Source organism: Dipodomys spectabilis, unplaced genomic scaffold (genome assembly GCF_019054845.1).
Source record: "Dipodomys spectabilis isolate Male_0828 unplaced genomic scaffold, ASM1905484v1 ptg000163l, whole genome shotgun sequence".
Taxonomy (NCBI): Eukaryota; Metazoa; Chordata; class Mammalia; order Rodentia; family Heteromyidae; genus Dipodomys; species Dipodomys spectabilis.
In genome coordinates this window covers 20,451,553-20,589,789 of record NW_024870840.1, presented here as the reverse complement: position 1 = coordinate 20,589,789, position 138,237 = coordinate 20,451,553, and the positions used below count along the sequence as shown (strand labels likewise).

Here is a 138,237-nt window from a genome sequence, read left to right as displayed (position 1 = left end):
TAAAAGATATCTCATGGACTTTTCTGCTCAGGCTAGCCACAAACCAGAGTCCTCCAGAACTCAGTCTCCCATATAGCTAGAATCACAGGCATGAGCCACCAGCACCTGGCCCACTCTGCATGTGGTACTGGTTGCTCCAGCTGACAGATACCTGGTAGATGAACTCATCGATGATGTCCCACAGCCACTGGTTAGGCAGTTCAAGAGGAGCAGGCCCATCAGCATCTGTGCAGATCAGAGAAGTCAGTCTCAAAGCAATGACTTAGCTCATTTAGCAAGGCTACAGAATGCTCTGGAATTTCTCTAAAGCACTAGGAATCATAAGACCTCCCGTCTTTCCACCCACAAATTAAAATCTGCTAAAAAGAGTAGAAGGCCCACATCATAGCTTTACCTCTGTCTCTACTCTTGGCCACATATCAGACTTACTAAGAATGTAGTTGAAGAGATTGCAGTAGTTGTAATAGGACTCAAATCTCTGTTCTAAGGAGGGTCCTCCCTGTAGAGAGAACAGAGACATCAGGTCACAGATACTAAATGTGCTTGACCCACAGTCTACCACGATGACTGAGAACTGACATCCGCTTGCTCGTGCTATGAGAGAACTAAGGGGTAAGGGAAGACAGCAAGGAAACACTACAACAGAGGGGCACTGAACACTGAATCACATGACCAGCTTTTATGACCACAGATCTTAACTCAAGCTTAACTCATGTCTGGACAAGGGGCACACAAATCAGGTGAAGCAGGGGGGACAGGGTCTCAGGAAGAACACCAACGGAAAATGGCTTCAAATCACAGTCCTCCAGGTGTCAGCCTCCTGAGTGGCTAAGATAGCAATTGTGAGCCACAGGTACCCAGCATCTTCACATTCGTAACCAAGTAACAGGATAGCAAAGGATCAAGAGATACCGATAGAAGTGCGCCAAGTACCTAGCACCATGCCTGACCTGCAGTGATGCTGTTACATACATTTGAGAGAGGAAGAGGCTCACAAAGAAGTGAAAAAGAAAAATCAACCTAAGCAAACGCAACTGAAGGTGTCTGGAGGCAAGAGTAGAATGGCTGCTTGTAACATGATGCATGGTGGTCCATGCCCTGTCAAGGAAAACTGTGGGAATGGATTACACAGAAGAGACTACAGACTTCAGATACCAGCTTTCTGGGAAATCATTCCTTGTGCGTGTTCCTGCCAGTACTGAGGCTTCAACTCAGGGAATCATAACCTTGCTTGGCTTTTTTTTGCCCATCGTGGGGCCTGAACTCAGCCTGGGCGCTGTCCCTCAGCTCTTCAGCTCAAGGCTAGCACTCTACCACTTGAGCCACAGCGCCACTTCCGGCTTTTTCTGCTCCTGTGGTGCTGAGGAATCAAACTCAGGCCCTCATGCATGCAAGGCAAACACTCTACCACTGAGCCACCTTCCCAGCCCCTTGTTTGGCTTTTTTGTTCAAGGTTGATGCTCTGTACCACTTGAGCCAAACCTCCACTTCTGGTTTTTTGCTGGTTAAATGAAGATGAGTCTCTTGGACTTTTCTACCTGGACTAGCTTCAAACCAGGATCCTTAGCACTCACCCTCTGAGTAGCTAGGATTAAAGGCAAGAGCTAGTCTGCTAACGCCTGTAATCCTAGCTACACAGAGGCCAGCCCAGGGCAGGAAAGTCCTTGAGACTCTTATCTCCAATAAACCACTAGAAAACCGGAAGTGGCGCTCTAGCTCAAGAGATAGAGCACTTGGCTTGAGCTGAAGAGTTGAGGGGTAGTACCGAAGTCCAGAGTTCAAGACCCACGACTAACCAAAAAGAAAAAAAAGAAAAAAAAAAAGGCATGAGCTACCAACACCCAGCTGCAAACAATTTTGGACCTAGAACCAATGTAAGCTACTGACATGCTCTAGAAATGAAAATGACACAGAATACAAGTGTTAACAACTATAGAAAATACTCACGCTAACTTTGGCATATATGTGCCTGTAGTATAACTCTTTGTACAAAATCAGGAATACAGCATCTGAAAGAGATGGTGGAGGGATAAAGGTTATTTTAGAGACTAAACAACATCCTTCATGTTTGTTTGTTTGTTTTTTGGGGGGTCCACTGTGGGGCTTCAACTCTCTCTGGGCCTGGGCCCTGTCCCTCAGCTCTTCAGCTCAAGGCCAGCACTCTACCACTTGAGCCACAGCACTACTTCTGGCTTTTTCTGCTTATGTGGTGCTGGGGAATTGAACCTAGGGCCTCATGCATGCAAGGCAAGCACTCTACCACTGAGCTACCTTCTCAATCCCCATCTTTTATGTTTATGCTACAAGGTAATATAAAAGAGAAAATTAATCTCTCATTTGTATTGTCAACCTCACCTGAATCTTTGGGGCAGGGGACTTGTGTTCACTCAGTTTTTTCCACTCACAACTGGTACTCTACCACTTGAGCCACTTTCAACTTTTTGGTGGTTAATTGGAAATAAGAATCCCTTAGCTGCTGGGCTAAGATTACTGGCTCAGCCAGTAATCCTAGCTACTCAGGAGGCTAAGATCTGAGGGGATCATGATTCAAAGACAGCCTGGGCAGAAAAGTCTGTGAAATTCTTATCTCCAATTAACCACCAGAAAACCAGAAGTAGCACTATGTCTCAAAGTGGTACAATGCCAGTCTTGAGCAAAAAAGCTCAGGGCCAGCACCCAGGCCCTGAGCTCAAGCCCCACAACCAACCAAACAAACAAAAAAAGTCCCATAGATTTTTATTCTCAGGCAGCCTTCAAACCTCAGTCTTCATCAGATCTCAGGCTTCTGAGTAAGCTACTCAAACTTCCTATAAAACAACAGCAATCAAGATAGTGCAGTGTCAGCCTGAGGACAGACGCAGACCAGAGGATGGAATCCAGAAATAGACTCTTCTATCACATCAACTGACTTCAACAAAGAACCTAGACTATTGGAAGAGAAGGGTCTTCTCATAGCTTGTTTAAGGGGATCAATGGCCCAGCACTTCTTTAATTTGTGCTGGGTCCTGGGTGTTATCTCACCACTACAGAGAAAACAAAACAAAAAACCAAACAACAAGAAATATGTCTGAGGGCTGGGAAGATGGCTCAGTGGTAGAGCGCTTGCCTTGCATGCCTGAGGCCCTGGGTTTGATTCCTCAGCACCACATCATAAGCAAAAAGAAAAAAGCCGGAAGTGGCGCTATGGCTCAAGTGGTAGAGAGCTAGCCTTGAGCTGAAGAGCTGAGGGACTGTGCCCAAGCCCAGAGTTCAGGCCCCATGACCAGATCAAAAAAAAAAGAAAAAGAAAAAAGAAGTATGTCTGGGATAGATGGATTTTCCCATGATAAATGATGAAGTTGGGGACTAGGGATGTGGCAGAGCATTTGCTCAGCATGTGCAAGGCCTAGATTCAATCCCCAGCACCACCATCCTTGCCCCCTAAAAACTAACAAAAAAACGCAGCCAGGCACTTATGGCTCATGCCTACAATCCTACCTACCTGAGGCTGAGATCTACTGGTGGCTAATGCCTGTAATCCTACCTACGTGAGGCTGAGATCTAATGTCCAAAGTTCAAAGCCAATCTGGTAGAAAAGTTGAGAGACTTATCTCCAACTAATCAGCAAAAAGGCTATACTTGAAAGTGTGGCTCAAGTGGCAGAGCACCAGTCATAACCAAGCAGGCTAATCCAGAGCAAGGCACCGGGTTCAAGCCCTGTAAAGGGCAAAAACTAAACCAAACTCCAGTCAGATCTGCCCACCTTATCCACATACAAAAAGGACATGGTCTAAGAAAGTGAAGAAGGGGAGGAGCTCCTGTGCCCATTCCAAGTGGCCATGATGACCTTTATTAGAGGGAAACAGGTTGAGCAATGAGCTCAATTCCACCTTTCATCACTTCTGAGAGACCTGTGACTGTCCCAAGTGATGCAGCCTTTACTCAACAAGTAACGTTACTAGCAACTTGCTATGCACTGAGCTCCATGAACAAAATGTTGAGCAAAACAAACGCAAATGCTCCTGAGCTTTCTGTCACAGCACCCACTAGCACACAGGAAAACAAGGTTCACACCCACCGTTGCCAACCTGGGGGGCAATGGCTTCAGCTTCAGGCCATGGTGTGTTCTTGAAGAATCTTTCAGTCAGCTTGGTCCAGCTGAAAATGAAGCAGAAAAATTCTACAATTCCACAGCACAAGAGACCTGTCTTACCCAACTCTCACACTTGATTCTCTGACCAGGCTCAGGGGAGGCAAGTTATCACAGAAACACAGCCAGAGTCCTGTGATACCACAACTTTCCTCCAGAGAAACTATTTTATATGGCCAGGATGGACGCCTGAATTCAGGGTCTTCGAACTTGTTCAGTCTGTTCCTCACAGCTAGCACTCTACCACTTGGGTCATGCTTCCAGACCAGCATTTTTCTGGTTAATTGGAGATAGTCCAATTAACTAACTTTTCTGCCTGGACTGGCTTAGATCTCTGCCTCCTGAGTAGGTAGGATTACAGGCATGATTTGTGATTAGCTAAGACTTCCTCTATGTATGTGTGCTAGTGCTAAAGCTTAAACTCACAGCCTTACTCTTTGGCTTTGCTTTTCTGACCAAAGGCTAGCGTTATATCACTTAAGCCATACCTCCATTCTGGTTTGTTAATTTGCTTATTAAATAACTATTATTGGATGGGAATGTAGCTTAGTGACAGAGAGCTTGCAAAGAATGCATGAAGCCCTGGGTTCGATTCTTCACTACCACATACACAGAAAAAGCCAGAAGTGGTACTGTAGCTCAAGTGGTAGAGTGCTAGCCTTGAGCAAAAGAAGCTCAGAGACAGTGCCCAGGCTCGCACTTTTGCTCTTTCTTTCTTTCAAACCCTCATGCATGCAAGGCAAGCACTCAACCACCTTCCCAGCCCCCAGCTACTATCTTTCTTAATAAGGACCGAGGATTCCAATCTGGAACTTCAAAATGATTCAAAGTCAGATGTCACAACAAGTCAGTCAAAATGCAGGGATAGGACTAGGGACTAGGGGTGTAACTCAGTGCTAGAATGTGTAATTAGCATGTGCAAGGTCCTGGGTTCAATACTCAGCACCAAATAAAGCAAAAAATGAGGCTGGAAGCCAGGTGCCAGTGGCTCATGCCTATAATCCTAGCTACTCAGGAGGCTGAGATCTGAGGTTCACAGTTCCTGCCAGCCCGGGCAGGAAAGTCCGTGAGACTCTGATCTCCAATAAACCACCAAAAAATTGGAAATGGCACTGTGGCTCAAGTGGTAGAGCGCTTGCCTGAGCTGAAGAGCTGAGGGACAGTGCCCAAGCCCAGAGGTCAAGCCCCATAACCGATAATCACATAAGCAGGGCGTCAATGGCTCACACCTTTGAGACTCTTTATTTCCAATTAACCACCAGAAAACTGGAAATGGCACTGTGGCTTAAAGCTGTAGAGCACTGGCCTTGAACAAAAAAGGTCAGGGAGGAGCTGAGAAGGTGGCTCAGTGGTAGAGCGCTTGCCTTGCATGCCTGAGGCCCTGGGTTCGATTCCTCAGCACCACATAAGCAAAGAAAAAGCTGGAAGTGGTGCTGTTGCTCAAGTGGTAGAGCGCTAACCTTGAGCTGAAGAGCTCAGGGACAGCGCCCAGGTCCAGAGTTCAGGCCCCCCGACAGGACCCTACCCCCCCCCCAAAAAAAAGTCAGGGACAGTGCTTAGGCCCTGAGTCCAGTCCCATGGATCAACAGAAAACAAACACACAAATAAGAAAACCCACCATATAAATCACCTTCAGACTATGTACAATTGAAACACAAATGCACTTCATGTTTAGATTTGGACCTCAGGCCCCCAAAAAACTATGAGTATATAAATATCCTCATCTAAAACTTGAAAAACTGCTTGATCTATACTGATAACATACACCAATTACTATTATTTCAGTAATTGGGATATTATTCTAGGACTGTGTAGTTTCTGAAGATACCAAGTCCACCTAAGTACCATGGCCCTAGCCCCACGGAATCACAAAGATCCCAACTAAGCGCTCATTGCACTTTCCCTCTGCGGCTACTGCATATCACAACCAGGCCCACCCAGAAAGAGGCAGTTTCAGCCAGCAGTCACACCTGTTCTCGTAGATGTCCTGGATCTCATACACCTTCTGGTCAATGACATCACTGGAGACACGACTGGCCTGCAGCTCATACACCTTCTGGTCAATCAAATCCGAGACGGTTTTATGGAAATACTGGATGAAGTTTTTGATCACTTCAGGAATCACCTGATAGGTCTGCTGTTCATACTGACGTTCATAAGCGAGGTCCTGCTTGGGATCACCTAAGGTGGATACAATAATACTTTACAGGGGCTGAGAAGGTGGCTCAGTGGTAGAGTGCTTGCCTTGCATGCATGATGCCCTGGTTCGATTCCTCAGCGCCACATAAGCAGAAAAAAAAAAGCCGGAAGTGGTGCTATGGCTCAAGTGGTAGAGTGCTAGCCTTGAGCTGAAGAGCTGAGGGACAGCGCCCAGGCCCAGAGTTCAGGCCCCACAACTGGACCCAAAAAAAAAGTACTTTACAGAGTGCTTCCAAGTCCATGCATATGATGGAACACAGGACTCCAAACTCAACTAGTACCCTACCTGGCACCAGTGTCTATACCTGTAATCCTAGCCAGTTAGAATGCTAAGATGGTGAAGACCACAGTTCAAAGTCAATGAACTGCTGAGGATCCTGGCAGGCACCTGTTACATTAGCTATGTGAGAGGTTGACATCAGAAGAATTGCAATTAAAGGCCAACCTGGATAGAAAAGTCTCAAGACTCTACTTTCTTTTGTGTGTAGCTTGAACTCTGGGCTGGGCACTGTCCCTGGGCTTTTGTGCTCAAGGCTATCACTCTACTACTTAAGTCACAGCTCTATTTCTGGCTTTTTCTTTTTTTGTCGGTCATGGGGCTTGAACTCTGGGCCTGGGTGCTGTCCCTCAGCTCTTCAGCTCAAGGCGAGCGCTCTACCACTTGAGCTACAGCGCCACTTCCAGTTTTCTGGTGGTTTATTGGAGATAGGAGTCTCATAGTCTCTCCTGCCCGGGCTGGCTTTGAACCGCGATCCTCAGATCTCAGCCTCCTGAGTAGCTAGGATTACAGGCGTGAGCCACCAGCGCCCGGCTTATTTCTGGCTTTTTTGGTAGTTAACTGGAGATAAGAGTCTCAAAGACTTTACTGCCTAAACTGAGCATCCTCAGATCTCAGCTTCTTCTTTTTTTTTTTTTTTTATTGTGAAAATACTGTACAGAGGGGTTACAATTACATGGGCAAGATAATGAGTACATTTCTTATCAAGCATTGTAGCCTCCTCCTTTGTTTCCCCTTCCCATCCCTTCCCATCCACCCCCCTCAGCTTCTTAAGTAGGTAGATTACAGGTGTGAGCCACCAGCACTTAGCTAAGACTCCATCTTAATGGAAGAAACCAGGCATGGTGATACATGTTTGTCATCCTAGCAATGGTAGGAAGTGAAAAATAGTCATGGTCCAGGCAAATAACCAGTGCAAAACAAGAGCTAGTAAGCAAGAAGCCTTGAGTTTAACCCCAATATTGCCCTTTCCCCACAATGTCCAAATTCACATTCATAAAAACCATAATCCCTTTCATTTATTTTTCAGTACTAGAACTTGAACTTTGGGATTCATGCTTATTAGGCAGGTACTCTACCATTTTAGCAACATCTCCAGCCCTAAATTCCCTTTCCTTTTTTTGTTCATACAAAGGGGTTTCAACGCAATATTTGTCAGTTTATGAGTATAACACATCTCAGTGTCATCCATTCCAGCACATTCTCTTTTAAACAATTTTAAACTTTCCCCAAGTCACTTGCAATCCCTTTGCTCTTGTTTCTTCAGAACTAATTATCATTAGTTACAGCTATTTCTTACTTGCTACCTGTTTGGTCCTGTAGAAACTAAAAAGTCTTTGAAATAAAGAACTTCATCTAACTTGTACACAGATATATTTGTATTCAGAACCTAGAAGCTTGTTGTTTTTTTCGTACTGGTACTGGAACTTGATCTCAGGACCTGGGCACTGTCCTTAGTTTTTTCATTCAAGACTAGTTAGTGTTCTCTAACTCCTTTTCCAGCCTTTTGGTGGTTAATTGGAGTCTCATAGATTTTTCCTGAACAGGCTGGCTTCAACTGCAAGCCTCAGATCGCAACCTCCTGAGTAGCTAGGATTATAGGTGTGAGGCACTGGGATCTAGCATCTGAGAAGAGTTACATGCTGAAGGGGTGGAAACTGTGGGGAAATGGAAACAGCTTATAATATTAAATACAGAGCTGCCATATTCTAACTAGATGGCTGTGGCAAGTCTGTCAGCTCAGTTTTGTGACATTTAGGAAACAACATCAGTATATATACTTTTTGGAAATTGAATAAGGATTAAATGAAATGACGCATTTCATATAAAGTATCCAGAATAATGTATAATATTAAGTCAAGCCAAGACTATAACATTTCTGGAAACTTCAAAAGCCTCCCAGAGATTTTATTTGGGCTTGGCTTGAATCCCTTAAAAATGTCACATAAAGATTTTCTTCCTCGTGGGTTGGAGATATAGCTCAGTCAGTAGAATGCCAGCTAATGAGGAAAAGAGCAAAAGTGTCTGGTATCAAGTTCAAGTCCCAGTTTCAGACAAAAAAAAAAAAGAGATTTCTGGGCTGGAAATGTGGCTTAGTGGTTAGAGTGCTTGTCTAACATACATGATGCCCTGGGTTTGATTCCTCAGTACCACATAAACAAAAAAGCCCGAAGTGGCAGTGAGGCTCAAATGGTAGCGTATAGCCTTGAACAAAAGAAACTCGGGGACAGTGCCCAGGCCCTGATTTCAAGCCTCAGGACTGGCCAAAAAAATATATATATATATTTTCTTCAGGGCTAGGTTGGAGCTCAGAAACAGGGTATGTCCTCAGCATGCAAAAGGCAAAGGGTTCAATTCCTAGCATCAAAACAAAATACAAAAATCTTTATCAGCTAGGAGTTTGAACAAGGAAGTCTAAGAGTGCAGCTTAGTGGTAGAATACTTGCCTAACATGTACAAAGAACTGGGTTCAATCCTCAGTACAGGAAGGAAGAAAGAGAAAGAGAGAGACAGAGAGAGACAGAGAAGGGAGAGAAAGAAATTTAGCAGTGGGGCTGGGAAGGTGGCTCAGTGGTAGAGTGCTTGCCTTACATGCATGAAGCCCTGGATTCGATTCCTCAACACCACATAAGCAGAAAAAGCCAGAAGTGGCTTTTCTGTGGCTCAAGTGGTAGAGCACTAGCCTTGAGATCAAGAGCTGAGGGACAGCACCCAGGCCAAGTTCAGGACCCACAACAGACAAAAAAAAAAAAAAATCTAGCAGTAACTCTTCTCTTTTCAGACTGAGGTGAACCACAGAAAGAGGACTGTTCACACCTATAATTCTAGCTACGTAGGAGGCTGAGATCTGAGGCTCTCAGTTCAAAGCCAGTCCAGGCAGGAAAGTCCATGAGATTCTTATTTCCAATTAACCACCAAAAAGCTGGAAGTGGAGCTGTGGCTCAAATGGTAAAGCACCATACTTCAGCAAAAAAAGAAAAAAAGCTACATGATGGTGCTCAAGCCCTACAAGCCCCAGTACCAGTACAATATAAGTGAAAAGCCTGCTTTATGCTTTATTAGGCTCTATACAACTCTTCCCACTCACAGATAATAACTAACTCCAAACCTGGACCAAGAAAAAATATGTGTTTAGTGCTGGAGGTGTGGCTGAAGTGGTAAAGTCCACTACCCAACAAGTTTGACGCCCTGAGTTAAAACTCGCGTACCTATAGGTCTGGGAAGGTGGCTCAGTGGTAGAGCGCTTGCCTTGCATGCCTGAGGCCCTGGGTTCGATTCCTCAGCACCACATAAGCAAAAAGAAAAAAGCCAGAAGTGGTGCTGTGGCTCAAGTGGTAGAGAGCTAGCCTTGAGCTGAAGAGCTGAGGGACAGTGCCCAGGCCCAGAGTTCAGGCCCCACGACCGGACCCCCCCCCCCCAAAAAAAAAACAAAACTCGCGTACCTATAAAAACAAGGGAGAGTAGTAAAAGAAAACATGATTTAATTTTTTTTTTTTGGGGGGGGGGGGGCTGGGAAGGTGGCTCAGTGGTAGAGCCTTGCATGCCTGAGGCCCTGCGTTCGATTCCTCAGCACTACATAAGCAAAAAAGAAAATAATTTTTTTTTTTGCTGGTCCTGGAGCTTGAACTCAGGGCCTGAGCTCTGTTCCTAAGCCTCTCTGTGCTCAAGGCTAGGGCTCTACCACTTTTAGCCACAGCACCACTTCTGGCTTTTTCTGTTTATGTGGTACTGAGGAATCGAACCCACTGTACCAACAGCCCCAAAACATGATTCTTAAAAAAGCAATTAGGAGGCTGGGGATGTGCCCAAATAGTAGACTGCCTGCCTACCAGCTCTGAGACCCCGAGTTCAAACTTCAATACCACCAACATAAAAGAAGCAGAGTTTCTGACAGCTGGCTGTCAGAGGTGGCTGTGAGACATTCAAAGAGACGCCAATCCCTACAGGTCTGAGCCCGGCAGCCAGGCCCGTGGTCTCACCTGTGTGCATATCATAGTCGCCTGGGTAAGCGTACGGATCATAGGCAGCCTGTAAGGAAAGGGACATGGTCAGGGGGACAGTCACCGCTTCAAAAACCCCACATGCTCGTCCTAGAGCGTAACTACAGAGCCGGGGGCGAAAGACAACAAACTCAAATTATACACAGGTCTCCACCTTGGAGGAATTCACGTCTGCGACCGAAGACTTCGGCGCTGCCACAGGATGGATACAACGGAGCATCCTCAGAGACTTGGGGCCAGACCGGGCACCGATCCAAAGCGTTCGGGTAGAAACGCGAAGCCCCATTACCGCCTCCGTCCTTCTCGGCCTGGGCCAGGGGAGGCCGAGCCGGAGGGGACGCGCCAAGTGCGCGCTGGGGCCGGCGGCTGCACGAGGGCCGCAGGCGGGCAGGCCCGAGGGGGGCTCCGCCCGCGAGAGCCTGCGGACACCGCCTCGCTCCGGGGCCCCGCACCCACAGAACCCGCCCCGGCCGCGAAGCCCACCGCGCGCCTACCGCCACATTACCTCAGACTCGTAGTCATCAGCGGGGTAAGACATGGCTACGGCGCTCGAGAACACCGGGGAAGAGGGCGAGAGGAACACTCGGCGCCTCCCTCCCTCCCAAGACCGGAAATCCGGTTTCGCTCGGGCATGCTGGGAAACCGGAAGTCTCCCGGTGCCTCCGGCAGGCAGAATGAAATAGCCATGATAAGAAGGCCCTCTTAACCTTTTCTTTCTCTTCAAACTACACTTAACCCTTTCTTTCTCTTCAAACTAGGAACTTTTCGAAGGATGCCGGCCTAGGATGTTGTGAATCTTGGAGCAGAGGCCTGAGTAGTGCAGCCACACTGAGCGAAGACCCAGGAGGAATGCCACACCAAAGATGGCTGACACCCCCCCCCCCCCCACCCCCCCCCCCCCCCCCCCCCCCCGGTCAAGGGAGGTTCGAGCCTAAAGGGCCTGGCTTGGATTCGCCTGCGGGGTAGAAGTGGCTAGAAAAGGTTAAACTCAGCTGGGGGGGAGGTGGCTCACTCCTGTAATCCTACTCAGGAGTCTGAGATCTGAGCATCGTGGTTAGGATCAGGAAAGTCCCTGAGACTCCTACCTCCAATTAACCAGCAAAAAGGTGGAAATGGATCTGGGGTTCAAGTGGTGGCGTGCCAGCCGTGAACTGGCAGCCAGTGAAATCTGGTATAGGGTTCATAGGGCTCTTTTGGATTGGTTCCTCTGTTTAAAGTCATCTGCTTAAACACACTATCTAGAGGAAATCGTGAATCTTCGTTCCAGCCTCTACTCCCCTGATTTGCTGTGTGACAAAGAGCATGTCTCACCCCCTCCCAGTGCCCCTTGCTTTCCCATTGGGGCACAGCTCCCTGCCCCGAGGTTTGGGGACTCACAGTTAACCTGTGATGCATGGCAAGGGTCATGTATTCACTCTGATGCCATCTATACTAAGCATCCTATTTCCAATTGCAGTCTCGCTCACCCAGCACTTTCTGCTGAGCGCTCACTTTCAATTCCGTCCTTGCAGTATGACCAGAGGTGAAAACCATCCTGGAACTGTGTCGCTGGATGTCCTGGGATCATAAAGTTAGTGGGGGTGGGGGGGGGGGGAGGGGGAGTGTAGGAATTCAAAGAGGAACACAGGAGACCAAAGCAGGAGATTTACTAATGAAAAGTGAAAGAAGAGTAAAAGGTACCCTATGGTAGGCCAGGCTCTGTGCTAGCAGTCCTAAGTTTTATTGGAGTCTGAAGAAATAGTCCTGGTATACTGAGTTAATGTGTCCTTAACTTTCAGAGACAGGCTCCTGTTTTGTTTTCAGTTTTTTGTTCATTTGTTTGCAGTGTGCTAACTGGGGCTTGAACTCGGGGGCCTGGACACTGTCCCTGAAGTTTTTCATTCAAGGTTTTTCATTCAATTAGCACTCTACTACTTGAGCCACAACTCCACTTCCAGGTTGTTGTTTTTTTTTCTTTCTTTTTAAGTGGTTAGTTGGACATAAGTGTAAGGTCCACTCCTGGATGGCTAGCAGACTCCACCCTCCCCGCAGCAAAGTCTCCACCCAGTACCTGCGTTACCTAGGCAACTAGGACACCTGGAAGAGGTCACATCTGCATCTGCTGAGGCCACATCTGAATTTGATGTGGCCACACCTTTCTTCCCCCATACCCTAGAAAAGGCCTAGCCCAGGCCCAGATGCTCTCTCTCTCTGCACTTTTCTAGCTCTTTCTCAGCTCTTTCCTTCTCTTCTCTTTCCCAGCTCTCTCCTCTTTCCCAGCTCTCCCTTCTCTTTCCCAGCTCTCATTCCCAGGCCTTTCCTAGCCGCATGGAGGGCCAACATGGCCTGGTGCCAGCCAGAACGATGAATAAACCTACCCCTTACCTGAATACCACGTGCATGCTGCTGTTCTTACTCGGCTACCTCTTTTTAAAAACCTAACAATAAGGGGCTCATGGACTTTTGGGCTGGCTTTGGACCTTGGTCCTCAGATCTCAGTCTCTTTAGTGGTTAGGCTTACATGCATGAACCACTGGCACCTGGCTCCTGTCAAGAACTCTTGTCTTAGTTCCCTCTCCCTCCCCCCTCCTGTTGTATGTTAGCTGTTCTACCATTCCTACTTCAATCATAGAAGCTGAATTGCACTGGAGTCCAGATTTATTCCATTGCTTTGCAGCACAACAAATAGGTTTAGAAATGCAATTCTGATCGGCAGACAGAACCCCATTACAGACAGAAAGGGTGTTTGGTTTCCCAAGCCCCCTTTGTTCTTGGAAAGGCAAGACTTCAAAGGGGAAGAAATTGAGCCGACCAAAGCACCTAGTACAACACCTTTAGCAGCCTAATGTTGCCCCATCTCTCTTGATCTTTTTCCTGGGATTGTAGGCAGGAAGTTTCCGACTAGGAAAGATCATTAGTTATATTCCACAGTGGCCTGACTTCTTCAGCTGGATTTATTTCAAGCCATGCTTCCCTTGATATGGTTTTATCTGTAGCTCACCTGTTGTCCTGTTTGTTCCACTCCCCTGAGTGTAACCTCCTAAACCCCTACCCCTGTTACTGCAGTTGTACTTTATGAATCAGGACTAGAAGCAGTGTTAGGGAACATCTGATGCAGAAATCTCAACGCCAGATCTAAACTAAAGTTCTCTAGTTGTTAGCCCAATGAGCTCCTTTCCCATAGCTTAGTAAGCTCCTTCCCCTCTCCACAGCTTAGCATGCTCCCTTCCTAGGGACCACTAGCCCATTTAGTAAAGGCAGTATATAATCAGCCTCCAAACCCCTTTACCTTGGTATGGTACTCTTCTGTGGTATATATATATATATGGCAGCAAGAGTTCCTTAGAGTGACCTTCCGGTCTGGGCAGCTGCAGGGCCCCTTATCTACTATTTGGGCAGCAGCCATAAATCCATGATGAAGCCCTTGGCCCTCACATCCACACTGGGGTCTCCACCCCCTCACCCCTTCTAGCCCCTCCTAAACCTATTAGGTTTTATGGGTCACCTCAGACAATAGCCAGTGCTGTTTCTCACTTCTCCCTTGTGAGAAGGGGTCTTGCCAGCCCCTTTCCCAGGAATAAACCTTTCTTTGTTCTCTGTACCTGCATGTCTGTGTGGTTTTCTGGCAAAGTCCAGATAATCTAACTCTAGATATTAAAAAGATCAGTGAAGCCAGGTGCTTGTGGCTCACGCTTGTAATCCTGGCTACTCAGGAGGCTGAAATCTGAAGATCATGGTTCAAAGCCAGCCAGGGAAGGAAAGTTCATGAGACTCTTATCTCCAATTTACTACCAGAAAACTAGAAGTGGTGCTGTGGTTCAAGTGGTAGAACATTAGCCTTGAGCTGAAGAGCTCAGGGTCAGGGCCCAGACCCAGAGTTCAAGTCCCATGACCGACCAAAAAAAAAAGGATCAGTGAAAGCACAGGATATAGGTGGCACTTAAGGAGAGGCCAGGCTGGGAAGTTGCCTTAGTGGTAGAGTGCTTGCCTTGCATGCATGAGGCTCTGGGTTTGTTTCCTGAGCACCACATGAGCAGAAAAAAAGCTAGAAGTGGTGCTGTGGCTCAAGTGGTAGGGCACTAGCCTTGAACTGAAGAGCTGAGGGACAGCGCCCAGGCCCAAAGTTCAGCCCCCACGATTGGGGGGGGGGAGGGGGAAGAAGAGGGAGAGGCCAGGAAGTAGAGCTGTTAAGAGTATAAAAGTACAAAAAAGAGCAAAAAAGCTAAGAGTCAGTGCTCAGGCCTTCAGTTCAAGGCCCAGTACCTTCTCTCTTTGCTAAACAGACACACACAATAGGAGTGGAGTTGTGGCTCATGCTAGAGCATTAGCCAAAAGTAAAAAGACCAAGGGTATAAGGTTCTGAGTTCAAGCCCCAATGCTGGGGGGAAAAAAGTTCAAGTCTAGTCTGGGTTACAGAGTGACTCTACCAAAAAACAAAACAAAACGGGCTTGATCTCTTGTATTTCTTTTTTTTTTTTTTTTTTTGGGGTCCAGTTGTGGGGCCTGAACTCTGGGCCTGGGCGCTGTCCCTCAGCTCTTCAGCTCAAGCCTAGCACTCTACCACTTGAGCCACAGCGCCACTTCCGGCTTTTTTCTTTTTGCTTATGTGGTGCTGAGGAATCGAACCCAGGGCCTCATGCATGCAAGGCAAGCGCTCTACCACTGAGCCACCTTCCCAGCCCTCTTGCATTTCAGTTAAAAAAAAAAAGTGAAATAAAAATAATTAAAATCCTTGAGTCACTGAGGAATTTGCTGAGTGTAAAACTGAAGCTGAAGGTTATGAAGGGAAAGACAAAAATGCAAATAATCCACTTTTTTTTTGCATTTGTGAAAGAGGTGTGGTTTTTAAAGAAAATTGTGAAGGGGGCTGGGAAGGTGGCTCAGTGGTAGAGCGCTTGCCTTACATGCCTAAGGCCCTGGGTTGATTCCTCAGCACCACATAAGCAAAAAGAAAAAAGCCAGAAGTGGCGCTGTGGCTCAAGTGGTAGAGCGCTAGCCTTGAGCTGAAGAGCTGAGGGACAGTGCCCAGGCCCAGAGTTCAGGCCTCACCACCGGACCCAAAAAAAAAAAAAAGAAAATTGCCAAGTTAGAGCATGCCATTCTGTGCTTAAGTAACAAGGCTGCTCCCAAATTTTTTTGGTCCCAGTACTGAGGCCTCACCTGCTCTAGTTATCAATAATTACAGTAGATACCATCTTTTGAGCAGTCACTGACATAGAAATAATTACGTCTAATTATATTACTTTGTAAATCAATTGTCCCTGTTGGGTTTCCCAGAACCCTGACGAATGCAATTGATAGTATCTGGAAGCTACCACAGCGCAGTTTGTGGTTGTAAGGTCTATTAAATAGGTAGGTTTCATTAAGTAGCCGAAGAAGAGAACACCATGCAGTATTCAGGCAGGAAAAGAAGTTTATTTACCCAACTGCTGCTCCAGCCATGCACGGTGGAGAAGCATGGCTGAAAAGGGAAGGGGCGGGGGGTGAAGGGGGACAACCAACTTCTGGGCGGGGACTTGTCTAGGCCAGGGACAGGAAGAGGTGTGGCCAGGTGGGAGTAAGGTGTGGCCACACTGGATCTGGATGTGACCTCAGGGTCTAGGACCTCCTAAGGTCAGATGGGAGGCATGTGACCAGAGGTGGCCCAGGATGTGACCTAGCAGGAGGGGAAGGTGACTGCTTCCAGGTCTGACAGTTACCTAGGTAACAGATACTGGGCGGAAACTTAGCCAAGAGGGCGGGAGGTGTTCCTGTTCAGACCTTACAGCGGTAGGATTTCCAGATCTTAACATATTTCCTTTTTATGTTATTCGCTTTGTGAGGAGCCCGTCTTTCCATGTGTTCATTGATTCAAAACAAGTCAATACCCGGGCTACACTTTCCTTCGTGATTGGCTGTCGGTGGTCTTCACGTGATTGGGTACAGCACCTGCCTGTCATATTTCCCATGATTCAATGGGGGTTAATGGAGGGAGGGGAAGTATCTAGCTTTTTTTTATTGGTTCCGGTAGTGGCACAAAGTGAGGGCCTTAGGCATTTGAAGTTTGTAATTGGTTCTTCCATCCGCCAGTCACGCTGCTGGAAGCGCTGTCCAATCCTCTCGCTCGTACTATTCCCTCCCTTCCCAATTGGCAGGGAAATGCAGGCTAGAGGAGTCGTCACTGGTCCAGACGACCCACCTCCGCGGCGCGAGCCCGCCTCCCGCTCGGTTGCCGTGGTTGCAAGCGGGTCCCGCCCGCCCGCGCCTTCCCTTGACAGCAGGACAAGGCGGAGGCAAGTGGGTCTGTCGGTCGGTTGAGAACGAGGCTCGGACTGAGAGGCCCGCGCGGAGCCGTTGCCATGGCAGCCGCCGCCGGGGGCGCGGGCGACGAGCCGCGCTCGGGCCGCTCGAGCTCGGATGGCGAGTGCGCGGTGGCGCCGGAGCCGCTGGCAGAAGCCGAGGGCCTCTTCTCTTTCGCGGACTTGGGGTCCGCCCTGGTCGGTGGCGCAGGCCTTCCGGGCCGGGCGTCCGGGGGCTCCGAGTCCCCGCTGCGCTTCCTCCATGTCCTGTGGCAGCAGGACGCGGAGCCGCGCGATGAGCTGCGCTGCAAGATCCCGGCCGGCCGGCTCCGGCGCGCCGCCAGGCCGCACCGCCGGCTTGGGCCCACGGGCAAGGAGGTGCACGGTGAGGCCCGGGGCGAGGAGGTGCAGGGTGGGGGTCCGGGGCGAGGAGGTGCACCGAGAGGGCCCCGGGGAGCAGCGCGCCGGCTCCTGAACTCCCCACCCCAAGGTCTCTCGACTACTGCTCAGTGCCCAGGGACCGTCGGGTCTCCTTTCACTGTTATAAATAATAATTACTACTATCAGAGCTGCCCAGGATCCGGGGTTTATTTTTAAAACGTCTTCCTGCTTCAGTGGCAGACTCCTCTCAGTTGGTAGATCCTGAACAGAAACTTTCCATGACTGGGTGTTTATGACTGCCTGAGCTGGCTGGTCTCCAACTGCGGTCCTCCAAATCTCAGTCTCCCAGAGCTTTAGGATTATATGTATGAACCACTAATCCCAGGCTGAGAATCCTGTTCATAGGGCAATGGGGAAGCCAGAACCTATAGCCAAGATTTACCAGCTGGTATGAAAGCTGGATTGGACTGCCCTTCCATGCCCGGACCCTGGCAAACTATGCACTCTTTCAGCTTCATTTTCTGTTTATAGCATGGGTACAGCTACCTGCCTTTACAGACTGTGGCTAGACTTAAATAAGGTACTAAATACATAGCTATTATCTTGCCTTTGTTATATGTTATACACTGTTTTCTGATACATGGCTTTACCTCTAATTTGTGAGATACATTGTGGTCATCGAAGTTGAATACTTAATTTGCTGAGTGTAAAATTGAATACTCAGCTTCCTGAGTAGCTAGGATTACAGGTGTGAGCCACCAGCACCCGGCTTATCTTTTAGCTTTTTCACTCAAGGATGCTACTTTGTCATTTGAGCCATACCTCCACTTTCAGCTTTTCTTTGGTTAACTGGAGATAAGATTTTCAAGAGTTTATCTGACTGGGCTGCCTTTGAACCCTGATCCTCAGATCTCAGTCTCCTGAGTAACTAGGATTACAGATCTGAGCCACTGACACTCAGCTAAAAAGTGGCCTTTGCTGGGGTTTCTCCTTCTTCTGGGTAGCATTTTGTATCCTGGCACCGTTGCTTCCCTTTAAATACTGTGGTTACTGCAGGTAACCACAGGAAAATAGGAAACATCACCTTCTGTTTCTTCATGGTAATTGTGTGTGTGTGTGTTTGGAGGGGGACAGTATCTGGGGTTTGAAACTTGAGGCCTGAGTACTGTCCCCCCCCCCTTTTTTTTTAATCCTCAAGGCTGGTATTCTACCACTTGAGCCACAGCTCTACTTCTGGCCTTTTGGTGCTTAATTGGAGATAAGTCTCATGGACTTTTTTCCTGGACTACTTCAACCCCTGATTCTCAGATCTCAGCTTTCTGAGTAGCTAGGATTACAGGTGTAAGCCACAAGCGCCCTGCTCTGGGTTTTCTTTTTTAACTTACCTCTTACTCTCTTCACAGCCCTAAAGAGACTGAGGGATTCAGCCAATGCCAATGATGTGGAAACAGGTGAGTGTGCACAATGATTCTGGCTCCACGGATTCCTGGAGCTGGTATGGAGGGGGGTGGGGGGGTAGAGTGTAATAGGCAAGAGCCAGGTAACCCATACCTAGAAAGACAGGCCTCCTCTCACCCTTCTTTTTCTTTCTTTTTCTTTTTTTTTTTTTTTTGTCAGTCCTGGGGCTTGAACTCAGAGCCTGGGCACTGTCTCTGAGCTTCTTTTGCTCAAGGCTAGCACTCTACCACTTGAGCCACAGTGCCACTTTTGGCTTTTTCTGTTAATGTGGAACTGAGGAAGAATCAATCCCAGGACTTCATGCATGCTAGGCAAGCACTCTAACACTAAGCCATACTCCCAGCTTCTTTTTTTTTTTTTAATGTCAGTTCTGGGGCTTGAACACATGGCTTGTGTTTTCTTAGTTTTATTGATCAAGGCTGGTACTATACCACTTTAGCCACACCTCTAAGTCTGGCCTTTTGCTGGTTAATTGGAGATGAAATTTTGTATTTGGAGCCAGGCATTGGTGACTCACACCTATAATTTTAGTTGCTCAGCAGGCTGTGATCTGAGGATCAGGGTTCAAAGACAGCCCAGGAAGAGAAACCCTTAAGGCTATTATCTCCAGTTAACCAGCAAAAGGCTGGAATAGACATGTGGCTCAAATGGTAGAGTACTAGATTTGAGAAAAACTCAAATGACAGCACCCAGAGCCCTGAGTTCAAGCCCCAAGAATGACACCCACACACAAAGAAGTTTGGATTTATCTGTTCAGGCTGGCTTTGAACTTTAATCCTCAGATCTCAGCTTCCCGAGTAGCTAGGATTGCAGGCGTGAGACATCAATGCCCAGCTAGTATAAAGCTCACCCTTGGGCTGGGATATAGCTCAGTGGCAAAGTGCTTGCCTAGCAAGTGCAATGTCCTGGGTTTGATTCCCAATACCAAAAACAAAAAACATGGTTAAAAAGAAGAAGAAGAAGCCGGGTGCCAATGGCTCACACCTGTAATCCAAGCTACTCAGGAGGCTGAGATCTGAGGATTATGGTTCAAGGCCAGCCTTGGCAGGAAAGTCTGAGACTCTGATCTCCAATAAACCACCAGAAAACCGGAAGTGGCACTGTGGCTCAAGTGGTAGGGCGCTAGCCTTGAGCTGAAGGATAGCGCCCAGGCCCAGAAGTCAAGCCCCATGACCGACAAAAAAAAAGTTCACTCGATTGGCACAGGGCCACTGTATTTACCAATGTCTTTGCAGTCACCTTGCAGAAAGCAGGCCAGACTTACATACAGATTCACATTCTCCCCTGTCATCCTGGGCCCTCCTGTGTCAGAGCACTTACTGTCCTTTGGGATTCCTGATGCTAGAGACCCTGTCTATAGTGTGCTTGTTTGGAACTTCTTCTGGCTAATGAGAGTAAACACTGCTTTAACTGCCAAGTGACATCTGCCACCTCCAGCTGCTTTGTACACTGTGAGGTCAGGTCAAGTGGCATTCATGGCTGCAGTTGGCAGAGCCCCTGGGAGGTGTGAATGCAGCTCGCAGAAGGTCCTGTCTGGTTTTCTGCTACTGTTTTCTGGCACTCCTGAGCTAAGGAGGCAGTAACTACATCAAAGGTAAATAGCAAAGTCAATCTAGGACAAAAAAATTAATTTTGTCTATGGACTTAATGTGTCCTATGAGTCAGAGAAAAGTGGTGTTAGCTTTCTATGGCCACTTTTACCCCTACTTAGTGGCTTAAGCAACACAAATTTGTTATAATTCCCTGGGCCAGAAGTCTTGTACAGGTCTCACTGACCAGGCTAAAATCTAGGTGGCAGAGATGCTGCATTGCTTTCTTTTTTTGTTTCCCCCGTCTTGGTTAGTCATGGAGCTTAAACTCAAAACCTGATCACTGTTCCTAAGCTTTTTTTTTTTTTTGGCTGGTCACGGGGCCTGAACTCTGGGCCTGGGCACTGTCCCTTAGCTCTTCAGCTCAAGGCTAGGGCTCTACTACTTGAGCCACCACGCCACTTCTGGCTTTTTCTGCTTATGGTGTGCTGAGGAATCGAACCTAGACCCTCATGCATGCAAGGCAAGCCCTCTAGAACTGAACCACCTTCCCAGCCCCTCTAAGCTTTTTATGCTCAAGACTAACACTCTATCACTTGAACCACAGCTCTACTTCCTTTTTTTTTTTTTTTGGTGCTTAATTGGAGATAAGAGTCTCACAGACTTCCTTGCCTAGGCTGGCTTTGAACCACAATCCTCAGATCAGCCTCCTTAGTAGATAAGATTACTAGCACCCTGCCACACCACGTTTCTTGGCTCTTAGTCCCGGCATCTTCAAAGCTAGTCACAGTGGGCTCTTCTCTTCTCTCTCTGATACTCTCTGGTCCTTGGAGCAGAGAAAGGCTCTCTGATTACAAGGCCTGGTGCGATTACATTGGGCCTGGATAATCCTGGATAATCTCTGCTTCCCAAAGTCCTTAGCCTGGATCAGATCTGCAAAGTCCTTTTTGCCACGTAAGGAACTGTCCTCACTATTTCAACAACTATTTCCGTTCCTGTGCTGAGGACTGTTTTTCTGAGTACCAGATTTGAACTCAGGGCCTCATGCTTAGCAAATCTTTCTCTCTCTCTCTCTTTTTTTTTTTTTGTCAGTTATGGGGCTTGAACTTGGCCTGCACACTGTCTCTCAGCTCTTCAGCTCAAGGCTAGCACTCTACCACTTGAGCACCACTTCGGTTTTTCTGGTGGTTAATTGGAGATAAGAGTCTCATAGACTTTCCTGCCCAGGATCCTCAGATCTCAACTTCCTGAGTAGCTAGGATTACAGGGATGAGCCACTGGCACCCAGCCTAGCAAACCTTTCTTCCTGGGCTGGCTTTGAACTTGGATCCTCCAGTTCAAGCAGGCCTTCTGGAGAGCTAGTATATAGGTGTGACCCATCTGGGCCCAGCTTGAGGACTTTATGAGTTTATAAACTGCTATGCATACCTGTAATGTAACACATTCTCTTATTTTGGGAACCAGAATGTTCTCCTTCCCTCAGTGTCCTTCACTCTTGGTGGTGAAAGCAGTACTGACTCAGCTGGAAGAGTGCTGCCTGGGCTTTGGGCAGAATGGTTCAAGCCCTCGAGAAGCTTCTTGCCGGGAGACAGATACTAAAACATTGAGTAGCACTTTCCCCCATTTTAGCTGATATGTGCATTAGAGCATAATGCCTCATACTTACAGGGCTCCTGTGTTCTACCGAGAACTTCCACTCCCATGATTCTCATCTCAGCAGCTCTGGAGATTGGCAGCACAGAGATTATATACATTTGCCATGACCTGGGGCCCAAGTTCAGGCCTCTGCTCACCCCAGGCCAGCTCCTTCCACTGTCAGGTGCTATTGGCAGTATGTTCCTTACTTTTTTCTGTGTGCCCATAGTAGGGCTTGAACTCAGGGCCCTGGGTGCTGTTCCTTTTTCTGCTCAAGGCTGGCTCTACCATTTGAGCCACACCTCCACTTCTGACTTTTTGGTGGTTAATTGGAGAAGGAATTTCACAGACTTCCTGCCCAGCTGGCTTCAAATCCTGATCCTCAGATCTCAACCTCCTAAGTAGCCAATGTCTACTTAGCCAGTGGCTCACACCTGAAATCCTAGCTACTTAGGAGGCTGAGATCTGAAGATCATGGTTCAAGGCCAGCCTGGGCAGGAAAGGCCATGAGACTCTTGTCTCCAATAAACCACTCAGAAAAACTGAAGTGGTGCTGTGGCTCAAGTGGTAGAGCGCTGGCCTTAGCTAAAGAGCTGAGGGACAGCACCCTGGCTCAGAGTTCAAGCCCCACGACTGACCAAAAAAAAAAAAACCAACCAAAAACACCTAAGTAGCTAGGATTATAGGCATGAGTTACCACTGCCCAGCTTGCCCCCTTGCTTGTTTACTTAGTTTAGCCTAGGACTTAGTCTGTGTGCCCCTTGGTCTTGTGCTCAGTTGTGTTCCGAAGAAAACACATTCCTTGCCATGCTGACCCCTTGGGGAGAAGCTTTGCCATGCCTTAGGAATGCCTTGTCTAGGGGGACCCCTGCCTGCTCCGGGACTGCAGCATAGCTAACACTTCTGCTTTGTTGCCCTTCCCCCCATCTTGGTGGTGTCAGTGCAGCAGCTGCTGGACGATGGCACGGATCCCTGTGCAGCTGATGACAAGGGCCGCACTGCCCTCCACTTCGCCTCCTGCAATGGCAATGACCAGATTGGTAAGTACTGGGCATGCGCAGGGCAGGTGAAGCAGTGTCTCTCCAGAGGCCACCAGGAGGATCCTAAGGTCCCTGAGCTTCTTTGTTTAAGATTGGCCCTCTACTACTTGAGCCACAGCTCCACTTCTGGCTTTTGGGTGGTAAGTCTCATGGTCTTTCCTGCCTAGGGTGGCTTCAAACCGTGATCCTCAGACCTCAGCCACCTGAAGAGCTAGGATTACAGGTGTGAGCCGCCGGCATCTGACCAGGACTGAGGTTTGAAAGCTGAGAAAAGGGCGTCTCCTGCTTCTCTCTGTTAATACCATAGTGAGAGCCAGGCCACTAGACAGCGAGCTCCCCTCCTTGACAAACCTCAGGTTGGGCTGTGGCACTGCCAGGCTTGAGCAAAAAACTTAGGGGGCAGCACTCAGCCCCTGAGTTCAACCCCTAATACCAGCACAAAGAAAACAACAAACTAAGGAGCTGGAGGTATGGCTCAAATGGTAGAGCACCAGCCTAGCAAGCGCGAAGCCCTGAGTTCAAACCCTAGTACCACCAAAAAAAAAAAAAATCCCAACTCAGTTCTATAGCACGTGCACAGGTTCTGGCATCCAGGATCCTGCACAGGAACCCATTGTGTATGAATGAGGAAAAGCGGATGAATACAAAAATGAGTGAGAGAAATTACACATTGAGCAAACCTCTGTAGCTAGACTATGGGTGCGGGTCCAGTTAAAACAGTTCCTCAGGGCTGAGAATGTGTCGTAGTGGTAGAGTGCTTGCCTAGCATGCATGTAGCCCTAGGTTTAATTCCTTTAATTCCTCAGTACCACCTAAGCAGCAAAAGCCAGAAGTGGTGCTGTGGCTCAAATAGTAAGAGTGCTAGCCTTGAGCAAAAGAAGCTCAGGGACCGATCCCAGGCCTTGCGTTCAAGCCCCAGGACTGGCAAACAAAACAAAACAAACAAAACAAAACCCAGTTCCTCTTGGGTTCTCTTTCCAGTACAGCTGCTTCTGGACCATGGGGCTGACCCCAACCAGAGGGACGGTCTGGGCAACACACCACTGCACCTGGGTGAGTCCCCAAAAGCTGACGAGATACCTCTAGAACAGACTAGCCCCCAAGTGGGGAATCTGTCCCTCAGGATCCCAGTAGCGTCTCCAAGCATCCAGTGAGCCCGAGCCCCGAGGCCGCACTTGGCACTAGCCTGGGTCCCATGCCTGTCCAGTCACCCAGCCATCGGCCGCCCCTAGACATGGCATTTTCACTAGAAAGCATGTCGTGAGACCCCTACCTGGCTTTTGACCTGCTGCCAACTCACTATGGCTTGTAGGGCCCATCTCCAGGCCTCGATTTCCCCAGATGTGCAAGGAGAGAATTAGATGTGATTGCTCAGTAATGCCCAGATGCAGCCCTGGTGACACCTTTTTAGGAGGCATAGTTTGGTGTGGGCATATTCAGAAACCCAGCCCACAGCCCTCCTCCTGGATTCTCTTTCTCTTTTTTTTCTTTTCTCTTTGCTGATCCTGGAGCTTGAAATCAGAGCCTGGGTGCTATTCCTGAGAATTTGCTGAAGGCTAGTGCATTACCACTTGAACCATAGCTACTTTTGTTTGTGTTTTTGTTTTTGCTATTTTAATGAAGATAAGAGTCTCACAGACTTTCCTGCCCAGGCTGGCTTCAAACTGAGATCCTCATATCTCAGCCTCCTCATTAGGATTATAGTGCTTCCGTGTGTGTGTGTGTGTGTGTGTGTGTGTGTGTGTGTGTGTGTGTGTGTGTGTGTGTGTTCGTGTGTTCGTGTGTTCGTTCCAGAGCTGGGGGCTGTGTGTGTGTGTGTGTTCCAGAGCTGGGGCTGTGTGTGTGTGTGTGTGTGTGTGTGTGTGTGTGTGTGTGTTCCAGAGCTGGGGCTTGAATTCAGGACTTCACATTCTTCCTTAGCTTTTTGTTCAAGGCTAGCATTCTCCCACTTGAACCATAGCTCCACTTCTGCCTTTTTGTTGGCTAATTGGATATAAGAGTCTCACAACCAGGTGCTCATGCCTGTAATCCTAGCTACTCAGGAGGCTGAGATCTGAGGATCGAGGTTCGAAGCCAGCCCAGGAGAGGAAAGGCTGTGAGACTCTTACCTTCAATTAACCATCAGAAAACCGGAAGTGGTGCTGTAGCTCAAACAGTAGAGCTTGTGTATTGAGCTGACGAGTTCAGGACAGCGCCCAAACCCAGAGTTCAAACACCATGACGGACCAAAAAAAAAAAAAAAGTCTTCCCTGCTCAGGCTGGCTTTGCACTGGGATTCTCAGATCTCATGGTCCCAAGTAAACTAGGATTACAGGCATGAGCTACAGATGCCCAGCGGTTCCTGGATTCTTAAATCTCTGTTCTTTGTTCTCAGCGGCCTGCACCAACCACGTCCCTGTCATCACCACGCTGCTCCGAGGAGGTATGTAGTCTCTTCTTCTTGCTCCTTTCACTTACCCTTACCACCAGCATGCTTCCCTCTGCCTGTTCCCACAGGGGCCCGTGTAGATGCCCTGGATAGAGCTGGCCGCACACCCCTGCACCTGGCCAAGTCGAAGCTGAACATCCTGCAGGAGGGCCATTCTCAGTGTCTGGAGGCTGTGCGGCTGGAGGTGAAGCAGGTGAGCACACGCTCCTGTGCTCCTCTCCCTAGGACACCTGCCCCTGGTCCCAGGGCTCCAAGTCATCTCCTACCGACCCCAGAGGACTCCTGCACTGGACCCGCCCACAGCACCCCACCAGACCCCTCTGCGCCCCCTTTCTGGGTCAAGTCAGAACGCGCCCGCTCATCTCAGCCTCTCTTGCAGATCATCCATATGCTGCGGGAGTACCTGGAGCGCCTGGGGCAGCATGAGCAGCGGGACAGGCTGGATGACCTCTGCACCAGGCTCCAGATGACCAGCACCAAAGAGCAGGTAACCTGCAGCCACAGGTCCAGCCCTGGGGCCACACCCGCACAGCACGAACCAGCTGTGTCAGGGGTTGCCGCCCACCGAGGCCCGAGCCTCCACCACTTCCTTTGAGCCTACAGAGGTGGATTTGTGCTCACGGCCTGCTATCTGGCTGGAGCACCGGGTCACCTGGTGCCAACTGTCCCACTGGGAGACAATATCTGCTTTGTGGGGGGGACAGGCTAGTGGGAACCTGGCACCCTGGAACAGAGGCTGCATTTCTTCTTGCAGGTTGATGAGGTGACTGACCTCCTGGCCAGCTTTACCTCCCTGAGTTTACAGATGCAAAACATGGAGAAGAGGTAGCAAGAGCCTCCCCCACCTGCCACTGCCACTGCCACTGCCCTGTCCCCTCTGCTCTCTTCTACAAAGAAAAAGCCCAGGGGACTTTGGAACTCCACTTCTCCTCCTCATCCTCAAGACGCTGGGGACAGCCGAGTCATGCTCTTCGCCACCTGAGCCGCTCCCAGTCAGTCTCCATCATCTCCGCAGACGCAGATCACCTTTGCTGCACGAGGCACCCTGCAGCCGTACTTCAGCTCTGGCTGACGTGCGCCACCGTCCTCAGGGCTCCCGCACCCTCAGCAGGCCCCGAAGCCTTCTTCCTGCTCCTTCCCAGCTAAGGGCCTGTTGCTGCCGGCTGGCTTTCAGCATGTACTCTCAGGCCACCACAAGCTTCTTGGCTGGCCCTGGCCCTTTCTCCAGCACTGAGGTTTTAGTTCGTTGCCTGACTTCTGAGGAGACATTGCATCAGTTTCTCTGGTCAGAAGCAGGGAGGGTTGGTGAGGCCTAGGCCTTAAATAAGGTTAGGGAGCATCCCGCTGACTCCAGAAGGAAACGTTCCCCAACCCTTCCCCTGACAGTCACTGGAACAGCAGGAGGGGTTTGGTTGCTGCTAGTTGTCACAAGCTGATTGTGGCCCCTAGATGCCTAGGTCCTCGTCCAGGATCCTGTGGGCTGGACCCCACATGGCCGGAGAGGCTTTGTGGCTACAACTAAGTCTTCACACACACATGGTCTGGAATTATCAAGGTGGGCTGGATGAGATCGTAGAGGTCAGTATTAAGGGAAACAAGCAGATGTGCTAATAAGAGCAACAAGTTGGGAGGGGTCAGGCACCCATGGCTCAAGCCTATAATGCTGGCTACTAAGGAGGCTGGGATCTGGGAATCACAGTTCAGAAATGTCTCCGAGACTCTTATTACCAGTTAACCAGCAAAAAGCAGGAAGTGAAGGTATGGCTCCAGTGGTAGAACACCACCCTTGAGTGAAAAAGCCAAGTGAGAGCTTGAGGCTCAGAGTTCACATCCCACTACCAGCACAAAAATTCAAGGGTAATGGCTGGTGCCCCAGTGCTATCACAACTCGCTAGTAAGCCTGAGGCCCTTGGTTCAAATCCCCAAGTACAAGTCCAGAGAAGAGGTCACAAGCCAAGGAATGTAGGCTGCCTTCAGAAGCTAGAGGAGGCAAGGAAATGGATTTTCTCCATTGGACTTCCAGAAAGAACTGGCTTTACTGACAACTTCAGACTTTAGCTCAGTGAGACTGATTTTAGATTATAGCCTCCAGAAACCCATGAGAATGTCTGTGTTGTTTGTTGCCATAGCAACAGGAAACCAATAAAGTAGATGCTCAAATTCACCACTGTGAAAGCCTTTGGTCCTATGAGCAGCCCTGGCCCCACCAGCAGGAGCAGAGGGCTCTCTGTTGCACACCCTGCTTGGTGTGCCATAAGGGGAAAACCTTAGGGTGGGCACTGGGAGGCGCTGGGCACAGATTTGACAGTGCTTGTTCCATGTGCCATCTGGCTCTGTCCCGCTTTCTCACCAAATTGGAAGCCTTGGCTACTTTCAGAGGAGGAGAATTTGTTCCCAGACCACAGCTAGGCATGCTTCAGATCTGCCTGACCTCTCAGAATCCAGCCGCTCAGCCTGAGGGGGAAGGGTGAGAGATACTAGCCCCCAGGGCCCTGAGGAGCTAAGGCCTTGGGGTTGGCAGGGAGAGGAAGGCCAAGCGCTGTGGCAGCCCTGAGACTCAGGTGGCAGGCTTGGGAGTTTTGGAGGGAGGGCAGGTTGGGCAGGAAGGTGCCTTACAGGTCATTCATCAAGCGCAGCCAGCCAGCCAATCTGCCTTGCCCCATTTCTAGCCAGGATGTTTGCTGTAACCCCAAATCTGTCTGAAGAGCCAGCCAGATAAAGTCAATCCAGACAGGAGAGTGAGTCAGAAAACACAAGAGGACCCTGTGCGCTGGACTGGGCGGTGGGGGCAGGCCAGAACTCGGCGAAGCTGTCCTTGGGGATCCAGTCTGTTGCCAGCTGCTGACAGGATAGCAGAGGGTGGAGTGAGCAGGCGCGGGAAGAAGACTGGCAGGGTTGTTGAGTTTACCTTGTGCGGGGAATCCTTTCGCTTTCTAATGATCCATCTGGTCCATTCCATTTGTGTGAGCAATCTCTACTGAACCCTTGCTCTGGCTAGCACTGTTCTAGGCGGGCCTTGCTGCTGCTGCAGGCCCACCAGGGTGGCCTACCCAGGTATCTAGGGCTGGAACATGGACATACCTCCCAAATTCATGATGTTTCTACCAGGCCTGGAAACAGAGGCGCCCCCCCCCCAAGAGAGAGAGTGTGATGCTTGCTGAACCCACAACAGGTGTTGTAGAACAAGCCCTTTGAGTTAGTGCTTACAATAAAACCTTAGCATTGCCTCCTCTGCAGGAAACAAAGAAAGTAACTTGCTTGAGGTTGAACAGCCAAGTGCCTGGCCCACATCCCACATCCTCACCAGGTTCCAGAAGCCCAGTGTTCCCAGGGCTCCTGTGACAAATTAGGTAGGACCCAAGTGTAACTTGGTTAGCATGCTCAGTGTCAGGGTAGGGTCTGATCTGGGAGAGGGAGAGGATGACTGGTGTGAGTGATGGGCTGGCTCTGCTTGCTGTCCTTGCTGGCTGACTTCTGGAGGTCATGAGGAGAGCTGCATGAACCAGGCCTGAGGAGTCCTGGGGGTAAGATTTTAGCTCACCCAACTGCAGAGGCCTGAGGTCTAAAGCTTTGCCCTAGAAAGCTTCCACCCTAGGACAGGCTGTTCCTGCCACCATTTGGGGACCACATGCCTACGAGGCTGGTCCCTTCCACCAAGACTGCCTGCTTCCCAGACTGTCAACAGCTGAGCCAAGGCCAGGACAGAGGCCAGGCCAGTGCTTGAATCCCCTCACTCTGTGGTCCACAGGGGCCTCAGCCCCCAGTTTGGCCCTCCAGATGTGACCATCTCACTTTACAAGGAAGAAGCAGGTTCAGGTTGACGGGGCCTTGCTGGACTTGGACCTTGGCACAGACCGAGATTGCAGGCTGTGGGTTTCTTGTTCCTGTGCTCACAAAGCAGCCATGACCAAGGCTGATCCTCTAGCTCCAAAACCCGGATGCATGGCCTGCATCACCAAGGCACTTGGTGATCTGGCAGAGGGAGACTGGAGGGCTTGGTGGGGGGGTTGCCTCAGGATGGATGCCACCCAGTGCTTCAGATTGGACCTGGCACAAGCAGAGTATAGTTCTGCTTTTGAGACCTGGAAAAGTCATAGCTATGAAGATCAGGAGCAAGGAATGTGTATGTCTGTGTGTCTGTGTCTGGTGCTAAATGCTGGGGCTTGAACAGTTGCTTAGTTTTATGCTCAAGGCTAGTGCTCTCCCACTTGAGCCACATCTCTACTTTGATTAATTGGAGACAAGAGTCTCATGGACTTTGCTGCCTAGGCTGGCTTTGAATCGATCCTCAGATCTCAGCTTCCTGAGTTGCTAGGATTATAGAGGTCCGAGCCACGCATACTTGGCAGGATCCAGGAGTAAGCTTATATCCTTCTGCTGGGTTCACCGGCCTCTTGAGCTCTCCTAGCAGCTCCCAGATGCCCTCTGCTATGTTCCTCCTTAGCTCCACAGCTGTCCAGCACCAGGAACCTGGAAGCCTTGACCTTTTTTGTTGTTGTTGGTTTGGGGCTTGAACTCTGGGACTGGGCACTGTCCCTCAGCTCTTCAGCTCAAGGCAAGTGCTCTACCACTAGAGCCACAGCACCACTTCCGGTTTTCTGGTGTTTTATTAGAGATAAGAGTCTCACAAGCCGGGGCTGGGAAGGTGGCTCAGTGGTAGAGCGCTTGCCTTGCATGCATGAGGCCCTGGGTTCGATTCCCCAGCACCACATAAGCAAAAAGAAAAAAAGCCAGAAGTGGCGCTGTGGCTCAAGTAGTAGAGCACTAGCCTTGAGCTGAAGAGCTGAGGGACAGCGCCCAGACCCAGAGTTCAGGCCCCACGACTGGACCTTAAAAAAAAAAGTCTCACAAGCCTAGGGCCAGTGGCTCACGTCTGTAATCCTAGTGACTTAGGAGGCTGAGATCTGAGGATTGAGGTTCAAAGCCAGCCTGGGAAGGAAAAGTCCATGAGATTCGTATCTCCAATAAACCACCAGAAAACCAGAAGTGGTGCTGTGGCTCAAGTGGTAGAGATTCACCTGAGCTGAAGAGCTGAGGGACAGCACCCAGGCCCAGAGTTCAAGCACCATGAACAACAACAAAAAAAAATTCTCACAAACGTTCCTGCCTGGGTTGGCTTTGAACCACAATCCTCAGATCTCAGCCTCCTGAGTAGCTAGGATTACAAGCATGAGCCACTGGTGCCTGGCTGAGCCTTGACTCTTACAGGCAGTACTTCACCCAGTCCTGGATCCCCTGCCCTCACCACCCTGCTGCCTGCCTCCCTCCCCACCCCTACCTCTTCCCACACCCTCCTCCCAGCCTCTTGACTTGGCTGTAAGCAGAAGCCTCAATAAATTAGTCTTGTCCGCTTACTCTTAAATCAGGAACAATTTCTGCTTAGCCTGTCCCTCCGCTTTCCTCTCATCTAGCCTGTAGCCAATAGTTCACAAATGAGCCCTTTATCAGGGCTGAGCAAGCAATATTCATTAGGCAACCTCTGGGTGGTTAATTGGTGTTTATTCCCCAGCTTTACACCTCCAGGTTGACAGATGGATGATGCTGTCCCCGGCAACCCCAAGCAAAGGGAGGGACTGCTTGGGGTGGCAGTGTCTGCCTGCCTCTCCTCCCCTCCTCCCCTGGCACAGCCCTGCCACCAGACAGCATAGGGGCTTGCTTTTCTCATTCAAATTCCTCCCTCCAAGAAAGTCCTTCCTAGCCAGGTGCTGGTGGCTCACACCTGTAATCCTAGCTACTCAGGCTGAGATCTGAGGATCTTGGTTCAAAGCCAATCCTGGCTGCAAAATCTGTGAGACTCTTATCTCCAAGTAACCGCCATAAAACTGAAAGTGAAGCTGTGGCTCAAAGTGGTAGAGGGCTAGCCTTGAGAAAAGAGCTCAAGGACACGGGGCTGGGAAGGTGGCTCAGTGGTAGAGTGCTTGCCTTGCATGCATGAGGCCCTGGGTTCGATTCCTTTGCACCACATAAGCAGAAAAAGCCAGAAGTGGAGCTGACGCTCAAGTGGTAGAATGCTAGTCTTGAGCTGAAGAGCTGAGGGACAGTGCCCAGGCCCAGAGTTCAGACCCCACGAACGACCAAAAAACAAAACAAAAAACTCAAGGACAGAGTCTAAGTCCTGAGTTCAAGCCCCATAACCTCCAAAGAAAAGGAAAAAGAAAAAACAAAGTCCTTCTTGCCTCGTCCCCCTCCCTCTAAGGATTGCAATCAGAAAATTGCAATCACATAAACCTGAGTTAAAACCCCAATTCTCTTCCAGCCTATCCCTGCAATCGTGGGCACAGCACTTAATCTTTCCGGCTTCAGTGTCTCCATCTTCAGACTCTAGATGAGATGTAAATTCTAGGGCCAAGCATGAGGCCTCCACTGTGACTGCCCAGCACACCATGACCACATGGCCCAACCCAGCTTATCACTGCCCTCTAAACTGTTCCCTGGGTTGTCTCCGCTGTCACGCTGAGTGCCCAAGCCAGAAGTCCAGGGACATCGCTGTCCTGCTTGCCCTCTATCTACCCCCAAACCATGACATACTAGTTGACTATGTCTCTCCCACTGCCTGTCCTTCCTGCCTGTCTGGCGTCTCACTGCATCTCCCTGCCCCATCTCTCTGTCCACCCACTCTAGAGGTATCTAAAGCTCGAGTGACTCTGGTCTCCTCCAGTGGTTCCCTGTCACCCTTGGGATATAGAACAATCTCCATCCAGATCAGAGGTCTTTACAGCTCACCCCGCTCTCCTGCCTCCCTTCCTGTGGGAGCTCACAGGCTTACCCTGTCCCACATGTCAGATGCCAGTGACCAGAATACATGTTCCTCCATGACTCCCTTCCCTGGACACTTCCTGCCTGAGGACTGGGATTCACACAGGTTGTCTAGGAACTTTTTCCTGGGGACTGGAAGGCTCCCTCAACCAGGACTTGGCCTGGGTCTGAGATCTCCTAGCTTCTCCTGGGCCCTGGGGACACCAGCCTGAGCTCCTTCAGCCTGAGTACCAGTCCCATTGACTGTTTCTTCCCTAACCAACTGAATACAATCATCTGTTCTTCCAAGTACTTTATTAGCCCCTGAAGCAAACCCGGGAGTCCAGCCTGAGGCAGCAACAGGCCATCCATCTTCCTGCCACAACTGTGGCAAAAATCATTTCCTAGCCTGGGTCCAGGCCTCCCTGACTCCTCACTAAGCCTTGGGGGTGAGGGGTGGGGCTCCCTGAGAACTGCCTTCCTCTTAGTCCTGCTTTTCCAACAAGGCCTCTGCAGACAACTTGGGGCTGAGTTTCATCTCCCTCCTAGAAGGCTGCTGGCAGCCTTGGCTTAAAGAGTGACATTTGCATCCACTCTCCACTCTGCCGCTGATCTTACTCACCTGCTTCAGGCGGCTAGTATTCCTGCTCACCCACCTGCGTGTCCCTCCCTTCTCTAGGAAAATGCTATGAACTTTGGGATCCTGCCTTGTGACCCCCTTGCAGGCAGGAGCGTCCTCCTGAACATCCTCCCAGCCCCGCCCCCCCCAACACCAATGTGGTCTTTAGTTACATCCCGTTCTGCATGTCACAGTGCTCTGCCTTTCCTGTGTGTTTGGCTCACCAGGGCCCAGGCTGTCAGGTCTTCCCCTCGAGCCTGGATTCAGGGGGCTCTCAGATAGTGTAAGGAAAGGGGAAGGAAGGAAGGAAGGAAGGAAGGAAGGAAGGAAGGAAGGAAGGAAGGAAGGAAGGAAGGAAGGAAGGAGGGGGGGGCTGCTGTCCTCTTTTATCCAGTACGTGTTGCATGCCTTCTCTGTGCCAAGCTGTGTAGTCCTCTGAGCCACTGTGCGGTTCTACTGAGTCTCTAAGGCACCATGGAAGGTCCCACTGGCCAGTCCCTTCCCAGGTCTGAGTATACTCAAATTCTGGCCGTCTCTCTGCCTGGGTGATCTGGAGGCTCTCAGAGATGTGGAAGAAAGGGCCCTGGGTCTGGGGTGGGAGTCTGTTACCAAAGGACTAGAGGGAGTTGCTCCCCTCCCTGGTCTCAGCCTTCAGCTGCTCTCTGACCCCGAGTTGGTGGCAGGTGGCTGGCAGTGATGAAGATGCAGCTGCCTTCTGCGCAGACGGGCCCGTCCCAGGGCGCCCCAGCAGCCGGGAGGTGAGCCAGGGAGCCCTGGAAGCCGCGGGGTCTCAGTTCTCAGCCCCAAAGCTAATGAACATTATTGATGTACTGGAAGGGAAGGAGGGAGGGAGGTGGGCATCTTGGAAACCATCAAGACTGATTTATTGGTTAATTAGTGGTTTCTATAGCCACAGACTTCCACAGCTGTGGGGGGGGGATGGAGAAGCGGGGGGGGGGGGGGCAGCTCAGAGAGTCCAGCTGGGGCCCAAGGGTGGCAAAATGTGTCTCTTAAACCACTAAAGGGTTGAAGGAATAATGCAAGGTCCATTTGGAGATCAGGAAATGTCCCCAGAGCCAGACAGATCCAAAGCCCTTTTGGCCCAATTGCCCAAGTAGACAAGTAGAACTCTCCTAAGGAGGGACCTGGAGCTCTTGAGGACTCTAGAGCGTCCAGTCAGATGTAGGTGCTGGAAAATTAGGAAAGCAAAGCAGAAGAATGGAGGGGGAGCGAGGTGCCTGTGGCTCATGCCTGTAACCTTAGCTACCCAGGAGGCTGAGACCTGAGGATCACAGTTCAAAGCCAGTTGGGGCAGGAAAATCTGTGAGGCTCTTATCTCCAACTAACCACCAGAAAACTGAAAGTGGGGTTATGGCTTCAAGTGGTAGAGGGCTAGCCTTGAGCAAAAGAGCTCAGGGACAGTGTCCAGGCCCTGAGTTTAAGCCTCATGACCCCCCCCCCAAAAAAAAAAGGTGATGAGAAACTTTGGAACCAAGCAAGAGGAGGCTCCAGAAGTAGAGAAAAAGGCCATTGAGGAGAAAACATTAGCCAGCAATGCATGGGTTTGAATCCAAACTCTACCAAATCCCCTAGTTATATGACCAGGACAAGTTACTAAACCTCTCTGATCCTTGATTTTTCCATTCGTATTACAGGACTAATTATACTTGTCTTTTTTTGTGATGGTACTGCAGCTTGAACACCTTAGCTTTTTCCCTCAAGGCTGATGTTCTACTTGAGCCACAGGTCCACCTGTGACTCTTTGGTGGCTCATTGGAGATAAGAGTCTCACAGACTTTCCTGTTCTGGTTGGCTTTGAGCTGCAACTCTTGGGATTTCAGCCTCTTTTTTTTTGGGGGGGGGGGGGTCTGGTCATGGGGCCTGAACTCTGGGCCTGGGCGCTGTCCCTCAGCTCTTCAGCTCAAGGCTAGCACTCTACCACTTGAGCCACAGCGCCACTTCTGGCTTTTTTCTTTTTCTGCTTATGTGGTGCTGAGGAATCAAGTCCAGGGCCTCATGCATGCAAGGCAAGCACTCTACTACTGAGCCACCTTCCCAGCCCCAGGTTTCAGCCTCTTGAGTAGCTAGGATTGCAGGTGTGAGCCACACTGATGCCTGCCTAGCTAATCACATCTTGCTATTGAAGGACCCAGGAGAAGGCTTGGACCAAGCAGGGAGGGAGCTTGGTAAAGGGTGAGGGAGGAGGCAGGGCCTAGAAGCTGCCCTAGAAGGGGCAGCTCTCCTCTGGACGGCTTTGGACAGGGCCAGGGCTGGTCGAGGGGCTTTGCCCAGCTGGGTTGATCTACTGTCACCTGGCACGTGTCCACTGTGCTGAAGCCAGGCTCTGCCACTGCTCAGCTGTGCGCTTGGACATCACCCTGGGGCAGGGGGCAGCTAGATCTGTAGGCCCTGCACGCGGACAGGTTCATTGTGGCCCCGGGGCATCCCAGCCGCTGCCCATCGGCAGCCGCCCGCGAGGCCCGGAGGAGGCTCCAGGGCAGCCGACGGGACCGGAGGACAGAGGGCCGACCCGACGCCGGAGCGCGCGGCGGGCGCCCGCGGGGCAGGGCGCGCGGTGGTGGTGGTGGCGGCGGCGGTGGCGCCCGCAGGGCCACAGGCGGCGGAAGCGCGCGCGGAAGTGGCGCGAGGCGAGCGCGTAGACCAGCGGGTTGAGGCAGGAGTTGGCGTAGGCCAGGCAGTGCGAGGCCAGGCGGCAGGCGTACGTGGCCGGGCTGAAGGCGAAGCGGCCGTACCAGAAGCAGAGGATGAGCGCGTGGTGCGGACCCCAGCACAGGGCGTAGAGCGCGGCCACCGCCAGCATGGCGCGCCCCGCACGCCCCGTGGCCCGGCGCCGCGCCTCGGCGGCCACGGCGCCCGCGGGGCCCACGGCGGCCCAGAGGAAGTGCAGCGTGCGCCCGTAGGCCAGGCTCACCACGGCCACGGGCAGCAGGTAGCCGGCGGCGAAGGTGGCCACGTCCAGGGCGCGCCGGCGCGCGTCCTCCCAGGCGGGCACGCAGAGCTCCAGCGCGCCGTAGCGCACCGTGCCGTAGTAGCTGAGATAGGGCGCCGAGAAGAGCGCCGCCAGCAGCCACACCAGGCCCACGGCGGCGCGCGCATTGCGCGGGGTGCGCAGGGCCCGCGAGCGCAGCGGGTGCCGCACCGCCAGGTACCTGAAGGCAGACAGAGATGGGGGCGGGGGGGGGGGGGCAGGTGCCCGATCAGAGGGTGTCAGGCCTGCGATGCACGCGCCCTTTTCCTCTCCTCCACTACTCTGGTGGGGAAGGTTGGGGCCTTAACACCACGTGCTTAAGAGCATAGCCAGGCGCTCATCTAGATCATTAGCTGGCCGGGCGCTACCCGGGAGGCTGAGATTTGAGGATCGCGGTTTGAGGCCAGCCTGGGCAGGAAAAGTCCATGAGACTCATCTCCAGTTAACCACCAAAAATAAAACCCTGGAAGTAGAGCTGCTGTGCTAGCCTTGAGCAAAAAAGCTCAGGGACAGTGCTCAGGCCCTGAGTTCAAGTCCCATGACTGACCACGAAAAAGAAAAAAAGATCATTAGATAGGGAGTGAGCCTGCCTTTGACCCTGCTATACTGAGTACAGTAATAGGCCAGGTGTGGGCAGTTATATCTGCTGAATGCATTGTGAGGTTCTTCTGCCATGTACTGACAGAGCACCTACTATTTGTCAGATGGTTGACACGTAAGACACACACTTGTTCCCTAGGATCTCAGAACTTTCCTGCCTTTTCTCCCACCAGTCTCTTTGGTTCCCCATTCTCTCCTGGGGCTGCCCAGATTTTTCTCCCCAGCCCCCCAGGGCCCAGCGCACCTGTCCACCGAGACCGCGGCCAGGGTGAAGCTGCTGGCGTACATGGTGAGGTAGATGAACAGGTGCACGGCCTTACAGACGAAAGCCCCAAAGAGCCAGGCATCCAGCGTGTAGATGGCCGCCTGGAAGGGCACGCAGCACAGGATGAAGCAGAGGTCCGCCACAGCCAGGTTGAGGATGAACAGATCTGTGGTGCTGCCCGGCTCCTGCCAGGCACTGGAGCCCTGCTGCAGCAGCACTGCCAGCACCAGCCCATTTCCCACCGTGCCCAGCAGGAAGATGAGGGCGAAGACCACAGGCACAGCCACGGCGCCCACACTCCCTGGGCTTTCCAAGGAAATGTTCTGGGTGTCAGCCATCTCCCCATCAGATGCACACCTGGAGAGAGAAGCTGCACCCTCAGGCAGGAGCACAAGCTCTCAGCACCAGGCCCAGGGACTTAGTTCTCCCAGCCTGGGTTTGATGAGGCGTCTTGGACCGAAGGCTCTTGGGAAATGAGGGAGGGGGAGAACAAAGCCAAAGATCACTGCTAAGAACCACCTGTGTGAGCCAAAAGCTAACAGTCACATTGGATGTGTGTGTGTGCATTCACTGCCTTGGTTTCCTAGGGAACACCCCTAAAACCCAGGGCAAAGAGGGTCATTGCTAGACACCCTCAAGTCAGGAGGCAGGTGGAGACCAGAATCCGGTGAAGATGTGGCACTGGGGGAGGGGCAGTGCCAGCCCCAGGAACTGGTGTATTTTCCTTCTCAACAGGCCTCTGAAACCCAAGGGAGCCCCTGGGATGGGAGGACTTCCTGTGGCAACAAGCTGTTGCTTCAGTAAAACCCAGATGGCATCCCTGAGCCATCACATAGGCCAGTGGCCTGATATCCCCATGAAGGGGGAAACTGAGGCCCAGAGAGAGGACATGTGTGGGTGGCGACCATCACACCTAGATGGCAGATCTAGAGTAGTTGCCAAGCTGGTATCTTGCTGACAGACTTGCAGGTGGTGGCTCCTGACAACCTGAGCGCGTGCGCACGTGTACGTGTGTCCGCCCTCACCCCCGCCCCCACCCCATGGTGGCTCACTGTCTGTCCTGTGTCCTCGAGTGCATGGCCCCCTAGGGCGGTGGACAAATTGGGAGGCAGGTGTAGGGAGTCAGGGAAAAGAGAAGAAAGGCAATGTCTCCTGCTACCCCAGCACCCAGCATGTAGTAGGGTGCCCCCCGCCCAGGACAGGCAATGCTCACCTCAGCCCCGGGCACTGGGCTCCTGCTGGAGCCTGGCTGGAGCGGCCAGGCTGGGGCTTCCTCCAGGCTCAGCCGCTGCCCCTCGGTGGTGCTTCTGCTTCCCCTTCTGCTTGCCCGCAGGTACAGGGCTGCCTCTTTCATCCCCCCTCTTTCCTTTGCCTCTAAGGCCCCTCCCCTCCTCTGCCCTGCCCCCAGCTGTCTGCTGCGCTGGACTTGGCCATTCCTTCCGGAGTAGCCACTGGCCACCTCCTCCTCGGCCTTGATTTCCCCGGAGTGGCATGCTCTTCTGCCAGCCCCGCGCTGCTGCCTCTGCACTGTCACCGCAGCCTCATTCTCTCTTTCTCACTGGCAGTAAGTAACCCATTGATCTCACTCTCTGAAATTGCTTTTGTAGTTAACCCCTCCATGCCCAGGGTCCAGCCCATTCCGGGCACTCTCACTGCCTGTGGCCCTCCCAGCCACTAAAACCGCCATCCTCTCCTCTCTCTGCGCAAAATAGGGCTGATTTAAGCCCTAGGCTTGAGACCAGAGACCAGTCTCCTTTCTGGCAGACTCCAGATAGCTTCTCCATGCTTCAAGTTCTTTTGAATCCCCACAGACGCATTTTCTCCCTTGGGCTTGTTCCAGGGGCTTCATCTGCTGGAAACTAGATAGTTTATAAACCTCCCTTGAGTTTCATGTTAGCCTGAAGGCAACAGAGGAGCCAGCCGAAGTTCTAGAACCAGGACATTGACTTATACATTTATTATATTTATTTATTTAGTTATTTTGGGTCCAGTCCTGGGGCCTGAACTCTGGGCCTGGGCGCCGTCCCTCTGCTCTTCAGCTCAAGGCTAGCGCTCTACTACTTGAGCCACAGCACCACTTCTGGCTTTTTTCTTTTTGCTTATGTGGTGCTGAGGAATCGAACCCAGGGCCTCAGGCATGCAAGGCAAGCGCTCTACCACTGAGCCACCTTCCCAGCCCCACACATTTATTTTGTGTTTATTATGGCCTGAAGTGAAAAACATGGACAGAGGGCAAGAGAATTACTGAGTGACTTGTTACGAAGGAGGTTAACAGTTGCTGGTGAATGCCAGCACATGGCAAGGGCCTGAGTACCAGGGGTGCCTGGAAGTAGAGTGGCTAGCACCTGAGGAGGAGGGCAATGGGTCAAGGCAACCAGGAGACTGCTACTGGCAGTTATGCTAGTGAGGGCAGAGGGAGTCTGTGGTGGGTTAGGGAGAATGGTCTTTCTGGAATCTGAGGGCAAGGGAAACACCCAGGGGAAATCTGATAGGACAGGTCTAAATGTGCCAACAGAGCTGGGATTGACACTCAAGGTTGGGGGAGCTGGGAGACTCTTGGAGACCCCTCCAGACCTCTCTAAAAGTTGGGTGCAACCCACCCCAGGTGCAGAGAATCCCTGAGGTTTTTTGTATATGTGTGTATGTCTTGATTCTGGGGCTTGAACTCAGAGCCTGAGCACTGTCCCTGAGCTTGTGCTCAATGCTAATGCTTAACCACTTTGCACAACAGCTCTATTCCTGAACTTTTTTTTTTTTTTGTAGTTAATTGAAGATAAAAAGTCTCACAGATTTTCCTGCCCAGGCTAGCTTTGAACCTTGATCCTCAAATTTCAACCTCCTGACAAGTGGCATGAGCCATCTATGGCTAGCAAAATATTAGGCTATTATAATAATCCCTAAACAGGGGAGACTTACAGGATTCTAGACAGGGTGTGATAGGAATTTTAGGATCATGGATAGCAAAGCAGTTAGTCTCAGAAGTACCTCAATCTCAGAATGAACGGGAAAGCCAGAAACCCATGCCACCCTGCTACTCTGCCCTTAGGGCAGGCAAGGCCCCTTCCCACAGGGGCTGGCACTCTGCTTACTAGGGCAGTGGTGGTGGGGAGGTGGTAGAGACCACCACTGAAAGCCCTGCAGGACAGGTAAGATGGAGGTGTCACCATGACCCCAGCCACAGCATGCTCATGGCCACCTCCTTCCTTTGCTTCTGCTGCTGCCCTTGGTGAACCCAGTGCTAGATGCAGGGGATGTGGGACGAGGCCTGGGAGCTCTGAAGGATGCAGCCTTTCAGGGAATCCTGTCGGCCCTCGGTCCCTGCTGTTTGTCCTGCCAGCCTAGGTGAAAGACGTGTGTATGGAGGGCTGCTGTGCCTGCCCAGCACCTTCTCTCCCTCCTGGATGTTGGTGGAAGACCCAGGCCTAGGCATACAGAACCCAGTGACTGCCACCAGCTGGCCCATGGTGCCCAGTGGGGAGCACAGTGCCAGCCTGGGAGTTGGCTGGTGGGCCTGGCCTGGCCTGGCCCCGCTGCCTACACTGCACAGCACCTGGCAGTTGCTCTTGGCCAGCCTGGGCAGACCATGCACATGAAGCCACTGGCCTAGCATTGCTGGCCACTGGGCCAAGTGTGTGTGTATGTCCCCTCCCTTCTCTGCACTGTGCTCAGCATTTATTCCTGGCGGTGGCCTGCTAGTGCTTATGCTGTGGGATGCCTGCACTGGGCCTTGGGCCTCAGATTCCTGGAACCCCAGCTTCTAAGTATCTGCAGGGCCAGGGCTCAGAGTGGTCTCAAGATGGGTGGACTCAGGGCTGGACTGGACCTGGTCCTCAATAAAAATGAGTCTTGGGCTGGGAAGGTGGCTTAGTGGTAGAGTGCTTGCCTAGCATGCATGAAGCCCTGGGTTCAATTCCTCAGTACCACAGAAATGGGAAAAAGCTGGAAGTGGCGCTGTGGCTCTAGTGGTAGAGTGCTAGCCTTGAGCAAAAAGAAGCTCAGGGTCAGTGCCCAGGTCCTGAGTTCAAGCCCCAGGACTGGCAAAAAACAAAGAGAAAGAAGCCGGGCGCTGGTGGCTCACGCCTGTCATCCTAGCTACTCAGGAGGCTGAGATCTGAGGATCTCGGTTCAAAGCCAGCCCAGGCAGGAGAGACCATGAGACTCCTATCGCCAATAAACCACCAGAAAACCAGAAGTGGCGCTGTAGCTTAAGTGGTAGAGCGCTCGCCTTGAGCTGAAGAGGGACAGCGCCCAGGCCCAGAGTTCAAGCCCCACGACCGACAAAAAAAAAAAAAAAGAAAGAAAGAAAATCAGTCTTTTCGCCTCAGTTTCACCCCAAGCAAATTGTGAGCACTTTGCGAACCTTGCTCAGGCCGGGCGGAGAGCTAGAGGCCCCTTCCTCACCCAGCAGCAGTGGGGGAGGGACTGTGATCTCCTAGGGCAGAGCTGTGGTGGACCCTGGAGGCTGGGGCCTTGTCTGGGAGCCGCCCCACCAACTGGGTGTGCCGCCCCCAGCCCTAAGGGAGTGGGGCAGGCATAGCCTGGGTCCCTGCGCCCCCTGGAGGCTGATCTTTAGACTGCAGGCCTTGAAAGAAAGCCTTTGCCAGAGGGCTTGGAGTCAATTAACAGAACAGCAGGGGAATCTGGAGCAAACACCCAAGAACGCGGTCTGCCCAAAGTCTCCAAGACTCCACTGGTGATCCACATTCTTTTTTCTTGTGGGTCCTGGGGCTCAAACTCCAAGCTTGGGCGCTGCTCAAGGATAGTGCTCTACCACTTAAGCCACAGCGCCACTCTGGTTTTCTAGTGGTTAATTGGAAGAGTCTCATGGACTTTCCTGCCAGGGCTGGCTTTGAACTGTGATCCTTGGATCTCAGCTTCCTGAGTGGCTAGCATTACAGAAGTGAGCCACCGCCACCCAGCTGCTCCATTCTTTTCTTTGGGATCCTAATCCTGCCTTTCCTCCAAAAGAGGTCTACATACCCAGCCACCACACAGCTGATACTTGGTTTTAACTCAGGGCCTGTTCCTTGGCTTTTTCGGCTCAAGGCCTGAGCTCTACCACAGGAGCTATAGGATTCCACTTCCAGCTTTTGCTTTTCCTTGGCTGGTCCAGGGACTTGAACTCAGGGTCTGGCAATTAATTGTTCCTTAGCCTTTTTTGCTCAAGGCTAGCACTCTACCATTCAAGCCACAGCTCCACGTCTGACTTTTTGGAAGTTCACTGCAGATAGAAGAGTCTCACAGACTTTCCCACCCAAGCTGTCTTCAAACGGCAACCCTCAGATTTCAGCGTCCTGACTAGCTAGGATTACAGGCATGAGCTACTGGTGCTTGGCAATAGAACATTCTTGGGATGGGGTGCTGAGAATGAGGCATTAACTAAGGACCGGCTGAGGGGTGAGGGAGCTTCGCATAATAGCATGGGAAAGGGTCCACAGTGGGTCCGCAGCTGCTTCTATGGCAGTGAGGAAGCCATCCAGCCAAACTGGCCGTACCTAGCTTCTAGATGCCATTTCAATTTGGGGAAGGGCAGCTCTGAGGTCTCTAGTGCCTGTCCTCAGAGTCCCAGCTCCTGATCCAACTAGTGACAAGACGGGGCCTCTTCAGAGAGAATAAAGCAGACCAAAGTGTCACAGCCATTTTCACACTGTTGTTTCAAACTGTCACGGCCACACGCCCAAGCCTCTTGTGAGACAAGTCCAGCCATGGAACATGACCAAAAAGCCTTCCTTGTCCCGGAGGTAGCAGAGATCCTGGCTCTGCTGGTGCCCACCCAGGGCTCAGGGCACCACGCCGTGCAGCCGCCCCACCTCCACGAAGGCTTCCACACAGCGGTCAATGTCCTCCTCAGTGTGCACAGTTGAGATTTGCACGCGGATTCGGGCCTTGCCCTTTGGGACCACCGGGTAGCTAAATCCAATGACAAAGATACCTGGGAAGGCAGATAGCAAGGGCATACCAGGGTCAGGAGCTGCGGCTGGCACTTTCCCTGCAAGGGGCAAGGGGGCCGCCCAGGATCTTACAGGGTGGGGGCGGGGTGCCTCACAGTGCAAGAGTCCAGACACACGGCTGATGTGGGAGAGGCAATAGTCCTGGGGGAGGAACCATCTGCACTTTACAGTTTCCCTTTGGGCCCCACTGGTCCCTTACCTCTCTTTAACATGTCATCCGCCATGCAGGAAGCCAGTCGAGCATCCCCCAGCATGACAGGGCAGATGGGGTGGTTGGCTCCCGCGATGGTAAAGCCGGCAGCCTGCATCTTACTACGGAACCTGTGGACACAGCTGCGTGTCTCACACGGCATTGCTATCTGTGTCAGCTGGGCATGTGGCCCAGGAGCCATGTCCAATCAAGACAAAGATAGAGGCCCTCCCCCGCAGAGGCCACCAGGTCGGGGACAGGCAGAACAAAGAGAGGTCTAAAGGTAGGACTGACAAGAGAGGGCAGAGATGGAAGAAGGGACAGAGGCAGAGACAAGAGAGAGGAAGGTAAGTACAGAGTAGATAACTCTATGTAACTGGGCAGGCCCTCGGCATTTGCCCCACCCCTCAGCCTATCCCATCCCTGCTGGGAACAGCACCCGTGCGTTTTGGCAGCAATAGACTGGATGAGGGTGCTCTTGTCGTCCATGAGCAGATCCAAAGCCTTGGAGGCACAGCCAACAAGAGCAGGTGGCAGGCTGTTGGAGAACATATAGGGCCGGGCACGCTGCCGGAGGAGGGACACCAGGGCCTCAGGCCCTGTGGTGTAGCCCCCTGAGAACAAAGGGAGAGGGGACAGTTGGTCAGGGGCCAGAGCCTTCCAGTCCCTGCAGCCACTTCCCTCAGCCCATGTGCCCTCCTGCGCTCCCCAGGGCCACGGGAATGGATAGAGGACCCCTGGTTCCTGCCCCCCTTCCCCCAGGTACCTGCTGCTCCCCCCAGCGCCTTCCCCAGAGTGGAGTTGATGACGGTGACCTGGTCCATCACGCCCAGCAGCTCATCTGTGCCCCTGCAAGGGAAGTGAGCACTGCTGTCCCTGGCACCAGGGCCAGGGGCAGGTGGGGCCGGGCTCTCCCTGTTTCCCAGCCACCCTGGGGAGCCCCACCCAAGCCTCAGGGGGCCACGTGCTCCCACCGTCCTGTGGGCCCCAGGAAGCCAGTGGCATGGCACTCATCCACGAAGACCAGGGCACCGTATTGAGAGGCCAGGCGGCAGATGTCCTGCAGGGGCGCAATGTCACCATCCATGGAAAACACCCCGTCGGTGGCCACCAGGCGTAGCCGGTGCTTCTGCAAGGTACACACACGCAGGAGTGGGTGAGACAGGGCTGGGCCAAGCTACTTCCTGCTCTCTGGGCTACTTGGCACTGGGACAGTCTTTTCTTTTCTTTTCTTTTTTTTTGGTCCGGTCGTGGGACCTGAACTCTGGGCCTGGGCACTGTCCTTGAGCTCTTCAGCTCAAGGCTAGCCCTCTACCACTTGAGCCACAGTGCGCACCACTTCCAGCTTTTTTTCTTTTTGCTTATGTGGTGCTAAGGAATCAAACCCAGGGCCTCATGCATACAAGGCAAGCGCTCCACCACTGAGCCACCTTCCCAGCCCCTGGGAAAGTCTTTTCTTCTGAGCCTCTCTTTTCTAGGCCTCTCTTCTCTGAGCCTCTCTTTTTAGGGGGTCTGGAGTTACACTTAGCCCAGAGTACTAAGAAGGGGCTTGGATCTCTCCCCCTCCCCCCCCCCCCGCCTTAAGCCAGGTTCTAGAGGGCAAGCTGGAGTAAACTCAGGTCCTAATGATACATCCACTCAAGTTTTCTTTGTGTGTGTGTGTGTGTGTGTGTGTGTGTGTATGTGTGTGTGTGTTTGGTGTATGTCAGTGTGAGTACTGGGGCTTGAACTCAGGGCCTAGGCATTGTTCCTTAGCTTCTTTACTCAAGGCTGGTGTTTTAGGGGGCTGGGAAGGTGGCTCAGTGGTAGAGTGCTTGCCTTGCATGCATGAGGCCCTGGGTTCGATTCTTCAGCACCACATAAGCAGAAAAAGCTGGAAGTGGTGCTGTGGCTCAAGTGGTAGCAGGCACCATGATTGGCAAAAAAAAAAAAAAAATCAAGGCTGGTGTTTTACCACATGTGCCACAGCTCTACTTGCAGCTTTTGGCTGGTTAATAAGAGATAATTGTCTCCTGGACTTTCCTGCCCACCCTGGCTTTGAAGCCTGATCCTCCTCAGATCTCAGGCCTCTAGACTAGCTAGGACGACAAGTGTGAGCCCCCAGCGCCTGGATTCCCACCCACACCTGAGCCCGGTGCCTACTGCTGGACGGTGCTTGCTTCAGGCAAGCCGGGACATGAGGAACTTGAGCTCTAGACCTGGCTGTTCCACACTTCCAGGCTATTTGCCAATGAGGAGGGAGCCTCTCTGATCCTCATCTTTGACAGGGGAGCCTGAGGGTAAGCACAGGCTTTGTCCTCAACCCACCTGGGCCTCCTGCAGCTTGACTTCCAGATCAGCCATGTCCAGGTGACGGTACCGATACTTGTGGGCCTTGCACAATCGAATGCCATCGATGATGGAGGCATGGTTCAGCTCGTCTGACAGGACTGCATCCTCGGGGGTCAGCAGAGCCTGGAGGGAGGCAGTGATGGTCCAGCCACCCCCACGTCCCCTATGAGGACTTCCTGAGTCCCAGATCCCACTGCCAGCCAGGACAGGGAAGCAAGGTGCCGCTCCCTTCCACCTGGCTCACCAGGCCCCAGCACCGGGCTGGATGGGTGATAGGAGGAAGAGACATCAGGTAGTCCCAGGTGTTCCCAGCCTTCCTGCGGAGCTAGTTATCCCCAAACTCCCCGGAAGCTGGGCTCCTCACAAGCCCCAGCCTTCTTTGGCCAACTTCACCCAACCTCTATACAGAAAGGATATTGGAGCCTCCAGGGGTGGCACCAGCCTGAGACCAGACTCTCCTGACTGCCTACCCCCAAGCGCTCCAGGGCACCACATACCTCAAAGAAACCGGCGTTGGCATCAAAACAGCTGGGGAAAAGGATGGCTGCCTCCCGCTTGTGAAAGTGGGCTAACTTGGCTTCTAGATTCTTGTGGATGGTCTAAAGGAAGTATGTGAGACAGGTAGGTGTTAAAGCCTAGGGTGGGGGGGTGGGCAGGGAGGGAAGGGGGCCACAGATGACCAGAAAGTCTACAGCCTCAGCCATACGTTACCCTAGGCCTCAGGAGTCTGGTTGATCTCCCAGTGAGGCGTTCTGGGCTTGGTCTATGGAATTACAAATGCCAATGGGGAAGATATACCTTCCTAATATCAGGCTAAGTGTTTCTTTTTGGGTTGTACTATAGCCTAAAAGAGGATCACCTAAACAATTCTGCACTCATTTGACCCTCTACTTGTTGAAAGCTGTTTGGTCTGGATGAGGTTTTTGTCCAAAAGTGTCTGATAGGAAGGGAGTTCTATCTGTGACGTTTATTGTACCTCATCATTCAGAGAGAAAAGAGGCAACACATGCAACAGGAGTAGGGTCTCCTCCCCTTCTTTTTTTGGTCCTGGGGCTTGAACTCTGGACCTGGGTACAGTCCCTTAGCTCTTCAGCTCAAGACTAGCACTCTACCACTTGAGTCACAGCACCACTTCTGGCTTTTTCTTTGTATGTGGTGCTGAGGAATCAAACCCAGGACCTCATGCATTCAAAGTAAGCACTCTACCACTGAGCCACCTTCCCAGAGCTTTTTTTTTTTTTTTTGATGCCTGTACTGGGATTTGAACTCAAGGCCTTGCACCCTTGCTGGGCTTTTAGCTCAAGGCTTGTACTCTACCATTTGTGAGCCACCAACACATGGCTTGAAGCAGAAGTGTTCTCGGCAAAGCCGGTCTTTCTGCCCCAGCCTTGCTACCCTTGTAGCTCTGGGGCTTAGAATGGGATTAGCTGATCTGGCTGAAGCACCCTGCGGACTGTGGGAAGCAGACAGCTGTGTACCTGAGTCCCACAGATGAAGCGGGTAGAGCTAAGGCCAGATCCAAAGTCCTTGAGAGCCTGCACACCTGCCTGGATCACCTCGGGGTGGCTGCTCAGGCCCAGGTAATTGTTGGCACAGAAGTTGAGGATTCCTGGGGTGTAAAAGAGGAATCATGTCAAACCTTTTCAAAATCTCCTTTCATTATCTTTCTACTTTTCTTTAATTTTTTTTTTTTTTTTTTTGGTCAGTCGTGGGGCTTGAACTCTGGGCCTGGGTGCTGTCCCTCAGCTCTTCAGCTCAAGGCGAGCGCTCTACCACTTGAGCTACAGCGCCACTTCCGGTTTTCTGGTGGTTTATTGGAGATAAGAGTCTCACGGTCTCTCCTGCCCCGGCAGGCTTTGAACCACAATCCTCAGATCTCAGCCTCCTGAGTAGCTAGGATTACAGGCATGAGCCACCAGCGCCCAGCACTTTAATTTTTTTTTAATTTTAATTTTTCTTTTGAAAAGGCTTGATTGCCAGAGGGCCAGGGGATGTGGAGGTGGAGGCAGCCGCCTGACCAAATGTGGCCAACAATGGTGGCCAATTTCTTCTAGAATCCAGCTATTCTGTTGTTGTTGTTGTTGTTGTTGTTTATGGCCAGTCCTAGAGTTTGAACTCAGGGTCTGGACACGGTGCTTGAGCTTCTTTTGCTCAAGGCTAGCACTCTACCACTTGAGCCACAGCACCACTTCTGGGGGTTTTTAAGCTATCCCCCACTTTCTTCTTTCTGTTTTTTTTTTTTGGGGGGGGGGAGGGCTCTCTTGTAAATAAGAGAATTATTGGCTTAAAACCATTCCGTTAGGGCTGGGAAGGTGGCTCAGTGGTAGAGTGCTTGCCTTGCACGCATGAGGCCCTGGGTTCCATTCCTCAGCACCACATAAACAAAAAGAAAAAAGCCAGAAGTGGCGCTGTGGCTCAAGTGGTAGAGCGCTAGCCTTGAGCTGAAGAGCTGAGGGACAGCGCCCAGGCCCAGAGTTCAGGCCCCACGGACCGGACCAAAAAAAAAAAACAAAAAAAAAAAAACAACAACAACATTCCTTTAGACTCTGTAAATAGTTCTCTCTCAGCTGGAGTGGGTGGGTGGAGTCATGGTGTAATGGTCCTTACATGGGGGCAGGGGTGAGGCAGGAGGGGGTGAGGAAGAGGTGGGTGGTCCAAAGTCCACTGTTTGTACTGAATGGCAAGAATGTTATAGTAAATGTGCACCAAAATGTGAATTACTTTGTACGATTACAGTCCTGTCTGTCCTCCCGGCCGGGCATCAACCACAACAGAATATTGGTGTTCGTGCGCTTTTCTTTTCTTTTTTGTCGGTCATAAGGCTTGAACTCTGGGCCTGGGCACTGTTTCTTAGCTCTTCAGCTCAAGGTGAGTTTTCTGGTGGTTCACTGGAAATAAGAGTCTCACAGACCTTCCTGCCCGGGCTGGCTTTGAACCATGATCCTCAGATCTCAGCCTTCTTCTTTTTTTTTTTTTGGTCTGGTCGTGGGGCCTGAACTCTGGGTCTGAGCGCTGTCTCTCAGCTCTTCAGCTCAAGGCTAGCGCTCTACCACTTGAGCCACAGCGCCACTTCAGGCTTTTTTTCTTTTTGCTTATGTGGTGCTGAGGAATCGAACCCAGGACCTCAGGCATGCAAGGCAAGCGCTCTACCACTGAGCCACCTTCCCAGCCCTCACTCCAGTTTTGTGGGGGTTTTTGATCTATCATTTGAACCACACACTCCTCTTCTAGCTTTTTGTTTCTTCATCGGATCATCTCCAATTAACACTCGAAGTCTTGGGGATTTGTCTGCCCAGACTGGCTTTAACCCAGGATGCCCAGATCTCAGTCTAGTGAGCTGCCAGGATTACCGCAGGCGCGAGCCGCAGCGAGGACTAGTTTAGATCTGGAACGGGATCTTCGCTTGCGGTTCTCTGGCCAGGTGACTTTTTGTCATGCATTCACAGGGCTGCGTCCCCGTCTACTCCCGGGAAAACCTCCCGCCCTGGAAACCGGTTTAACCGAGTACACCCCGGGGAGGCCGGCCGCGGGAGGAGGGCGGAGCGGCGCCCCCAGCTCCCGGCCGCTCCGGAGCCCGCGTTCCTGGGCGAGCCCCACGGACCCTCGGCCACCCGGCGGGGAGGGGAGTTACCTCCGGGGATGCCGTCCACGTGGATGTGCGAGCCCTGCGGGGAGGCGATGACACGCTCATCCTTCCACAACCCAGACCCGCGGATCCCCTCCAGCTCCGCCTCCAGGATGCCGCTCAGCTGCGCCAGCGCCGAGTGCGCGCGGCGTCCGCGGGGGGCCGCCGAGGCCGCCGCGCGCCAGAAGCCCACAGCCCACATCGCGCCAGCCGCCAGCAGACACCGCGGGACCCGTGCGCACTAAGAACTCGGGCTTTGCCCGTCACGTGGGGAGGCCGGGGCCGGGCGACCAATCAGCGCGAGGGGGGCCACCTTAGAGGGGCGGGGCGGCCCCTGGGTTGTGGGCGTGGCCGGGCGGTAGCTGCTGAAGACCGAAGGTGATTCGTAAGTGGAGACTGGAGGGGGGAGCCGAGGGGGCGGGGCGCGGCCGGCCCCGCCCCCCGCCCACAGACACCTTGGGAAAGAAACGGGGTGCCCCCTGGACACCAAAGGCAAGACGCCCGGAGAACGTCCCAACCCCCGGGTCCTTTTGTTTCCGTCTCCTCTCGGACCCCTCCCTCGGAGCTCAGGTGCAAGCTTGGGCCCCCACCCAGGATCTCCCCCAATTGTTTCACGTTCTCTTCTAGTTTAAAGGTGAGGGGAAAAAAACCACATCGCTCAGGGCTTCCTTTTCCAATTTTATTTTAAAGTTTTAAAATGACAACGACAGCAAATTCTTCCCGGCAGCACAAATAACACTTGTTTAAAAAGGGGAGGGAGGAAGAGTGCGCACTCTTCCTATTAAAAATAAGACAGACAACTGTACAGATTTTTTTCTCCCAGCTCCTGGTATGAGGCGTATGGATCGCCCTAGCTACGCTTATATACATATGGACACACATGCACCAGACCTAAAACTACGCAGCAAATTCCAACTACTTAAGTCCTATTCTCCCTGCCCCCCCCCAGTACTAGCAAAGACTCAGGAGTAAAAAGATCGGAGGCTTGTAAAGTAGCTGGGGCTGAAGCCTCAGCAGACCAAGCAAAGCCACCCCAAATACGGGAGGAGCAGACAAGAAAAAAAGTCTTCCTCTAGGATGCAATCCACCAAATGGGTGGAAAACCCCCAGTTTCAATAGGGCACACTGAGGCACTTGATTGACTGACTCCCTACCCTTACCCCACAAATTTCTACTACCACTTATCAAGAGACTTTGCATAAGTCACCGAAAGACCCCAGCCACACGGTGAGTTCCCAGCTGATTGGAAGAAGCTACAGCTTCTGCAGGGAGCGATGTTAATCCTCCTTCTCTCCCAAAGACAATAGGGAAGCCACAGGGCAGACTAACAAAAAGTGAGGAGGAAACAGGCCTGGACACCCCTGTTGTCAACCACTGCCAGGTGGCCAGTTTTTCACCCTTTCTCTCCCTGCTCCCCCACCAAAGGCAAACAGTCCCAGAGTGCCCAACTTGGAGCTCCTGGGCAGAACAAACCGCCTCGCCCATTCTCCTCCCCATCTGCCTTCACAGCAAACAAGCCACCCAGGAAAATCCAAAAGTCCAACCAAGTCCCTAACCCCAGAAGACTGACAGCAAATGTCCAGAACCAAATAGAAGTATATTCTCATCCTCGAGTTGAGATGTGTTGCTGCTCTTCTTGCATGACTGGCTTAAGGGAAAAAAAAAAAATTTGTCCACAATTTCTTGAGGCATCAGAATTGTGTCTTACACAGTCAGACTAGAATGGGCAAAGGGTTGCAGGTGAGGAGGATCAAGAGAGAAGAAAGGAGAAAGTATTTACAGAAAAGAGGAGAGAGGAAGGAGTGTCCGCAAGCGAGGGCTTGGCTGTCACTTCTTCTTGCCTGCCCTCTTGGCACTGGACTTGGCTTTGGGCTTCACTGGTCTGGCTTTCTTGGGCTTGGATGCTTTGACGGGTTTGGCTTTGACAACCTTGGGTTTTTTAGCTTTCTTGGGCGTGGCAGCCGGCTTCTTCTTGGCCTTCTTGACGGGGGTGACTTTGGGCTTCTTGCTGGAGGCTTTGGGAGCAGCCTTCTTGGGTTTGGTGGCCTTCTTTGGCGTGGCCACCTTCTTGACATCCTTCTTGGTCTTCTTGAAAGCCACTGACCTCTTGGGCTCGTCGCTCTTGGCTAGCCGGAAGGAGCCCGAGGCCCCCACCCCTTTGGTTTGCTTGAGGACACCGGTGGTGACCAGGCGCTTGATGGACAGCTTGATCTGGGAGTCGGCGTTCTCACCCACCTTGTAGTGGCTCTTGATGTACTTCTGGATGGACTGCCGCGAGGAGCCCGCGCGGTTCTTCTCCGCCTGGATGGCGGCCACGATCATGTCCGAATACTTGGGGTGGTCTGTGGACTTTTTGGAGGTCTTGGCCCGCTTGGGCTTGGCCGCGGGAGTGGACGTGGAGTTCTCGGTCATGGTGGTGCCCTGCCCGACCGGCCCCCGCTGGGTGGAAGGCGCCTGGCGAAGTTGGCCGCCCCGGTCCGAGGCTGCGCAAAGGAGGCTGCCCGCCCCGGGATCGGCTCGCGGGACCCCGGCTGGCAGGCCAGGTCCGGGCGCGCTGTCGGGGAGCCGCGGCCGCCTCGCCCCGGCGGGGCCGGGCGGGAGGGCCGGCCGCGTTGGCTGTGCGGGGCCTCGCGGTGGGCGCCGGTCCGGGGCTCCGGCCGGGGCTCAGGCTCGTGCTGGGGCTCCGCCTGCGCCGCCTCCCTTTTCCCAGCTCCGCGTCTGGCGCTCGGGCGGCGCATCCGGGTATTTAGCGGCGGCGGGCGGACCGCGGTGAGGACAGGGCTGCTGGCTGCCTGCTCCCGGCCCGGAATGGCGCCGCGCCGCCGCCATCTGTGTTTCTTCCGCTCGGCAAATCCGACCTTTCTCACCAGCCCGGGCCTTCCCGGCCCTCGCCAGCCCCTCGGGCGGCTGCCCGGGTCCCTGGGCTTCCTCGCTGGGCCCCCTGCCGGCCCGGCCGCCGCCCCCCGCGGCCTCCAAGCGCCCCAAACGGCGCAGAGGGCCGCCGGGGCGCCGGGACATTTCCCCTTTGCGGGGGGCTGGCTCTGTCGCGCCGGGGAGCCCCGGGGCGGGGAACCCCTCCTAGTAAAGCTCTCCCCTGGGGCTACCGGGGACCCCCACTCCCGACCTCCTGCGGCGCCCCCCGACCCGTGAGAGCGGCTGAAAAGCGACCCCAACTAACACACGCGGCCCCGAACTGGGCGACTCCCAGCCGGGCCGGAACGGGACAGGGGGAGGGGTCGCTTTCCCGGGGTCCGCCGGCCCCTCGGGGGCCACCCCGCCGCCAGCCCCCCGGCACCCCTGACCCCTCTCTGTCCATGGGGCCCCCCGAGGAAACTTTCCCTGGAAGAGTCGCTCGGGCACTTTCAAACTTCGTCCCTTCCCCCTCCGGGCCGCCTCTGCCCCCGCGCCGCCCCCCGACCTCCGCGTCCCCGCGCCCCCGGAGCGCCAGCCCCGTTCCACGCGGGGCCCCCGAGCGCCGCGGAGGGGCCTCGCGGGCGTCTCCCAGCTGTCCTCACTGGCAGCTCATTTACATGCTCCCCTCAGCCCCAGCGCTTTGGGGGTGCGCGAGGCCGAGCTGCTGCCCCCCACCCCCGGTTCCAGTTCTGGGGGTGCAGCCCCCCCTTCCCAGGGAGGCGGGCTGTGTGCGGTTGGGGGGGGCACTCCACAATGGGAGAATTAGTTGCCCCTCTCTGGGGCCCTGAGTGCTGTAGATACTCAAAAACGGGGTGCTTGAGGGGGAAGACCGAAGACAGGGTCACATTCCGTGGATCCTGAGGAATCCCCAGGGAGCGGGCAGTGGTCAGGGAAGGACCCTGGCCGGGTACCACCGCCATTTTGCTAGGAGATGAGATGTCTTTGTTAGCATGTGAATGTCTTCCCCGGCTGCTAGGTCTCGTACAGACAGCTGGACGAGGGGTGTCAGGGTCTCTAAGGGGTTCTGAGGTGCAGAGGAACTGCAGAGGCTTCAAGGCCAGCCGAAGGGACACCTGAGCCCTGAGCCCCCCTGGTCTGCCAGCCCTTACCTGTATACCAGGTCCCTTGGCAGCCTGGCTGGGCTAGGCTGAGCCTGGGATGCTTAGTCTCGGGACCCCTTCCCCGCCCCCAAACCCTGCCCGGCCCGGATTCACTTAGCAAACAGATCCCACACTCTGTAATTAAACAATACCCTGGGGGGGGGGGATGTTTGTAGCTGGAAGGAATGGTGAACAAATCTCTAAGTAAGGCCAGGGAGCTGTTTGCAATCTCCTCATATCCTGCAGAGAAAGGGGGGTGGGGAAGGCTTAGATTGGTAGGGGCCAGGGACAAGGTTGGGGGTGATGTCCTCTGTAAGATCTGCAGGCCCTGGCCTTCCTACCTCCTGCATAAGTCTCTGCCCAGTACCTGTGTCACCTAAGTAACTGGCACACTTGGAGGTCTCATCCTGGGATTCCCAGTCACACCTTCCATCTGGTGGGGTCCCAGGCCCCAGTGTGGTCACACCTTTCCTCACCTGGCCACACCTTCTCCCCGCCCCCTTCCCTACTTAAACCCAGATCAGCCCTCAGCCCCCCTCCTTTTCAGCCATGTGGTCTCTACCGTGCACCGAGCCAGAGCGGGTAGCAGCTCGGTAAAACACTAAACTTCTCTTCCTGTCTGGATATTGCATGGTGTTGTCTTTATTGGATACCTAATTAAACCTAGTATATTTAATTTACTTTACATATGGTATTTAATTTACCTTACAGCCCCCAGGGCTCCTACTGGTCCTGGGGAGTCTCAGAGGCCTGCGCAAAATTGTGTTCCCCCCCCATCAAGGATGGATTCATCCAAAACAGGGGGGTCGGGAAGCGCTGGTGTCAGACGCCTTCTTCTCTGTAACCCTGGCAGCAAAGGGAGGGAGTAAAAAGGTCAAGGGTTTTCTGTTCTCATGTCGATTATCCAGAAGTTTCCTGACTGAAAAACAGCACTCTGCGGTAGGTTTGTTCTGGTTATGTTCAAGGACAGTTCTCCAGCATCTCACCAAGACCTGGAAAAGGAGAAAATACCCTAATACCCACCCCTTTATGAGACCTTCCCCCAGAGAAGTGTCACCCCACCCCCCCAGAGACCTTCCTCGGAGTAATGTCCCTGCCTTCAGGTCGCTCAGATCCAGGCTGAAGGAATTCAAAGACAATGATGTTGACATTTTTATTGCAGCACCCTCCGGTTTCCTGATCCCTTGCCCCTCCCACCGGCAAGCCAGAGAATGTGATCACCATCGTCACCCACAGTGCCCTCTTGGCAGGGCTTGAAGGAGGGACGGGGGGCACCTTCCACCCCATCCCAGACCTGACATTCTCTTCCAGAACTAAAACTAGAATTGGGGGAGGGTCGCCTTGGGTGGCTTCCAGCTAGGGGACACCCCCCCTTCTCTGCCAGGCAGCAGGATTCACCACCATCACCCCCACACACCTCTTTGAGCGAGCTGGAAAGAAGGGAGGGGGCCTCCAAGAGAAAGGGGCAGAGGTTGAGAGGAATAAGACGAGGAAAGGCTGCCTCCAGACCCTCCTCGCCTTGCCTCTTGGCTCGGGGTCCCCTGACTTGGCCAGGCCCACTGGGCCACCTTGCAGAACCCCGTGGCAAAGAGTGCAGACTGCACGGCCCCGTCCCACCTCCCTTTCACTGGAGGCTCTTTAAAAGCCAGGGAGCCGGGGCTTTGCCAGCAGCTGCTCCTGGGAAATGTAGTTCTCACGTGGAGCCCCGTGCCACCCTAGCCCCAGACCTTCCTGATCCATCTGCCCACCACCACCCTGACTGGGGAGGACCTCAGCTTCTCTGCCTGCCAAACAAGAGCTCTGCCTGCCTCCGGGGTTAGTGTGAGAGGTCGGAACGGGACAGGGCTGTATTCTCACTAATGGGGGAGGGGAGGCTCTGCCCTTATGGAGCCTGTTGACAGACAGGAACCCAGAGAGGCCCAAAGCTGTAACTCCTCAGCAAGGGCCTCTTCCCTTGAAGGCCCTGACCAGATGCCAGCTCTTTGCATTCACTTAATAGACATAGAGCCATGAAACTGCTCAGGCTCGGCTTTTCATTCAAAGCTGGTGTTCTACCACTTGAGCCACAGCTCCACTTCTGGCTTTTTGTTGGTTGATTAGAGATGAGCCTCTCAGATTTGTCTGCCCTGGCTGGCTTTGAATCACAACTCTCGATCTCAGCCCCCTAGAGTAGCCAGGATTATGGGCATGAGTCACCAGACCTGGCCATTTTTATTTTTAGAGACGGAATCTGCCACACAGCTAGCACTAAGGTCCTGTGGCAGGAGTGTGCAGCGTGGTTAAATCAAGAAGGACAAGTGGAAGATATGAGTTTTAAGAGTCAGGCAGCTAGGCTCCCATGGCTCATATTGACCCTGGGCATATCGGATGATCCAGGATAATCTCCCAAATCCAGGCATTTTATTAGCCGCCTTCATTCCCTCTTGCTGCGTAAAGTTTGCACCCTTTCCAGAGATTAGGCTTAGGTGTCTTTGGGCATAGCTGCTTCTCACACCCGCCCTGCCAGCAGTACAGAGATGTGAGCAGATCTTTCCACACCTGTCCAACACCAAGCAGAGCCCAGCTCTGCTCCCTGGATACCAATGATCATCAGGTTCAAAACACCCGAGTTTGCCATGCGCTGATGGCTCATACCTGTCGTCCTAGCTACTCAGGAGGCTGAGATCTGAGGATGGAGGTTCAAAGCCAGCCAGGGCAGGAAAGACCATGAAACATATCTCCAATAAACCATTCAGAAAGCCAGAAGTGGCGCTGTGGCTCAAGTGGTAGAGCACAAGCTTTGAGCTAAAGAGCTGAGGGACGGTGCCCAAGCCCAGAGTTCAAGCCCCATGGCTGACAAAAATAAAAAATAAAAATAAAAAAAGGTGCTGGGAAGGTGGCTCAGTGGTAGAGCGCTTGCCTTGCATGCATGAGGCCCTGGGTTCGATCCCTCAGTACCACATAAGCAGAAAAAGATGGAAGTGGTGCTGTTGCTCAAGTAGTAGTACTAGCTTTGAGCTCAAGAGCTGAGGGACAGCACCCAGGCCCCAGAGTTCAAGCCCCACAACCAACAAAAAACAAAACAAAACAACAACAACAAAAACACCTGACTGGATGCTGTTAGACTTATGGTGCCACAAAATGTTGGCTGCTTTTCAATATATTTTATTTTTCTTTTAGATTGTTATTATAGGGGCTGGGAAGGTGGCTCAGTGTAGAGCGCTTGTCTTGCATGCCTGAGGCCCTGGGTTCGATTCCTCAGCACCACATAAGCAAAAAGAAAAAAGCCGGAAGTGGCGCTGTGGCTCAAGTGGTAGAGCGCTAGCCTTGAGCTGAAGAGCTGAGGGACAGCACCCAGGCCCAGAGTTCAGGCCCCACGACCGGACCCCCCCAAAAAAAAAAGATTGTTATTATAAAGGTGATGTACAGAGGAGTTACACTTAACTCAGGTAAAGAGTACTATTTTGTTGGGCGCTGGTGGCTTATACTTGTAATCCTAGCTACTCAGGAGGCTGAGATCTGAGGATCGGGGTTCAAAGCCAGCTTGGGTGGGAAAGGCCTTGAGACTCTTACCTCCAATAAACCAGAAAACCGGAAGTGGCGCTGTGGCTCAAGTGGTAGAGTGCTCGCCTTGAGCTGAAGAGCTGAGGGATAGTGACCAGGGTGTTGTGTGGCTTTCAGGTGGTTAATTGGAGATAAGATCTTGTGTACTTTCTTTCTGAGGCTGGCTTTGAACTGTGAGCCTCAGCTTTCAGCCTCCTGAGTATCTAGGGTTGAACTAGCGTAGACCATCAGTGCCTGGCCTTTTGGACCATGTCACCCCTTCCTTCACTCTCTCCCAGTTTGCTTTTCGACTGAAAGGATCAGAGCTACGCCGAGGCTGGGTGTGGAGCAGGTCTCCAGATGCCAGTAGCTCATGCCTGTGATGTTAGCTACTCAGACAACTAAGAGCTGAGGATAATGGTTCAAATCTAACCTGGGTAGGAAAAGTCTATGGGACTCATCTCCAATAAACCACAAAAATGTTAGAAGTGGAACTATGGCTTCAAGTTGTAGAGCATCAGCCTTGAGCAAAAAGAATTCAAGGATAGTGCCCAGGCCCTGAGTTCAACCCCCTCTACTGGCACAAAAATAAAAAAATAAAATAAAGGCAACTCATAGGGAAGCAAGGATGCAGCCAGTCCTGCAGAGCATGACAGCGTCCCTGGAGGGAAGCAAGGATGCAGCCAGTCCTGCAGAGCATGACAGCGTCCCTGGAGGGAAGCAAGGATGCAGCCAGTCCTGCAGAGCATGACAGCGTCCCTGGAGCCAAGGACTGTCCATCAGCCGCTGCTTTTGTCTCATCCCTCAGTTTCCCAGTCTTGCTCCTGTTCTCTAGTGACCCTCTGTTCTCCCATTTGCTTTATTCACCCAGCAGAGCATGGGATTCCATCAGCATTCAGCTGATGGGAAGAAGACTCCGGCAGGTGCAGACTGGTGTGTGTGTGTGTGTGTGTGTGTGTGTGTGTGTGTGTGTGTGTGTTTGTGTGTGTGTGAAACAAGGGTGACTCGTGCCTTTATGCAGATCACACACTGATTTGATTTGAGCACATGGAAGTGAGGGCTGAAGCCCAGGGGATGGTGAGCCAGGGGAAGAGGCTTGAAGTTTTGGTTTTGACTCTGGGTGATATTGGAGTTTTGAACTCAAGGCCTTGTGCTTGCTAAGCAATCTCTCTACCCCTTAACCTCTTAATTTTCACTTGGTTACTTTTCAGGAAGAGATTGCAGGGATAGCCTCAGATCTCCATCCTTCTATTTATGGCCTCCCATGTATCTGGGATTGTAGGGCAGGCCAGAGCACCCAGCTTGGTGGTTGAGATGGGATCTTGTTAGTTTTTTTGCGTGAGCCAGCCTCAAACTTAGATCTTCCCAATCTCCGCCTCCTACATAGCTAGGATTTACAGGGGTGAGCCACCTCCAAAGCAGCTGGGCTACAGGCATGAACCACCACACTCAGCCTTTGATGTTTGTTTTAAGTGCAATGAGAAAGCACTGTGGAATTAGGCTTCGTAAAATAATTCAATTATTTAAAAATAAAAATGTGCCGGGCACTGGTGGCTCACAGCTGTAATCCTAGGTACCCAGGACGCTGTGAGATCTGAGGATCATGGTTTGAAACCAGCCTGGTCGGAAAAGTTCACAAAACGCTTATCTCTAATTAATCCCCCAAGAAGCCAAAAGTGGAGCTGTGGTTCAAATGTTAGAGCACCAGAATCGAGTAAAAGGATCTCAGGGACAGTGCCCAGGCCCTGAGTTCAAGCCCCATCACTGGCAAAATGAAAGAAAGAAAGAAAGAAAAGAAGGAAGGAAGGAAGGAAGGAAGGAAGGAAGGAAGGAAGGAAGGAAGGAAGGAAGGGAAGGAAGGAAGGAAGGAAGGAAGGGAAGGAAGGAAGGAAGGAAGGAAGGAAAGGAAGGAAGGAAGGAAGGAAGGAAGGAAGGAAGGAAGGAAGGAAAGAAGAGCAAGCAAGAAAGAAAGAAAGAGGAAGGAAGGAAGGAAGAAGAAAGAAAGAAAGGAAGAATGAGGGGCTGGGAATATGGCTTAGTGGTAGAGTGCTTGCCTAGCATGCATGAAGCCCTGGATTCAATTCCTCATTACCACATACATAGAAAAACCTGGAAGTAGCACTGTGGCTCAAGTAGTAGAGTGCTAGCCTTGGGCAAAAGAAGCTCAGGGACAGTGCCCAGGCCCTGAGTTCAAGCCCTTGGATTTGCAAAAAAAAAAAAGGAAAAAGCAAAAGCAAGCACCAGGTTTGTGGTAATTTGTTCTTCTCCTAGCCCAGGAAATGAGTTCCCTATGGCTGATAGACATTTGAGTTGTTTCCAGTTTCTTACTTTCCATACAACGTTTTCATGATCTTTTTCAACTTGGGACAAAGAAGAAGGAGCTAGAAGTATTCAGGGCTTCATCTCTGTTAGCTAGTCGGTGCCACCCACCCACAGCTGGCTGTGGTGTGGACACTGCCAGCTCGGCCATCCGTGCACTGAATTCAAGTGGCCAGCTGCAGTGGAGGTGGGAAGAGGGGAAGGCTGGGAGGATTGGGGAGGACAAATCTAGAGGGCAGCCTGGAGGGTTCACGGTGAAGAGGGATGGGAAGGACTCCCTGGAGTCAGAGATAGGCAGGTGAGGTGTGAGGCCCAGCATTGGCTCCAGACCCTTCCTTTGTTGGACCTTCTGGCTGCCCAGGTACAGGGCATTCTTATTGCCTTTGGACCCACCTTATAGAGCCTCAACTCTCACCCACTCTCTCCAGTTAGGAAATCAGTTATAATCCCACCGTGGGCAAGGAGTCCAAAGACATGGGGATGGAGGCAACAGTTCAGCAGTTCAACTTTACACTCATCTGGCCTTAATGAATGTCCTAAATTTGTTCCAGAAATCATTACCAAGGCAAAGCTGGGGTTTGGGTTCTCAGAGTGATTAGCGCGTCTGCTCAGACATTGTCCTGACAAAGCTCTGCACTCTGCCTTTGAAGCAGAAGAGGTTCTAAGTCCAGACAGGGAGAATGTCCATGCCATATTCCGTGGAGGTGGCTAGGACCTGTAATCCTAGCTCAGTTGGAGGCAGAGATTAAGAGGATCACAGTTTGAGGCCAGCCTGGGCAAAAAACATAAAATAAAAAAAAAAATTAGCTGGATCCCTCTCTCAACCTATAAGCTTGGCATGATGTTTCGCATCCATCATGCCAGTGATGTAGAAGTTATAAGACCTCCAATGAAAAAGACCTAAAAGCTGAAAGAGCCAGAAGTGGAGCTCAAGTGGTAAAGCCTCACAAGCATGAGGTTCTCTGTTCAAATCCCAGAACTGCCGAAAAGAGAATCAGCACCCTCACCTGGGGGTAGCTGGGAGCCTAGGAGGGGAGACCTGGGCCCAGTCACTCCCTGCGAAGGACTGCGGGTCTGCTGCCATCTAAGCCTTCAGCTGGCACAGAGGACACATAGGCCTTTCCAGGAGAAGAGATAGGTCACCTCGGCCACTCTGTGGGAAGGAGGTAAGGTCAGAGTGAGGCAGCACCCCCCTCCTCCCCTCCCATCATCCCCACTTCAGGGAGCCCAGACTGAGCTCAGCAGGACCCTGCCAGGCTGTGACCCTGGGGCCCATGAAGATCTCTAGTCCTTGTGAAACCGCACGGCCTCCTTCAGACAGGTGAGCAACCCCTGGGGCTCCCAAACTATTCTGGAAGAGCCCTCAAGAGGGAGACACTAGGCTGGATTTTTTTTTTTTTTTTTAAGTTGATCGTGGGTCTTGAACTCTTGCCTGGGCACTCTCCCTAAGCTCTTCAGCTCAAGGCGAGCACTCTATCACTTGAGCCTCAGCGCCACTTCTGGTTTTCTGGTGGTTAATTGGAGACAAGAGTCTCACAGACTTTCCTGCCTGGGCTGGCTTTGAACCACGATCCTCAGATCTCAGCCTCCTGAGAAGCTAAGATTACAGGCCTGAGCCACCAGCGCCTGGCTGGGCTGGATTTTAATTAATTTAAATTACAATACTGGGATGGAACCTAAGACCTTTTTTCCTTGACTAGTGTTGGTGCCTCACTCATTTCTACAATATTTTAATTCTTTTTTTTTTTTTTGTCGGCTGTGGGGCTTGAACTCTGGGCCTGGGCGCTGTCCCTCAGCTCTTCAGCTCAAGGCGAGCGCTCTACCACTGGAGCTACAGCGCCACTTCCGGTTTTCTGGTGGTTTATTGGAGATAGGAGTCTCACGGTCTCTCCTGCCCGGGCTGGCTTTGAACCGCGATCCTCAGATCTCAGCCTCCTGAGTAGCTAGGATTACAGGCGTGAGCCACCAGCGCCCGGCCAATATTTTAATTCTATATAGGATCTACTGTTACAAGTGGAGGATCCCCAGAGAACAGACCATGAACTCACAACTGAATCTTAATTAGGAGGTAATTTATTAGCAGCAAAAAGGAATTTAATAACAGCCAATTTCAACTGGCTGGGACTACTCCTAGGTATTGGGAACCCAAAGGCAGCCCTGAGTAGGACCAAGTGGATTTTGGGGGTATTTTTTTTTGGTCAAGGGGCTTGAGCTCTGGGCCTGGGTGCTGTCCTTGAACTCTGAGCTCTTCAGCTCAAGGATAGTGATCTACCAGTTGATCCACAACATCTCTTCCAGTTTTCTGGTGGTTAATTAGACATGAGTCTCATGGACTTTCCTGCCTGGGCTGGCTTTGAACCATGATCCTCACATCTCAGCCTCCTGAGTAGCTAGCTAGGATGACAGGTGTGAGCCACCGCTGCCCTGCAAATAGGAGTTTTTGTACCGCAAAATGGGCAGAGGGCATGCGTCAACGGATTATTCCAAACTTTTCAATGTTATATGAGCCAAGCAAATTTCAGAAGCAAAATATATGGTTACCAGCAAAAAAAAAAATGCAGGTGCTAAGTTCATTTCTCACAATTGGCTGCCCACACTTGATACCCTGTTCTTGCACAGGTTCATCCAGTGGTTGCTGACAAGGCTGCCAACTCCACCATGACACTTCTGCTAAGTGGCTCATTTTATTTTATTTTACTTTTTTTTGGGGGGGGGGCCGGTCATGGGGCCTGAATTCTGGGCCTGGGCGCTGTCCCTCAGCTCTTCAGCTCAAGGCTAGCGCTCTACCACTGAGCCACCTTCCCAGCCCTCATTTTATTTTTATTCACCGTATTTCATCCCCCCAAGTGGTTATAACCTAACTGCCTTGGGTCTGTCTGAACTATTTGGCAGTTTTACAGCCTCTAGTCTCCTTTTTATGTAACGTACAAGAGCACTCGGGATACCTGGCCCAACACTGACGGCAAGCAGCAGGAGCGCTCCCAGTCCTGCAATGGCTGAAACTAGGGTGGTGGCCCTGGGGACCAGGAGAAGAGTGATGGGACCACCCTTCGCTGTTCTGGCGTGCCCAGTCCCTCTTCTCCAGGTTTCTTCTGACTAATGCCAAACTTTCACACATCACTCCAGAATAGCTGGCGTAGAAACAACGTTGTTCACTAGAGCCATACAGAGCCTGCCCTGCTTCATCACTAGAAGGCCTAGTCCCCTCCTATTTTACAAAACTACTTCTGCCAATGAGTCTCCCCGACTTTCTAGCCTGTTAATGGAGTGAGATCCTGATCCACCTGTTCATTCACTCAGCTTTCTAAAATGCTTGTTCCCTGCGATAAGCACAGATGTCCCAATAGCAGTAGATCCTGCTATTCTAGCAGCTGTCAGGAGGGGTACTAAAACTGGCACTACTCTCTCTCTCTCTTTTTTTTTTGGGTCCAGTCGTGGGGCCTGAACTCTGGCCCTGGTGATGTCCCTCAGCTCTCCAGCTCAAGGCTAGTGCTCTACCACTTGAGCCATAATACCACTTCTGGCTTCCTGGTGGTTTATTGGAGATCAGAGTTTCCTGAACTTCCCTGCCCCAGCTGGCTTTGAACCTTGATCCTCAGATCTCAGCCTCCTACGTAGCTAGGATTACAGGTGTGAGCCATTGGTGCCTGGCTCACGACTCTCTTTTGCCTGGACAGTGATTCCCTTAATTCCAAGTTATGTCCTTCCTCCATTTCCATCTTAAAGGAATACCTGGGGAACACATGTACTACTACACACGGAATGCCCCCTTTTTCTGCCAGCATTACATCAGAAGTGATGTAAAACCAAGCATTTGTAGGAGGTCTATAATGGCACCCAAGTCTGATGAGCTTTTTTGCAGCTTGAGTTTTCTTTTTTTTTTTTGGGTCTGGTCGTGGGGCCTGAACTCTGGGCCTGGGTGCTGTCCCTCAGCTCTTCAGCTCAAGGCTAGCGCTCTACCACTTGAGCCATAGCGCCACCTCCGGCTTTTTTCTTTTTTGCTTATGTGGTGCTGAGGAATGGAACCCAGGGCCTCAGGCATGCAAGTCAAGTGCTCTACCACTGAGCCACCTTCCCAGCCCTTGAGTTTTCTTTTTGGTCAGTCGTGGGGCCTGAACTCTGGGCCTGGGTGCTATCCCTCAGCTTGCTCTACCACTTGAGCCACAGCACCACTTCTGGCTTTTCCTGCTTATGTGGGGCTGAGGAATTGAACCCAGGGCCTCATGCATGCAAGGCAAGAACTCTACCACTGAGCCAACTTCCCAACCTGCAGCTTGAGTTTTCTGCCTGCCCTCCCCCTTTTTGGCCTATGGGGCAAGGTTATCTTTAGAACTAACTGCAAGGAGATTAACTGTGACTCCACCCAGCAGGTTACAGGAACAGAGCAGTTGGTTAGATTTTATATCCTGCAGGGCCAGGTCTTATTTCAAACAATTGCAGTCAAAAAGCAAATAGAATCACATGGTAAAAACAAGTAATACCAAACAAAATTTAACACAGCTGTTTAAGGAGACTAGTAAAGAACTTACAGCCATTGTAGGCAACACAAGAAAAGGTAGGAGCTATAAAGGATATGGTATCCCAGGCTTACCCACATCCAGTGAGACAGGGGCCAGTCTGGAGGGGTTGCTGTTCCTAAACCCACACCCAGAGCCAACGAAGGCCAGGACTATCGTGAGGACATTATTTGTTTAGCCCCCTGCTTCGAAGTGCCCAAGGCTAACCAGTGATGTCCCTGTCTTCAATATCCTCTGTATCTCGTGGCTACAGTTCCTCTGCCATGTTAGGGAGACTGGGTCCAATTGTTTTTATCCATGTAGCCTAGGGTCTAGTAAATTTAGAGAAGAAAGAAGGTTGGTTAGGAGGTAGCTCTTGATATGCCAGAGATAAATCCAGTAAGGGAAGCCTTGAACCTGTACAGCTCTGGAAGAGATAGGCTGGATCTGGGCTGGGCTAAGGTGGTATCTCCCAGTGGCTTTGATTCCACCTCACACAGAATCCCTCCAGGGCCTGTTCTACCATGCATGCACTCTCCCCAGGGCCTGTACCACCATGGATGGACAGGCTGAGCTGCAACTTTTGCCACATCACCCCTCACCCCCGAAGAGAGGCGCATAGGCTCATCCTACACTGAATTTGGGCCACTCAAGTTCAGAGAGTTCGTAATTTGCCCGGAGAGAAAGAGAGACAGACTTGAATTCATCCCTGAAATTTGAAAGCATACATTTCAATGGTCTTCAGGAAACTGGAACTGGCGCCTATGCCTAGAAAAAGACTGAAATACACACATGAAACAAAGAAGCAGACACGCTCGGGACAAACAGTAGGTGGCCACCACACGTTTACACACCTCTACTAAGGGAATAGGGTGACATCTCGCTTGCTAGTCCAGGCACAAGGGTCTCCAGCTGTGTCTAACCTCCCCCCTCCAACAGGTACCTTGTCCAAAAACAGGTTTGCATGCTCAGCAAGAATTTGGACTGACTACCAGTCCCATGTCTGTGTCAGGATCCACTCCACGAAGGAGCTACTGGCTCCTTAAGAGTCCTTCCTGAGCCTTGTGTCCAGGCCCTTGAGTCATCTTAGATCACTAGGGATCTCGTTGGGGCCTCCAAAATGTTACAAGTGGAGGATCCCCAGGGAACAGACCATGAACTCACCACTGAATCTCAATTAGGAGGTAATTTATTTTATTTTATTTTTTGTCGGTTGTAGGGCTTGAACTCTGGGCCTGGGCGCTGTCCCTCAGCTCTTCAGCTCAAGGCGAGCGCTCTACCACTTGAGCTACAGCGCCACTTCCGGTTTTCTGGTGGTTTATTGGAGATAAGAGTCTCACGGTCTCTCCTGCCCGGGCTGCCAGATCTCAGCCTCCTGAGTAGCTAGGATTACAGGTGTGAGCCACCAGCGCCCGGCTTAGGAGGTAATTTATTAACAGCAAAAAGGAATATAATAACAGACAATTATAGTCAGCCAGGACTGCTCCTAGGTATCAGGAAACCAGAGGTACCCCCGAGTAACAACAAACAGCATTTTTTATACCCCAAAACAGCTGGTGTGTGGTGTGTGTGTGTGTGTGTGTGTGTGTGTGTGTGTGTGTGTGTGTGAATGCACCAATAGAATATTCCAAACTTTTCAATGTTATATGAGCCAAGCAAATTTCAGAAGCAAAATATATGGTTACCAGCAAAAAAAATTGCAGGTGCTAAGTTCATTTCTCACAATCGGCTGCCCACACTTGATACCCTGTTCTTTCACAGATTCGTCCAGTGGTTGCTGACAAGGCTGCCCAACTCCACCATGACACTTCTGCTAAGTGGCTCATTTTATTTATTTATTTTTTTTGTCGGTCGTGGGGCTTGAACTCTGGGCCTGGGCATTGTCCCTCAGCTCTTCAGCTCAAGGCGAGCGCTCTACCACTTGAGCTACAGCGCCACTTCCGGTTTTCTGGTGGTTTATTGGAGATAAGAGTCTCACGGTGTCTCCTGCCCGGGCTGGCTTTGAACTGCGATCCTCAGATCTCAGCCTCCTGAGTAGCTAGGATTACAGGCGTGAGCCACCAGCGCCCGGCTTCATTTTATTTTTATTCACCGTATTTCATCCCCCTGTTGTCTGAGGTACAGAGTCAAATCATGGGCTCTTCCTCCCTTTCCTCTTCCTGAAGCAAGTGGTTATAACCTAACTGCCTTGGGTCTGTCTGAACTATTTGGCAGTTTTACAGCCTCTAGTCTCCTTTTTATGTAACGTACAAGAGCACTCGGGATACCTGGCCCAACACTGACGGCAAGCAGCAGGAGCGCTCCCAGTCCTGCAATGGCTGAAACTAGGGTCGTGGCCCTGGGGACCAGAAGAGTGATGGGACCACCCTTCGCTGTTCTGGCGTGCCCAGTCCCTCTTCTCCAGGTTTCTTCTGACTAATGCCAAACTTTCACACATCACTCCAGAATAGCTGGCGTAGAAACAACGTTGTTCACTAGAGCCATACAGAGCCTGCCCTGCTTCATCACTAGAAGGCCTAGTCCCCTCCTATTTTACAAAACTACTTCTGCCAATGAGTCTCCCTGACTTTCTAGCCTGTTAATGGAGTGAGATCCTGATCTACCTGTTCATTCACTCAGCTTTCTAAAATGCTTGTTCCCTGCGACAAGCACAGATGTCCCAATAGCAGTAGATCCTGCTATTCTAGCAGCTGTCAGGAGGGGTACTAAAACTGGCACTACTCTCTCTCTCTCTCCTTTTTTTTTTTGGGGGTCCAGTCGTGGGGCCTGAACTCTGGGCCTGGTGATGTCCCTCAGCTCTCCAGCTCAAGGATAGTGCTCTACCACTTGAGCCATAATACCACTTCTGGCTTCCTGGTGGTTTATTAGAGATCAGAGTTTCCTGAACTTTCCTGTCCCAGCTGGCTTTGAACCTTGATCCTCAGATCTCAGCCTCCTATGTAGCTAGGATTACAGGTGTGAGCCATTGGTGCCTGGCTCACGACTCTCTTTTGCCTGGACAGTGATTCCCTTAATTCCAAGTTATGTCCTTCCTCCATTTTCATCTTAAAGGAATACCTGGGGAACACATGTACTACTACACACGGAATGCCCCCTTTTTCTGCCAGCATTACATCAGAAGTGATGTAAAACCAAGCATTTGTAGGAGGTCTTTAATGGCACCCAAGTCTGATGAGCTTTTTTGCAGCTTGAGTTTCCTTTTTTTTTTTGGGTCTGGTCGTGGGGCCTGAACTCTGGGCCTGGGTGCTGTCCCTCAGCTCTTCAGCTCAAGGCTAGCGCTCTACTGAGCCACCTTCCCAGCCCTTGAGTTTTCTTTTTGGTCAGTCGTGGGGCCTGAACTCTGGGCCTGGGCGCTATCCCTCAGCTTGCTCTACCACTTGAGCCACAGCACCACTTCTGGCTTTTCCTGCTTATGTGGGGCTGAGGAATTGAACCCAGGGCCTCATGCATGGAAGGCAAGAACTCTACCACTGAGCCAACTTCCCAACCTGCAGCTTGAGTTTTCTGCCTGCCCACCCCCTTTTTGGCCTATGGGGCAAGGTTATCTTTAGAACTAACTGCAAGGAGATTAACTGTGACTCCACCCAGCAGGTTACAGGAACAGAGCAGTTGGTTAGATTTTATATCCTGCAGGGCCAGGTCTTATTTCAAACAATTGCAGTCAAAAAGCAAATAGAATCACATGGTAAAAACAAGTAATACCAAACAAAATTTAACACAGCTGTTTAAGGAGACTAGTAAAGAACTTACAGCCATTGTAGGCAACACAAGAAAAGGTAGGAGCTATAAAGGATATGGTATCCCAGGCTTACCCACATCCAGTGAGACAGGGGCCAGTCTGGAGGGGTTGCTGTTCCTAAACCCACACCCAGAGCCAACGAAGGCCAGGACTATCGTGAGGACATTATTTGTTTAGCCCCCTGCTTCGAAGTGCCCAAGGCTAACCAGTGATGTCCCTGTCTTCAATATCCTCTGTATCTCGTGGCTACAGTTCCTCTGCCATGTTAGGGAGACTGGGTCCAATTGTTTTTATCCATGTAGTCTAGGGTCTAGTAAATTTAGAGAAGAAAGAAGGTTGGTTAGGAGGTAGCTCTTGATATGCCAGAGATAAATCCAGTAAGGGAAGCCTTGAACCTGTACAGCTCTGGAAGAGATAGGCTGGATCTGGGCTGGGCTAAGGTGGTATCTCCCAGTGGCTTTGATTCCACCTCACACAGAATCCCTCCAGGGCCTGTTCCACCATGCATGCACTCTCCCCAGGGCCTATACCACCATGGATGGACAGGCTGAGCTGCAACTTTTGCCACATCACCCCTCACCCCCGAAGAGAGGCGCATAGGCTCATCCTACACTCAATTTGGGCCACTCAAGTTCAGAGAGTTCGTAATTTGCCCGGAGAGAAAGAGAGACAGACTTGAATTCATCCCTGAAATTTGAAAGCATACATTTCAATGGTCTTCAGGAAACTGGAACTGGCGCCTATGCCTAGAAAAAGACTGAAATACACACATGAAACAAAGAAGCAGACACGCTCGGGACAAACAGTAGGTGGCCACCACACGTTTACACACCTCTACTAAGGGAATAGGGTGACATCTCGCTTGCTAGTCCAGGCACAAGGGTCTCCAGCTGTGTCTAACCTCCCCCCTCCAACAGGTACCTTGTCCAAAAACAGGTTTGCATGCTCAGCAAGAATTTGGACTGACTACCAGTCCCATGTCTGTGTCAGGATCCACTCCACGAAGGAGCTGCTGCCTCCTTAAGAGTCCTTCCCGAGCCTTGTGTCCAGGCCCTTGAGTCATCTTAGATACCTAGGGATCTTGTTGGGGCCTCCAAAATGTTACAAGTGGAGGATCCCCGGGGAACAAACCATGAACTCACCACTGAATCTTAATTAGGAGGTAATTTATTTTATTTTATTTTATTTTTTTGTCGGTTGTAGGGCTTTAACTCTGGGCCTGGGCGCTGTCCCTCAGCTCTTCAGCTCAAGGCGAGCGCTCTACCACTTGAGCTACAGCGCCACTTCCGGTTTTCTGGTGGTTTATTGGAGATAAGAGTCTCACGGTCTCTCCTGCCCGGGCTGGCTTTGAACCGCGATCCTCAGATCTCAGCCTCCTGAGTAGCTAGGATTACAGGCGTGAGCCACCAGCGCCCGGCTTAGGAGGTAATTTATTAACAGCAAAAAGGAATATAATAACAGACAATTATAGTCAGCCAGGACTGCTCCTAGGTATCAGGAAACCAGAGGTACCCCCGAGTAACAACAAACAGCATTTTTTATACCCCAAAACAGCTGGTGTGTGGTGTGTGTGTGTGTGTGTGTGTGTGTGTGTGTGTGTGTGTGAATGCACCAATAGAATATTCCAAACTTTTCAATGTTATATGAGCCAAGCAAATTTCAGAAGCAAAATATATGGTTACCAGCAAAAAAAATTGCAGGTGCTAAGTTCATTTCTCACAATCGGCTGCCCACACTTGATACCCTGTTCTTTCACAGATTCGTCCAGTGGTTGCTGACAAGGCTGCCCAACTCCACCATGACACTTCTGCTAAGTGGCTCATTTTATTTATTTTTTTTGTCGGTCGTGGTGCTTGAACTCTGGGCCTGGGCGCTGTCCCTCAGCTCTTCAGCTCAAGGCGAGCGCTCTACCACTTGAGCTACAGCGCCACTTCCGGTTTTCTGGTGGTTTATTGGAGATAAGAGTCTCACGGTGTCTCCTGCCCGGGCTGGCTTTGAACTGCGATCCTCAGATCTCAGCCTCCTGAGTAGCTAGGATTACAGGCGTGAGCCACCAGCGCCGGGCTTCATTTTATTTTTATTCACCGTATTTCATCCCCCTGTTGTCTGAGGTACAGAGTCAAATCATGGGCTCTTCCTCCCTTTCCTCTTCCTGAAGCAAGTGGCTATAACCTAACTGCCTTGGGTCTGTCTGAACTATTTGGCAGTTTTACAGCCTCTAGTCTCCTTTTTATGTAACGTACAAGAGCACTCGGGATACCTGGCCCAACACTGACGGCAAGCAGCAGGAGCGCTCCCAGTCCTGCAATGGCTGAAACTAGGGTGGTGGCCCTGGGGACCAGAAGAGTGATGGGACCACCCTTCGCTGTTCTGGCGTGCCCAGTCCCTCTTCTCCAGGTTTCTTCTGACTAATGCCAAACTTTCACACATCACTCCAGAATAGCTGGCGTAGAAACAACATTGTTCACTAGAGCCATACAGAGCCTGCCCTGCTTCATCACTAGAAGGCCTAGTCCCCTCCTATTTTACAAAACTACTTCTGCCAATGAGTCTCCCTGACTTTCTAGCCTGTTAATGGAGTGAGATCCTGATCCACCTGTTCATTCACTCAGCTTTCTAAAATGCTTGTTCCTTGCGACAAGCACAGATGTCCCAATAGCAGTAGATCCTGCTATTCTAGCAGCTGTCAGGAGGGGTATTAAAACTAGCACTACTCTCTCTTTCTCTCTCTTTTTGTTTTTTGGGTCCGGTCCTGGGGCCTGAACTCTGGGCCTGGTGATGTCCCTCAGCTCTTCAGCTCAAGGCTAGCGCTCTACCACTTGAGCCACAGCGCCACTTCTGGCTTTTTCTGCTTATGTGGTGCTGAGGAATCGAACCCAGGGTCTCATGCATTCAAGGCAAGCACTCTACCACTAAGCCACCTTCCCAGCCCCTGGTGGTTTGGTTTTATTATTATTATTATTATTATTATTATTATTATTTTTCCTAGGGGGCTTTCACAGGGTCGTCCAATAGTTGCTGACAGGCCTGCCCAACTCCCCCATGACACTTCTGCTAAGTGCCTCATTAAATTTTTATACACTTATTTCACTACATGTGTAAGAAAAAAAGAAAGAAAGAAAGACAAAAAAGGAAAAAAAAGAAAGAAAGAAAGAAAGAGGGAGAGAGGGAGGGAAGGAAGGAGGAAGGAAAAAGGAAGAAAGGATGGAAGGAAGGAAGGAAGGAAGGAAGGATGGAAGGAAGGAAGGAAGGTAGAAAAGGAGGGAGGAAGGAAGGAAGGAAGGAAAGAAGGAAGGATCACCCTTAAGAATGTCAGAAAACAGGGGCTGGGAAGGTGGCTCAGTGGTAGAGCGCTTGCCTTGCATGCCTGAGGCCCTGGGTTCGATTCCTCAGCACCACATAAGCAAAAAGAAAAAAAGCTGGAAGTGGCGCTGTGGCTCAAGTGGTAGAGCGCTAACCTTGAGCTGAAGAGCTGAGGGACAGCGCCCAGGCCGAGTTCAGGACCCACGACCGTACCCAAAAACTAGTGGCTACTCAGGAGGCTGAGATCTGAAGATCACAGTTCAAAGCCAGCTTGGGCAGGAAAGCCCATGAGACTCTTATCTCCAATTAACCACCAGAAAACTGAAAGTGGCGCTGTGGCTCTAGTGGTAGAACATGTGCCTTGAGCTGAAGAGGCGAAGGACAGGGCTCAGGCTCAGAGTTCAAGCCCCGTGACCGACAAAAAGGAAAGAAAAAAAGAAAAAAAAGAATATCAGAAAACAAGTCCTGCATCAGTGGCTCACCTGTCATCCTAGCTGCTCAGGAGGCTGAGACCTGAGGATCACAGTTCAAAGCTAGCCAGGGCAGGAAAGTCATAAAAATAATTCCACTTAATCACTAGGCCAGAAGTGGAGGTATGGTTCAAGTAGTAGAACAAGTAGAGCACTAGCCTTGAGCAGAAAAGTTCAGTGTCAGTGCCCAAGCCCTGAGGTCAAGCCCTAGAACCAGTGTGTGCACACATGTGCTAGCACGTACGCCCATGCGCACACGCACACACACACACACACACACACACACACACACACACAGAGGAAAGCCAGAAACATAATGAAAGCCAAGCATGATGTAGGAAACCCAAGGAATGGTCATAGCTTTAGTACATCCCTAAAAGAAAAACAATAACTGTCCCATAGGAGAAAGTCCACAAGAGAAGTCACCACTGCAGCTAATGTGACCTCTGACCTGGTGACGCAGCAAGCGTGTGCTGCTCTAAAGGGCAGGGCTACCATAGTTTTCACCCTTGAGATGAAGGAAGGTTTTATAAAGGACAGCACCCTGGCGCACCCCGCCACCCCCACCCCCAACAGAGCAGAGCAGGGTTAGATCAACATTAAAAAAAAGTATGGTGATTATAAAGGAGATTGTACAGAGGGGTTATAGTTACATAAGTCAGGTCATGCGTACATTTCTTTTTGGACAATGTCACCCCTTCCCTTGCTCTCTCCGTGTTCCCCTCCCGTGTCGACCCACAACTTGTATAATTCCTTTTCCATACAGTGTCTAGCAAGTACCACTGCTGCGTTTGTTCACCCTTTGTCCCTCCATTTCTGTGTTCTCCCTTACTCTCCCAAATACAAATAAATGAACAAACAAGACAGAAAGAAAACAAAGCATCCACAAAGAATAAACCTGGAGTTCATTTTGGTAAATATTTTATGTGATCAGATGCACATAGGCATTGCGCCTTTGTATTTAGCTAGCACATTTTAATGACAACTGGCCTTAGGAACAAGGGCTAGAATCCAATCAGAAGCAATCAACTGGGCAAACCCAAGCTAAGAGAGTTCTGCACATGTCTGGCCTGGTACCCCAATAATATTAAAGTTGATCGAACCTCATAAAATAGGATGTAGATTCCAGATTGAAAGACACACATGACATTTCCAGCCAGCACCACCCGTGGCCCTGGGTTGAAGCTGGGATTTTCTTTTCTTTATTTTTCAGTCATGGGACCTGAACTTGGGGCCTGAATGCTGTCCCTGAGCTCTTTTGCTCAAGGCTACGGCTCTACTACTATGAGCCACAGTTCAACTTGCAGTTTTTTTTTTTTTTTTTTTGGTCAGTCGTGGCGCTTGAACTCTGGGCTTGGGCGCTGTCCCTCAGCTCTTCAGCTCAAGGCGAGCCCTCTACCACTTGAGCCACAGCGCCACTTCCAGTTTTCTAGTGGTTTATTGGAGATCAGAGTTTCATGGACTTTCCTGCTCCGGCTGGCTTTGAACCATGGTTCTCAGATATCAGCCTCCTGAGTAGCTAGGATGACAGGCGTGAGCCACCAATGCTCAGCTCAACTTGCAGTTTTCTGATGAGTAATTGGAAATAAGAGTTTCAAGGACTTTCCTGCCCAGATTGGCTTTGAACTTCGATCTTCAGATCTCAGCCTCCTGAGTAGCTAAGATTACAGGCACGAGCCACTGGCGCTTGACACACTACACCATTTATAAAAGAGACTTGAACAGCGGTTTGTGTGTCTGAGGGGTGACCATGGGGTAGTGATAGCCAGTGCTGCTGGTTGTCTTGCCTGAGGCTTTCCATGCCTGTTCCTTCCCTGATTTTTCTTTTTTTTTATAAAAAAGTGTTATGTAATAAAAACATACTGCAGGCTTTACAAATAATGTTTGAATTATCCCTGATTTTTCTTTCTTTTTTTTTTTGTCAGTCGTGGGGCTTGAACTCTGGGCCTGGGCGCTGTCCCTCAGCTCTTCAGCTCAAGGCGAGCGCTCTACCACTTGAGCTACAGCGCCACTTCCGGTTTTCTGGTGGTTTATTGGAGATAGGAGTCTCATGGTCTCTCCTGCCCGGGCTGGCTTTGAACCGCAATCCTCAGATCTCAGCCTCCTGAGTAGCTAGGATTACAGGCGTGAGCCACCAGCGCCCGGCTTCCCTGATTTTTCTTATCTCTCCTTACAAGCGCTGTGCATTTGTGTCTTTTCCAGCCCAGGGATCCAGCGTGTATAACCTCAGCCAGGGTTGTGGACGCTGGGGACCCCCAGTGCGGGCTGATAGCTAGCACAGCCGGGACACATGGTGTGTATGGGTGTGTGGTTGCTTTGTTTTTCAGAAACAGTAGAATCCAATGTCAACACAAGCTGTTTTCCGGACTTCAGGCGTCTGCCCTGCTATTGAAGTGGTCAGCTGAGCTTGAACTTCGGCTCCTCAAGTCAGCCAGAGTGGCCTGGGGGAGGAGAAGAGACACAGAGACAGAGACAGAGACATGGCAGGGAGAGGGGTGGGAGAGGAGACAGACAGACAAACAGACAAATACACACATCAGAGCATCCTCAGAGCCACAGACAGAAAGCAGACACAGAAGTTCCCCCCAAAAGATGGCAAAGCACACAGGTCATAGCAAGTACCTGAGTTCAAGCCCCAGTACCAAACCCAACACCCAACACACACACACACACACACACACACACACACACACACACACACACACACACACACACATCATGCTAGTGGACTGTGCCCAGCATTCCATGGGTACTGTCTCAAGTGTACCTCACTTCACCTGAGAATAGCGCTGTTATCTCCATGCTAGTAGTCAAGGCTCAGAGCCATCCAACTGCTTCCCAGGGGTCACACAAGAAGTCACAGCTGTCTGCCTTCGCACCCTGGGAAACACAGATGTGTGCCCGGATGTGTGAGTGCAGAAGGGATGCACACAATGGGGCAGGTGTGTGCGCAGGGTCCGTGTCATGAGGGTGGGGACACCGTCCGGCATGGACCTGCGTGCGCAGCAGGCATCCTCAGCCTGCCGGCACGGACCTGCGTGCGCAGCAGGCATCCTCAGCCTGCCGGCATGGACCTGCAGGTGCAGCAGGTGTCCTCAGCCTGCCTGGCCCTGCTCCCTGCTGTGGAATCACCCTCCCTCCCTTTCTCATTCGTCACCTCTGCCTGGCAGCGTTCCCTGCGTCCTAGGCTGGGTGGGTTGCATCGTCAGCCATCCTGGTTGTAGGGTTGTGGCTTCTGCACCTGCAGGATGAGGGCAGGGCCCAGCCAGGGCCTGTGGTTCCACATCTGCGCGGCCAGGGCCTGATCACAGCAGGTGGCGCTCAGGACTTCCTTAGTCCTATTGAGGCATCTCACTCAGGGGTGGAGGTGGCTTCTCAGAGCCCCGCCTGGAGTCCTAACCCCCTCACTGAGCTAAGCGATTCATGTTTCAAATTTCTGCCTATAGTGGAACGGGCCTATGCATGAGGAAACAGTTCAGAATGCAGGAAGGCTCCTGTCATCAAAATGAGTGGTCCTTGGGCTGGGAAGGTGGCTCAGTGGTAGAGTGCTTGTTTTGCATGCATGAGGCCCTGGTTCGATTCCTCAGCATCACATAAGCAGGGGAGGGTGGGGGAAGATTGGAGTGGCGCTGTAGCTCAAGTGGTAGAGCACTAGCCTTGAGCTGAAGAGCTGAGGGACAGCGCCCAGGCCCAAAGTTCAGGCCCCACGACCAACAACAACAAAAAGAGTGGTCTTCCCCTTCCCCCTCTCCCCTCCCCCTCCCCAACTCCCAGACCTCCTGGCTGATCTCTGGGGGCAGCCCCTGTCCCCAGGCCTCCTGTTGTCCAGAGCCCCTAGCATGGGGCTCACTCACAGGGGGAGGGGGCAGTGGTGTGTGTGAACACACTTGTGTGTATACGTGTGCAAATCTTTCCAGAGAGATGGTTAGCAAGTGTAAGTGCATATACAAGTCTTGTGTGTGTGTGTGTGTGTTGTGTGTGTGTTTTGGGCCTTGAACTCAGGCCCTGAGCACTGTCCCTGAACTTTTTTTCTTAAGGTTAGTACTCTACCACTTGAGCCACAGTTCCACTTCCAGCTTTTTGGCGGTTCATTGGAGATAAGCAGTCTCATGGACTTTTCTGCCCAGCTGGCTTTGGTCTTTGATCCTCAGATCTCAGCTTCCTGAGTAGCTAGGACCACAGGTGTGAGCCACAGGCGCCCAGCTGTGCGAAATCTTCTTGCAGGGTCTGGCCTGCCTTGGGAGGCCAGGCTGAGAGAATGTCATCTAATGGCAAGTGCTCAGACCTGAGTCACTGCATTATTGGTCTTGTTTTGTCCTCTGTGGCCTGGGAACAGCCCTAGGCACTTCAAAGGGTCACTGTGAGTTTTCAGAGGGTGCTGTCTGTCAAGAGTTTGCTCTGCCAGAGGCTCCATCAAAGGAAGCACCTGCCCCCTTGGCCCTCAGAGCCCGCTGGGCCTTGTAAAATCCAGATGGGACGCTGGGGTGTCCAGGATGAGTCAGTTACAACTCAGCCCTTTCATGTTCCAGAAACTACCCTTTGCCTCCTCACCCTTTGGGTTGGCTCCGGGGCTTTTCAGTGGTTTTATGGGGAGGCACAGCCTCTTGCCATTTGGCGTGGGCCTGGGGCTGTGCCCTGCCCAGGGTGCCTGGCTCAGTGGGCATTCATTTCCTCACCAAGTCAACAAGCACGCATCAGCTGAGATTTCCATGCACGCCAGGCTGGGTTGTAGGCTCCAGGGATCACTGAATTGGAATTAGCCTCAGGGGGGCTCACAGTCTGGGGGACCCCTGGAGCATGTTGTATGGAGCCCCATGGGCCTCAGGTGGCAGGTGATGACATTGTTTGGCGTCTTGCTTGGCGGGGAAGGAGGGGGCAAAGAGTGGGGAATTGATGTGGGGGGAGAACAGTGCGGACTGGCCAGTACCTGGGGGTCCCTTGGGAGCGGCAAGTGGCTTCTTGGGCTGGAAACCCTGAGCTCAGGGAGCTGAAGGCAGGAGGAGGTGCGGGGGGGAGGGGGGAGAAGCTGAGGTAGGGGGAGGAGCTGAGGCTCACCCCTGTCACCCTAGCTACTAAGGAGGCTGAGATCTGAGGATTGTGGTTCAAAGGCAGCCCAGTCAGGAAAGTCCATGGAAGTGGAGTTGTGGCTTGGGTGGCAGAGTGCCAGCCTTGACCAGTAAAGCTCAGGGACAGCACCCAAGCCCCAGAGTTCAAGCCCCAGGACCAGCAAAAACAGAAAGGGGGGGGGGGAGAATCTGAAGTCTGGTTTTTCTTTCACCCTCTCTTCCTCTCCCACCCTTCTCTCTCTCCTCTTTGCCAGTACTCAGGGCCTGGGCACTGTCCCTCAGCTTTTTCTGCTCAAGGCTAGCCCTCTAACATGTGAGCACAGCTCTTCTTCCAGCTTTTTGCTGGTTATTATAGAGGAGAGGAGAGGAGAGGAGAGGAGAGAGAGAGAGAGAGAGAGAGAGAGAGAGAGAGAGAGAGAGTCTCGTGGACTTTTCTGCCTGGGCTGGCTTTGAACCGTGATCCTAAGCTCTCAGCCTCCTGAGTAGCTAGGATTACAGGGGTGAGCCACTGGGACAGCCTGAAATGCTGTCTATGGGAAGGCAGATTTCAGATATTCCAGGCTGTTCTAAGACCACCGTGCTGTGAGGAAGCCTCCAGAAGTGGCCTTATGGAGAATCAAGGAGTGTCCCAGCCAAAGGCGCACTGCTTGGAGTGAGGGACCATGGGCGTCCAGTGTGGCGTCTCCAGGTGACCAGGGCTGCAGCTGCTAGCAGGACCAGGTCAGCCACAGGCCATGCATCAAACTGCCAGAGCCTCAAGCCAGAGCCGGTGATGGTACAGCTGGTGATTGCACTATCCACACAGCCTCCATTGAACACATGGGGAGATAAAGGCCAGAGAAGCTCCGAGCTGTTGCAACAGGCAGGGGAGGCACCCAGCAGGTCTGTCCTGATCTCTCCATCACCACTGCTGATCAGTTGCCGGAGGCAGTGACCAGGCTTCACAGCCAAACTGCGCGGTCTGGCCTCCTGTCCTGTGTGGCTAAGGTGACAGGGACCTTCCCCTGGTGACTCAGCTGGGCATCTGCTAGAACCCTGGCTTTCCTCAATATACAGCCCATGCTGGCCCTGAACTTGTGTTCCCCCTGAGACTGGATTTTCTTTTCTTTTGGCAATGCTGGGGATAAAACCTAGAGCCTTGGGGCTGGGAAGGTTGCTCAGTGGTAGAGTGCTTGCCTAGCATGCATGAAGCCCTGGATTCGCTGGACATGGTGCTGTTGCTCAAATGGTAAGAGTGCTAGCTTTGGGCAAAACAATCTCAGGAACAATGCCTACGCCCGGAGTTCAAGCCCTGGGACTGGCCAATATATCCACAGGTCCTGGATTTTTTTTTTTTCTTGCCTTTTAGGCAGTACTGGGACTTGAATTCAAGGTCTTATGCCTGCTGGGCAGGTGCTCTTCTGTCATGGCCCCACCCTCTTTGGCTATTTTTTTTTTGGGGGGTCCGGTCATGGGGCCTGAACTCTGGGCCTGGGCGCTGTCCCTCAGCTCTTCAGCTCAAGGCTAGTGTTCTACCACTTGAGCCACAGCGCCACTTCCCACTTTTTTCTTATGTGGTACTGAGGAATCGAACCCAGGGCCTCATGCATGCAAGGCAAGCGCTTTACCACTGAGCCACCTTCCCAGCCCTACTTTGGCTATTTTTTTGGTTATTTGTGTCTAGACACAGTCTGTAAACAGCAACACATTCTTCAGTGGAGTCAGGTCCATTTCTGCATGTGTACATTCTCTGGGCATACCACCACCGGGCGATGGCTGCCTCTCTAGCCCAGGGGTCCCCACCATGCTGAAGATGCTCACCAGAGTGAATACTACATCCACTCTTAAACTCCATGTAAATGGAACCTTCCAGCATGTGCTCCACATGGTATCTGGAGGATATATACATTTTTTTTGTACATAGCAGTAACTTTTATTACTGTGTCATATGATAATCTATAACTATACCACAACCTGTTTGGTCCATTGTTGATGGACAGTCATGTTTCCAGACTTGGGCTGCCTTGGACAAGGCTGGTACGAATCACAGTGAGTCATGCTGTGCACGTAGGCCTTGTTAAGGAAATGCTGAACCCCAGGGCAGATGTGTGTCACTGGACAAGACACTGCCCAAGAGTTGCATGAAGGGGATACTCCTGCCAGCATGTGGGAGAACCCCCGGGCTCTGTGTATACCAACACTTGGTGCTGTCTGATGGGAAGTGCCTTATGGGGTAGCATGTTGGCCTGCTTGTTCTTGCTCACCAGTGGTGGAGGCGGAGGACAGGAGCTAGAGCCTGCGGGTGGGGGAGGGGCTTGGGCCAGTCAGTCACCCCATCTCCTAGGGACTTAGGGATGGTCATCTCCTAGAAGCCTGAGCAGCTGTAGCTCAGTGGTGGAGTAAGGGGCCTTGAGTTCATTCCTATCCCTGACACATACTCACAGAAAAGCAGGGAAGATCGACAAGAAATGTACTCATCACCTTACTGATGTAACTAACCCCTCTGTACAGCATCTTTATAAGAAAATAAAATTAAAAAAAAAAAAAAGAAAGAAAAGCAGGGAAGAGCTTCTGGAATGGTTCTTCTCCCCAACCAAGGCTTTCCTACATCTCATTAGCTGAGCAGTGGCAGGAAGTGAGGGTCTCCTCTGAATTCTCAGTCCTTTGAGGGCCAGCCTGATGTGGTATTTTCCTTTTTGCTGGTTCTGGGCTTGAACTCAGGGCCTGGGTGCTGTCCCTGAGTTTTTATGCTCAAGGCTAGTGCCCTACCACTCAAGCCATAGCTCCACTTTTGGCTTTTTTGTGGTTAATGGGAGGTAAGAGTCCTACAGACTTTTCTGACGGGGCTGGCTTTGAACTGCAATCCTCAGATCTCAGCCTCCTGAGAAGCTAGGGTTACAGGCATGAGCTATTGGTGCCTGGCTTCCATGCGGTGTTTCTATACCAGAGAATGCAGCTTCCCCCAGCCCCTGTGACTGTGATCAGCACAGCCAGCCATGAGGATGCCCGTCTTGGGGGGCCTGGGGTGGCTGCACCTACTGTCCCCACACTTCTCCCTGGTGAACACTGGGCATAGACTCAGTGCAGCACTCAGACTAAAAGGAAAAGACCCATTTGCTGGAGAAGCAAACAGGCTCAGTGAGGCGGTGACTTGCCCCAGGACACAGTCAAGGGCAGTCTCAGCTCCAGCCCTCCTACCGCTGCCAGCTCCCCGAGGGTGAGAAGCTGGGACTGCTGAGGGACCGTGCTTGAGTACAGATCTGACAGAGCATGTCAGAGGGGTCCTGACTGTCACAGACGCTGCTAGCGGGAGCCCACACACCCCACCCCGAAGCCTGCACGCCCCCATGCACACCCCACGCGCACACCACAGTCTTTGTCATGTGGAGGAACTGGATTCTCAGCCCCACCCTCAGGAGCCCACACCCAAGCTTTAGGAAGGGTGGGGTGCTGGGGAGAGGTCCCCCGCTTCCCAGCCTGCCTGGTCACCCAGGACACCAGAGCTGCTGGAAGGTTTTATTAAGTTAAGAGCGCTCGTGGAGCAGAAGCATCTTCATGGGCGATGCCAGCGGCTCCATGGCCAGCACCCCTCAGAGGGGCGGGGGTGGGGACAGCTGCTGGCTCACTCTGTCCCCATCCCCAATATGTGGGACCACTCATCCAGGGCCTGCCCCCCCCAACCTGTTAACCCCCCCATGGCCACTGCTGGGACCTCTGGGGACCCTCAGGGTAAGCTGAGGCCGGGCGGCTGAGAGGGAGGGATCCCAGCCGGGAGGAAGATGCCACCAGGAATTGCTTTTCTTTAAAAGTATAAAGTGTTTTAGGGGAAAAAAAGGAAAAAAAAAAAAAAGGAAAAAAAAGTCTCTATAAAAATCTCTTCACATAAAAAATCCTGAAGGTGCCAGGTGAGACCCAGTGCGAGGGGCGCGCTCAGATACGCAGTGTGTACATGCATGTGTGTGCGTGCACGCACGTGTGTGTATACTGTGCATGTGCGCGCGGGGTGTGTGTGTGTGTGTGAGTGCACGTGCCTCCCACAGGGTGGGAAGAAAGCTTGGCTTCTGACTTCCATCCATCAGGGGGAGCTGATGATTGGCCCCCCTGGGGCTGGAGACTGCAGCTGGGCTGGACCACAAAGACCTGGAAGGCAAGGACAGGTGCTGAGGTCAGGCAAGGGGGTGAGGAGCGACTTCCACCCTGCCTACAAGACTCTCAGCTCTTCGCAAAAACAGACTGGCTCTGCTGGTGGCCTCCCTGGCCGCCCCCCCCCCGCCCCCCCCAGCCCCATGAGCCGTATGAAGTACAGAGACTTGTCAGAAAGAGCACACTCTCTTGCTGGCCACTGGTGGCTCACACCTGTAATCCTAGCTACTCAGGAGGCTGTGATCTAAGGATCATGGTTCAAAGCCAGCCTGGGCAGGAAAGGTGGTGAGACTCTTATCTCCAATGAGCCAGCTGGAAGTGGAGCTGTGGCCTTGAGCCTGACCACCCCTGACTGCTGTGCGTGATGTCATGGTCCCAGTTACAGATGGGGAAACAGAGGCAGGAGAAGGACCTGTGGGTTCAGGTAGCCAGTGAATCAGGCTGGGTACTGTGAGTTCCCCCCCGCCCCCCCCCCCCCCCCCCGCCTCTGCAGGTCTGCGCCTCACTCCTCTGCCCACCCCGCGGAGCCCAGGCTCCCACCTCTACTCGGCCAGGCTGTTGCGCGTGGCTTCCTTCTCCTGCAGGGCCGCCATGGCGAGGCGCAGGTGCTCCTTCAGCTGCTCGATCTCCCGCTCTGACCGCGTCTTGATGTGGTTCAGTTCTACGTACACGTCTTGGTACTTGCCTGATGTGAAGCGCTTGTCCTGGCACGGGAGGGGGCCCATGAATCTCGCAGCCCCCTACTGGGCCCACCACCTGATACATGCCCTCTCTGTTCCCCGCTGGCAGTGCAGAGTAGCCAGCCCTGTTTTAGCCTCCAGGGCTGGCACAAGGACAGGGCAGCCGTGGATGAGCCATGTAGGCCAGACCTGGGTGGAACTGATGCTTCCAGCTCTTAGCATGTGGCCTGGCATGTAGAAGGTGCTCAATAGTAAATAAGCCAAGTGTGGTGAGGTATACCTGTAGTCTCAGCTGCTGGGAGATGAAGACAAAAGGGTCGGGGTTTAAAGCCCCCGATGGGAATGTTAGTGAGACCCTATCTCAAAAACAAAATAAAGTCAGGAGTCAGTAGCTCATGCCTGCAATCCTAGCTACTCAGGAGGCTGCCATCCCAAGCAGATAAATCCAAGAAACTCTTATCTCCAATTAGCCAGCAAAAAAACTGGAAGGGGAATTGCAGCTCAAGTGGTACAGCACCAGTCTTGAGCGAAAAAGGCAAGCAAGAGCAGAAGGCCCTGAATTCAAACCCTGGTACCAACACACACAATTTAAAAAAATTAAAATGAGCCGGGTGCGGTGGCTCACACCTGGAATCCTAGCTACTCAGGAGGCTGAGATCTGAGGATCGCGGTTCAAAGCCAGCCTGGGTAGAAAAGTCCACGAGACTCTGATCTCCAATAAACCACTAGAAAACCAGAAGTGGTGCTGTGGCTCAAGAGGTAGAGCACTCGCCTTGAGCTGAACATCACAGGGACAGCGCCTGGGCCCAGAGTTCAAGCCCCACGACTGACCAAAAAAAAAAAAAAAAAAAATGTAAAAAAATAAAATTTTAAAATAAATAAGAAGAACTAGGGGCATCACATGAGCAATAGAGCACTTGACTAGCAAGTGAGAAGCTTTGCTTCAATCCTCCCACAGTAATGAAAAAGCCCCCACACATACAAACAGTAATACGTAAATAAACTAGTGCTGAATAAATAAAAGCAAGTGTGTCCTTGCGCAGACTTCCCGGCCTGTCTTCCCTGTCTGTCGTGGGAGGCACTGGGAGGGTTGAAGGAGGCGAGGCAAAGAGGTGCCAAGGACACCTCCCTGGCTAGCATCCAGGTGGTTCTGAGCCCCTCTGTGTCCCCCTGTCCCCGTGGCCCTCCATACCTTCTGCATCACCTGCAGCTCATCCCGGAGACACTGCACCTCCTTCTTCAGGTACTGAAGCTCATTCTCCTTCACTCGCAACAGTACCTGCGGGCACAGGTGCCAGGCTGACCCAAGGCCAGAGCCCAGTAGCCTGGCTCCTTCCTGCCCCAGACCCTAGAGGGCAGCGCCAACCTGTGCCAAGATCCCTATTATTCCATCCTGGCGGCCCCCCTCCCCCCAGGAAGCTGTCCTTCCTCACCCCTCATCCCCGGCTATGGTCACCTTAGCTGTAGGTCCAGCTGGGGGCCAGGAGGTGGAAAGGAGGCTGGGTTGTGGCCCTCCTTTAACAAGAGCTATGCAGCCATGGCAGCCCCCGGATCCTCCCAGTGCTGAGGGGCTGCGTGCCTGACTTGACAATGGGAACAAGCCCAGCCTAAAAGCTTAGATTGGAGCTGACTGCTGGGTGCAAACATGGTTTCCACAGTGGGGAGCTGGGTGACTTCCAGGAAGGCCATGGACCTCCCTGGGTCTGATTGCTCATCTGTCTAGCAGAGACAGTGACTGTTAAACTCCTGGAATTATTGGAAGATTAGATAAAAAGGACGTACAGAAGTTCTAGACAAACCAGGTGCTGGTGGCTCACCCTGTAATCCTAGCTACTCAGGAGGCTGAGATCTGAGGATCCTGGTTTGAAGGCCAGGCAGGAAAGTCCATGAGACTCCCCCCCCCCCTGCCAGTCCTGGGGCTTGAACTCAGGGCCTAGGCACTGTCCCTGAGCTTCTTTTGCTCAAGGCTAGCACTCTACCACTTGAGCCACAGTGCCACTTCCAGCTTTTTCTGTGTATGTGATTCTGAGGAAACAAATCCAGGGCTTCATGCATGCTAGGCAAGCACTCTACCACTGAGCCACCTTCCCAGCCCAAGACACTTATCTCTAACCACCAAGAAGCCACAAGTGGAATTGGGTCTCAAATGGCAGAGGGCCAGCTTGAGTGAAAAAAAAGACTAAGGGACAGTGCCTAGGCCTTGAGTTCAAGCCCCAAACTGGCACCAAAAGTAATAGTAAGTAATAAATAAGTAAACTAATAGAATAAGTAAAATAAATCAAATGCTATAATAAATAAGTAAATGAATAAGCAACATAGTAAAATATCAAATGCTAAGGTGCTGGTGGAATCATGCATTTCTTCTAGGAGCTACTGACTATGGTGGAATAGCTTGCCAGGGTCCCCCTGCAGGTAGGTGATGGTCGTGTGGGGGGGTTGAAGGAAGGGGGCACCGCTCACCTCCAGCTCACAGGAGCTCCGCTCATTGCTGCTCCCACAGCTGTTGCCCGAGCCCTGGGAGGCAATGAAGCTGCGCAGCCGGTCGATCTCTTCGGACAGGCGGGTGTGCAGCTCCTGGGGGAGGGAGGGACGGTTAGGCCTCGATGCTGGCCCCACCATGTCCACCCCCAGCCCCATGGGGGCCGGGCCCACCTGGTTGTGGCGCAGCAGCTCCTGGCCTTCCTGCTGGCAGCGCTGCAGGGTGTGTTCCCGCTCCTCAGCCTGCCGCGTCAGGGCGCCGATCTCCAGGCACTTCTGCGAATAGCGTTCGGACAGCACCTGCAGCTCCCGCTTCAGCGCCTCTACGTCTGACCTTCCCCGGGGGACAGGGGGACAGAGGGCTCTCGTCACTGCTGGCCCTTGAGTGGGTCACAACCTGACTCAGCCCACCATGGGTTGGAGGGCAGCCCCAGGACTCCAGAACTGTGCAGTAACAGGGAGACACCTACTGGTGAAAAGTGACATCGCAACCCAGCTCTATAGAACACTAAACCAAACAGGCATACAAGGCAGAGGGCCTCAGTACCAAGTCCTCAATTTTCAAGTACCCTGGTGAGCAGCAGGCCCTGGCTTAAAGGCAGACCTAGCCAAGACACTCGGGGCCCCATTGCCATCTTACTGATGCTGCTTCCGGAGGCCATCTGGACCTTGCTGGAGACTCCGTGTTTTGCTCAGTTCCCGGCTCAGCTCTTCCTGATAGGCTTTCTTCATGGCTTCAATGGCTGGGAGGAGGCAGAAAGGTGGAAAAGTTGGAGAGGGGTTGGAACCATCAAGCTGTGCCTCCCCTAAGACTCCACGTATACAGGTGGATACAGAATCAGAAAGCAGTGTACAGAGAGCACCAGACTAGACTAGTAGCCCAGCGTAATCCAGGCAGTGTCCTGAACTGAGTAGTTTAGGGCTGAATTACTCAATCTCTTTGGGCCCATCATGGGAGAATGACCCTGCCAGATGGGCCTCCTGGGAGGACCCCTTCAGGGCCCTCTGGTAGGGCTCTTCTGCTAGTCCTGAAGAGCTCATGGCCAGTGCCAAGGCCCAGAGTTCAAGCCCCATGACCACCACTACGACCACCACCTCAAGAGTCTTACAGACTTTCTTTTTTTTGGGGGGGTTCCGTTCGTGGGGCCTGAACTCTGGGCTTGGGCGCTGTCCCTCAGCTCTTCAGCTCAAGGCTAGCGCTCTACCACTTGAGCCACAGTGTCACTTCCGGCTTTTTTTCTTTTTGCTTATGTGGTGCTAAGGAATCGAACCCAGGGCCTCAGGCATGCAAGGCAAGCGCTCTACCACTGAGCCACCCTCCCAGCCCTCACAGACTTTCTTGCCCAGGTTGGCTGCCTCCTGAGCAGCTAGGATTACAGGCCAGCCACCAGTGCCCGCAGAACAGAGTTTTTTTTTGTTTTTTTGGGCCGGTCGTGGGGCCTGAACTCTGGGCCTGGGCGCTGTCCCTCAGCTCTTCAGCCCAAGGCTAGCGCTCTACCACTTGAGCCACAGCGCCACTTCCGGCTTTTTTCTTTGTTCTTATGTGGTGCGGAGGAATCGAACCCAGGGCCTCGAGCATGCAAGGCAAGCGCTCTACCACTGAGCCACCTTCCCAGCCCTATTATTTTTTTTTAACTTAATTTTATTTTATTGTAAAGTTGATGTACAGAGATGTTACAGTTACATATGTCAGGTGAGTACATTTCTTACAGAAGTGTTACCCCATCTTTTTTTTTTTTTTTTTTGTCCATCCTGGGGCCTGAACTCTGGGCCTAGGCGCTGTCCCTCAGCTCTTTAGTTCAAGGTTAGTGCTCTACCATTTGAGCCACAGCGCCACTTCCAGCCTTTTTTGCTTATGTGGTGCTGAGGGATTGAACCCAGGGCCTCATGCATGCAAGGCAAGCATTCTACCACTGAGCCACCTTCCCAGCCCAGAACAGAGTATTTTTTCACACCACTGGGGGTGATCGTGAGGATTAAGTCTTGTTCTGGGGTTTTACCCACAATCCCAAATCCGAACACTGAATAGGGAATTATCATCACTCTTCCCTGAGGGAAGGGACACCAGGCTGTAGGTGTTCTGTTATTCTGTGTGTGTAGGACTTCCAGGTTCACTATGGAAACCTTCATGCTGGGTTACAGGGTGATCCAGGCGTGGACCCAGCTGGGGCAGGGTGACCTCCCTAAAATACAGAAGCGCCTAAAGGTGCAAGCATAGGAAGCCCTCGGCCAGCACGGGCAGGAAGCAGGCTCAGTTCCCATGACCTCTCTCACACTTTCCGTCATCCTGCAACCCCCTCGGGGTGCACAGGACATGCGGGGGGGGGGGGGGGTGCATGGCAGGTGTGTGAGGGGCCAACGGAAGGGAAGGAATTGTCTGTCATACACATTTCCAGCTTCTGACTGGGAGAGCAGATGTGTTCAGGGCACCGCTCTGTACCCAGAGTGCTCTGGGCTCTGGCACCAGCTGTGCCACCTCGGGGTGGTGTCACTAACCTAAGGCCTGGCTTCTTCACCTGTGCAAATGGGGAAAGCACACAGCCAGGCCTGGGCCAGGCTCTCCTCTCCCCTCCCCCCAGCTTCCCCAGCGGGGGGCCTATGGGGTCAGGGAGGTAGCACTCCCCACTCCCCCAGCATGTGAACAGAGAGTAGTTTAAGGTGGGCCCTCCCACAGTGGCTGCAGGGGGGAGGGGGAGTCACAACCTATGGGGGAGGGGCAATCTCTTACAATATCAGTTTCTCCTTTTCTAGAAGGTGCAAAAACCAGTTCTGGGAGCTTCTAAGCCCAGTTGACACCCCGCCCACAAGTGTTAGAATTCTCACTTTCTTTTTTTTTTTTTTGGTCTGAGATTTGGGTCTTGAACTCGGTACTTGAAACTTGTGCTCATTGGCTAGTGCTCTGCCAACTGAGCCACACTTCCACCCCTTCTTTTTCTTCTTGGTGTCAGTTCCACGGCTTAAACTTAGGGTCTTGTGCTCACCCTTGACTTTTTTGCTCAAGGCTGGTGCTTTGAGCCACAGCTCTACTTCTACTACTTGAGCCACAGCGCCACTTCTGGTTTTCTGGGACATAAGAGTCTCATAGACATTGCTGCCTGGGCTGGCTTTGAACCGCGATCCTCAGATCTCAGCCTCCTGAGTAGCTAGGATGACAGGCGTGAGCCCCAGGCACCGGGCTTCTGGCTTTTAAATTGGTGATAAAAAGCTTCAGACTTTCCAGATAGGCTGGCTTCAAATCTTGATCCTTAGATCTCAGTAGCTAGGATCACAGGGGTGAGCTACAGGTGCCTGGCTCTCTTCCTGGTGCAGTCAGGGGTGGGGGCCTTCAGCTTGGAGTGGGGTTCTTACCGGAGGCCGTAGCCGCCGTCTCCTCCTCCAGCAGCCATTCCTTCTCCTGCCGCAGCCGCTGCAGCTCTCGCTCATGGTGGCGCTGCAGCTCCTCCATCACCTGCTGGTGTGAGGACTCCATCTCCGCTAGGCTGCGCTCGCAGGCCTCCTGCGGGCCGGGGACCAGGGGTCACGGAGGTGCCTCACTGCCCCCCAGGGGGAGGAGCTGTGGGCAGGCTCCCCAGGGGCCAGGCTGGATCCGCACCACCAGCCTGCTCCTGCTGCCACACCACCCTTTGCATTGACAACCCTACCCCACTCCCCTGCTTCCAACCCTCCCGCGTGCCGCACGCCCCCCTCCCTGCCTGCTCCCATGGTCGGCTCTCATCGCTCTATTCCTGCCCAGCTTTTCACCCCCGAGCAACCTCACAAAAACCAACTCTGCGCTTACTCATACCTCCGAGCTTTTAGCTCATGCTATTCCACCCGGCCTAGAGCATGCTTTTCCTTCCTTAATTCACCTGACCTGTAGCTCAGCTGACAGCTCCGTCTGTCTCTGGGAAGCTTCTTCCCTACCTCCAAAGTTCTGCTTCTCCCAGACCATAATACCCTCAGGACCGCAGCTGAGGCCTGGCATTCAGGCCAGGGCACAACATGTGGCAAGTACTTAGTGAATGAGCTGAGATGGATGCCAATGCACAACAGGGCTTTGGAGAGAAGCGGGGCAAGTATGCCTGAGACTGACGATGCCCACGGCAGAGCCCGCTGTCCTGGGTGGCCTGGGGGCAGTGGCAGCATCATTACCACTCACACAGTGACACAGGGTCTCACTATGTACAGTTCATGCTGGCCTCTCCCTTGTGATCCTCCTGCCTCAGCCTCTGAATGCTGGGGTTTTAGGCATATGCTACCATACCCAATTGACATTTTAACAACCTTATTCCTTCACCTAGCAGCCTACTCCTAGGATTTATAGCCATGCCCCAGGAGGTGGTGTGTGTGAGGACTCAGAAATGAGGTTGTTTGCGAAGGCAAGGTTGGCAGGAAAACAAATAAAAACTGAAAACATTCTAAATGTCTACCCAGGGAATCCTGAGATCAGTGATGGACTAGCCTTACGAAGGACGCCGGGGAGCTGTCCAAAAGCAGAGAAGCTGAAGACTGGGCGGGAGCCTTGAACGAGGTGACCCTGATCAGGATGCACTGTGTTCATAAACTGCCCTGTTAAACGGCAGCTCCTCTGTACAACTACTTAAAAGATTTTTTTAAAAAGAACCTGTCAAAGAAACAAAACAAAGGAAGAGCCGAGCACTGGTGGCTCACGCCTGTCATCCTAGTTACTCAGGAGGCTGAGATCTGAGGATCAGGGTTCAAAGACAGACCAGGCAAGGAAGTCCGTGAGACTCTTATCTCCAATTAACCACCAGAAAACCAGAAGTGGTGCTGTGGCTCAAGCAGTAGAGCGCTCACCTTGAGCTGAAGAGCTCAGAGACAGGGCCCAGGCCCAGAGTTCAAGCCCCACAGCCCGCCGACCAAAAACACACACACACACAAAACCCCAAAACACAGGCAGAGTGGCCTGCGTGGACTCCTGTGGAAAGGCATAAGGAAGGTAGGGGGAAGAACTGGCGTCTGGCGGTACATGCGGCTGCTCCCATTCACAAGAGCAAAACACATCGGGCTAACATCTGTTATGGTGGGAGAGACAGAATAACTGCCCCCAAAGACACCCTCGTCTTTCTCCTGGGGCCTCTGATTATGTCACCTTCCAGGACGAAAGGAATTCAGGCTGCTCCTTAGCTGACCCTGGAGGTGTGCAGTTGTCCGAGGCTATCTGGGCCCTGAGGAGTGGAAGCGGAGGGTAAGACTGCAAAGGAGGCGAGGCAGGTCAGAGTGACACCGTGCCGTAGGGCTGGGCTTCGCTTTTGGGACGTCAAAGATGAAGGGGTGGACTGGAGCCCAGGACAGGGACAAGCAGATGGTGGAGAAGGCAAGGTACAGAAGTGAACCGTGGGGGGGGGGGGGGGGGGGGAAGGAGAAGGATTGGGATGGGGGGGAGGGGGGAGGCTGGGAAGGGATGTGAAGGGTAAACCAAAGGAGGAGGCTGCAATGCTTGGTAAGAAATGTACGCATTATCCTGCCCATGTAATTGTAACCCCTCTGTACAGTATGTTCACAAATAAAATTAAAAAAAAAAAAAAAAGAAGTGAACCGTGCCTCCATGTTAGCCTGGCCAGACTGTGGTAGGTTTCTAAAAAAGGGCAAGATGATAAATAGCTGTGTATACCACGGGAACTGGTGCAGCAGATCTGAGGATTGCAATTCAAAGCCAGCCTGGACAGGAAAGTCTGTGAGACTCTTACCTCCACTGAACCAGCAAACAGCCAAAAGTAAAACCCTGACTCAAGTGGTAGAGTGCTAGCCATGAGCAAAACAATGCAGGGACCATGCCCAGGCCCTGAGTTCAAGCCTCAGAACTGGCACAAAAATAAAACAAATACAAATAAATAAGGCACTTTGAAATTGGAAGCCATGGGCTGGGAAGGTGGCTCAGGGGTAGAGTGCTTGCCTTGCATGCCTGAGGCCCTGGGTTCAATTCCTCAGTACCACATGGGCAGAAAAAGCCAGAAATAGTGCTGTGGTTCAAGTGGTAGAGTGCTAGCCTTGAGCAAAAGCCCACGACCGACAAAAATAAATGAAATAAAATTGGAAGCCTGTGTCCTTAAAGGGCTAGGGCAGATAGGCAGACACAGTAGCTGATGAGCTATGCAGGGGGGGTATGGGGGTGGGGTGGGGGTAATGGCAGGAGGGGTACCCACAGAGAGTGCTCCTTGGCCCGGTGCTGCTTCTGACCTACCTTCCCGAGGAGAGAGGTGTCCTGATATTGGCCGCACCTCTCACATGCACATCAAGGTATATGAAGAAATGAAGTTCCCCCGCACTGGACTGCAAGGGCCCTTCTGCCCAAGGCGGCGCTTAAGTCCCAGGATGAAAAGCCCCAGAATCACCTCCACCGCTGTATTGTGGCACAAGGGTCCCCAGCCCTGTGAGGGATCCCCATTCAGTGTCCCAGCCCTGTGTGAGTGTTATCCGCTCAGTGTCCCAGCCCTGTGAGGGTGTCACCCACCCAGTGACCTACAGCCCTGCAGGAGGAGCCCCTGCTCAGTCCCCCAGCCCTGTGAGGGACCCCCATTCAGTGCGGATGCCCTCAGACCCGCAGGAGGGGTCCCCACAGCCTGAGCTACCAGACCAGAGCAACTGCAGTTGCCTCGTCCCATGCTGGGGGCGGGGGGTACGTGACTCCGCTCCTCCTCTTGGACGCCCCCATCCCAGTTTTCAAGCTGTTTCCTCCTCCCTTCCCATCCCCCTCCCCAATTCTATCTGCTCTCCCTGCCCACCCTGGCACTGTGCTGACAGCCTTTGGAGCCCCCAGCAGGGCACCTGGGACCAGTTCTCCCTAGAGCTCAAAGGTTACACCCTTCCTCTGAGCCTGTTTCCCCATCTATAAGTTAAGAAGTCACAGGACTCCTTTTTGTATGTGTGCTGGTACTGGGGCTTGAATTCAGGGCCTGGGCATTGTTCCTTAGCTTTTTCACTCAAGGCTGGTGCTCTGCCACTTGAGCCATAGCTCCCCTCTGGCTTTTTTAGTGGTTCATTGGAGATGAGTCTCACAGCCTTTTCCTGCCTGGGCTGGTTTCAAACCACAAGCCTCAGATGTCAGCCTTCTGAGTAGCTAGGATGACAGGTGTGAGCCACCAGCACCAGGCTAGCACAGGATTCTTTTGTAAGTTCCATTTTGGTGGCAGAAACCTTTTCCCAGTGGACTCAAAAGCCGGTTTTACTAGTAACAAAGATGGAACACCCCGATCACAGGTAAGTGGCCCCACCCAGAGAGAGATGCCTCTAGACTGTCTCTGAACCCCAGGAGCCCTGGGCAGGACCTCAGGGCTCCATCCATTGGCCACAGGCTGTGGCCTGGGCCCAGCCTTGCTGAGAGGCCTCATTCAAGGGAGGCCTCTCCTCTACCTTCCCCAAGCCCAGGGACCCCAAGGCTGGTCTCCTCATCTCCTAACTCTCCTTGTCAGCTCCTCCTCTGCCCTCCTGAGCCATCACCAAGTCCTAGTGCCCTGCTAACCCATACTATCCTCGGCCTTGCCCCAGTTCTTCAGGCCTGGGCCTTACCCTCTCCTGAGCCCTGCTTTTCCAGCACCACTTCGTGACGGTGGCACCAGACTTGTTCCTGGAGGCTCCACAATGAGCACCAACCCGCCTCCCACCTCCGGCCACAAGCAGTGCAGCCCCCAGCCCCAGCACACATACACTTCCCAAAGAGCCCCTTCATGGGGACCTCCCACTACCCCTGGGAATGTCTAGAGGGCTCCCACTGCACAGCATCTGGAACCCCGATATTCTTTTCTCCTTTGGACAACAGAGTACTATAGGCTGCAGACAAGTGATTGTCAAATTAGTCACGATTTTGTGACCAGGCTGCTAAGCAAGGCTGCTTCCTAAACTTAAAATTACAGTTCTATGACAAATAAAGTAGTACGTACATAGTCAAAGTGTATCACTCCCTGATTATTCATTGCATTTTATTATTCCGCCCGTCCCTGAGGTGGTTCCCTGGACGGCTGGGTGAGACTCTTCCCCAGCCTGGCTGAGGGATGTCATACGGGTAGCTGGATGTCAGCCATGACGGGAGCTTACACAGTGGGAATTGAGAAAGTTGGTTTATTGTCTTATGGATTGTTTAGAAGCAGGTGACGAGAATGTGCTGACGCTTAAACGTGTTAAGTCTATGGTCATGAGAGAACATACAGAAAAACAAAAACTACAGAAATAGTCTTTTTTTTTTTTTTTGGTCTGAGATCAGGACTTAAATTCAGTACCAGATGCTTTCATTCATTGGCTAGTGCTCTACAAACTGAGCACACCTCCAGCCCCCAGAAATATTACTAATAGGATGCTCTGGAATATCCAATAAAATACAATTACCCGAGACCCGGTGCTGGTGGGTCACGCCTATAATTCTAGCTATTCAGGAGGTGAGATCTGAGGATAGAGGTTCAAAGCCAACCCTGGCAGGAAAGTCTGTGACACTCTTTATCTTCAATTAACCACTAGAAAACCGGAAGTAGCGCTGTGGCTCAAAGTGGTAGAGTGCTAGCCTTGAACAGAAAAACTCAGGGACAGAGCTCAGGCCCTGAGTTCAAGCCCTAGGACTGACCAAAAAAAACAACAACAAAGACAAACAAACAAACAAAAAAAAGATCTCCAATTCAGCAAAGGGGTCACTCGTAATATTGACCTAATAAAGTTTCCATATTTGACTTCTCGCCTTACTTATTAGCATAAACAAAAATGTCAATCCACATTTACATTAGAACAGGAAATCCCAAAGAGGCTGTGAGGGAAATCCACTGGCTGCATGGAATGCACAGTAAGAATAGTATATATATTTTAAAGCTACCAATTATATACTAAATATCTATCACTTGGTAAAACGTAAAATAAATATGTATGCGCGCATGCATACACGCCCCAGGACCAGCACACGCATGTGCGCATGCGTGCGCGCACACACACACACACACACACACACACACACACACACACACACGCGCGTGCGCGCGTGCGCGCACATAATCATTTTTTTTTCTTCTGGAAAACCAAGTGTCCCAGTTGTGACAATCAAAAATTGCTTCCACACATAGCTGCTGTCCCCAGGGGACAAAGTACCCCCGCCCCCCACTTGAGAAGCGCTGTCCTAGGCAGAGTTCACTCCCGAGGGCCACTGAAGGCTTGCACGTCCTGCAGGGCTCCTGGCTGTGCCTGGGCGGGCTCGCTCCGTGTCAGGGAACAACTCTCCAGTCCCCCGCCCCATGAGGCGGGGGAAGGGGCTCCAACTGCACAATGTCACACGGGGACTCACACACAGGCTCTGCAGTCAGCCGACCCCAGGCTCAAATCCCACCTCTGACACCTGCAGTCTGGGTGCCCTCGGGCGAGTCACGTGAGCCCTCAGCGCCCAGGGGCCTGGTCTGTAAAATGGGCACCGTGATCACGCCCACCAGCTGTGGGGAGAGTGAGAGGGGTGTGTCAAACGCCTCGCACGGGTTCTGGCACACAGGGAAGGATGCCAAAGTATTGTTTTCTGACAACACAGCAACCAGGAATCTGTCCCCTCCCCCCACCGCCAAGAACATTCCTCAGCCTCACCTGTGAGATGTAGCCTGGAGGGGTGCGGCCGTCCTCCTGGGGTCTGGGTGCACTCTGGGGGGCCTCCCCCCGGAGACGCCACGCTTCCAGCTGCGCACGGAGAGATTGGACCTAGCAGAGGAGAAGCCCAGGTCAGTGAGGACCCAGAGTAAGGAGTAGCACGTGGCTGTCCAGCTTCACAGGGTTACGACGCCAGCTTTCCTGGGGTTCACAGAAGGGCTGGGAACCTCATGTGTGTCGTCCTAGCCACGCAGGAGGTTGAGGTCTAAGGATCGTGGTTTGAAGCCAGCCAGGACAGTGAAGTCCATCAGACTCTCATCTCCAATGAACCATCAAAGCAGAAATGTGGCTCAAGAGATAAGGGGGCCAGCCCTGAGCAGAAGAAGCTAAGAGACAGTGCCCATGCTGAGTTCAAGCTCCAGAACTAGCACAAGAGTGGGGGTGGAGCAGGAGCGCTGGTGTGGCTGGTTCCTAGATGGCCAGGCGTAGACCTAGATAGCTCTGGCCCAGAGAAGACAGGGATAGGGTCGGCACACCATTGTCACTATTACCCACCACAGGATGACAGGCAGGTGTGACACCTGTGAACTTAGCCTCCCGTCATTGACAGAGGGGAGGCCTGCCCAGGAGAAGTGCGGGAATAGCTTGAGTCAAGGGACTTGAGAGGCTCTGGACAAGGCTTGGGATGTAAAAGATGAACAAAAAATGGTCTCCCTTCCCTTCCCACTTCCCATCCTGGGTGTTATTAAGAGCACAACTAAGAAAACAACAGAACATGGAGCTGGGAAGGTGGCTCAGTGGTACAGCGCTTGCCTTGCATGCATGAGGCCCTGGGTTCGATTCCTCAGACCACATAAGCAAAAAAAGAAAAAAGCTGGAAGTGGTGCTGTGGCTCAAGTGGTAGAGCACTAGCCTTGAGCTAAAGAGCTAAGGGACAGTGCCCAGGCCCAGAGTTCAGGCCCCATAACTGGATCCTCCCCCGACCAAAAAAAGAAAACAACAGAACAAAACAACAGCAGGGTCTAGGGAATGAAAGTGAAAGGGCCTGACAATTAGGACAGCGATCAGACAGGGAATGAGCGTCCCAACACCACAGGTGTGTGGGACAAATGTCAAGCCAGGCACTGGTGGCTCACACCTGTAATCCTAGCTACGTAGGAGGCTGAGATCTGAGGATCACTGTTCAAAGCCAGCTTGGGCGGCAAAGTCTGAGACTCTTATCTCCAATTAAGTTCAAAAAAAAAAGAAAAAAAAAGCCCTAAGTGGAGCTGTGACTCAAGTGGTAAAGCACTAGACTTCAGCACAAAAACTTGAGGATAAACTGGCGCCAGGTGCCAGTGGCTCACGCCTGTCACCCTAGCTACCCAGGAGACTGAGATCTAAGGATCACAGATCAAAGCCAATCGTAGGCAGGAAAGTCCGTGAGACTCTTTGTCTTCAATAAATTACCAAAAAAGCCAGAGATGGTGCTGTGGCTCAAGTGGTAGAGTGCTAGCCTTGAGCAAAAACAGTGCAGGGACAGCATTTAGGCCCTGAGTTCAAGTCCCACAACTGGCACCAAAAAAAAAAAAAAAAAGACAAACACCAGGACCTGGGTTCAGGGTCGGGAGCAGAGCTGGGGGGCCAGGGGCCCACCTCCGTCTCCGGGGCCCACCTCCTTCTCCAGGGCCTCATGGTTGTCCCTCGAGGGTGTGTGGCGTTCGCTGTGGCTCTGGTTGAGCAGGGCGGTGAGTGGCACCCTCTTACTCTCCCTCAGGGGCAGCTTCTCTAGCTCCTGCCACTTCTTCTCGATCTCCTCGCTGAGCCGGCTCTGCTGGTCCTCGGTCAGGGGGGCGCCCAGGCCCCGACGTGGCCCCTCCCCAGTGGGTGTCTCTGGGCCCCCGCTGTCCGTGGCTTCAAACCACTTGCGCCGCTCCTCAGAGCGCTGGGCCAGGTCCCGCTCCAGTTCCTCCTGCTTGGCGGGGCGGTCAGGGGTGCGGGCTGGGGTGCGGGCTCGCTGTGGGGAGGCTTGCGTCAGCGGGGAGAGCTCCACATAGTCCAGGGACTGCCGTGGCCCATCCACCCTGCGAGGGCTGCTCCGGCCGATGACCTCAGAGCCGGCCCGCTGCTCCGCCACCTTTGGGGAGCCCTTCTGGGGGCCGAAGCTGTGCAATGTGTTCTCCTTGTTGCTGTCCGAGAGCCTAGGGCGCCAGCAGAGCCGTGTCAGGTGGGACCTTGTCCACTCGCCCACAGGAGCCCTTCCAGAGAGACACCCCCCCGACCCCACTTCCCCTCCTCCCCTCCCCCCCCCCCCCCCCCCCCCCCCGCCTCAGTGCTAGGTGTCCCTAGAGGACAGGGCAGCCCGGCCCAGAGTCTGAGAAGTAGAGCTTCTTGGGGAACAGGTTCTGGGCACAGCCTAGTTTACCGCCTGCCAGCCCTGGGCCTGTGAGGCCTGGATCCTCTTCCTTTCTCATAGCCTGGCTGGCACAATTCCTCACGTGGCATAGATGTGATGTCTTAGTGAGCCACTGTGTGCAAAGTACCCAGGAGGCCCTTTGCAAGTACCAATGGAAGCACTGCTTCTTAAAAACACAAGTAACAGCTGGGTATCAGTGGCTCATGCCTGTCATCCTAGCTACTCAGGAAGCTGAGACCTGGAGGATTGCAGTTGGAAACCAGCCTGGGCAAAAACTTCACAAAACTCTCTCTCCAATTAACCACCAAAAAGCTGGAAGTGGAACTATGGCTCAAGTGGTATAGTAGTAGCTTTGAGAAAACAAAACAAAAAAACCCCTCAGGGACAGTGCCCAGTCCCTGACTTTAAGCCCCAGGACTAGCATAAGAATAAAATAAAATAAGCATGAAACAGCTGGGCCCATGGGTGGCTCGTGTCTGTAATCCTAGCTACTCAGAAAGCTAAGATCTGGAGGATTGCAGTTCAAAACCAACCTGAGCAAAAAAGTTCAAGAGGTTCTATCTCTCCAACTAACCACCAAAACACCAGAAGTAGATCTGTGGCTCAAGTGGTAGAATGCTAAGCAGCCTTGCGTGAAAAATCTACGGGACAGTGCCCTGGCCCTGAGTTCAAGCCCCAGTACCAACACACACAAAAAAAAGTCAGTGGCCCAAAGCCAAAGCCACACAGGTGTGGCCAGCTTCTGTACAACACTCTGTTCCTGCCCCCCTAGCAGCTATAAACCTCACCCCTGGAGGGCGTGGTCATAGGGTAACCAACTCCCCACCCCATCTGCTACCATGGCAACAATGAAGGGAAAGGCCCCCAACCTGGAGGGGAGCACAGAAGCCAGACTGCCAAGTCTCTCCCTAGTACAAGCTCAGGCACAGCCTCATGGCACAGAGGCAGAAGAGCCTAGACTCAGGGGCACAACTCTTTCCAAAAAAAGGAGGGGGGGAATGAAGGTCAAGCCTATGTATTTTAATGTGAAGGCCCAGGATGCTCGTGTACCACAAAGGTACAGCAGGGCCCTCAGGTGAGTTCCCAGAACCCCACTCAGGGATGAGGGAGTAAGTTCCTCCCCCCCACAAGGCCCAAGCCCAGCCCATACTTGGTGACATCTGGGGCTGAAGTGGGTCGCACGGTCTTCCTCAGAGCCTCAATCCAGTTCCGCCGGATGCCTGAGGTCATGGCCGACAAGGTGTAGACGTTGTCCTTGGTCTGCAAGTGCACCCCGTGGGTAGGTGGACATGTGGCCGCCCTCTTACTCCCTCCCACTTGGATGGGGGGGAGGGGCTTGCTTCCCAAGAGCAGACCTCCCCGGGGGCCCGCCTCTGATGGATGACAGGTGTCTGGGGAATGAGTGAGTCACGGGCTCTGGGCCCTCCCTTCCGCTTCCCGCTGCACCCCCCACAGCCTCACGTGGATCTGGAAGCCATAGTTGCGCTGCACGGCGTACTCGGTGACATCTGTGCAGGAGCGCAGGTCGATCTCACCGTCCAGCTCATCTGCCTAGAGCAGAAGGGCCCACCAGAGTCCACATGAGCCCTGGGGGCCCGCTCTGCTGACCCCGGCCGGCCCGCTGCCCCAGCCCCTTCCAGGAATCCATGGGCACCCGTGGGGGACAAGGGCCTCACCTCCTCTGCAGTGGAGTCTCTGTAATACTTGAGGCTTGAGTCCGTCAGCACAAACCAGTGTTTCTTCCACTGTGAAGGAGAGGAAGTGGTAAGCAAGAGGAGGGAGGGAATGATGGTGGGAGACCTCAGAGGGCCTGGCAGGTGGGTGATTCTACCTTCCTGGGTCAGTGGACGGCCCTGCAGTTCCCCTCTGAGCCTCCAGGGTGCAGCTGTGAGCCGGGTTGACTTCTCCACAGCCACACCCAGTCCTCCAGGAACCCTCCTCTGATTTGCTGATGCTCTTAGGCCCCTAGGACTGCAAGTTCTAGGGAGGGCCAGAACCTCACGTTTTAATCTTGTTTTCCCATGCGCCCCCCTGGATTGCCACAGTGGTCAAGAACAAAGATCTCCCAGACAGGAGGACCGAAGAGGCCTAGGGTGCAGACTGAGCTCGTGGCAAGGTGGCAAAGTGGAAGTCTCTGGGCATGCTGGCTACTCACACACTCAGCCTGAGAAAACGTAACGTGCCCATCCCTGATGCAGGAGTTAGGGGTCTTTCTTCAGTGCTTGCTTTTGGGCTCCAGGTGAGGTTGGGCAGGGACGGTGAACAGCTCGATCTCCTAATCTCCCATGAGGAGCTTGGCCTACCTCTGGGCTCCACTCGCTGCACTGGAATGCAAGCCCAGGGCTGCCCACTGTCAGGGTCACTTCATGTCACCCAGCCTTCCTGGGAGTCCCCTGTACCAGCAAGCCATTTAAGGTATTTGTTGTTGCTGCGAGTACTTGGTTTCCTTTCCTCTAGCACATGGGAAGTTTTCCAGTAGGCAAGGATGATACTTTCTATTTCTTTCCAGCTGCCTCCCGAGAACTTAGGGTTTCAGCACCCAAGAACCTAGATGCAACAGTTCCCTTGAGAGTTGTGACTGCTCTTGGAAGCTGTGGGCCTTTAGGCAAGTGTCTCCCCCTCTCTGAGTACAGTAGGACTACAAAGCCTCCCAGCCTTCCAGTGCAGTTAGAAGTCTCAACCCCAATGGGTGTCACACAGCACTTGGCACAGCAATGGCACCAGGTGGCCCTCTCCAAGCGGATCGAGTGTCTGATGGAGGCTTCAACTGACTGCAATGTGCCACAGGCTCTGAGGCAAATGGTTTCGGGCTTGAACTCAGGGCCTGGGCACTGTCCCCTGAGCTTTTTCTACTCGAGGCTGGCACTCTACCACTTGATCCATAGGTCCACTTCTGGCTTTTTGGTATTTAATTGGAGATAAGAATCTCACAGACTTTCCTGCCTGAGCTGGCTTCAAACTACAACCCTCAGACCTCAGTTTCCTGAGTAGGTAGGACTACAGGTGTGAGCGCCGGCGCCTGGTTACTCTCAGGAGCTGGAATGAGCTCTGAGGGCCTCAAGGGCTCAAGGTGCAGCATGGCCTGGAAGAAATGGACACTTGTGGACCCTGTTTCCTTTCTGTGCTGGAAGGGGGCTGGGCTGCTTGCACGCCCAGGGCGCTTTCAGCTCGGACATTCCAAAACTCCATGAAAGAGTATGAGTAATGGCCAGTTCTGGGTGGGGCCTCAACTCTCTCTGCCCTCCAGGGACCCTGGGTGGGGGAGGCCAGGAAGGGGTCACTGGCAGGGCGCCAGGCCTTGTGCGCATCTGGAGAGCGGCCATAGGGGATGGCGGGCAGGCAGCAGGGACGGAAGGCTGCGGGCTGGAGCAAATAAAGAGGGAATACAGCGGTGTAGGCAGGAAACACAATGAGCTTCCCTTTGGCTCTGCGCCCTGCCTGGCATGCGGGCTGCACGCAGACCCGAGCTACAGGCGCATGCAGGCAGGGGATAGGAGACAACCTTCCCTGGCTAGGGAGGCAGGGAGCCAGCTCGGCTCCCAGGCTCCAGCCTGGCAGCCAAAAAGGCAGAGCCAAAAGGGTGAAAGATCCACCGCCCCTGCCGGTCCTGAAGACAGACACGCTGGAGAGGCAGAGCTGAGCTGTCCATAGTATCGCTGCAACTCTGTTCCCTGACGGTTAACCTCCACGCCCACTTCACAGCTGTGGCCAGCCTCGAGAAGGCTGTGATCCCATCCAAGTGTCCTGGGTGAGACCTCCGGAGTCCATGCTCTGGGCCACACCCCCAGCGCAAGGCTGGGTCCTGGCCATCTGTCAAGGCAGACAATCTCCATGTACCCTGCGCCCCATACCCTTGGATCCTTAGCCAGGGTCATGAGGTGGTCTGACCTGGCCGCTCTTGGTGACAGCAGGGAAAGAGGGTAGGGGTGCTGGCAGCCAGGAGACCTCCACCCTGTGGCTCACACTCTTGCAGACTGCTCAGCAGAGGGCCCAGGCCTCTGTCCTCTACTCATCCGGCCACGCCCTCGGTTCCTTCCACTAGACAAGGAACACCTTCCCTTAAGCTTGCTTTCACCTGGTGCTCACAGGCCAGGGCCTTTAGAAGCCCTGCACTGAGCCAGCCAAACTCTCCCCTCCAGCTCCCACCCTCCTACCTCTCCAGGCTCATCCAGGATTGACATCCATCCCTTCTTGAAGTTGAGCAGATCGGGCTGTGGGGAGAGAGATGGGTCAGGCCCACAGGGGGGTCACCTGGGCTGGCAGAAGGAAATACATCACCCGTCCTGCTCCAAGCCCTGTGAGACTGAGGTCTGAGCATACCAATAGAAGGGACTTAGGGGCCCAGGAACACCCTCCCCTCACCCTGCCAAGTGGGCTCCCAGCCACTGGGCAGCCTTGGCCCCCTTCTCCAACATCCACATCCAGAGAGCCAAAAGGGCGGACTGGATGGCTGACAAACACCCCAGATGTCCGAGCACCCTCCTGCCAGCTCATGAGTGGGGAGAGAGGAGGCCAAGGGGAGCTCTGGGTGGAGCCTGGAGCACACTGTCCAGGTCTCCTATGACAAGGCCCATTGGATCCACTGGAATAAGCCCTAACAGTGCCCGCCCCTCCGTGGCCCTCCAGCTAGTCCTGGCCCCTGGAGAGTCTGAGGCTGGTATCCTTAGGTCCCCCGGGAGACGGACATGTCACCTCGATCCTACCTTTCGAGTGCTGCTCAGGGGGGCAGAGTCCCGGGTCCTGGGGCCTCCCCGCTGCCACATGGTCTACCCCCCCCCACCTAGATTCACAAAGAAGCTGCTCGTCGCAGCATTTTCCTGCCTATGCCCCTCCGCAGGACACCAGCCTCCAGGCCCTCCCTGTCCACTGGGCCCCCTCTCTCCTCTAGGTCTGGTCCCTCTACCGTCCCAGCTCCTGCGGGTCTGTGGCGGAGCAGGCCAGGCTGGCGGGCAGGGAGGAGGCGGCCACCTGTTCCCATGGCTCCAAGCCCACCTATCAGGGCCTACATCGAGGCCTCACCAGGCGAAGGTGTCTGGTTGCGTGGAGGGAGCTGGTGGCTCTCCCTCAGTGGGGTGGGCGGCCACAGCCTGAAACCAGAACCACCTGACCTGGCCACCCTTCCTGACCCGCCCTCCTCAGGCACAGAGCGGACATCCAAACCGCCCACCGCCAGAATGGCGGAGCTCGGCAGGCTGGCAAGTCCCCCTTGCATACCTGTCTGAGGGAGGAGACAGGCTTTACGCCAAGCCAGGAAGCCCTCAGGCTGTGTTCGTACTGTCTGCTGTCTATCTGCCCGCCATCACCCACCTGCGACAAAGCTTCCCAGGGAGGTCTCCAGCTAAGGCTTGTAAGGACTGCCAAATGTCTGGCTTCACAGATCCTTGGGCCTGGACCCCCACACCCCCCTCCCGGCAACCCCTAGAAACACCTCAGGACAAGCTGTTGAATAAACACCTCTGGCTTCCCTTCCCTGATCTCCAGTCCTGAGCTCGGGGCAAACCTCGCCCCTGACAAGCTGAGGGTCCAGAATGGCCCCATTGGGCTGACTGGGGAGAGAAATGAGATGTTGCAGTCAGGCTATGGACCCAACCCCGCTGGGTGAGGCTGAGCTCCGGCTCATGGCAGGGAGGATCAGGAGGGCTAAGTCCCATTGCTACTCTGCGCCCTGACTGCCTCATGTGGCGAATGGGCTGTGGGTCCTGCTTCCCCCTGACCCAGCTTGCCAAAAGGGCAAGACACAGCAGCTGATGACCCTCTAAAGGCCAGTACAGCCCAGACATGCCATACCAGGCGACCGCTGAGCACCACCAAAGCAGTTTCAAAACCCTCTAGTTGCTAGGTGCTCATGCGCATGCCTATAATCCTTGCTACTCAGGAGGCCAAGATCTGAGGATCACAATTCAAAGGTAGCTTGGGCAGGAAAGGTTGTGCAATCCTTATCTCTAATTAACCAGCAAAAAAAAAAAAAAAAGCTGGGAAGGTGGCTCAGTGGTAGAGCGCTTGCCTTGCAAGCCTGAGGCCCTGGGTTCGATTCCTCAGCACCATATAAGCAAAAAGAAAAAAAAAAAGGCAGGAAATGGCGCTGTGGCTCAAGTGGTAGAGCGCTAGCCTTGAGCTTAAGAGCTGAGGGACAGCGCCCAGGCCCAGAGTTCAGGCCCCATGACCGGACCCCCCCCCAAAAAAAAGCTGGATTTGGAGCCCTGGCTCAAGGGGTAGAGCAACAGCCTTGAGTGAAAAAGCTAAGAGACAGTGCCTAGGCCCCGAGTGGAAGCCCCCAGGATGGGGGGGGGGGCACCCTTTGTCAAAAGAACCTACAGCTAGGGTCTAAAAGTCTGCTGCATCTCACATTGCTGTTTCCCCTGTTCTTCCGCATTTGCAGGGCAGCAGCCTCCTCTGTTCTTCCCTGAAGGGCAGCCACCCACAGGGGCTCCCTGCCTCCTTCAACTTTGGTCGCATGGCCACAGCTCCCTCAACACACACACACACACACACACACACACACACACACACACACACACACACACAGGCCACAGCTCCCTCAACACACACACACACACACACACACACACACACACACACACACACACACACACACACACACACACACACACACACACACAGCCTGGCTACACAAAAACACTGAGAGTCAGAAGGCTGCTTTCAGTCTCCAGGGATGGCTCCAGGGGACTCCAAAACAAAAATAGAACCTCACCTCCACCTCCTCTGTCGGCCTCTCCTCCCCCTGCCTGGGGGGCTCTTGTTTACACCATAGCACTACCACACAACACGCCATCAACGTCACACCTGTGTCCTTCTGCCTGAAATCCATGAGTTCTTCTTCACTGTACTTCTGAGGCCCCTTCCCAGTACTTACCCAGGCCGCCCACCAGCAGCCCTGGAGCGGCTCTTCTGGACCCTGGCAGAGGCCCCAGCTGCATCAAGCTTGTCTAAAACCTCCTCACAAACTGTTCAGGACCCAGGATCCAGCCCAGAAAGTGGTTAAGGAGTCTTTACAGAAAGTTCCCCTTCATATACATACACACACACACATTAAAGTCAGGTGCTTTTCAAGAACCAAAAACCAGGTAACAAGTCCTGTGGCCCCTGCCCTGAGACAGACAGTAAACAAGAGACCTAGTATATAATTTGATGCCCGACAGTGGCTGAGTAACCAGGCTCTTCAGCAAAGCATGCTGGGGCTCAGGCAAAACAAGGTGGAAGAAGATTCAGACCCCAGGCCCAGCCCAAAGTCAAAGCTCCCTGGAACCTCTAAGCAGTGACCTGTCCCAGCACCTGTGCCACATGCTCAGTGCAGACCCCTGAGCTCAGGAGGCGGGGCTTAGGGAGATGGACTGGAGGGAGGAGATGCGAGGAAGGCTGAAGGAAGAACACCAGACTGGAGTAGAATCCAGTCTGAATGACAACTAGGAAGAACTCAGTGTGGTGAATGATGATCATGAGCCTTCTCTGCTCCAAAACCTTTCCTACTCCCCATCCCCTCTTCCCCCAAATCAAACCCCAAAGCGCTCTCACAGGTCTTGAGTCCTTTCTTCCCAGGCTCCTTCTCTGGGTTTTCAGCATCCCCCACATAGCCTGGGTCCACACTTGGTCTGCCCTCCTCCTCTGTCCACCTCTGCACGACAAAGTCCTACAATCATGGGACACCCTCGGTGGGGAGTCCCCTCCCAGCAGAGGGATGCAGTGTCCGCCTGGCACCTCCCACACTCCGGGCCCAGCAGCCTAACCCTTGTTCAGCACAGGCTGCCCCAGAAGCAGCAACTGTGTACTTTCCTTATCTTTCCTCACAAAGCAAACCGAGACAGACCTAGATATAAATGCTGGCCCCGCCCAGCGCCAACCTCATCACCCAGCCAGTCAGTTCATCTCAGTACAGCTAGGATTCCCCCAGCTGTTTGATGGGGGTGGTACCCACCTGAAAGCCAGTGGGCCATGCCACCACCTCCCCCTGGCCCCAGGACACTGACTCAGCTCCTTCCCCCCACTACATCCCTCTGTTCCCAGCCCTGGAAGGGGAGGCTGCTGACAGCAGGAAGGGCCAGCAGGGAGGTGGCAGGATGTGTGGAGGCTGAGGAAGTCCACAGAGCCAGGTCATCACATTCTATGGGGACTGACTGTGGGGGGCCCCCCAAGCCACACCCCCTCAGCAGCACAGGCCACCCCTCACTTTGAGACACACCCTGCTCCTCCTCTCAGTGTCCCTGGGGACACCAGCCAGAGATCAAAAGCAGTGCCACTCCTGCCTCCCAACACAGTCAGGTGGCCAGACCGACCTGGAAAGGAGCTACTGCTCTCCCTAAACTGGGGATGGGGAACGCTCAGGAAAACTCACCAGTTCTCTTTCCCAAGCCTCAGTTTACCTGGCTGTGAAATAGGGAGGGGGACGACAATGGATTCAGATGTGAGGTATAGGTATTGATGACCTTAAGAGTTCACACCAAGCTGGGCATCGGTGGCTCACAACTGTAACCCTAGCTACTCAGGAGGCTGAGATCTGAGGATCACAGTTCAAAGCCAGCCCGGAAAGTCCGTGATACTCTTATCTTCAATAAACCACCAGAAAACCGGAAGTGGCGCTGTGGCCCAAGCAGTAGAGCGCTTGCCTTGAGCTGAAGAGCTCAGGGACAGTGCCCAGGCCCAGAGTTCAAGCCCTACGACCGACCAAAAAAAAAAAAAAGAGTTCACACCTCACCTGCCACCATGCAGTCTCTCCTCACCCTCAGGCCTGCCTGGCCCAAGCCCAGTCCCAGGCCCCAGTCCAGACCCAGGCCCCTGAGGACATTGCTGACCCCCCCCCCCCAGGATGGGATCCCGGCCCAAGGGGTGGGCGGTTCTGGGCCAGCCTCCATCTCTCCTCACTCCCTAACTCGGTGCCAGCGCCCACATGGGTGGCCAGTTTTATCAGACGAGGCTAGGGTCAGCGTGACCCATCCAAGCCTGGAAGCACCTCTTCCCAGCCTGGGCGACGACCACCCCGAGTCGGGCCAGGCTCACATGCGCCCCTCCCGCGCCCCAGAGCCAGGTAGCTCGGGGGAAATCGAGTGTTCAACTCGGGGATTGCGGGGAGGGGAGAGGGTGGCCCCGAATCCGCCCCGACTGGGCGGACAGGTCCCATCTCCCCGGGGGGCCCCGGCTCGCGGGGCGGGGGTTGGCGGGGGGCGGGGGGCCAGGCCGTCTCCCCGCCTCTGGGTTCCGGGGTCTTGCCGCGTCTGGAGAGTGAGGAGGGGGCCGTCCGGGCGGGGGTGGGGGGCCGATCGGCGCCGCCGGAGCCGTCGACCCGGTCCTGGGCGGGACGGGGAGGCGCGGCCGGGGACACTCACCGTCATGGCGGCGCCCCGGGGCGGCGGGAGCTGGAGCAGGAAGCTGAAAGGGGCGCTGAGGCCGGGCTCCGCGGCGCAGGACCGCCGCCGCCGCCCCTCCCGGCCACCGGCCGCGCCGCTCTGCCCTCCTCCGCGGCGGCGCGGCCCCGGCCCCTTCCATCCGCCCAGAAAACTTTTTTTTTTTTTTCAAACTTCCTGGGAGGACCCCAGCGAGCCAATGAGCGGCGAGGACGCCGGGACAAACGGCGGCGGGGGCGGCAGGAGGACCAATCAGAGTGCGAGCCTGGCCGGGGGCGTGGCCTGCGCGACGGGACGGGGCGCCCGGGCGGCGGGGCCAGCGGATGGGGCGGCGGCCAGAAGGGCGGACCCGCCCGGCTCGAGCAGTCCCGGACGCTGGGAGGAAGGAAGGGCTCGGCGTGCAGGTGACTAACGGGGTCCGGCGACAGCGCGGGGGGGGGGGGGGGGCTGGGCGTGGCCCCTAGTCTCCCCGACGTAAGGCCCGGCCTCCAGTCCCTCGACTGTCTGGTTGGATGGGGACGAGGTCCGGGACACGGTACCGACGTTGGCGGCTCCAACCTGGTTACCGGTTTCTTTTGTTCTCACCACCGACCTGAGAAGTAGGGCTCCTGGTCCCCACTTTACAAAAGGCTCTGAGATGTGGGCAGAATTGCCCAAGGTCACACAGTAAGAAACAGCCTCGCTCTCTTGCCGAGCGCCTTGCCCCAGGTAGCTTCTGGCTGCAGTGATTCTCATCTGGGGACTAGGACAGGCCTTTTGCAAGTTAAGACCATTTTGAGCCCAGCACCAGTGGCTCACACCTGTCATGTAGCTACACTAAAGGCTGAAATCTGAGGATCTCAGTTCCAGGCCAGCCAGGGCAGCCATACACCTTCCAAAAGCCCTGTCTAGTGCCCCTGACTCCTCTCCCAGTGCCCCGTACCCACTCCTTGCCAAATGTCCCTGCATCTGAAAATTCCATTAAAGCAGTATCTAAGCCAGGCACCAGTGGCTCCCACTCCTAGCTACTCAGAAGGCTGAGATCAGAGGATCTTTGTGCAAAGCCAATCAGGGCAGGAAAGTTCACTCCAAGGGCAGGAAAGAGGATGATCCACAAGACCGTGGTTATATATTTCCAAAATAGCCAGAAAGGAGCAAGACTGGGCTGGGAATGTGGCTTAGTGGTAGAGTGTTTACCTAGCATGCATGAAGCCCTGGGTTCAATTCCTTATAAGCAGAAAAAGTGGAAGTTGTGAAGTGGCGCTGTGACTCAAGGGGTAGAATGCTAGCCTTTAGCACAGAGAGGTTCAGGAACAGAGCCCAGGCTCTGAGGTCAAGGCCCAGGACCAGCAAAAAAGGAGGAGGAGAAGGAGGAGGAGGACGAGGAGGACTGAGGTTGAGAAGAAGGAGGAAAAAGAGGAAGAGGAAGAAGAGGAGGAAGGGGAGAGGGGGGAGGGGTGGAGGAGCAAGAGGAGGAAAACAAGCAGCAGCTGCCGCAGCAAGGCGCTAGGTGTGGCTTTAGTGCTAGGGGGAGCAAGTAAGCTGAGCAAGCATGAGTCCCTGAGTTCAAACCCCAAATTAAAAACAAAAAGAAAAGCATTTTGAGTTTTCCAGTGCCCTGATAGCTTTATAGTTATTCAGCCCCCTATTTATTATAAGCAAGGTACTATTTGTCTGTGGGGTATTTCTCCCTTTGTAGGTTGCTCTAAGGCTACTATTACCTCCTGAGGATTGAGCATTGGTCCACGTGAAACACCTAGAACAAGTTCCGTGTCCCTCATTCGCTTTCCTGAAGTGGGGCAGGGAAGCCTGAAATATTTGGTGTTCAGTTATTCCTTCATCTTTGATTTGGGGCTCAAAGCGACCACAATTATTAGACCCATTTCACAGATACAAAAAGGAGGCTGCAGGGATTGAAGATATTTCCCAGCATCTCCTCTCCCTATCAGGATAAATGGGGACATGAGTGAGTCCACCTCACAACACACTGTTTCTGCCTCCTCCTGCACTTTCCAAAGGCCTTGGCTAGTGCCCCCTTATCCCTTATTCCTCTCCCAGTGCCCACTTGCACCCATTCCTTGACATCTGTCCCTGCAACTGAAGCAGTATCCAAAGCCAGGCACCAGCGGCTCCTGCCTGTAATCCTAGCTACCCAGGTGATGGTGATATGTGGATTGTGATTCAAAGCCATTCCAGGCAGGGAAGTTTGTGAGACTCTTATCTTCAATTAACCACCAAAAGGTGGAACAGTGGCTCAAGGGATGGAGTGCTAGCTTTAAGCAAAAAAAAAAAAAAAAAAAGCTCAGGGACAATACCCAGGACCCTAAGCTCAAGCCCTAGGACAGCACACACACACACACACACACACACACACACACACACACACGTAGAAAAGCAATGTCCACATGTATTCTCCACGCTCAGCTGTTTTCCCCTGGCACTTGCTTGTCCTTGTCCTCAGATGAGAGAATTACTGCAGCCAGATAACCCCAAGCTCAGCTGCAGGTAAGAGTCCCAGGCTTCTGAACCTCAGGCCTTTCTCTGCAAAATGGGCATCCTGTCTTTAAGGTGCCCGGCCTATTTCCAGGCTGAGCCAATCCTAGTAAGGATGTGAGTCTCCTGTAGCTGAGGTGGCCTGTGGCTGCCTGGGATGCCAGGCCCTTTTTGCTCAACTGTGAAGGGGGCAGGGGTGGGGCAATGCATAGTTGCCTCCCCTCTTCGCCCTTGAAGAAGTCCGGACCAGAGGCTTGAATGTTTACAGGTCCCTCTGGGCAGGGGGGTGAGTTACGTAACACCAGATGTCTGCAACTGGCACAGGTCCAGGTCTGAGACTCACTTTGCAATCCCAGAGCCCCTGCAGGCCCTCCCTGCCTCTCCCCTCCCCCCTCCCACCTCCCCCCTCCCCTAGCTCTCCAGCCAGGGCTGCTGATTGAGGGCAGTCAGACTGTCCAATCACAGCTCACCCTGGAAGTTGACCATGACCCCACCTACCCCTGGAGGTGGGAAAGCCCACCAGGAGCTCAGCTGCCACATTTTCCTCTGTGTAGGAGCCCCCCTTTTCAGCCCCCACTGGTTTTTTTTTTTTGCCAGTCCTGAGCTTGAGCTCAGGGCCTGGGCACTGTCCCTGAGCTTCTTTTACTCAAGGCTAGTGCTCTACCCCTTGAGCCACAGCACCACTTCCGGCTTTGAGGAATCAAACCCAGGGCTTCATGCATGCTAGGCAAGCACTCTACCACTCTACCACATTCCCAGCCCCCTCCCCCCCCCCAACTGTCCCTTAACTAACACCAACCTCCTCCCTCTTTGCCCCTCCAGACCCTGCTAGAGCCAGCCTACCCTTTGCCACCTGAGGACCCCCAGAGATAGCAGGTACGGATTGAACAGCGTGGGCCGGTCCCCGGGCATCCGCCATGAGGTCACCAGTCGGCCCTTGAGTGGGCTCCCAGCCGTGCCCTCTGCTGGCTTCTTGTCTGCCTGTCAAACAGGGTCCAGTGTTGGCCGCGGGTCCCTTTGGTGGGACGGGGTAACCCTGGCCTCAGCCTCGCTAGCCCATTCTACCACCAGAGAGGCCCAGTTTCCCATCCTCTCACAGAGCCACCAGGAAAAAAAGCTGCCTGACTTGTTTGCAGAATATTGTCTGACTGACAGGGCCTTAGGCTTTGCCCGTCCCTGGAGAGGCGTGTGGCACATCCTAATGTCAAGCCATGCGCTGCCAGGGGGAGGGCAGTGCTAATCACAGATTTATGTCCGGCCCATGCCCTGCTTATTTGCCAGTTATTTTGCATGAAGTTTTAACATGAAATAACCCAGAGATTATTATGGACACTTCAGATTGTTTTTGCAATACCTAACGATGTGGAAAGTCACAAAGGCATGGCTCAAGAAGTGGGACAGTTGCTTAGCAAGTGGGAGGACCTGAGGTCAAGCCTACAGTAGAAAAAAAAACACAAATGTGGAAAGCCAAGTACCGCTGGCTTGCTTCTGTAACCTTAGCTACTCAGGAGACTGAGATCTGAGGAGCATGGTTCAAAGCCAGCTAGGCAGGAGACTCTTATGGTCAGTTAACTAGCAAAAAGCCGTAAGGGGAGCTGTGGCTCAAGGATGCTAGCCTTAAGCAAAAAAGATAAAGAACAGCACCTAGGCCCTCAGTTCAAGCCTCAGGACTGGTGCGCGCACACACACACACAAGCAGAAATGATAGGCTCATCTTCCTCTAAATGTCTGGAGCCAACGGGGTCAAACAAACACTACTCAACCCCACTTGTCACCTTTATTACCTGCCTGGCCTTGAGGACACTAGTTTGTAACCCCACTTATATAAAAGGAATGAGTCATAGATTTGCACACAGATACCACAGCAGAACCCTAGTGCTCCCCCTTTGAAGTCATCCTTATAGGTGAAACTTGAGGCCACTGCAAAGTGGAGAGTCTGGCTCCAAGTCACATGGCAGGTAACAGGCAGGGGGCAGGACAGGGCCCAGGTGTCCCTGGTCTGGAATCTGCAGATTCTCAGGAAAGGAAGCTAACCACCACCAAGTACATGGCCAGTAGAAGGGGTTTAGGGGTGGGGTGTGCTATACCACAACCCATTACAGCCCTGACCATTAGCCTGGATAGCATGAACCCCTCCCCCCACACACACACACACCAAGACAGAGCCCGTGGTGGCAATCTGGCTCGCCTCTGCCATACTCTGGCATGCAGGAGGGCTAGGTGCATATGAGTGAGTGAAAGAATGAATGAATGAGGCAATGAATGAATGAGGCGCTACTGGTGGGTGGGTGGAAGCTTCCCCTGTTGCTGGGGAACTAGAGCCCCTGCCTCTCACTATTGCTATTTCCTCTTTGTTCACAAAGCTACAGATCCAGGAAGCAACAAGAAATGACCCCAAAAGAGAAGAGCAAAATTGCCCTAGCCCCTGTTAAGTGATTAGAGTCCCTCTCGTGCCACCCCATTTCACAGATGGGAAGTCTGGCCTCTGAGAAGTTAGTGGGAGGCCATGGAGATCAGGGGCAGAGCCAGGAAGCAGTATGGGGAAAGGTGGGCAGCAGAGGTCCTGAGTCCTAGTTTGAATCCAGCCATTGACTGGATTCAATGACAATTCTATAGCAACTCCTCTGCCTCTGTTTCCTCATCTGCACAGTTAAGAGGGACAGTTTGGCCAGGTGGTGGCAGCTTACACCTATAATCCTAGCTATTCAGGAGGCTGAGATCTGAGCATCATGGTTCAAAGCCAGCATGGGCAGAAAAGTCCATGAGATGCTTATCTCCAATTAACTACCAAGAAGCTGGAAATGGTACTGTGGCTCAAGTGGTAGAGCACTAGCCTTGAGCACAAAAGTTCAGGGACAGCGCCCAGGCCCTGAGTTCAAGCTCTAGAACCAGCAAACATAAAAACATTTAAAAAAGAGGGACAGCTCTAACTAGTATCAAGGCCACACCCAGGACCTCCAGATCACCACACCAGTGCTCACGGTCACATCTGGCTTCTCAGGAGGCAGCATGGGGAAGAACAACCTAGGAAAACAGTCCAGAACAGTCTGTCTTCTCTTCTGCCTGTGCTCCCTGCCTGCTCTGACCTCACCCCTCTAGAGACTGAGGCTGATGAGAACCGCCTGTCTGCAAGTCACAGGGAGGGCGAGGCAGAGGCAGAGTCTCGCTCCAGCTGTAACCAGGCTCAGCAAGCCTCACCCCCTGTGTACATCTCTGTGCTTCTAGGACCCTGGAGAGCCTCCAGGCCCAGCCAGCTGTAGGTACCTCCACAGCCCTCTCTGCTTTTCTGGCTCCAGCTCCCTTCCCTTCCCCTCAGCCTTGCCCAGCCCTCCAGACCTGGAAGTACCTTGCCCTCAGGGATTGTCAGGGATAAAGCACCATTTGCCTGGAGAAAGACAATGTTACCTTCCAGAGGAAGTACAGCAAGTTAGAAGAAAAGACCTGTGCTTCTGACCCCAAGATCCATCTGTTTACCCAGGTCTCTGAATCAGAGATGGCTCCACTAGCCAGCTTCTCAAGGACCCACCATGCACACTCCATGACAGAGCCAGCCACAATCGGAATGACTTCAGGAGGTCAGCCAATCTCCAACATGACTCTTTCCCCTTCCCCTTCCAATGTGCCCAAGCCCATAACCCAACTACCGAATCGGCCTGCTTCTGGTCAGTCAGTGAGTCTGTGCCTCTGCTTGGTTCTGACTCGTCAGGCTTCTCTGGCTGGAACTGGAATCAAGAAAGAACACAGTTTAACCCAGGCCCCGCCCACGCCCCCCCCCACCCCAGGGTCCATCCATCCATATAGCCATCTTCTCAATCATCCTGTTACCACCTTCCATCTAGTATCCAGCACCAACAGACTCAGGTATCCATCCAACAGCCACCCTATACTACCTAACCATCATCCATTCAACATCCACTATCTGTCACCCATCCATATTCCCATCCTCCACTTATTTATTGTTATCCAACCATCACACATCTAGTCATCCATCCTTCCAACATTCATTCACATCTTTCATCCATTTACTCATCCATGCAACATCCATATGTCCATGTATCTATTCATATATCTATCCATATACCCATCCATCTAACCTGCCCTTCCCCAACAGACATTCATCCATCATCTAAGCCCCATTCATTTACCCGTCACCTCTCATCTACCCAACATCCATCATTTGTCCATCACCCATCTGTCCAACACTTATCATCTGTCCATCACCCACCATCTATCCCAATATCTATCATTTGTCTTATTACCCATCATCTATCCATCATCCATCATCCACCCAACACCCACCATCTGTCCATCACCCATCATCTACTCAACATCCATCGTATGTCTATCATTCATCATCTAACACCTATCATCTGTCCACCCATCATCTACCCAACTCCAACACCTATCATCTGTCCATCAGCGATCATCTATCCAACATTCTACCACCCATCATCTACCCAACACCTATCATCTACCTAGCACCCATCATCTACCCAAGATCCCACCAGCTTCTCTCTTTTCCCATGCATTCAGCATCCATGTATTCACAGATCAACCACCTATTGAACTGAGCCACTCCTTTATGTCAGCCCTGGCTGGGAGTCACAGTCCCCACCCCCCCACAGAGCTCATGCTTCTTAAGTGAAATGATAATCTACCGTGACAGATGAAGTGAAACCAAACTGCCCAGCCCAGGAGGGGGACATTATCAGCCTAGGGGTGAGGTGAGTATTCAGAAAGGCTTTTCAAATCTGAACAACGAACAGACATTTGCTTGGAGATAGGAACCACATGTGCAGAGGCAGAGAGACGTGTGCTCAGAGACCTCCAGCCAGTACAGTAGATTTGCCAGAGGCAAAACAGGGTTGGATGGAAGGGAAGGAGGCTTGAATGTTGTGCAAAGGGTTTTTTGAGAGGGACAAGTTGCTTTGTCATCTATGAAATGCCCAATCACCAGCCCCTATATCTCCCAGAGCCTCAGGTGAATAACTCCAGCTCAAGTCTTCCTGACATCCCACCTCCCTGTGACAAGCTAGCCTGCATCAGGCCACTGGACACAGCATGGTGTCCATGAGCAGTCTGTGGCCACTGTCCCACAAATCTGATGGTGACAGGAGGGCAAGACCATGTGGGTTTACTCTGTACCGCCAATGTCCTTATACTGAATGACTAGAGATAGTCACCAGATCCCAGCCTGGGAGCGATGCAGCGGAGAGGGGCTCCCCTGTCCTGCTGTGGGCCTAGAAGCTTCCTAAGCATGTGGTTTAATTGGGGTGACCCTTGACAAATGCTAACAAGTCTGAGCCTCAGTCCCCAGAGCACACAAGACACTGGTCCCCAGTGAGCCCCAGAGCCTGAAGCTTTGCCATCCATGGAAGCAGCAGCCCTGCACTGCACCCCAAGGGGCGTGGAATCCATATCTCCTAAGGATGCATGGCAGGAAAATTCTTGGTCCCATTATATGGCAAAAAAGCGAATCTAGAAGAGGCTGGGCCAAGAGAGCTGTGGTGAGTTGCAGGGCGCTCTCTGCCTACTACCTTCAGATGAATGATCTGGGCTTGCAGAACACCTACTGTGGGCCGAAGCACCTACTATGTGCCAGGTACAGGACCTACTATGCACACAGCCATCATTTAAAGAGCTTCTCTTAGCAGCCAACTCCACTCAGTGAGTACTTTGAAGCTTCCTCTTGGTTTTGTTTGTGTGCTGGTACTGGGACTTGAAAGGGCTTTGGCTCTGTCCCTTAGCATTTTCCCTCAAGGTTAGTGCTCTACCACTTGAGCCACAGCTCCACTTCTGGCTTTTTGCTGGTTAATTGGAGTTTGGAGTCTCAAGGATTTTCCTACCTGGGCTGGCTTTGAACCTTAATTCTCAGATCTCAACCTTCTGAGGAGCTAGGATGACAGGTGTGAGCCACCAGCGACTAGCCGTGGCTTCCTGTTTGTATCTGAGGAGATTTAGGGGCCAGAGAGGGAGGGGTATGACCCTACCTGGGTTCAATAGGGGGAGCAGAGACAAGGGGTACATTGGCTGCAAACCCAGGTAGGGCAGATATGAGCCTCAGATCCAACACAAACTAAGAGTTGTGTGGCCAAGATGAGAGTAAGCCCTGACCAGAGTGTGTGCCTTAAGGTCTCTGGGTAATGGGCACTGAGCCCGCCTGGCTTCCAGCTGCCCTCTCTGCCTCTACCTCAGGTTCCTCACCCACCAAGGAATGGTGTCACTCACTCTCTCACCAGGTTGCCATGGAAACCTGGCGGGAAGCACCATTTGGCTGGGGCTTGGCATGAAGTAAAGGCTCAGAGAGGGCTGGTCAGCACTTCTGCTGACATGTTGCTGGGACTGACCTCTCTCTGCGTTCATCCTGATCTCTGGCTCCTGGGGAGACTGGGATTAAAGGTGTGAGCTACCTCACCCAGCTCACAAGAGGCCTTTCTACAAAGTCTTGGCTTAGCTTCCTGGCCACCCTTCCCAGTGTGACAAACTTACCTCTGGCTCTGGCGGGCTGGGCCCCCCCAGCTGGCCCGGCTGCTCCAGATCAGCCAGAGTTGCTGTTGCTGGCCCACTTGTCCCTTTGGTGGTTGGCCACTGGGTGGAGGTGCAGGCCGGGCTGGGCCGCTGGGCTGGGCTGTGGGGCTGCTGCGCTGTGCTATGTCCATTGAGGAGGCTGGCATCTGCCCAGCCTTCAGGATGGTGCTGTTGCTCTTGCTCCTGGGTTTCCTTTGTGCCTGGGGGGCCCAGATCTGGCACTGAAGCCTTGGCCGGCTCACCCCAGGGCTCAGCAGAGTTCTTGCGAGGCAGTTGGGCCTGCAGGAGCTCTAGGAGGCCTTCCCAGTCCAGCCTTGGGAGTCGGGCCCAGGACCCCTCCCCGGGGGGCTGGAGGAGGCCCAGCAAGTCCCTCCAGTCAAGCTGGGCTTGCCTGTCAGGGCCCTGAGGGGGCGGGCCTCCGCCCTCTGCCTCCCAGCCCATGATAATGGGAATCTCGGGCTGCAGGCCTTCCCAGTCCTCTGGGGGGTTCACAGGCTGGCAGAGGCTCCCTTGGACCTTGTGGGGGGGTTCCTCCCAGGCCTCTGGCTGCCCCCAGCTTTCCCTGTGCTCCCTGGAAGGGCTCCTCTGGGTCCCCTCCAGGCTGGGCTCCTCAAGTCCTGGCCAGTCCCCACGTATCCCGGAGTGTTCCTCCTGGCTGCCCCAGCTCCTTTCCTGGTGTCTGTCTGTCCGTAGCTCTCTCTCCCGGGGCCTGGCTGATGTCCTGACGGGTGGTGAGGACCCCTGGAGCCGTCGGTCCCCCTCAGGTCGCCTGTCAGGATGAGGGGCCTCTGATCGGCTCCGCAGGGCTGGTTCTACCTGCTTGGCGGGGGGCTTGGCCACCTGAGGATGAGGTGAGGGGCGGGTGAGGCCCAGGGGCCGCTGGGGGCTCCGGCCAGGCACCGGGAGAGGCGAGGCTGTCTCCACAGCAGCTGGGATCCAGGGCGGTGGAGACACACACGGGGTCTCCGGGCGCCCCTCCGCGGGGATCAGCTCTTCCTTCTCACCCGCGGTCCGCAGTTCCAGAAAGAGATCTGCGAGGATCTGCTCACTTTCTGGGGCTCCCCCCTCCCCCGCCCGCCCCATCACAGGGTATCGATTCCAACCTGGGCTATCAAGTACCCAAATTTCCACCCGCAGTACCCGTCCCGCGGGGGTGGGCCTTGCCCCTCCAGGTACCAGGGAAGGAAGGGTGGAGGGTCTGTCCTCCAAGCGCCAATGCCATCCTTTACATTGTCAGAACTGCTGGGGAGAGGGGAGAGCCGGGCACCCCGACCAGGCCTCCCTGCCTGGCCACCAAGGGGAGGGGGGAGGCCCGAGCATCCCCTGGGGCCCGGTGGCTGGCACTGCTCACCTGCCTACTGGGGGCAGGGCTGGACTGTCTTCGGAGCTGGCTGTGACCTTGGCTGTGCTGTGGTGACCGTCCCTCATCCCGAGCCTGGAAGGTTCCGGGGGCCTCAGACTTCCTATGACCAAAGGCAGCTGCTTCTGAGGGATTTCGGGGTGGCTCCATTCCCAGCCCCCGCCCCTACCAGCCCTTTCCTCCCACCCCAAGATATGGGAGACATGGGAGTGCCAGAGACCCCCCCCCCCAAGCTCACTGGAGGGTCCTCGTGAGGGATAACCCTCCTAAGGGCCTCAGTTTCCCCTTCTGAGAAATGAGGTTGATCAGCGCTGTCTAATCTGCCCCATGGGATGGTGAAGAACACGGAGAAAAGGAGTGAGCGAAGGGGGCAGGATGGGGGAGGGGCGGACCTTGGCTGTCACTACTTCCTGTGTCACCACTTCCTGTTACTAACCAGCCGCTCACCAGCCACCAAGGGCAAAGGTTAGACTGGTCCTGAGGGGAATTGGATTTATTGAGCACCTACTGTGTACCAAGCATCGTGCACACATCATCACAAATGTTGAACAAATGTTTATTAAGCATTTCCTGGGTTTCAGATGCCAACCCTTGGGGTGCCCGAGCCCACTTGGCCCTCGGCAACCCCAGGCAGGGCCAAGGGTAGATGGTACGGGCCTGTACCCCGCTACTTCTGCCCTTTCCTGGTCACATTGTAAAGTTAGAGTTTCTTAAGCTCCTTTTGTCCTCTCCTCAGAGCTAACAGGACTCCAGCAATCAGCCTTGAAAACTCCAGAACATTCTAGCTGTTGGCGAAAGAGCTTTTAGCGTGATGAGAAGGGAAACACCCTTCATCACCTCTCAGCCTTTTGACTAAAACTGATGGAGAAACCATCTTTCCTCCCCACAACTCCAGAAAAGCCAGCTACGCAGGCAAATGTCACAGGCAACAGAAATAACTCTAACCAGTGGGAAAAGTCCCCCCTTCCAGGAAGTTGTCTTGTTTCATAATGGGTAGGAGACTGGGCACAGTGGCTCACGCCTGTAATCCCAACTACTTGGTAAGTGGAGATAGGAGGATCAAGGCCAACCTAAGCAAAAAGTTAGGGAGACACTTTCTAAAGCACTGGATGGTTTACATTTGTCATGCTAGCAAGGTGGGAAGCATAGATAGGAGGATGTCAGTCCAAGGCCGGCTCAGTTGGTAGAGCTTTTACCTAGTAAGCACAAGGTCCTGAGTTCAAACCCTAGTACCGCCGATTTTTTTTTTTTTTTTGTAAAAGTAGAAGCTACAACTACACTGTATACATGTGACCCTCCCCTAAAGGGGTGTCGGAACCACAGCAGGAAAAACTGTGAAACTCTTCTCTCGAATTAACCACCAAAAAGCTGCAAGTGGAGCTGTGGCTCAAGTGCGAGAGTGCTAGCCTTGAACAATAAAAGCTAAAGGACAGTTTCCAGGCTCACAGTTCAAGCCCCAGTGCCGGCACAAAAACAAGCACTGCAGAGGTTGCAGGGAGGGAAAACAAATTCAAGTTTGGGGCTGGGGGGTGCTGTATCCGTGCAGCCTTTGCCAGCGCCGTTAGACCTGGATTGAGGGAGTAAGTGGAGTTTGCGGTAGTTCTCAGTGGTCCACGCAGAGGGCTCCTTTCCTGGGAGCATCTCAAAGGCTGAGGGTTCTCTGACCCCCTGTGATTTTAAATCAGATTTGAGGTGACCGTTCCCTTGCTCTGTGAGAACTGAGGTCCTTGAGTGGATCTCCCCAAAACTGAAATCTAAACTCTAGGAGCTTTGGTAAAAGGTGAGACTCTCCTCCCTACTGGGCAGGGGATGAGGGGAGGGAAGGAAAGCGGTAGAAGATGGCCTACCACGCCAGGATTGGAGGAGCCCAATGTGAAATTTTCCACACAAATTCCAGCTTGCTCCACAGGCAATCTCTTCCCTCCCCCTGCCCATTAGTCCGAGGCACTCTAGAGGATTCTAAAGTACGCCCCCCCCATCCCAATACACAGACCCAACTTTTCTGGGTCTGTGTATTGGGACAGTGGCATCTCCTAGAGCCACCTGCTTAGGGGTTGGGGTCATGACCCCAGGGATGACCAAGTTTCTTTTTGGAAGGTCGGGTGGGCTGGTTAGCCCCCAGTGCCTTTAAAGAACCAAAGCTAATCTAAAGGCAGGATGTTTTCCAAATAATTGTGGATGCTTATGTGATTGTAGAGATTGCAAAAAAAAAAACCCAACAAAACATTTACTAGCCCTTGCAGAGAAAGGCCCCTGGCTCGGAACAATGCTTGGACAGAGTAGATGCTCAACAAACATGTACTGGGGGAAAACACAGCAGTACCGCCACCCACTGGTAAACTCAACCTTTCCCTTCCACAAATGGGTAACTCGTTTGGCCCCTGTCTTTAGAGGACAGATAACATTCCTCTTGGAAAAAAAAAAAAAAAAAAAAAGCCATGCAAGTGGAAAAAAAAAAAACTTACTGGTTATAAGACCTTGATTAACAAGCCAGGTGCTAGTGGCTCACACCTGTAATCCTAGCTATTCAGGAGGCTGAGATCTGAGGATCAAGGTTCTAAACCAGCCTGGACAGAAAATTCCATGAGAATCTTGTCTCTAACCACCAAAAAGACAGAGGTAGAGCTGTGGCTCATGTGGTAGAGTACTAGCCTTGAGCAAAAAAGCCAAGTGAGAGCTTTAGGCTCTGAGTTCAAGCCCCAGTACTGGAATGGAGAGTAGGAAGGAAGGGAGGGAAGGAGGGAGGAAAGAAGGAAGGAAGGAAGCAAGCAAACTAGGTATGTAGGTTTATAGACTAGAACAGAAGTGGCCTGTTTATGTCTGGGTAGGGGTACCTAGAAACCCCAAACTTTGGTCTTAGTTTTGTTGCAAACCTAAAAGTGCTTTTTGTCTTTTTAAGTATTTAAAAAAAATGGCCAAGGAGAATTAATCCAGTGTGCTGGAGTGGACAAAGGTTGTCTCTTGGATATTAAATGGATCAAGTTTACTGGAAAAGGAAATTTGAAGAATAAGAGATAGGGTTTCTTGTGCAGATCCAAATCTCAGAGAAATGGTCCTTAGAGGTAGGAAAGAGAGGACCAGTAGGTGCAAAATATCACATGTCCCTCCAGGGTGCTGAAAATGTTCTAAAATTAGATTGTAGATAGGGTTGTACTTCTCTGTAAATATACTAAAATTCATTGATTTATACACTCAAAAGTTCTGAGACGTCCAGATCTGCTTTCTTTTCTTCTCTCTGTCTGTGTCGGTGTCTCTCCTGTTTCTCTTGATTCTAATTGAATTCCAGAGCTGATCTTTGAAAACCCAGGGACTGATACTGCTGGGGATAGCTCTCAGCTGGATAAGATGCTTCCTTTCCCAGCAGTAGCCTGAGACTGTGGACCAAGGAGGATTTCCAGGTCCTGAGAAAGCAGTGCTTTATCTGTAAGTCTGTAATTCTCTCATTCAAACTATGGGGTTCCAAGCCAGGCACTATGGCTCATTCTTGAAATCCTAACTATTCAGGAGGCTGAGATCTTGGGGATCATGGTGTGAAGCCAGACTAGGCAAATAGAGTCTATGAGACTTTTAGCTCCAGTTAACCAGCAAAAAGCTAGAAGTGAAGCTGTAGCTCAAGTGGTAGAGTGCCAGCCTTGAGGGAAAAAGCCAAGCAAGAGCATAAGGCTCTGAGTTCAAGCCCCAGTCCTGGCACACACACACATACACATATACAAATTGGTTCTGAGCATAGCTCAGTGGTAGAGCACCCAATATTCTATCCCAAATGAGTAAAATCAACGCCAAATGAAGAAAATCAACTACATGACTCTGGCGGGGAGTCTTCAGTGGAACGTCTGTTGTGGGACATGTGAATTTGTTAAGACAGAAAAGAATCACAGCCACTTTTTTTTTTCTCCCTCACACAAGGAGGAGAAACCACCACCACCCTCCCCCCACATCTCTGACCCTGGACCCAGAAGAGGGTCTGAGAAGTTTGACCTCATTTGAATAAATGGGCGTGTTCCCTTCCATTTGACAGAAGAGGAAACTGAGGCACGGGTTAGGCTAGCTCTGCCCCTCACAGGCAGACACCGAGAAGTGAAATGACTCTCCCACCGTCGGACACAGGGCAGGACACCAACCCTCCCTCTAACAGGCGCAGGACCCTTCCACCTGTCCTGCTGGGGCGGGGGGATCCTCCCGGGAGCTCGACCTCCTGCCCCCGTCCTGGCTCACCTTCGCTCTTGCCCGAAGAGGCGTTCCACCTCTGTGCGGCCGGGGCTGCGGGTGCGGCCCCCGTTGCTGCCCTGCGTCGGGGGCCCCGGCTCCCTGTGCGCCAGCCTCCGGGGCGGGGGCAGGTCGGCCAGCATGGCGTACTGCTCCCTCTCCAGGTTGTGCCTGGTCTCCGCGGGGGGCGCGGAGCCGCGGGAGACCGAGCTGCCCGGGGGCGGGGAGCAGGCCCGCAGCGCCGGGTCACTGGGGGGGTGGCGGGGTGGCGAGGAGGCCCGGGGTGCGTCCCGGTGGCCGATGCACACTTGGGGGGGCCCCAGCGGAGAGCCCAGCAGAGAGTCAGTGGAGGGAGCCAGGCTCTCGGTGCTCGTCCCCGGGGGGTCCTGGAAGAGGAGGGACGGCTCCGGGGCCTGGCGGGGCGGCGAGGAAAAGGAGGGCGCGTCGCGGTGTCCGATGCACACGGGGGCGGGCGCGGGGGGGCGCCCGCGCAGGGAGTCCGTGGACGGGGCCAGGCTCTCCGTGCTGGCCCTGGGGAGCTCCTGGAGGAACAGGGAGGGCTCCGGGACCTGGCGGGGCGGGGAGGAGGCCCGGGGCGCGTCCCGGTACCCGATACACACGGCTGGGGGAAACTGAGGCGGCTCGTGCTGGGGGGGCTGGCTTTCGGCATCCGCTGCGTCTGGAAGGAAGGGGAAGGGGTCGAACGGGGCATGGCGCGGGGGCGAGGAGGCGCGGGGGGCGTCGCGGTGCCCGATGCACACGGCGGGCGGCATGTAGGGGGGGTCGTGGTGGGGCCAGTCGCCCTCAGAGGCCCGGGGTTCGGGGAAGAAAGGGAAAGGGTCATGCTGCAGAAATCGGGGTGGCGAGGAGGCCCGGGGCGCATCCCGGTGCCCTATGCACACAGCGCAGGAAGAGGCGTGGGGCGCCCCGCGCGCGCCAGGATGGGGGGGCGAGGCGCCGACCGGGGGGCCCGGGGCGGGGGCCGCGGGGGAGGCCCGCGCCGGCGAGCCCGAGGCCTGCGGCGGGCCCCGCTGGGCCGGGCTGGCGGGCCGGCCGGCCTGAGGCCTGTCCCCTTGGGTGGGCCGGAGGGCAATGGACGCCCAGGGCACCTCGCTTTGCTTGGAGCGGGACGGCGAGGAGGTCCGCGGGCCATCGCTCTGGGTTGGCCGGAGGGGGAAGGAGGCCCAGGGGATGTCTTGGTTGGTGCGGTGAGGGGAAGGATTTGGGGGGCTGCCGTGTGGAGGGGAGCGGCGGGGGGAGGCAGCTCTGGGATGGTCCCTGGGGGAGCAGCTTTGGGAAGAGCCGGTCCCAGGGTTGCCTGGGTGCAGGGATGAGGGGTGCGGATTGTCCCGTTGGGTGCAGGCATTTCGGAGATGCTCCCATCGGGTGCAAGAGGCTTTCCGGCTCTCTCCTGGGGTGGGGTGGTCACGCGGGGCAGTCCCCGTGGGAGAGGGGGGCCTGGGGTTGCCCCGCTGGGCGCTTCTGTTGGGTGAGGGGGGCCTGGGATGACCCCTCTGGGCACAGGACATCTTCGAGTTGTCTTGCTGGGCACAGGATGCTCTGGGCTTGTCCCACTGGGCGGGTCTGTTGGGAGATGGGGATCTGGGGTGGCACCGCTGGGCACAGGATATCCGAGGGTGGTCACGTTGGGCAGTCCCGCTGGGAGATGGGGGTCTGGGATTGTCCCGCTGGGCAGTTCTGTTGGGAGATGGGGATCTGGGGTTGCTCCGCTGGGCACAGGCTGTCCTGGGGGAGGGCTGCTGGGTGGTTCTATTGGGAGAGGAGGGTCTCGGGTGGCCCCGCTGGGCACAGGACATCTTCGAGTTGTCTTGCTGGGCACAGGATGCTCTGGGCTTGTCCCACTGGGCGGTTCTGTTGGGAGAGGAGGCTCTTGGGGTGTCCCTCTGGACACAGGCTGTCCTGGGGGTGTCCCTTTGAGGAAGACAAGCGGGCCCAGCAGTTTGGGGGCTGTCGCGTCGTGAGGCAGTGGTTCTGAGGCTCTCTGAGGAGGCTCTGAGGGAGGAGGAGAGCTGAACATGGCTTCGCTGGGTGGACAAGGTTCTGGGACTTTCCCGCGTGGAGATTCTTGAAGGAGAGGACGTTCTTGGAGTATTCTGCTGCGGGGCTGAGGTCCTGGGGTTGTTTCTCTGGGAGACTTGGGGTGGAGAGGAGGCCCGGGGGTTTCCCTGGGGTGTAGAAGCCGCCTGGGCAGGGGAAGGAAGGAAGGTGGCACTGCGAGGTCCACTCCGTGATGTGGCAGAGGAAGCCTGAGCTGGAACCCCCGGGCTGTGTCGCTCCAAGGAAAAGTACCCACTCTCCCCTCGGAGTCGCGCCCAGTGCTGTCCAGCACTCCTTCCGCCACCGCCACCGGAGTCTGGAGAGAGACAGAAGGTTAGAGGTTAGGGGAAGAGTCCCCGCAGCTCTCATGGCCCACCCCCCTTGGCCCCCTGGGATGGGAGGCCCACATGGCTACCATGCCTGCTTCTGAGAGGCTATTAGGCCTTTCCAGCCAGGTCAGGAATTTGAAACCAAACCAATGTGAAGCCAACTGAAATCCAGACTATACCAGGTGTTGGTGGCTCACCCCTGTGAGCAATTCAGGAGGCTAAAATCTGAGGATCATGGTTCGAAGCCAGCCCAAGCAGGAAAGTCCATGAGGCTTTGTGTGTGTGTGTGTGTGTGTGTGTGTGTGTGTGTGTGTGTGTGTGTGTGTGTGTGTGTGTGTGTGTGTGTGTGTGTGTGTGTGTGTGTGAGTTGTCAGAACCTGGGTGCTGTGTCTGAGTCCCTTTGCTCAAGGCTTGTGGTTAGAGTATTTTAGACTTTGCCAGAAAACCACGCAGACATCCAGGTACAAAGGTTTATCACTGGGAAAGGGGCTGGCAAGACCCCTTCTCACAAGGGAGAAGTGAGAAGAAGCACCGGTTATTGGCTGTATAACCTACTGAGGAGGAGCTCAGAGGCAGAGACCCTGGTGAGGGCCAAGGGCTTCATCATGGCGGACTAGGATTTATGGCTGCTGCCCAAGTAGTAGATAAGGAGCCCTGCAGCTGCCCAGACCCTAAGGTCACTCCAAGGGGCTCTTGCTGCCTTATATGGTGATAGCTGCGCAGAGAAGTGGAGGCGGTTGGAAGCTGATTATTTACTGGCTGATTATTTACTGCCTTTACTGGATGGACCTAGTGTTGCCTAAAAAAGGAGCACGCTAAGCTGTGGTAAGGGGAAGGAGCGTGCTAAGCTGTGGAAAGGGGAAGGAGCGTGCTAAGCTGTGGGAAGGAAGCTCATTGGGCTAACACCTGTGCTCTACCATTTTGAGCCACAGCCCCACTTCTGGTTTCCTGGTGGTTAATTGAAGAGTCTCACAGACTTTCCTGCCTGGGCTGGCTTTGAACCACAATCCTCAGATCTCAGCCTCCTGAGTAGGATTACAGGTGTGAACTACCAGGAAGTGGCTCTAAAATACATTTGTTTAATGCTATGGTACTGGGGCTTGAACTCAGGGCCCCACACTCTTGTTTGTTTTTTTCGCTCAAGGCTGGCTCTGTACCACACCTGCACTTCTGATTTTCTTGCTGGTTGACTGGAGATATGAGTCTCAGGTTTTTCTACCCAGACTGGCTTTGAACTGAGATCCTAACTACTGCCATCCCAGGCAGAAAAGTCCATGATTTTCTTATCTCCAATGAACTAGCAAAGAAGTTGGAAGTAAAGCTGTGACTCAAGTTATAGAGAGCCAGCCTTGAGCAAAATCTCAGGGACAGTACTCAGGCCCTGAGTTCAAGCTCCATCAATATCAGCATGCGTGCACGCACACACACACCTCTTTTTTTTTTTTTGTCGGTCGTGGGGCTTGAACTCTGGGCCTGGGCGCTGTCCCTCAGCTCTTCAGCTCAAGGCGAGCGCTCTACCACTTGAGCTACAGCGCCACTTCCGGTTTTCTGGTGGTTTATTGGAGATAGGAGTCTCACGGTCTTTCCTGCCCGGGCTGGCTTTGAACCTCGATTCTCAGATCTCAGCCTCCTGAGTAGCTAGGATTACAGGCGTGAGCCACCAGCGCCCGGCCACACACACCTCTTAAAGGACTAATTTAGTTGAAATCAAATCCAGTATTACTCAGCAGGAAAAGGTTTTGTAGGATTTGGTCTCTGCCCTCTTAGCTTGGCCTCTGACAGTCTCTTCTCCACTTCCCATGCTCTAGCACCCATTCTTTTAGCCCCTGAAACTTGCTATAGTACATCACCACCCCAGGGTCTTTGCTCTTGCTTGCTGCCTTTGTCTGAAGTACTGATTCCTCCTAGCCTGGCTGGCAAGGGGTCTTTGCTCAGAGTCCCTGGTTACCCAGGAGGAGCACTTCCTCCCCCCCCCCCCCCCCCCCCCCCCCGTCTATTCTTTTTACTTAATTATCTGTTCTCTCCCTAGAAAGCTCTGTTTGGGTAGAGCCAACGCTGGTACCTCTCAGGCTTGCAAAGGGGCCCAGTGCACAGCAGGTATACAGTTCACCTTGCTGCTACCTCTGGCTCCAGTCCCTACCCTTTTGAGCATCCCATCCCTAGCCCACGTCTTTCCCCTTCCCACCACCCCGCTTCCATTTGGACCCTCCCAGCACCTGCCTCTGTTCTTGAGAGTTGGAAGGGATTCCGAGGCCCCAGCTTGACTGAGTTGGCTCATTCATTCCTCCAGAGCCTTGGCCCCAGCCTGCAATTCATGGAGCTGCCACTAGGTGGACAGAGCTGACAGCTGCTGAGTGGGTCACAGGGTAAGGCCCGCCCCCTCCCTGTTTAAGTGGAGGGGCGGAGGAGCTGGCACCTAGGACAAGATCCAGTCCCACCAGACCATGGCTTTCCTCCAGCTACTGCTGCTTCCCACCCAAGAAGGCCAAGGGCACCGCCATCCAGCCGGACACCCAAACCAGGGACCGTCCCCAGTCCTCTCAGTCTCCTTCCTAAATCTCTTCTATGAACTTCCCTTTACCCCACCCACCGTGGCCCTCATTCCCTCACCTGGGTGGCAGTGAAGGGTCACAGAAGAGCGGAGGGACTGTGTTCTGTCCTTCCCCAGAAGGCCCCAGCTGTTCACGGCTTGTCTTCCCTGTGTCCTCACCCCACACCTGGGCTTGAACCCAAAGCCTCTTGTTGCTTGCACATGGCTGGCGTGCTACCACTTGAGCCACCTCTGTGTGTGTGTGTGTGTGTGTGTGTGTGTGTGCACGCGTGTGTGCGCGCGCGCGCACATGTGTATGTGTGCTGGCACTGGGTCTTGAACTCATGGCCTGGCACTCTTGCTGAGTTTCCTTGTTGTCTTTTCCTGCTCAAGGCTGGTGCTCTACCATTTGAGCCACACCTCCGCTTCCTGGTACTGATTAATTGGAGATGAGCTCTCAGATTTGTCTGCCTGGGATACCTTTGAACCCAGATCTTTCGATCTCCTGCAATCATCAGATCTCAGCCTCCTGAGTGGCTAGGATTACAGGCGTGAGCCACCAGCACCTGGATAATGACATTTGTTAGTCTCATCCATTTACCCGCCTTCTTCCCTTCCTGCACCCCCTCTGACTCCCCGTCATCCCCATTCCTTGTCATGAGAGTGAGTCAGGCCCCTTCTGCTTACCTCTGCCACAAGCATCTCCTTAAGTTAAAAAAAAAAAAAAAAAGCTGGGTGCAGGTGGCTTGGGCCTGTAACCCTAGCTACTCAGGAGGCTGAGACCTGAGGATCGCAGGTCAAAGCCAATTAACTACCAGAAAACCAGAAGAGGCACTTGACTCAAGTGGTAGAACGCTTGCCTTGAGGTGAAGAGCTCAGAGACAGTGCCCAGGCCCAGAGTTCAAGTCCCATTACCGACAAAATAAAAGACTAGGACTAGGCACTGGTGGCTTGCGTCTGTACTTCTAGCTATTCAGGAGGCTGAGATATGAGGATCATGGTTTGAAGCTAGCCTGAGCAAGAAAGTCTATGAGACTCTTAAGTCCAGTGACCTACCAGAAAACTGGAAGTGGAGCTGTTGCTCAAAGCCTTGAGCAAAAAAGCTCAGGGACAGCACCCAAGTTCAAGCCCCACAACTGACAAAAAATAAAACAGAAAACAACAAACCACCTCTCCTGACTACAATGCCATTCACCCTGAGACGGCTGGGCCCGACGCACGGACTGTGTTAAAACTGCTAGATGTTCAGTAACATCTTTAGAGTCTGTCTTCTCCTAGCCAACCTGCCCTCTGGCCACCCTGGCATCATGTCACCTCCCTGACGGGCAGATCTCTCTCCCCCCGCCCCTCCCCGCAGCTTCCTTTAATGGAGAATGGTCCCTGTTCTGTGAAATTGGCCTAACAGCAGCCTTTTCTCTTTCTCTTAGGATATTCACCCTGATTTCCCATCCCCCATCTCAGCCCTAGAGGCTTGCACAAGGGGCTCACCTTGGCCACCAAGATGAGCCTCTTGGCCTACATTGGGTCCTGGTGAGAATCCTGGTGACGTTGATTGGCAAAGACTGTGCCCTTCTGTGGAAGCTGATGAGCAGCAGACGGCGATGGCACTAGCTAACAATGGAGCTGGATTTTAAGTGGTGTTCAAACACCTGGATCCAGCCAGACCTGTAGCTGCATCTTTTATCTTTGGGAGTCATTCCATTTCTGTTCCACTAGCTTCTTTTTGTTGTTGTTGTTGGTCGTGGGGCCTGAACTCTGGGCCTGGGCGCTGTCCCTCAGCTCTTCAGCTCAAGGCTAGCGCTCTACCACTTGAGCCACAGCGCCACTTCCAGCTTTTTCTGTTTACATGGTGCTGAGGAATCGAACCCGGGACCTCATGCTTGTGAGGCGAGCACTCTACCGCTGAGCCACCTTCCCAGCCCTCTACTAGCTTCTGTCTCTTGCAACTTGGTAATTCTAACCCAGAAGGTGTGAGCAGGCAGAGCATATCCTGGACTCTCCATATTTAGGAGAACATTATTATGGGTAAGATTCTCCTGCCCAGGGTCCCAGATGACCAGGGAGATGACTAGCCGGCGATGCTGGGCTCAGGCATCACCACACACCCATGGTCCCGGGGACCAGCCCAGCAGGGGACTTACCCTCCTTCCTCTGGCCTGCAGTGTCTCCTCTGACTGGGGACTTGGGGACCTTGCGGGCGCTGTCAGTTTTTGCCCCCTCCTGGGGCCTCCGAGGGATCATCACGGTGAGCTCGTCCCAGCTGGGGACCTCCCTCGGCCTCTCAACGGTGTCCCAGTCCTGCCAGGGGAAGAGAAGAAAAAGCAGGTTGAGAGTCAAGACCTGGGCCAAAGGCCTGCCGTTGGGAGGCATGGGTTCAAATCCTAGCCCCACCACTTCCCAGCTGTGTGGCCTGAAGCAAATTGCTTTCCATCTCTGAACCTCAACCCCCCCCCCCCACAGTACTTCCATAAACTCTAACTCAGAGGATAGTGGGGAGCCCGCTGCCCTCCTCCCGCAGCCCGTCCATTCCTTCTGTCTTTGGACAGTGATGGCCAGGATCAGAGGCATGAAGTCAGCAAGTCAGCAGCGTGGAGCCAGGCCCAGGCCAGAGCCAATGTGCCGGCTACCACGCCCCCACCCACCCTCCCCTCCTTGTTGTAAGAGACTCTTGGCGACTCATCCAAGTTCTTCTCACCCCAAATTCATCCCCATGTGGACAGGGGGCTGTTTCTCCCACCAGGCCTCACCCCGGGCCTCCCCTTAGCCAGACAGCCAGGAGGCCCAAAGTGCTGCCAGCCAACATGGCAGCGTGCTGTGGCCTGGTGCTCTGCGGTGAGGCTTTCAACCCTCATCTGGAGGGGGGGGTCTCTGCACGTGTCCCCCACCGCCAACCCCAGCTCACCAGCGAGGAGGAGTTGCTGGTCTCATCAGGGGTGTCCCTGTCGGAGCCGGAGGTGGTGTCCGAGTTGGGGTCCTCGTCACAGCTGCTGCAGGGGGAGCCGGCCGGGCCCTCCACGCGGGGCACTGCCCCCGGGTCCCGGCACCTGCTGGGGGCAAGGGGGGAGAGGTCCTGCTCAGGGCGCCCTGCTGATGCCTCCCTGGGAGAGGAGTCAGGCCCATGAGCGACCCCACACACAGGCACCCGTACGCATGCACCAGAGGTGGAAGCCGGAGCAGGCCTGCTTCAGAGAGCGTAGAGTCTCCCATGGTATAGAGGCAGAAACTGGCTCAGAGAGGTCCAGAGCCTGGCCAAGGCCACAGAGCTAAGAAAGAGCAGAGCTGGGCTGGAAAGGTGGCTTAGTGGTAGAGTGCCTGCCTAGCATGCATGAGGCCCTGGGTTCCATTCCTCAGAACCACATACACAGAAAAAGCCACATGTGGCGCTGTGGCTCAAGTGGTAGAAGTGCTAGCCTTGAGCCCAGAGAGGCTCAGGGACAGGGCCCAGGCCCTGAGTTCAAGCCCCAGGATTGGCAAAAAAATAAAAAGCAGAGCTGGGTTATAACAGGCCCCAACCCTCTGTCAATGGAGGGCAACAGATTCAAGAGAAGGTGTGCAGAGCAGAAACCTCCCCCCCTTTCCCCCCAGGGCAGGAGCTGGGGAGGGGAGAGGAAGCCCGCCAAGGAGAGGCTGTCCAGGGCAGACACAGCTCCCGTTAAGCTTACGACTGGCAGGCTCTCCAGACTGAACTACCAGGTGGTAATGGATGAAAACCCTACAATCCCAGCCACTCAGGAGGCGGAGATCTGAGGATTGCAGTTTGACACCAGCCTGGACAGGAAAAGCCCATCAGACTTTATCTCCAGGGAACCACCAAAAAGCCAGAAGTGGAGCTGTGGCTCACGTAGTCCCTTGAGCCTTTTGGCTCAAGGCTAGTTCCCAGGCCCTGGGTTCCAGCTCCAGGATGGGCACCAAAAAGAAGCAGGCTAGAGTGACTCTATACTCCTCTGCCACCCCCACCTGAACCCCACCATGCAGGCCGCAGCACTCAAGGCCCTGACAAGTCCTGCAGGAAAGACCTCCAATTTCATTTGTCCCAGACTTTTTTGAAATTACATTTGAAAGTGGAAATTTAAAAAATAATTATGCCTACCTGTGAGATGCACCTGTTCTTAAGGCAATGACTGTTTTTCCTTCTTTTCTCTTTCTTTTTTCTTCTTCTTTTTTTTTTTTTGGGGGGGGGGGATCCAGTTGTGGGGCCTGAACTCTGGGCCTGGGCACTGTCCCTCAGCTCTTCAGCTCAAGGCTAGCGCTCTACCACTTGAGCCACAGCGCCACTTCCAGCTTTTTTCTTTTTGCTTATGTGGTACTGAGGAATGGAACCCAGGGCCTCATGCATGCAAGGCAAGCACTCTACCACTGAGTCACCTTCCCAGCCCCTTCTTCTATTTTTACATTGTTTACATCTTCTATTTTTACATTGAGGCCGGGGTCTAACACATACCCTGTATCACTCAGCTATATCCTAAGTCCCCCCCACTTCAGATAAAGGGGGCAAAGAAAGATGGGGTAACTTGCCCATAGTCCCACCAGATTTGAAGCTGGGACTCAGGTTCCTAGATCCCCAGGTCCCCAAACCCCAGAGGGGGAGACTCAGGTCAGTGGAGGGAATCCCATAGCTCAGAGCAAAGCACAGCTGTGAGGGGTGGCTCCAGGAACCCTGACTGAAGACAGCCTCTTTCAAAGCCATGCAAAAGGACCTCAGGTGTGCACGGCGGCCACACACCCTGGGACAAAGCTGAGTCCAACCCAAACCCGTGGAATTATGGGTAGGCAAGGTCATGGGGGGGTGGGGGGAAAACAGGCCAAGTTGGGGACCGCAGGGCCAGTACCCCCCACCACAAGCAGGGACAATCGGATCTGAGTTCTCCCAGGGACCCAAGGAGCGCACCTCCTGCCCGCCTGTGCCCAGGCTGCTGGGCTGACCACGTGATGTGTGCCAGCCTCTTGTCAGATGGACGCTGCCATTGTGAAGGGCTGTGGGTGGGGCGGGGAGGGTGTCCTCTCCCAGGGAGCCTGGGCCCAGCTCCCGGGGTCTCTACCCACCTCTCAGGTCCCTGCCTGAGGCCCAGGCCCACAGCAGACTGGCCAGTGGAGGCTGTCGCCCTGAGGAGGTCCTGAGCGGGCAGCGGGCAGCGGGGCAGGTCACAGTACAGCAGGTCCTCGCTGGAAGGGCTCCTGGGTTCCTGGACCGGCGATGCAGATTGGAGGCAGCTCAGACCCACGTGGGGCTCCCCTCCCCTCCCCCCACCCAGCCCCTCCCAGCTGGGGCGGGTGGGAGCAGGCAGACATCGCCTCCTGGGATCTCCGGACTCAAGGAGGGCGCCACGGCGGAGCCCACCTGCCTCCCCGGGAGCCACCAGGCTGGCACGAGCGCCTGGCGCAGGTGGGCACCTGCATGTACACACACGTGTACGTGCCTGGGCCGGCTGCAGGTGATCATGTGTGTCAGGGCCAGGGTGCTTGGACACCTGTGTGCTCACAGAGTTGATGTCAGAATACACACGCACACATGTGTGCAGGCCCCTTGGGTCCACTAATACACGTTGGTTTACAAATGAACTTCTGAGTGTGTGCACCTGAGAACAGGAAATACACAGAGGACGCAAAGGGTCTTTTGTAGCCAGAAGACAAGGGTTGGGGAAGGCTAAGCAGCTGGCGAGGACAGAGGCTGCGGGGGTCGGGGACGGGAGTCCGAGGGGCTCAGCAGAGGAGAGCAGAGCGAGCTCACACTACAGGACGGTCGGGGGGTTCCAGGGCTGGATGGTTCAGCCCCCAGATGTGGGCACCCGCCTTTAACCCAGCAGTTCCTTTCCCCCTGCCGGCAGTCAGGCCGCAGCAAGAAGGCCAGAGCTGGGCTCACCCAGGGGGAACGGCTGCCCCCTCCGTCAGGCCCCCCCACTTCTCCCAGAGTGGCCGGGCCCTCCCCTGCGGTGGGAGCCAGGGCCGTGGCACCCAGTGCCCCGCCTCCTCTCGGGTTACCTGGGCAGCGGGCTCGGTGGCTGGCTGGCGGCTGGTGGCTGTCAGCACCCTCGTTCCCCGGGGGGCTCCGGCTCTGGCCCCCCACACGGCTGTCCCTCCCAGGCCCTGACTCTGTACCTTGACGGCGCTGGAGCCCAGCAGTGGAAACCCTAGAGGGGCGGGCTTCGGGAGCAGGGGCCCCTCATTACTGTTTCATAAGCCCGGGCCCAGCCAAGAACAATGCAGGACATAAAACCCAGGAATCCGATCCCGGCCGCTCACCTGAGAGCTGGGTGGCTGGGAGCCTCCCTGGGGACCCTAGGGCCCCGTGTCCTGGGACACTGGGCTGCAGCCTGCCCAGTGCCCCAGGGGGGGACACAGGCTCTTTGGGGATCCAACAAGACCACCGCTGGCAGGCCTCCCCCCCCTCCCCGGGCTGCCCCACAAAGGGGACCTGTGTGTCTACAACCACACTCAGGCCCGGCAAGGCCTGGCTGGCTTGAGTTTCACCTCTGCCCTGCAGTCAGATTCTGATCAGAGGCTGGGCAGCACGAGGTGTCAGATCTACAGCCCGGCCTGGCGCCTTGGCCACCCAGGGGACCGTGCCCCATGAAAAAGGAGGGTGGGGGGGAGCAGCTGGGCCGTGGGGAAGAATTCCAGCTCAGGAGGACCCTCAACCTGACATGGCATCTCTTCCTTGCTTGTGCCCTTGCCCCTCCCCCACCCACTCACTCCCCACGTGCCCAGGCCCAGGGGCCAGTCTCTAGCTCTGATTTTCTCTCTGGCCTCAGATAGACCTGGGTTCTATCTGGGCCGCTCTACTTCCAGGTGGGAGGCCTCGCCCGGCAGCTTCCTCTCCCAGTCCTGGCAGAGGAGTCACAGACACCAAGGGATTTCTCTCTGCCCCAGTCACTTCATCCACAGAAGTGGCATTGATAACCAAGCTGCCATCCCAGAGGTACCACGGGAAGTAAGTGAATTAATATTGGAAGGGGGCAGGGCCCGGAGGCTAGGCCGAGTGTCTGCCTAGCAAACTCAAGGCCCTACGTTCAAACCTCACTACTGACAAAAATATGAAAATAGGCTGTAATCCTAGCTACTCAGGAAGCTGAAATCTGAGGATCACGGTTCAAAGCCAACCCGGGCAGGAAAGTCCATGAGACTCTATCCCCAATAAACCACTAGAAAACCAAAAGTGGCACTGTGGCTCAAGCAGTAGAGCGCTCGCCTTGAGCTGAAGAGCTGAGGGACAGCGCCCAAGCCCAGAATTTAAGCCCCACGACTGACCAAAAAATAAATTTTATATATATATGGCTGGGAAGGCTCATTGGTAGAGCGCTTGCCTGGTATGCATAAGGCCCTGGGTTTGATTCCTCAGCACCACATAAGCAAAAAAAGCCAAAGTGGTGCTATGGCTCAAGTGGTAGAGCGCTAGCCTTCAGCTGAAGAGCTGAGGGACAGCGCCCAGGCCCAGAGTTCAGGCCCCACGACTGACAAAAAAAAATAAAAATAAATAAAAATAAAGCTTGGGCTGGGAAGGTAGCTCAGCGGTAGAGTGCATGCCTTGCAAGCATGAGGCCCTGGGTTCAATTCCTCAGCACCACATAAACAGAAAAAGCCAGAAGTGGCGCTGTGGCTCCAGTGGTAGAACGCTAGCCTTGAGCTGAAGAGCTGAGGGACAGCGCCCAGGCCCAGAGTTCAGGCCCCATGACCAGCAAAAAAAAATAAATAAATAAAGCTGGGTGCCAGGGGTTCGAAACCAGTGTGGTCAGACAAATCTGAGAGACTCTTATCTGTAATTAACCAGTAAACAGATGAAAGTAGAAGTGTAGCTCAAATGACAGAGTGACAGCCTTGAGCAAAAAACAAGCTAAACAACAGTTCAAGGTCCCGAGTTCAAGCCCCAGTACCAGCATACACATACACACATGCATACAATTATTAATTTAAAACAAACTGTAAAAATGTATTAATATTTGTGAAAAGCTCACAACAGTATCTGTACATCTTAAATATAATAAATGATGGAAGAACATCAAATTGAATTTATTTTTTTTTTATTTTTGCCCCCCCCAATCAAATTGAATTTTATAAATGTTAAATCAGTAGAATAATGCTAAAATGCAATTAAGAATAGTCTGGCACTGGTGGCTCACGCCTGTAATCCTAGCTACTCAGGAGGCTGAGATCTGAGGATTGTGATTTGAAGCCAGCCTGGGCAGGAAAGTGAGGGAAAATCTTTTTTTTTTTTTTTTTTTTTTTAGTCCGGTATTGGGACCTGAACTCTGGGCCTGGGCGCTGTCTCTCAGCCCTTCAGCTCAAGGCTAGCGCTCTACCACTTGAGCCACAGCACCACTTCCGGCTTTTTTCTTTTTGCTTATGTGGTGCTGAGGAATCGAACCCAGGGCCTCATGCATGCAAGGCAAGCGCTCTACCACTGAGCCACCTTCCCAGCCCACGGGAGAATCTTATCTCTAATTAACAATCAAGAAGCTGGAAGTGGAGCTATGGCTCAACTGGTATAGCAGTAGCCTGGAAAAAAAGCTCAGGGATAGCACCCAGGCCCTGAGTTCAAGCCCCAGGACCAGCACAAGAAGAAGAAAAGGGGTGATGTCCAAAAAGAAATGCACTCTTTACAAGCCTTATGTAATTGTAACCCTGATGTACATCATCCTTATAATAATAACAATAAACTAAAAACAAGGAATAGGAGGAGGAAGAGGGAGAAGACAAGGTGGAGAGGAAGAGCAATAGCTAGATATGGTAGCAAACATCTGATCTGTAATCCCAGCATTCCGAAGGCAGAAACAGGAGAACTGCAATTTCAAGGCCAGACTGGCTTAGTTACATATGAGACCCTATCCCAATAGACACCAAAAGGATATATGAACTGGGTGCCAGGGGCTTAAGCTTATAATCCTAGCTGTTTAGGAGACTGAGATCTGATGATCGTGATTCAAAGATAGCCAGGGCAGAACAATCCATGAAACTCTATCTCCAATGATCCAGCAAAAAGCCTGAAGTGGAGTTATGGCTCAAATGTAGAAGGCTAGCCCTGAGCACACATGCTCAGGGACAATCCCCTAGACCTTGCGTTTAAACCCCAGGACTGGCCAAAAGAAAAAGAAAAAAGAATAAATGAAGGGCTGGAAGTGTGGCTGAGTGGTAGAGCGCTTGCCTAGCATGCATGAAGCCCTGGGTTCGATTCCTCAGTACCACCTAAACAGCAAAAGCTGGAAGCGGTACTGTGGCTCAAGTGGTAGAGCGCTAGCCTTGAGCAAAATAAGATGAGGGACAGGGCCCAGGCCCTGAGTTCAAGCCCCAGGACCAGCCCAGGCTGGCTTTGAACACAATCCTCAGATCGTCATACTTGTACCAATTTTTACTCACCACCTGGCCTCAGTCCCGCCTCAGTCCCTCTTCCTTACAATATTCTCTGCCCAGAAATCACTGTGATTGAAAACTGCGGATTGAGTCACATCAGCCATTCCCTCATAAAATCTTTAGTGGGCCCCTCAGGACCCTCAGGAAAGGTAAAACCCCAAGTTTCCAGCAAGCATACAAAGCTACACTGGTCTGGGGACACCGAGGCAGACCCAGGCCCCACCATTCTTTTGTTTCCTCATGCTAGACCTCCTCTGCCCCTTCTCACTGTCTTCCCCATCCTCTAATGGCCTTCCTTCTGCCTCAGGGCCTTTGCACATACAGGATTTCCCTTCCTCTCCTTTCTCCAATGTCACTGGCTAAGGCCCCCAAGCTGTGCTGGCCAAGCAGCTCCCTGTCACGGAAGAACCCTTCCGCGTGGCCTATCATTTACCCTCAGGACCCTGGCTGTGCCTTAGTGTGTTGATCACAACGATACTTAAGTAATCTTGTTCACAATTCCTTTCTTAGTCTCCATTTTCCTTACTAGATTTCCAGCTCCACAAAGCCTCCTGCCTGGACGGCCATTTCCCTGGCACCTTCTAAGCACCTGCTCGACACAAATGATTGTGACAGGACTGGAGATCTCAGACAGGAGTCAGTGGGATGGAGGGAGGAAGTCAGAGCTGGCTGGATCCAGGATCTTCCTGGCTCAGGCCCGCCTCTCCCCCCTCTATTGGGAGAAGACGCTCATCTGCATAGGACAAGGATGCCAGCACTCTCTGGCATCTGCTGGCAAAACTTGAGAGCAGGGATTGCTACTGGAGATATGGACCGTGGAAAGGAACCTTCCAGCTTTCCTCGTCTGGGCAGAAAGGGTAAACAAAGCAAACTAACATGGGTGAGATGAACTGCAGGAGCCTGGAATGAGGAGGCTGCCGTCCCACGAACAGAGTAGTCAGAGAACTTAAGCAGCCCCAGCACCCAGCAAGGAGAGGGGAAATTTAGCCTGCCCCTCGGACTCCAATCCATCTTGGATTTGAAGTCCCTGCCAGAGGTGGCCACTGCCAGGCTCAAGGAGCACCCAGGACCTCACAGTGAAGGGCCGAGGCTGGACGAACCCCTGGAGACTCAGGGCCATGCACGCATGTGGGTGCCAGGCTCTCTGGGTTTCCTTATAACACCTGCTTGGCACTAGACCACATCGATCGCAGAGTGAGAAAATGACTCCTGTGTCACTCCTTCAGCAACGTCAAGAAGAGAATCTCCAGTGTGTGCCGGTGGACCCTTTCTGGTTCTAACACCTGCTCACCTCCCCCTACCCACCCCTCCTTTTCAAAGAATGCTGGTACTGGGGCCTCAGGACCTGGGTGTGGTCCCGTAGCTTTTTTTCCCCTCAAGGCTAGCACTCTACCACTTGTGCCACACCTCCATGTCTGGATTATTGCTAATGAAAGAGTCTCACCAACTTTCTCGCCCAAGCTGGCTTCACACCTCCACCTGCAGATCTCAGCTTCCTGAGTAGCTAGGATTACAGGAGTGAGCCACCAATGCCCAGTGAGATGTAATCTTAATTTTTCTCTTTGGGGTGGGGAGGATAGCTTTGTCTCAGGATGAGTGCAGATGCTGGATTGGGGCTAGGATATGGCTCAATGGTAGAATTCAAGTTTAGCATGTAAGGCTCAGAGTTCAATCCCCAATATCCTTCCCCAAAACTAAAGAGCTTCAGTTTAAAGACCAATAAAATAACAGGCTAGAGGAGGCTGTAGTTTGCGGTGGGGGGAGGGGGGGATCACAAGAGTAGAAGGAAGGGACTGAAGACTAAGAAACATTAATATGGTCTGACCAACCCATTTCATTGCCAGGAAAATTGAGGGCTGGAGGCATGACTCAAGTGGTAGAGCACTTGCCTAGCTTGTAGGAGGCTCCCTAGTTCAAGCCCAGCACTGAGAAATTTTAAAAATACATTATTATTGTCATGATTATTTGCTTTTTGCTGCTTATTTGAAGGTAGAGTCTCGCAAACTTTATAGGGCTGGCCTCAAAGTCTCCAGACTTCAGCCTCCCAAGGAGCTGTAATTACAAGCATGTACCACAGATGCTTGGCTTTTAATGACTTTAAAAGTAGGGTACTGGTGGCTCATGCCTGTAATCCTAGCTACTCAGGAGGATGAGATCTGAGGATCACGGTTCAAAGCCAGTCCTGGCAGTAAAAATCTGTGAGACTCTTATCTCCAATAAACCACCAGAAAACCAGAAGTAGCATTGTGGCTCAAGTGGTAAGGTGCTCACCTCGAGCTGAAGAGCTGAGGGACAGCACCCAGGCCCAGAGTTCAAGCCCCACAACGGACAAAAATAAATAAATAAATAAATAAGGAAACTGAAGAACAGGGCAGGAGAAAGCAAGCCTCTGAGTTTGTAAGTTCAGGGCCCAGCCAGGCCCCGCCCACCACCAAGTCCCCATCTGAAACCTTCCAACACTCAGGAAAGCCAGCTCACCTGGTGTCCTGCTCCACGGGCCTCCTCAGGGTGGAAGGAGTCTTCACAGAGGCTCTGCACAGGCATGATGGTCCCGAAGTATTCACCCGGGGTGTTCTCAGCCACCTGTTCCATGTTGGGTGAGCCAGGCCAGGGCAGCTCTTCGTCTGACTCTCTAGAAGAATGGGGAAAGGTACTAAAGGGCTGGCAGGCCACCTACATGGACCCCGGCCCTAATTTCTGCAGGCCAAATGAACTCAGGAATATTAGGCAATGTACCAGACATTTGTTATCCACTCCACAAACACTAGCACCCACTAAGCAGCTTCTTGTGTGTGAGTTCTAGTTCTTACTGCCATGTTGTGCAGAATGGTATTCCAAGACCCTGAATTATACCCCTCCTCAGATATTCCTAAAAAGACAGATTGTATAGGGCTGGAGACATAGCTCAGTGGTAGAGTTTGTCTAGCAGGCCAAGGCCCTGCGTTCCATTCCCAGCACTGGAAAAAAAAAATTCAACCAGACTTGAAGGTCCATACCTATAGTCCCAGCTATTCAGGAGGCTGAGATAGGAGGATACAGAATGAGGGCTTGAGACCAATCTGGGCAATACAGTGAGACTCATCTTTCTAAAAACAAACAGCCAGGCACTGGTGGCTCATGCCCGTAATCCTACTCAGGAGGCTGAGATCTCAGGATGATGGTTCTACCTTGGGCAGAAAAGTCCATGACACTTCACAAAAGCCAGAAGTGGAGCTGTGGCTAAAATGGTACAGTGCTAGTGCTAGCCTTGAGAAAAGAAAGAGGAGGGGAAGAAGAGGAGGAGGGAGAAAAAGAAGAGGAGAAGGAATAGAAGGACAAGGAGAAGAAAGAAGGAAGAAGGAGGAGGATGAAGAAGAAGAGGAGGAGGAGAAGGAGGGGAGAAGGGAAGGAAGGAGGGGAGGAGGAAAAGAAGGAGGGGAGGAGGGGAGGAAAGGGGGTTGGAGGAATGGCTTAGTTGATAGAATGCTAGCCAATGAGCAAAAGCATCAGGTACTGAGTTCAAGTCCCTGTCTTAGACCAAAAATAGAAAGAAAAAAAAAAAAAAGGAAAAAAGAAAAGCTCAGGGAAAGTACCCAGCTACTGAGTTCAAGCCCCAGTACAGGCACTAGAAATAAATAAGCAAAACAAAAACAAAAACCACAAACTAGGCAATGCCAGTGGCTCATGATTGTAATCCTAGCTACTCAGGAAGCTGAGATCTGAGGGGTGCAATCTGAAGCCAGGCCAAGCAGAAAAGTCAGATGAGATTCCAATTAGTGCAACTCAAACGGTAGAGTACCAGCCTTGAGTGAAGGAGCCAAGCGAGAGGGCAGGGCCCTGAGTTCAAGCCCCAGTAGTGGCAAACACAAAAACCAAAACCAAAGCAAAACAGAACAAACAGAACAGATTCTCAGTTTCCTCTTCTGATTCCCCCCCTCAGTCCTAGGGGGTAAGTCCTGGGGTGCACCATTCAAATGAGTTCCCTAGATGATAACTAGTTTATAGATGAAAAAACTTGTAGCTACTCGGTTACTGTAGCTCAATGCCAGTTTCAAACCGAGAGGTCTCCTGGCCCTCAAGGTCTGAGTGGGTTAGTTCAAGCCCCAGACCTGGGGGGGTGGGGCGGGGTGCTCAGGATCTCTCTGATGAAAGTGAGGGACACTGGACCCCACTGGGGCCCCTGTAGGTCCCTTGGGAGTCAGGCAGGGGGCTGCTCAGGTATTTTCAGAGTTGAAGGCAAGGTCTTAGAGAAAAATGGACCGTCTAGAATCACACGGTGAGTCTGTGACACAGCTTAGTCATAAAGAACCTCCCCCCCATGTTGACCTCAGCCCAGGGCCCCCCCTCCCGGGGCTCCCAGATCCACAGCTTGAAAGAAAAGCGACTGGAAGTAAAGATGCCCACTGCATCTGGAGGGAGTCCCGGGAGGAGAACAGGGGATAGGGGAGGCACCCAACATCCTCAAACAGCTCCCCTGGGTCACCCCATACCTAAGGATTGCCTGCTCAGCTCCCAGGGGACCAGGTCTTGGCCCCCCAGTCTCAGCTGAGAACTGAGGTCCCCCAGCTCTTCCCCCCCTGAAGAGGGGAGGGGCGCCCAGAGGCGCACAGGCTCCCATTGCCCAGCCATAGCTCTCCCGGGTGGCCCTCTGGTCATCCACCTGCCGGTGGTGTTTGGTCAGCGGCCTCCACACACACCTGGGATCCACATAAAGGATCATGGCCTTGGCAGGAGACCTTGCTTATCTTTCTGGGCAGGGGGCTGTGAGGGTTCTGCTCCCGTTCCCGTCCCCAAACCGTTAGCACAAGCCTTCTCTCAGATGCATTTCAGATGTGGCTAGAGTAAGACCACAACGAAAAGCCTTAATTGGATTCACACGCCCCACCCAGAGACCCCACCCCCCACCCCCCACCCCCACCCCGCTCGGTCTTCATCCAGCCAACCAGCCAGTTCCTCCCCACCCCCTCCCCACCCTCCCTCCGGCCTCCCCTAAGCCACTCGCTCTGTACCAACCTCTGCTCGGGCTTCCACGCACCGAGGCGGCCGTGGTGCCAGTGCCAGGGTCACGGCCTCTTTATTTTAACAATGAATCAAAACGTTGCCTGAGAGGTGGGTGGGACGCCCTGGCGCGCTCCTATTGGCTCGCTGGAAGACCTTCATTTACATGCCGCGCGTGTGATTGGACCCGCCGAGGACAGGGGGCGTGGCGGAGGCGGGCGGGACCCAGCTGCCGGGGAGCGCGGGACTTGACGCACGTTTAGCCCGTGCAGCCATCCGTGGTTCAATCCG

General features: G+C 53.2%; 6 protein-coding genes across 8 annotated transcripts in view; 1 reads left to right on the top strand and 5 right to left on the bottom strand.

Annotated features, from left to right (window-relative positions):
- Eif3l (eukaryotic translation initiation factor 3 subunit L) overlaps positions 1-11,216 on the bottom strand; it is a 21,967-nt gene extending 10,751 nt beyond the window's left edge. Inside the window, exons 1-7 of one of the 2 annotated variants that reach the window (XM_042693178.1) lie at positions 11,112-11,216; positions 10,586-10,634; positions 6,100-6,310; positions 4,058-4,137; positions 1,948-2,009; positions 430-499; positions 152-225 (exon numbers count right to left, since the gene is read on the bottom strand). In XM_042693178.1, the coding sequence (XP_042549112.1) occupies positions 152-225; positions 430-499; positions 1,948-2,009; positions 4,058-4,137; positions 6,100-6,310; positions 10,586-10,634; positions 11,112-11,144 (579 nt within the window). In that variant the 5' untranslated portion in view covers positions 11,145-11,216. Of the gene's footprint in view, positions 1-151; positions 226-429; positions 500-1,947; positions 2,010-4,057; positions 4,138-6,099; positions 6,311-10,585; positions 10,635-11,111 lie in introns of those variants that run through there. The other variant, XM_042693180.1, reaches the window with a different exon arrangement.
- Positions 11,217-16,820: 5,604 nt separating this feature from the next.
- Positions 16,821-27,498, top strand: Ankrd54 (ankyrin repeat domain 54). Of its 2 annotated transcripts, none has more exons than XM_042693133.1 (8): positions 16,821-17,248; positions 18,648-18,695; positions 22,808-22,906; positions 23,888-23,959; positions 25,281-25,328; positions 25,403-25,527; positions 25,714-25,821; positions 26,089-27,498. In XM_042693133.1, exons 1-8 carry the CDS (start codon positions 16,924-16,926, stop codon positions 26,161-26,163), a joined length of 900 nt encoding a protein of 299 aa, XP_042549067.1. In that variant the 5' UTR covers positions 16,821-16,923; the 3' UTR covers positions 26,164-27,498. The 2 variants fall into 2 exon arrangements, with proteins under 2 accessions (XP_042549067.1, XP_042549068.1); XM_042693134.1 differs by having other exon boundaries at positions 17,163-17,248; positions 22,813-22,906.
- Positions 27,499-35,113: 7,615 nt separating this feature from the next.
- Galr3 (galanin receptor 3) lies at positions 35,114-36,880 on the bottom strand. The gene is made up of 2 exons (XM_042693052.1): positions 36,522-36,880; positions 35,114-35,858 (listed from the first exon to the last, which is right to left on the bottom strand). The coding sequence occupies exons 1-2, from the start codon at positions 36,878-36,880 to the stop codon at positions 35,114-35,116; spliced, it is 1,104 nt and encodes a 367-aa protein (XP_042548986.1).
- A 5,292-nt stretch (positions 36,881-42,172) lies between these two features.
- Gcat (glycine C-acetyltransferase) lies at positions 42,173-48,846 on the bottom strand. Its single transcript, XM_042693078.1, has 9 exons — positions 48,646-48,846; positions 46,493-46,623; positions 45,512-45,613; positions 44,991-45,137; positions 43,658-43,812; positions 43,450-43,532; positions 43,123-43,297; positions 42,693-42,814; positions 42,173-42,474 (listed from the first exon to the last, which is right to left on the bottom strand). The coding sequence occupies exons 1-9, from the start codon at positions 48,839-48,841 to the stop codon at positions 42,323-42,325; spliced, it is 1,263 nt and encodes a 420-aa protein (XP_042549012.1). The 5' UTR covers positions 48,842-48,846; the 3' UTR covers positions 42,173-42,322.
- Positions 48,847-49,304: 458 nt separating this feature from the next.
- Positions 49,305-51,155, bottom strand: LOC122119130 (histone H1.0). Its single transcript, XM_042693079.1, has 2 exons — positions 51,141-51,155; positions 49,305-51,106 (listed from the first exon to the last, which is right to left on the bottom strand). The coding sequence occupies exon 2, from the start codon at positions 51,049-51,051 to the stop codon at positions 50,467-50,469; it is 585 nt and encodes a 194-aa protein (XP_042549013.1). The 5' UTR covers positions 51,052-51,106; positions 51,141-51,155; the 3' UTR covers positions 49,305-50,466.
- Positions 51,156-79,048: 27,893 nt separating this feature from the next.
- Positions 79,049-135,561, bottom strand: LOC122119108 (TRIO and F-actin binding protein). Its single transcript, XM_042693051.1, has 23 exons — positions 135,448-135,561; positions 128,671-128,810; positions 126,530-126,671; positions 125,769-125,925; positions 118,720-121,084; positions 114,496-114,607; positions 113,106-113,984; positions 110,261-110,338; positions 107,460-107,597; positions 98,943-98,999; positions 97,910-97,923; positions 96,465-96,558; positions 96,250-96,339; positions 95,939-96,048; positions 94,048-94,573; positions 92,394-92,504; positions 86,196-86,343; positions 83,488-83,590; positions 83,022-83,181; positions 82,830-82,943; positions 81,562-81,648; positions 80,230-80,393; positions 79,049-79,686 (listed from the first exon to the last, which is right to left on the bottom strand). Exons 1-22 carry the CDS (start codon positions 135,559-135,561, stop codon positions 80,232-80,234), a joined length of 5,901 nt encoding a protein of 1,966 aa, XP_042548985.1. The 3' UTR covers positions 79,049-79,686; positions 80,230-80,231.
- Positions 135,562-138,237: the final 2,676 nt, after the last annotated feature.

What these genes read in the sequence shown, in the direction of transcription:
- Galr3 (XM_042693052.1), bottom strand. Translation starts at nt 36,880, where the DNA reads ATGGCTGACACCCAGAACATTTCCTTGGAAAGCCCAGGGAGTGTGGGC. An exon ending in GCCGCGGTCTCGGTGGACAG is followed by an intron (nt 35,859 to 36,521) that starts GTGCGCTGGGCC and finishes GTCTGCCTTCAG; the next exon opens with GTACCTGGCGGTGCGGCACC.
- Gcat (XM_042693078.1), bottom strand. Translation starts at nt 48,841, where the DNA reads ATGTGGGCTGTGGGCTTCTGGCGCGCGGCGGCCTCGGCGGCCCCCCGC. An exon ending in CGTGGACGGCATCCCCGGAG is followed by an intron (nt 46,624 to 48,645) that starts GTAACTCCCCTC and finishes TTTACACCCCAG; the next exon opens with GAATCCTCAACTTCTGTGCC. An exon ending in GCTTCATCTGTGGGACTCAG is followed by an intron (nt 45,614 to 46,492) that starts GTACACAGCTGT and finishes TACTTCCTTTAG; the next exon opens with ACCATCCACAAGAATCTAGA.
- LOC122119130 (XM_042693079.1), bottom strand. Translation starts at nt 51,051, where the DNA reads ATGACCGAGAACTCCACGTCCACTCCCGCGGCCAAGCCCAAGCGGGCC.
- Ankrd54 (XM_042693133.1), top strand. Translation starts at nt 16,924, where the DNA reads ATGGCAGCCGCCGCCGGGGGCGCGGGCGACGAGCCGCGCTCGGGCCGC. An exon ending in CAACACACCACTGCACCTGG is followed by an intron (nt 23,960 to 25,280) that starts GTGAGTCCCCAA and finishes CTTTGTTCTCAG; the next exon opens with CGGCCTGCACCAACCACGTC. An exon ending in CACCACGCTGCTCCGAGGAG is followed by an intron (nt 25,329 to 25,402) that starts GTATGTAGTCTC and finishes CTGTTCCCACAG; the next exon opens with GGGCCCGTGTAGATGCCCTG.
- LOC122119108 (XM_042693051.1), bottom strand. Translation starts at nt 135,561, where the DNA reads ATGGAACAGGTGGCTGAGAACACCCCGGGTGAATACTTCGGGACCATC. An exon ending in CCCGTGGAGCAGGACACCAG is followed by an intron (nt 128,811 to 135,447) that starts GTGAGCTGGCTT and finishes TCGCCGGTCCAG; the next exon opens with GAACCCAGGAGCCCTTCCAG. An exon ending in GACGGCGGCTACGGCCTCCG is followed by an intron (nt 83,591 to 86,195) that starts GTAAGAACCCCA and finishes GCCTCCTCCCAG; the next exon opens with CCATTGAAGCCATGAAGAAA.